Below are 144179 nucleotides of genomic sequence, written 5' to 3'. Positions count from 1 at the left end.
TAACGAAGAATTAAAGATTTATAAAAAATTTAAAAAATTTATATTTATTTTAATTAATTTAGATATCGATGGTATTAAATTTTGGATATTAATAAAATTGATTTTATATATATTATATTTAGTTGTACAGTTTAAAAATTTGGAGGAACTGGGGGGGGGGGGGGTGGCTATGATTTCCTAAATATTATTAAAAAATATGACAAAAAACTAATGTCAGAAATTTAATACCACCGATATCTATACAAAACATATATCAATATGAATTAAAAAAGTTTCATTTTATTTATTCGTTTTCCTTGGGCTGCAATTTATTTTTGAATAAATTTCATTCAATCGGTGATAATTGCATTTCCATATTTTGATACATGGATCTGGAATCTATTCCGATATCGAAAGTCTATGAATATTTTGTAACATTAAATAATTATTTACTCTTAAACTCGCTCGATTATCTATACCATGATCAAAATCATAAGATAAAAGTCCTTTCATACTTGCAGGTTAAAGTATCCGCACTATTATGGAATTTTTTAAATTATTATTAATATCTTCATAAATATATTGTCAAAGCCCAGTATATTCATTTAATTTGAATCTTTGTGAAATTCATTTTATTTGTTTCACGCCAAATCAGCGGATCTAGTATCTTATGCCAATTTTCTTTTTAATTAAAGATCCGAAAGATTTATAATAATTATTTATTCAAGTCATTTTACTCTCGTTTTCAAAGCTATTAATTAGATAAAACCGCATCACGCTTTCTAGAGGTATTATAAATTGTTCTATTTTTAATTTTTAACAGTTTTAGTTTTTAATGGTATAATAATTATTTAAAGTTATTTTTTTTAAGTATATAAAAATATGATATTTACTTCTCTCAGCTGACCTTATTCTGTTGTTTGACAGGTGTAAAATTTATATACATTCACTAATAAAATATTAGTCAAAGGAATTTTTTTAACATTGATTAAAAAAAGTATAAAATAAAAACACAGTATAAATCTGTGTTGGGCATGAAATATCTAAGAAACATAATAAAAATATTAAATAGGAGACTACTTTTACTTATACAGCTTTTTTTTGTGATAGTCATTGATGTATTTGTTTTTTTTATGTATAGCGTTAATTTATTTATTCATCGTAAAAAAATTTTGTTTTAAATATTTTTGTGAATTTTGTCAAGTCATAATTTTTTGTCAATTAATGGATTTTATTTTTACGAAATTTTAGATTATAAATCTGTTAATATATAAATTTTGAATAAACTTTATATTTTTTTCTTTTTTAAATTAAATGACCTTTTCGTAAATTTTCTTTTACTTTTTATAAAATATAAGGACGAACTTGTCGAAATTCATTTTTTATATAACCTTTTAAAAAACTTATTATTTTAATATGTAAAAATGTAAATTTAAAATGTATATATATAGAGCACAAAATGTTAAATATTTTAGTGTTAAAAGTGTTAATAAAGTGTTAATAAAAAATTAATTGTTTTAGTTGCGCCTTCCATTAAATTATGGTGGCAGAATCATTGATAATAATTACGCTACCAATTGAAATATGTATAAAAAATTTTTTTAGATGATTTTAGATACTGGAACATGGTGAAGCTAGAAGAATGAGGATTATGGAAAATGATGTTAATTTAATTCTAAAACACGTAAGAGATGATTAAAATGTAAAATTAAAAATAAATATATTAAAATATTTAAAATATGAATAAACCTATATGGGACAATAAGAATAAAACTAAATCCATAGATGAATTAGAAGATTATTTAAAATACCATGAGAGTAAAGATGTTTTGAATTTAACATTTAATCTTCATGACTTATATTTGCTTATGGACACAATGTTACCGATATATGGAAGTTCAAGTTATGAAGAAGCAATATCTATATTAAAATATTTTTGTAATTATAAAGAGGTAAAGGAGATAAATGAAAAATCTAGATCAAATAATATATCTTATCCTAATAAAAATTTTAAAAGTCAATAATAAAATCTTGAATAAAATTGAATTATGTAAATTACTACCAAATGTTAAAAAAGAAATAAATTCTTATAAATTAAAAGAAATAAATCATATGATAACAATTGAAAAAATGATAGTGATTAAAAACAATAATGAAATAAAAATTAGAGAAAATAATAAAATAAAAAATTTTATTATTAAAAAAAATTTTAAAAAACTTTGGAAATAAGAAAATTATTCGACTTTTTTATTATTTTTTAAAAAAATATTATAAAATAAATTATATAATTTACAGAGGATTAAAAAATATATATTAAAATGGATACTATAAAAAAATATATATATATTTAAAAAAAAGGTGGGTATATATCATCCAAGAGAAGAGTGAATGCTTAAAAAATTAGACCGGCAAATTTCCAGGGAAATCTGCTGGCGAAGGTAAAATCCTTCATTGGGGTCCCCTGAGATCTGTCCAATTTTTTTCCTATGATTTTGATGAAATTGAGGGCCTCGTTTCCAAACATGCCTAGGGTATTGGTAACGATAGGAATAAACAAAATGTTGGCGAGGCCAGTGTATTTATTTTTTTTAAGGATTTCTGCCTTTTCGATAGCAGAAAATGAGAGGTTAGACTTGGCTGCAAAATCAACATAAGTGTAATCCCATGTTAGAGGAAGACCATTAGACCAGGGTATGAGAGAAATACCATCCGGGCGTATGGCGTATTCGTTTGAAAGACCCACTGGTTCAAGGGTAGATGGGATATTAACTTTTTTGAGGGCGGCTAGTAAAATGTTATTGATCCTTTTCGTAAATTTTCTTTTACTTAAAATATAAGGACGAACTTGTCGAAATTCTTTTTTTTATTTAACCTTTTAAAAAACTTATTATTTTAATATGTAAAAATGTAAATTTAAAATGTATATATATAGAGCACAAAATGTTAATTTTAGTGTTGAGTGTTAATTAAATAATAAAATAAATTTAAAATATAATTTTTTAATTTTTATCAACTTCCACATTAAATTATTAAAATCAATTTATATTTATTTGATAAATGTTATTTTTATAAAAACTAAAAGTTAATAATTCATAATTTTTCTTCCAAGTTTACTTTTTCCAAATTATTCTTGTTTCTCTTGTAAAATAATTAGAAGGAAAATATTCTTTTTTACATTATTTTTTAAAATTAATTCCCTAGAAACAAAATAGGAAAAGGTAAAAAGTAGTGTTGTTAAAAAGCCCGATTCGGAACGTTTATAACCAAAATAATATTAAGCCTGGTGATTTTGCTCATAGATTGCAGAAAGGTTTGGACTCCTACTTGCCAAATCTTGAGGCTTACACAATATTATTTTGGCTAAAATCTTAATGGGATTGTTTTTAAAAGCGACCCTAATAGTGCTTTTTAACAACACTAGTAAAAATATATGTTTATTAAATATAAAGAATATAAAACCCAAACCGTTTTAAATATACGTAATAAAATAATCATAATATGTAATAAACTTTAAGTAAATATTAATATTACTCTCATATTTTTTATTTATTTTTATTAAGGATTTTATTCGTAATAATGTAACAATATATAAACCGAATATTTTATATTAATAGAATTTAATGGTAGTATTTTTACAAAATTATAACATGCGCTACCTTATTTTTTATTTATTTTAATACCTTATCTTCTATAAAAAAATAACAAATACATTTTTAGTATTAATATTATCTAATTATGATCTAGAAGATTATTATAATTACTTTAATAAAAAAAATTTATTAAATTGATAAAAATTATTCTTCCATAACTATATTTTTATTGTTCAGAATCTTATTAAAGTCACTTAATGTTAAAAATATTATTTAGATGAGGTATTTATGTTGATATAAATAAATTTTGAATAATTTTAACGTATAATCTGCATTTTTATTTTTTGTCTAAAGTGGGAGTTAAAAATTATTTAGATGAAGTAATTTAATTTATTCTACTGCCGGGTGTAAAAATGGTTTTTATCTTATGATTTTGATCATGGCAGATAAACGAAAGAATTTAAAAGTTACATTTGAAGTCATAAGATTATTTAGAGTATGGGACGTAGAGGAGACGAGGGTAGTAATAATATTTAGTGTGCCGGCTATCTCACGGTTAAGATTAGGAGGAGTGGCATTAACCATTGAGGACTGGTGAAGTAGAGAACCTAAAATAAAAGTGCACAGAACTTTTGACATATGTTAATTTGGATATATCCTTAAGTAAGCCAAAAATATAACACGTTAGTGTTAACCATTGAGACTATAGGTAGAAAAATTAAAATAAAAATTTATACAGCGTTCAACACATGTCATTAGATCCATACTTTATTTTGAGGTAAGCCAAAAATATAGCACGTTACTATACAATAGTAAATATGGTCCACCCAAAGTACAAAATATTGTAAAGATAATAGTTATTATGAAAATAACTAAAGTTGATGTAAAATAAATAAAAGTATAAAATAGTCCATATATACAAAAATCCCGGCGGCCATCTATAGGTGTTATAATGATTGTATGTGGTAATATTTTCTTAGCCAATAATAACATTGAAGAAGGAGTCCTCGGTACACTTGATTCTAAAATAAAGAATGTTTTAAAAAAGTTCATTTTATTTATAATTCTTATGGTTTATATAATATTTTTACAAACTAAAATTAGAATATAAAATTAAAAGGTTGTTATAAAACTAAAAGTAAAACTAAAATAAAAATATAATTTGAATAAACAGAATTAAATGAATGCGCGTTACATAAATTAAAACATAATACTATTCAATAACCAAAATATATAATATTTTAATTTATTAATTCCTATAATATAACATTCTCCCTCTTCTAAAAAAGCCTTCCCATAAGTTCATCTATGCAGTCCTAGAAAGCAAGTTGTCGCATAGGTCATCTTAATCGTTGACTTGTCCAAATCGTTTATTGTGTTTGTACGTTTGTTTGTTTAAATCTAATCGTAAGCTTGATATCCATATCGTAAGTTGTCCTTATAAATCGTGAATTTGTCTAGCTTGCTTAGAGTACTCAGTCGTTATTATTATCAATTTTCAAAATTGTTATTATCATCCGTTAGTCATGAATATTAGAAATAATAATTCATCAAGTTGTATATAAAAATAAGTGAAGATAAATCAATAAGATTGTTATATAAAATTTTCAGCATTTTAATTTTTCGCGTTTTAGTGTTTAAATTTATTTTTATTTATAAATTAATATTTATGCAAATAAATATTATGCACATTTCCCTCTCTAAAAAAAAGAAAGTTTAAATTTCACACCCTAGTTTTAATTCAAAAAGTGTTTTTAAAATAATAATTCTTCATAAGATAATTTTTAGAAAATGATCTCCTCATCACATCTTTTAAATATTTTTTCTAAAATGAAGATGTTTAGTTTTTACATATCTTCTCTTTGTCTCCATAGCTTAAAATTTCAAAAACTTTTTATCACATTAAGTATTACTTTAAGAATTATTTTAATTTTATAATTTTCTAATATTTGCATTATTAACTTTTTAAATGACAAATATTTTTTAAATTTAATCATATGATTTATATCTTTTACATCTTTTAATTCATATGTTTCAATTACATTTAGATATAGACTTAAAATTATAGTTTTATTTTCTTGTTTAGGATTTTTAATGGTCTCTCTAATATTTTTTTAATTATGCCTAGGAATTCATCTTTAGGTAATTCAATTAATTCCCACAATTGGTCATAATTCAAGAAATCAAAAATATGAAAAATATCAATAGGCAAAATTTAACTGTTAATTCATTATTAAGTAAATATTTTTAAGGCTTTTTATGTATTCAAATATCTCCATTATGATTTTAAATTAATTTATACCATGCCTTTATCTCGGCATAGAATTTTAATTTATAACTTTCCTTTTTACGTGAATTTAGAATTATTAGTAAATCATCATTGGTTTCACTATATAGAATTCATAGCCTATTGTCCAACTTCCATATCAGTTCTTTCTAGGTCGTCACATTAGGTTAGGTGTTGGGCATATCATTAGGTTAGGTATTGGTCATCTCATTCAAGTTTACCATCCAGAGTCGGGACACCATGAAGAATGAGTCCTCGGAACACTTGATTCTAAAATAAAGAATGTTTTAAAAATGTTCATTTTATTTATATTTCTTATGGTTTATATAATATTTTTACAAACTAAAATTAAAATATAAAATTAAAAGGTTAAGTTATAAAACAAAAAGTAAAACTAAAATAAAAATAAAAATAAATTTTTATTTGAATAAACAGATTTAAATGAATGTGTGTTACATAAATTAAAATATAATACTATTCAATAACCAAAATATATAATACTTTAATTTATTAATTCCTATAATATAACAAACATGAAAACCCTGGCGGGATCGTTATGTCTTTTTTTTTAAATTAATAATGTGTCTTAGAATTGTCGCAACCCCCGACTGACAAATTTTAGTGTGATAATAAATGTGGTTACATAAAATAACTAGCACTTTCAAATTTTGTAAGTCTAGTTAATTTCGACAAGAAAAGAGGGGGCCAATTAAAATTCATAAATATAAATTTGTAAACACAACAAAGACAGAATAATTTGTCTAATTTAATGTTCATAAATATTAATAGACTTTCAATATCGGAATGGATTCCAAATCTATGTATCAAAACATAAAAAAGGATTTATCCCGGTTTTTTTTCTCTAAATCTAATATGCAATTAAGCCTTAAATATATATTAATCAGTTATTATATACTCCAATCAAATTTTTAGAAATCATTTCAAAAAAATAAATATAAGATTTTAAATTACACAATCACCCACATTAATCATAAATTTATGCTCAATAAAGGCCTTTAACCTTTTTGAGGCTGTCTATATTGCTCTATTGCATCCAGGTGTTCAGGCATACACAATCTGGTTCTCCACCAGTATTCCTCCCTCTCTCACAAATTAAACAATATAACAATGATATTAATGATATATACAATTACCCCATTTTGAAACCATTTTTGTGATTAAAGTTTTCATATCATGATCTCATAAATAGACTCATTTCAGTAGCATAACCCCCTTAAAAAAATTTCCTTAATAGCTCCTTAATATCCCCGTGTACTAAAAAAAAAATTTTTGATAGCCCCCTGAACAATTTTTTTAGTATTATATATAGATTCGATTTTATTATTTAAAAATTAATTAGTCTAAATTTTAATTAAATGAGTGCTATTTTAATATTAGATTAGATTAATACATATAAATTATATTTTTTTATTTAAAACTAATAAGACTATCTGAATATTTATTAAGTGAATACAATTTTATTAATTAGATTAGAATAATTACATATAAATTATATTCACTTATCAGCTTGCAATCAAATTCTGTGTTAAAAATGGAATATGAATATTACTCATAATGTCTAAATATTAATTTAGCATCAACAGTTGAAGTTTAATTGATTTTTATTATCTATAGTATAATTTTCTTATGTCCTTACTAGTAGTGTTGTTAAACGGCTCGTTTTGAGCGGATTTTTCAAAACGGATAACTCAATATTTTAGCCAGGAAAATATTATCTAGGCCTCGAGATTTCGAGAATATATGTCTAAACCTTTGTTCCTTCTATGAGCAAAATCTTCAGGCTTGCGCAATATTTTTCTGAATGAAATATTGAGTTAACCGTTTTTAATAATCGGCTCAAAACGAGCCGTTTAACAACACTACTCACTAGGTCATCATGACGTCATGTCATCGGTACGTATTTATTTATTTTTAAACGTTAATATTTTTTTAAAAACGATAATATTAATCTGTTTTAGCTTTACCAATATCTGAAGATAATCTCACAATTCCTAGAGAGTTGATCCTATGCAGGTTCAGTGCATTATTATTTTTTATATTTATATTTTGTTTTTATTTAAGAATAAAGGCCCTATCTTAACCTCTTAATGCTGAACAAATTTTGGTTAATCTATCATTGCCAAACAAAGAAAGCGATGGCTTTTAATGAGCAAGATAAATATTCCAAAAATCACGAAGTCCAAAATTTTGCCAACAATAAGTTAGTAAAATATTATATATATAGATATACACACTAAAAATGCATATATGTTTATTTATTTTTATAATTTTCTAAACATGTTTTACTTATACTTTCTTCCATTTTATATTACATCTCTTTTAACTTTACCAATATCTGACGATATTCCAACAATTGCTGGAGAGTTGAACTTAATACTTATACTTTCTTACATTTCAGATTACATCTGTTTTAGCTTTACCAATATCTGATTATTCTCATTATTGCTCGAGAGTTGAACCTAATATTGGCTCCTCTGCAGGTTCAATGCAATATTAAAATTTATATTTTGTTACTATTTTAGAAAACAGGCCTTATCTTAACCCTTCTTAATGTTTGTAGAGATTGCAAGTTAATCATCCTTCCTTTTTAATTTACTTTCCATATTCTTTTTTCCTTCTATTTTCCTTCTTTTTCTTCCTATTTACCATCCTTTCCCTTTTAATTACTCTCTTACTAACTTCCCCTTTCTTCTCTTTCTTTTCCATTTTCCCTTTTTCTTTTTCTTTTCCTTTACCTCTTTTTATTTCCCATTTTCTCTTTTCCTTTACATATTCCTTTCCTTTTTCTTCTCCCCTTTTTCTTTTCCTTACCATTTTTCTTTTCCTTACCTTCTTTTCTTTCCCTCTTTCTTTACCTTTTTCTTTTCATTACCATTTTTCTTTTCTTTTATCCTTTTTTCCCCTTTTCCTTTCCCCTCTTCCCTTTTAATTTCTTTTCCAAATTCCTTATTTCACCTTTCCCCCTTCTCCTTTCTCTTTTCCTTCCTTTCCCTTTAATTTCTCTTATTATGTTCCCCTTTCTTCTCTTTCCCTTTCCCTTCTTTCACTTTTCCTTCCTTTCTATTTTAATTTCTCTTATTCTTCCTCTTTCCCTTTCATTACTTTTTTTATTTTCTTTTCTCTCCCTTTCTCTTCCTTTCCCTTTTTCTAACCCTTTCCCCTTTCCCCTCTTCCCTTTTTAATTTCCTTTCCATAATCATTTCTCTTTTCCTTTTAATTTCTCATATTCTTCCTCTTTTCTTTTCATTACCCTTTTTCATTTCCTTTTTTTCCCCTTTCCCCTTTTCATTCCCTTCTCTTTTATTACCTTCCCTTTTCTTCTCTTTTCCTTTCCTTTCCTTTCCTTTCCTTTCCTTTCCTTTCCTTTTCTTTCCCTTATTTCTTTTTACCTTCCTTTCCCTTTTAATTTCTTCTATTACCTTCCTTTCCCTTTTAATTTTTTCTATTACCTTCCTTTCCCTTTTAATTTCTTCTATTACCTTCCTTTCCCTTTTAATTTCTTCGATTACCTTCCTCTTTCTGTTCTTCTCTATTCCTTTCCCTTTCATTACCTTTTTATTTTCCTTTTCAGCTTTCCCCTTCTTTCCATTTTCCCTCTTCCCTTTTTAATTTCCTTTCTACATTCCTTTTTCTTTCTCTTTTCCTTCCTGTCACAATTGAGAGTTTTGGGTTGTGAACAACCTAAATATAAAATAAAAATAAAAAATATATACTAAAATATGATTATTAATCTTTATTATAATGAAAAACATAATCAAAATAAAAGAAAAATAAAAGTAAAAAGTAAAAATTAAAAAGTAAAAATTAAAATCTAAGTTAAACAAAAATTAATGATTTTTCGCATCATAATTTCTCCATTATACATCCTTTTTCTTTAATCAACATTTACATAGCCTCAATTTGCATCGAGATTTATTTCTTATTTCTTGAGTAGATTTGAATATCTTTCGGCTTCGTAATTTTGTTTAAAAGTAATTTGCCTATCTTTCGTTTTATTACCACAATTACAACACTTCCTTTCTCTTTTAATTTCTCTTAATACCTTCCCATTTCTTTTCTTTTCCTTCCCTTCTCCTTTTTTTCCTGTAAATCTCACATATATCTTCTAAATATTTTAAAGACAATATTGAAGATAATATTAATAGTTACTAGGAAGTAAACACTTATATTCAAAATGATTACTTATTTTCCTCATTTTTAGCGATTTTTTAAAAAACTAATTTAAATACAAAAATTTACTTCCTTAGCATCTATTAATAAATTTTAAATTGACTTAAAAATTTTTCTAAGATGTAAGCAGGATTCCCAATTATTTTTATTTTTTAGCTATTTTTATTTTAGCGATTTAGAACGGAAACCCTTTATCTGCCCTATGAGAATATTATTCTAAGATCCAAATATTTTTTGCACCAATATATCGTAAACAGTTATGCCAAACAGGAAATGCTTCTTATCAAAGCATTTATGATGTTATTTTAGAGAAAAACAAAAAGATATAGCCCTTATAAAATTTTTTAATAAATAATTTCGGAAATTCAAATACAATAAATTTATCTGAAAAACAACAATAAGCCAAAGGAATAAACAACAATTTATTTTTTAGATAGTATTTTATTTGGTCATAATACAAAAAAGTATAAGAATCATCTTTTTATATATAAAAACGTGAATAAAATAAATGTATTGACTGCATATTAAATGGGGATAGAAATCAAAATCAATTTTTTTTACAGGATAAAATATTATTTTTATTTCACGGATAACAAATAATACATTAATCATTCAGCATTATAAAAAAATCAATTTTGTCTGTAAAGTTGTTGCAGTGGACGTAATTATAATCCATATTTTTCTCCATAACTTAATTTTTTTGGGTTATCTCCAATAAAACGAGTTAAGATTTGTTATTTCTTATAAAAATATTAGGAAAGACCTGATTTTGTAAGAGTTGTGCCCAGGGTTTTCCAGTTTTCCTATTACGTATTAAAAATTTTTATATATATACTATGAGCTAACCTGTAGAATGCCTGGTGAATCAGAGATTTCCCCTTCATTTGATGATAAATTAATTAGAAATTTAACTATCTCCTGGTTTGGGAAAATTTTTTCAAAATTATTATGAATGGGCTGGGCTTGGAAAATATTCCACAAAATTAATATGGGCTTGGACCTGGCTTTGGAAAATCTTTTACAAATTATTATGGGTCTAACTTGGGAAAAAGTTTTTAAAATATTATGGGTTGGACCAGGGTTAATAAAAAATTTTCAAAACTATTTTGGGCTAGGCTTGAGAAATATTTTTAAAATTATTAAGGTATTGGAAGCTTGATAATTTTTTACTGTATTGAAAAATTTTTTTGCAAATCTGGGCCGGGTCTGATCGAAAATCCAAGGGCCATGAAGATCTCTGATTCTGATTGCAATTTTAAATGCATTAATATTTTTTTAAAATTTATTTTCGTTCTGAACTACCAAAATTATTATGGTTTTAACCGAGCTTGGAGAAATTTTTTCCAAATTATTGTGGGCTTGGACCTGGCTTGGAATTTTTTAATATTAAATATTAGCAATAGGTAAACAGTAATATTTTAATAAAAAATTTTGATATAGGTCTCAAGTAAAAGCTAATTTAAATATATTTTGCAAAATATCACTCTTAGTCTTAAAGGGTTGGATTTGGCCTGAAGAAGAGGGGGGGGGGGTAAAATGAATAAAAATTGAATATTGTTTTTAAATAAGCTGTAACATCTATCGAAGAACGAAAAAAAATTCTCATTTCCTGTCATTTTTGACCGGTTATCTACTAGTTTAAATTATATTATAACCCTAATTAAATAAATATAATCTATTATTAATTGAAAATTAACAAATTTAATATTGTAATTAGCTGAGTTCAAAATCACTAATCAACTATATTATTCATTTTTAAATTAAATTACCATGCCTCTTCCTAAAAATATTTTAAAGGTTCAAATAAGTGTAAGAGATTTTTTTATAAAAAGTAAGTAGACATATAGTTGATAATCTTCTATTATATAAAAGTGGTTATAAAATATTAGGTAAAATGCCACTTTTAAAGACGTATCTGACAGTTATAGTATATATTACAGTTAATATTTTCTAAATTTTACTATAAATGCTTCTGATAATAAATATAATTAACAATTTGCATTCAATTCTTTAACGCCATCTATTTATTTTAATATATTATAAAAAGTTAAAATTCTTATTATTCTTCCCAATGGATGTAATCTTATTAGACATATTTTCTTCTCTTCTTTTTTTTACGTAAGTTTTAAATTAAATTTTAAATACTACGAGTATATTTTTGATATTTTTACAAACTACTAATATTTTAAGATATAATAGACCAACTAGATGTGTGCGACAATTATATAAAATCTTAATAACCTTCATCATATTAATCTGGTCCTTATACAAAATGTTTCATTTCTAATATGGCATCCTTGCCATGTAAATAACTAAAGGCTTCAATAAATTTCCATAATTATTTATTCTAAAGTTTTTTAGTGTTTTTGTTTTATCAATTTATCTAAAATGATAAATTCTAATATGAGCTTACATCGAGAGTGTCATGGCTATGGCTGAAAATTAACCAGCATCTATTATTTGTGTGGCTATATATTTTAAGATTATTACTGTTGCTGAGAGCATATAATTGCATAATTTAAATGAGCAATAACTGTCTAGTCGTTTATTTATTATTAAAAATATTTAGAAATTTAATATCTCACAATAATTTTATAAATTACTTATCTAGTTTCATTATGTCATCCAGGTCTAACAACCATGTAGTCGATTATTGATAGATACTGCCTCAAAGTAGTATCTATCAAATTGGTATTTTGATTATTTTATATTTGGATATGTACTACCAAATTTATATATATAATATATATATATTTGATAAATTGTGAATTATCTAGGTCGGACTCTTCCCCGTGATAGCGTTATAATATATGTTAAATAATAAGAGTCTTATTATATTTTTATGAATTTTGGTTGGAATTTAGCAAATTAGGATGATATTAAGAAAATTTCTATACTTTGACTTGGCAGTATATATCATTAACCCATATAGTCTTATGATTTAAATTAGTCGTTTAATATTGAGTAAAGCTAGGTGCCCCCATTTTTGGTATTAATGATAGGTCACGTCATCTAACTTTATCATCTTTATTGATATGGTTAGGTATACAAAATTTTCCTTATTAGTCGATTCTATAAAATATTGCCTAAAATGGTAAAACCATTATCAACTAAGGTTAACCTTTTTTATCACTTGTAATTCTTTAGACAAAAATTTTTTTATATTCGCAATCGAAAATATTTAATATTTAATATTGTAATAAATAGATAAATATTTAGTATTAAAAAATATTATATTTTGAAATGTTTTGTATTGTTATACTTTTATTATTTGTATGCTTAGTAAATGACAAAGGATGAAATTCAGAATAATGGTTTAAAGTTTGCAAATTTTAATTAAAAAAGTATAATATATTAATATAAAATCCGGCCTCAAAATGGGGGGGTATGGGGGTAAAGCCCCCCCCCTTTATTAATTTTTTAGTTGAGCCCTCTGAGATTGTAAAGGCTAGTAAGCCCCCTGAATCATTTGAGAATAAAGTATCAAAATAGTGATTATTTATATTGGGATTGGCAATATCATGGCCATTGATAGAATTATATTATTCTATATAGAGGGTTTTGAATTTATTATTAAATGGACTCTACAATTGATAGGTAATTGTCAACATCCTAAATTTTATCACATCCTAATTAGATGAATTTCAATTTACAGTATAATACAGACATTTAGCCATAAATACAATTGTAAATTTTAACAATAACGATATTCCTCTTCACCCTAAATTTGATAAATATTTTCCACTTGCAAAATGGGACAACAACCGTCTCTATATAATACCATTCCGACATTCAAAATGCAAAGATACTATTGCCAGAGGTTTTAAATCTGCTGGCATCCCGTCAACCCTCGAGCCCACAAGCCTTTTCAATTCCAATAAACAGCCTGATGATACTAACCATGATCCATTGAAGTGGGGGAAATTCCTAACCTGGGATTTTTTATGCATCGAATCTCTTGCCTTTTCCAATATATATAGGGATGCTCTATTAGACGCCTAGGCAAATAAACTCTATTTGCCATCGCTACCTGCCAATTATACATTCTACCATTAATCATCACGACTTTAATCGATCAACTCTCATGCCCTGATCTTTTTTAAATAGCTGGGGTACTGGATCACTCTTAGGAATGAGGATCTCAACTAGGAATACTATCTACGTCAGAGGTTGGTCATGAACATAATAAAATGCTATCAACACTTTTACACTTTCAATGACCGAAACCTCCTGTTGAACATCCTGCGCATAGAATAGGTTTAGGCTATTTTGCTCCCATTTATAACGTTGGCGCTATCAAGGAGTTTGGATCTTAAGCAATAAAGACAACATAAATTAACATAAAAAACGCGAATAAAGATGCACAAAAGCCGAGAAGATCGGTGACCACGAAAGCAAAGCCAATGCTACTTTATATATGAAAAATTTACCAATTCTCAAATTATTAATATAAAAATTTTCAATTAAATTAATATTATATTGATTTATTATTATAAGATCTTCACCATGAAATTCAATAAAATCCTAATTTTCTATTAATAAAATAATAATTTTGATTTTTTCAAATGAAAAATATATCCCAAAGAAAATGTTGAGATGAAAGAATTTTTGGAGTTTTATAAATTCATATATATATTTTTTTAATTTGCATAGATTATCGATGGTATTAAATTTGTTTTATTAGTTTTAATTTATATAAATAAAGAATTTATTTATATTTGTAATAAATAAATTTATATTTATACATATATCTTATTTTTTTAAATATAAACACCCCACCTCCATCCAAATTTTCAAGTAACCATTTGGAAAAGAGTGATATTTATCCAATGTCTGGTCCACTATTATTCAGAGGATATTTATACTTTGAATGATAAATGAATTACAGAATTTAAATAATAGAATCAAAGATTAATTCTAATAGATTATTTTTCAAGACATCCCACAAAAGTATTACAAAGTTTAAAAAATATTTTGGAGTTTTCCCTTCAAATATATTTTAATTTCTATAAATTGGAATAGGCACATGTACAAATGAAATAACTTCTTATCCACTCCATAGAATAAAAATTTATCTCAGAAGTACATCATAAGATCGATGGAATATATTAGTTATCTTTAATATACATAGATAATTACTATTTTATTAACAATTGTATGAGTGAAAGATAAATAATTTTCTGAGTTTTCTAAGTACTCCCATCCCTGAAATGCATTTACTTTATAATTAAAGCAGAGTTGTACATTTGCTCAAAATAAAAAAATATTTGAAGATCGTAAAATTTGAAGATCTTTTATTTTTTTAAAAATTTTGAGTAGCGATCTTCATGGATCTTCATATTTTAAATGTTATAGTAAATTTTTATTTTTATGTTATTTTTTTGAAGTAAATGGGTTAGTAAGCATGTTAAATTAAAATAAAGATTCAATAAAGATGTACCGACAATTTGAATAATCGTTATTTTTTTTAAAACTTTATTGACATATATGGGTAAAAATTTATATTTAAAAAAATATGTTATATTAAAACAATGAAGATGTAATATAACACAGAAAAGTGGCAATTGTCATAATCGTTATTATTTTACAAAAATTTTTTTGAAGCATAATGGTCAAGATATTATTGTAAAAATGTTAAATATAAAGATGTACCATAGAAAAGTGGCAATTGTCATAATCGTTATTATTTTATTTTTAAATTTTTTTGAAGCATATTGATAAAGATATTTATTGTAAACATGTCAAATTAAAATTCCAATAAAGATATATCATAGAAAAGTAACAATTGTCATAATCCTAATTTTCCAATATCTCAATTTTCCTATAATTTTATTATTGATATTTCCCTATAATTATTAATATTTCTATCCTATATCATATATCATATATAAAATATATATTTATAAAATTATTATTTAATTTAAAGATATATTCATCAAAATTCATTGTTAAATTTCATTCGTAAATACCATAATTTGACCTATTATGCCTTCATTCTCTCTTTACTCTACCACTTCCATCAAATATCATTACCTCTTCTGTTATGCCGCACATCCCGGTGTTTGTAATAGTTGAACCTGTTAGTGTTTGATTCCCTAGTTTTTTGTCATAAGGAGCCATTTTCATAATTGGATAATATATAAAGTAATAATCTTTATTATTGAATTATCCACATAGTCATAATAATCCAAAAATAATATTCAAATTAACTAAAAATAATAAAAAATTTAAAAGAATACCCAAATTAAAATAATGAATGAATGTATATGTACAATTTCTCTTTTTTCTTTCTATTTATAACCTCATATATCTTCATATATGACAAAAATAATAACGATTGTGACAATTGTCACTTTCTATGGTACATCTTTATTGAAATTAATATTTTACATCTTAATAATATAAACTTTAACCTATTTGCGTGAAAAAAAAAATCAAGTTAAATAATAGAGAAGAATTAGGAAGAAGGGAATAAAGAAGTTAAGAACTAAAAATATAAGGAGTTAATAAAAGGTTTAGAGAACAAAGAAGTTTGCCTATATTATTACATCAGTTGAACCAGAATAAATTTCATAAGCGTACGTCATAGTACACTTAAGCCTACATTTGAATTAGGGTAAAGGAATGAAGATTATTTTCTTTGCTTCAGGTTGAATATAAGGAGTACGTCATAGTATACACAAGCCTACCTTTGAATTAAGGTAGAGGAAGAAAGATTATTTTATTTGATTTAGGTGGAATTATTTTTATACTACATTACTATAATTGTTCTGGTAAAATAATGGAATAAGTGTATATTATAGTGATAAACTTAAATTAAATGGATATAAATTTAGAAGAACACGGATTCCAATATAATGGAAATAATAAGGATTTATTAACTTAATTTTAGTAACTTGGATTAAATACTGTGTTAAATTGCATGGCTAACAAGCAATTAATCACAATCAATCAAATTTGATTAAATAATCTTTTTAAAAATAATTTTCAGAAACATTTATTTTAATATACAAATGAGATTAAATATCAAATAATTTATAATTCTATTTTTACTTAATAATATTTGAAAAAAAAAATTTATTAGCTTATTACAACACAAATTTTATTTTTTATTTTTTAAATTTAACAAATATTCCATAAGAGGGAGTTAAATGTATAAATACGAAAATATCATCTTAGGAAACCAGAATGATTATTGGTTAGCGCTTTTTTTATATTTGGGTATAAATACATTTTTTTTAAAAAAATAGGTTTCTTTGACTTTGAATAATGAGTAGGTTTAGAATTGAAAAATAATAGAAAATTTGTAAATATTGCTGGCGTTATTGATCAAAAACTCTAATTTTTGGGTTTATACATGTAAATTTAGGTGTTAAGCATTATCCTAAAAATATTTTGAAAATTTATGATTTGACCCTATACCGAGCTCATAACCGACCATTTACTAAATATTCGATTAATCAAATTTATTAATATCAATTGAATTCCTTTTTGTTTTATATATCATTTCAAAAATCATTTTAAAAATATCGTGATTTGACCGATAACTGATGTGAAACCGGTGTAACGTGTGAAAGTGATCTATGAGATTTTGAAATCTCACGCAATCAAAATCCCACGGATGGGTTGTGAGATTTTGATTTAAATGGCCCCCAATGTTTTTGAAGCAATAAATCTAAAGCAAAATTTTCCATGACATGAATCTAAATATTAATATAATATAATATAGATATAAAAATGGTATAATTATAATCTATTTTTTAGAATAATATTATAACGCTTTGCAAGATATATATTGTTTCATTTTAAGAGCTCATCTTTATTTTTTTAAGATTATTAAGTCGAATAATGAGAGATGTAAAATCAAGGAACATCATTAAAGTTAATGATATAAAAATATAGAGACAATAATATAACACCTAACTGTTTAATTATAATCTATGTTTTAGAATAATATTTTAATAATGCTTTGCAAGATATATATTGTTTCATTTCAGGAGCTCATCTTTATTTTAACATCATTGAAGTTAACGATATAATATAATTTCTCTTTTTAATATATATAAATTTAAATAAATAGTAGATTATTTATAATTTTATATACTAATAAAATTAAGTAATATCTGTGTTGTGGGTAATCTTGTTGGTAAGAGTTATAAACCCTCAAAATGCGGGTTCAAATCCACGTACATGTTCTTTTTTAAAAATTGTTTTGCTTTTTTTTATTTATCTTAACAAAACTCGTTATAATATCAAAAAAGCCGATGCCTCTCATCTATAGTTTGTATTTTATATTTTTAGTCTGCATTTCATCGCCTAATGTTCAAAATTATTTTAATTACTAGTTTAGCTCTTTATTTATTTTAATGTATTTTTAATTTAACATATATAATATGCTATATTATAAAATAAAACTATTATTTTTAATAAATTTCGCCTGAAAAATATCAAAAGTTCTACCCTTAAGGCCCACCCATTTTTAAAAATATTTTAAAAACCCTAACCATTTAAAGTATGGACGGGCGGGTGAAAAAACTTACCATTGCAGGCCTCTAGTTCAGATTATTGATAGGTTTCAATCAATAATCACGAGTGTCACCTTGCCAATTTGGAAATAAAGTTTAGTAATAAGGAAAAGATCCTCACTAACATGCTAAATTACACAACTGAAATTTATAAAATAATATTGTAAAACAAGTTTTTAGTAAGTAAGATAAATTCTTAGCCTAAATGGTTTATTCGTAATATTTATACTGAATTGAGTCACCAATATTAAAATATATCGCGAATATAAAAAGGGCCATATCGGGCCCATATAAAATTATCTTTATATTTAATATATGTAAAAATTGGTGTATTTAACATTGTAGCAATTGCCCTGACTTCTGTGTCAGAAGCCCATATCCGCCCTGTCATAACATTATTTAACATATAAGTTTTTACGCCTATTTTTTTGTTCTTATCTTAAATATAATTCTCGATTACTTTTTCCATCTCAAATGTTATCATAAATTGTGCTAACCATTGCCTGAGAATAATATGGGAATTTTGAACCCCAGTGATCTCGACCTAATTGCCCTAAATTATATAAAGTAGAATAAAATGAAATTTTATATTAAAGTTTTACCTATAAAAACAATTCCCATCACCTTCAATTTTCTCCAGGATGGTGGGTTCACCAAGTTGTTTCTACATCCCGATAACGTTTGGGAGGCTTTAGACCATATATTTTAGCATATTTTTACCATGCCTTTGTTGTAGGAAAAAAAAATCTAGGGATACTTTCTAATTTATTTATTATCAAAATATCATCATCCAATTCTGTATACGTAATAAATTAAAAAATAAATCAAATATATATCAGAAATAACATTACCTATGTGAGTCTTTGGATTGATAATCCATGTCAAGCTGAATATTTTTATCTTCAAGCCCAACATTTTGGGAACCACTACTTTGATTTTCATCCAGATGTGCTGCTTTATTATAATAAAAACATTTAAAAATAATTCTAATATATATCCTAAATACAATACCTATGGGGGACTTTGAATCGACAAACTCCGCGCCAATTTTGAGAATCAATATCTAAAGGCAATGCATTTATTATAATAAAAACATTTAAAAATAATTCTAATATATATCCGAAATACAATACTGGGGGACTTTGGATCGACAAACTCCGCATCATGTGGATTATTTTTATCATTTAAGCCCATTTTGGGAACCAATATCTTAAGGCAATGCATTAACTATGATAAAAACATTTAAAATAATAATAATGTTATTAATTATTAATTTTTGTATCTACAAATTTTTTACTTCATAAAAAGATTTTTAAAAAATCATTATCATTTTCCAATGACATATAATAATAATATGTCATTGCCATTTTCATTGTTTCGTACAATAAATTCTTTTAAATTCGACAGATTATATTTAGTTATTAATATGATATTTTGATGTTATTAATTCATATCAGAGTTATTAACGCTCCTTTTTAAAAGTAGCTAGCCGCTCCTACCTTCTCAAAAGGAGCTATTTCCCGCTACTACATTTTTAAAAGGAGCTAACTCCCGCTCCAAGTAATGGAGCGCCACTCCATAACCGCTCCTTTGATATTTATTTTTTTAGAAGGTAAGCGAAACAAAATCATATTTTTTATCAAAAGGTTTTATTTATATTAAATGATCTATCAAAATATTTATAATCTTTTATTAGCCTTTAAAAGTAATAAATTTTCTAAATTAGAATCTAAAAAACATCCATGCTTCTCTCCTATGACCTGTTTTGCAATACTAAATAAGCGCTCCACAGGAGCACTAGAGGGAAGCTGGGTATTGTATTTTATAAAGATATTTTTTAATTCAGGTATAAAAAAGGAGGTTGAACAAGTAATGAGAAAATTAAAATAAATATTAAAATATATTTAAAAAAGCATGATATCTAACAACTCAGACTCAACTATAATGAATTGCCCAAAAATAATTATAACCATTTTAAAAAAAATTATTCCAAAATAAAAAAATATAGTTATAAAAGAAAGGTTTTTTACTTTTAAATGCTTTTTTTAGATTGAAGCTGTTCACTTTTGAAAATGATATACTTTTATTTAAACACAAAAGGCCTTTTGCCCTTAAAAATAATTTGGATCAACATCTTTTAGTATAGAAATAATATTTTTTGTATGATGGAAATGGAAATTCTATTTCTTCTTCTATGATCTCTAAATCCATAATATCTAAAACTGTTTTTTATTATATATCTATAAAATGAATATTAATATGATTTACAAGATTTTCCAAAAAATTTTCAATATAAAAATGAAAAACTTGATTAATATTTAAAATGATTAGATGAAAAACCAATATAAAACTCGGCTCAACATTTATTAATGGATAAATTTAAATAAAATAAAATTTCATTTTTATTGAATTTTAATTAAGAAACATTATTAATATTTAAAAAATAATTTAATTTATACCTTAAATTTAAAGGAGCGGTGGAGCAGCGCTCTCCACTCCAGCCCTAAAAATGGCTAGCTCCCGCTCCTCATTTTTAAAAGCTCCAGGTGTTTTTTAAAAAATGTAGCGGCGCTCCAGGAGTGCCGCTCCTGTAGCTCAGCTCCTCTTGATTCATATATACCTTGATATACAATAAATAATAATTTATATAATATAATTACCCTTATCAAATATTTTATTGATCAAATAAGGGCCTATCCAGGGGTTTAACATTTTCCCCCATTTTCTATCCGACCTTTTATGGTTCCATCAATGCAAAAGATTTTGAACCATTTGTTTTTTTTTCATAATTCTTTTTTTTTGTTTGAGCTGAGCTATACCAATATTTTGTATAGCCAGCTCTGTAATTTTCTCAAGATGTGCCATTTTTACATCTAATCCTTTAAACATTCATCTATTGTAATGTTTGCCATAACCTCTGGTAAGGCAAATATATCCTCAATTTTGTTTTGTAACTAAATAATAATTAAAAATAAAATAGTAAAAATTATTTCTACTGTAAGAGGACGTCGAGGTTTCTGACCATACATCAGTTCATAGGGTGAAAATCCTGTGGAAGAGTGTATAAAAGAATTATAGGTGCCAGATACCCTTACTAAAGCATCTCGTCAGTCAGTTGGGATATCCAAAACCGATTTTGCTATTCTGGATTGTTCTGTTAACTCTCTCAACCAAACCATTTGCTTGTGGGTGGTAGGCTGAGGTTATTCTCTGAACAATCCCACAATATTAATGGAATTCTGTACAAACATTGTTATAGAATTCCCTACCTTGATCATTAATCTGAATCTAATAGATATATATTTTAGTTTTATTAAATTTACAAAAAATATGCCGCAATCTTTAAGATTTTGCTCATAGAAGGAACAAAGGTCTAGACAAATATTATCGAAATCTCAAGGCTTAGGCAATATTTTTCTAGCTAAAATATTGAGTTAGCCGTTTTAAATAATCGACTCAAAACGAGCCATTTAACAACACTAATAAATATAAGTAACAATTTGCATCAATTCTTTAACAACATCTATTTATTTTTAATAAAAATATATTATTAAAAAATTAAACATCATATTATTCATCCCACAATGCATTTAATCCTTAATAGATATTTATTGTCCTTCTTTTTTTTACATGTGAAAACTATTTTTTTAAATTTATATGTCAATAAAAAAAAACATCTTAAATAATATATAAATAATTTGCATATAAGTTTCAATGGCATTTTTGTAATTTAGATAGACAGCATTTTTTTTTACTTAACATAAAAAAATATATATTCCTTATCAAATTCTTTGACAAATAATTTCAGAAATGCAAGACATACATTAAATTTATCTGAAAAACAACAATAACCCTATAAAATAAACAACATATTTTTTAGATATAATTTTAATTGATCATATTACAAAAAAGTATAAGAGTCGGTTATTTTAATTTTATTTGTCATGATTCTCTAATAAGTGGTTGCCCAGGCCTTCCCAGTTTCCCTTAATACGGAATTTACATGTTTTTTTCCATATTAGACTAATTGGTAAATCAGATATTTCCCGTTCATGTGATGATATTAAAAATTTAACTATCTCCGAGGCGGGAAAAAAATTTCAAAATTATAATGGGTAGGACTGGGCTTGGAACCTCAAAATTAAAATTAGCTTGCACCTGACTTGGAAATATCTTTTACATATCAAGGGTTGAGCTGGGCTTGATAAACTTTTTTAAAATTATAAGATCTTGGATGCTTCCTAATATTGTGAGCTTGAACCTGGCATGATATCTATTGTAAAAAATGAATAAAAATCTCATTCCCCTCATTTTTGACGGGCTTTCTACTGATATTATAAATATTGCGTTTTAAATAACGTTTTATATAATAATTTTTATCAATATTAAATTTCAATTTTATCTTTTTTTAAAGAATATCTTTAATTGTAGCGTTTTATATAATAATTTTTTATTAATATTAAATTTCAATTATTTTTATTTTTTAAATTTTAAATTTTACTCCCTTATTTTTCAACATAAACAACTTTTTCATATCATAAATTATCTTTAAATTGTTTTTTCTAAAAAGAATTTTTTTTCGCCTTCCATTTCTAACATATGATTTCCATATCATGTCCTTAAAAACTTTTTTATCATCAAGATGTTTAACTTTCACCTTGCCTCTCTTAATAATAATTGCTTTACATTTCTTTATTTTCACAGTATTTTTAAATTTTTATCAATTATAAAAGTTTTTATTTCATTATTTTCTTTAATGTTTATTTCCTTATTTTCTATAATCACAAATGTTTCTTTTATTATATAATTTATCTCTTTTAGATATAAGAATCTCTTTCATTTTGAATATTTGATTCTAATTTAATATTTTTCAATTTTTTGTTATTAAGAGATTTACAATTACAATGATAATTTCTTTTATTATAATGTGTTTCTTTATCATATTTAATGTCTAATTTTCTATTTTCATAATAATTCTCATTATTAGATTTGTTAATTTATTACGAACATTTTTCTTATCATAGGATTCACAGTTATGACCTCTAAAGTTGTTAGTTTTATAATTTCTGTAGTCTCTACAATTACAATTTTCATAATATCTAAAATTATTATTATTGCAATTTTTATTACAATTAATATCATATTTTTTAACAAAGTTTCGTCCAAAGTTGTTTTTAAAATGCTCATTAGGTTTATAAACATTATAATTTCTTTTGTTATAATTACTATTTCTACTATTATTATAATAACCTATGTCACTAGTATTATAATTTTTTTTAGACTGAATTTTGTCAATATGAAATTTATAATGATCCGGGAATTGAATTAAAAATGGCCTATCTACGTAATATTTTTTAATTATAGCTAATAATTCATCTTTAGGTAATTCAGTTAATTATAATAGTCATACAAATAATAGATGCTGTTTAATTAGCAGGTATAACCATGAGCATGACACTCACGATGTAAGTTCATATCAGTTATTATGTTAGATAAATTGATAAAACAAAAACACTCAAAATAAGAAATAATTATGAAAATACATTGAAGCCTTGAGTTATTTACACGGCAAGGATGCCATATTAGAAATGAAGCATTTAGTAACTAGAAAATAGGCCCATGAAAGCAATAAATATTTTATATATTATTGTCGCACCACCTCTATTTGGTATATTATGTCTTAAAATAATAATAGTTTTTTGTAATATCAAAATTTTAACGTATTTAAAATTTAACCCAAAACTGTTTATGAGGATTATTTATTACTAGTAGATAGCCCTTCAAAAATGACGGGGAATGAGAATTTTCTTCTTACTTTTATGCTAGATGTTACCTGTTATTTGAAAATAATATCCAATTTTTATTCTTTTTACCTCCTGCCCCCCTCAGGCCGGGTTCAATCCATTAAAACTAAGTGTAAATACTATTGTTTGAGTAAGAATAAATTTAAAGCTTTTACTTGATAATACCAATATTATTTATTAAATATTACTGATCACTTATACCGAATATTTAATATTTCAAAAAATTCCCAGGCAAAGTAAAAAGCCATAATAATTTTGAAAAATTCATCCAAGCGCAATGAAAGATCATAATAATTTTGGTAGTTGAGAACTGAAATAAAACATTTAAATAATCATAATGAATTTAAAAATACAATAAAAATCAGATTTTCATGGGCCCTTGTTTTTTGATCTGGCCGAGCCCAGACCTGCAAAATAACCTGCTTCCATAGTTAATAATAATAAAATTATCAAACGTCCAAGCTCATAATAATTTTCCCCAAGCCCAGCCCAATATAATTTATAAAAATATTTTCCAAGCCCAGTCCAAATTATAATAATTTTATAAAAAATTTTCTCAAGCCTGGCCAACCCATAGTAATTTTCAAAAAATTTTTCCAAACCTGGAGATAGGTAAATCTCTAAAAACCATATCTATTTTTTATTCTAACTTAAGCCAGCTCACCCCTACTTCAGACCAAGGCCAACCCATTTAGACTAAGAGTGAATACTATTTTTTTGAATAAAAATAATATTTAAATTAGCTTTTACCTGAGGGCCATATAAATTGTGTTAAATATTACACCTATGCCTAATATTAAAAAAATTCCCAAGCCAGATCCACGCACTTGGAAAATTTTCTTAAACCTGCCAAAGACCATAATAATTTTGGAAGTTGAGAACTGAAATAAAATATATAAAGTCACAATGCATTTAAAAATACAATCAGAATATGAAAGTTGCATGGGCCTTGGTTTGTGATCAGGCCTGGCCATGTCTTCAAAAATTTTCAAGCCAATTTCTAGCCCATATTTAAAATTAAAAAAATTTTTGAAAAATGTTTAGCAAGCTATGTCTAAGTCCAAATAAATTGTGAAAAATATTTACCATGCCCAGGAAAACTCAGAATAATTAATTCTTTCCTTGGATCCTGAAAAATAGTAAGTTATAAGAATTAAATCTGTCTAATATATGTATATATTAATTGGGAAAATTTTTCAAAATTATCATCAAATGAAGGGGAAATATCTGATTTACCTATCATTATATGAAATTATTGAATACATATTAAAGTACCATGCTGAAAATATGTTCATCCTAATTTAAATTTTAAACAAACCATCACCTTTTCAAATGATTTATTATTTAGCTACAAATTATAAAATTAAATTTAAGAAATTGATATTAAATTACAATAGAAAAATTAAAAAGATATTTTAAGTTATCAAATAATAGGAGGTTAACTACAAATCATAGTCAGATTATATATAAGTAAAACAAAAATGTTATACATTTCATCAAAAATGTTATAATAAGTTATGAATAACATACATTCTACAATTATGAAGTTATGAGAAAATATACAACACTATATTATAATAGATTGAATTATTTAATGGTAATTGAAGTATTAGTAAGTGGACAATTTTTACAATTTATATAAAATTATTTAATTCTTTATTTTTTCTTTCAAAATATTATGCTAATAATCTCTGCAATTTCTCTTGGAATATCTATCAATTTTCTCTTACACCATACAATAAATATATTACAATAACTCAGATCGTAACATTAAAAGGTGCTGGAAAATAAGGATCTACTATATGTCGAACAATATATATGGTTAAAAGAAAATATTGATGCAAAATGTTGTTATTAATTTGTGAAAATTTTAATTTTTTTAAAACATTTTGGACGCAGCTTAAAATAAAATTTTAGTTAATTATTATTCAATAAATTTTTTGGATTTAAAGAAAAGTTACTTGGAGAATAGAATAATATTTTTTAAAATTATAAAAATAATATTTGGTATCTATTCTATCTCCATTGGAATAATAATAAAAATGATTATTTTAGAAAGGAACTATTAAATATACACATGAGTTTCATATAAAACCTACACTTATCATAAAAATTATTTAAATGCTTTTAAAACCTTCATAAATACTCTTTTAACTTCTCCCTTAACAATCAATCTTAATTGTTATGTATACCTAATAAATTAAGACCCTGGATTTTGATCCTTGCCTCTAAATAGCCAATGGATACCACCACAGAGTTTGTGACACAATCAGGTTGACCTCATATTTGATTTAAATCTATGATAGGAGGTCTTTGTTTAAAAGAGTATTTATGAAGGTCTTAAAAGCATTTAAATAATTTTTTATGATATAGAATATTATTTCTTAAAATTATAAAAATAAAATTTGGTATCTAATCTATCTCCAGTTTTGGAATATTAATAAAAATGATTATTTTAGAAAGGAACTATTAAATATACACATGAGTTTCATATAAAACCTATCTAAATAACTTTTCTTTAAATCCAAAAAATTTATTGAATAATAATTAACTAAAATTTTATTTTAAGCTGCATCCAAAATGTTTCAAAGAATCCTTAAAATTTTCACAAATTATTAACAACACTTTGGACACATTTAAGTTTTAACAAAATTAAAATATTCAAAATGTTTATCAAAGTATACTTTACAAAATTGTTTTACCCCTAAATTCCTAGACATACTATGACATTAAAACTCTCCTTTATTCTACCCAGTTTGATTAAATATCTTTGAAGCTAATTTTATCTGTAGGTTAACTATATAATCTATAAAAAATTTAACCTTAATTAACGTTTTCTGTAACCTTATGAAGATGTGTTATAAAACTGAATGAATGTTAAGGTTGTTACATGATTATTATTGGACCTATTACTCTATAATCATTTTTATTGGACAATTTTTTTTTAAAAGAACACTATTGGCTAAATTTGATTGACGTTTTTTGAGAATTATTATATTAGATGTGTTTGATAAAATTAAGAGCAAATCCTTGTTGAAATTTTGGGTGGGGTGCCTTTGATCGTAAGACACTTCATCGTATTTTTCGTCCAACTCGTCCAATTCGTTCAAAATGGAGATTAATAGATTTGAAATGGTAAAAATTAAATTTTTACCATAATCTTACGTTAAATGTTAATAATTCTTTTGGAATGGTAAAATTTAATATATATTATTCAAATATAGAATATTTAGCAGGTTTCAAATGGTAAAAATTAATCTTAGCTCTTACACAATATCAAAAGAAAAACCTAGGATATAATTTCTACAGCAAATTAAGAAAATTAATAGGTTTAAAATGGTAAAATTTAATATATATTATTATTCAAATATAGAATATTTAGCAGGTTTCAAATGGCAAAAATTTATCTTTTTATCTTAGCTCTTACACAATATCAAAAGAACAACCTAGGATACAATTTTTACAGCAAATTAAGAAGCTTATTTTATTATAAATTTATAATGTATATGACATATGTTAATTATTTCAAATGTATAAATGGAATACAAAAATATAAACAACTAATATTTAAACAAATATAAATTATTTACAATGTAAAATACAATAATAAAAATTATATATTATCAAATACATCTGAATTGTATACTAATTTAATATAAGCTTATCAGCAATTCCAATTTATTAATAATATGATTGTGTAGTCAGCTTTTCCAAATTTCTTTCTTTTAGGATATTTGGAATTTGTTTTTTTTAGAGTCATTCCTATGAGGTAATATAATGCCTAATAATTAAATGATTATAAATTTTGATAAACTTGATATGGCATTAAGGGTTGCATGTTAGGTGTTACTAGGGGTTGAGATTGAGCAAACATATTACCTAAAGTAATGAATATAAAAAGATAATAATTGATGATACTAGTTGAAGTTGGTTGAGAGTTTGTAACAAAGAACTGAGACTGAGTAAACATATTGCCTAAAAAAAATTGATTATAGAAATTTTATTTTGTGAAACTTGATATGGTATTAGCAGACTGCATGTTGGGCGTTGCTAGAATTTGAGATTGAGTTAGCTGATAGTCTAAAACTATATTGATTTTAAAAATCTAATATTTTATGAAACTTGATAATGAAGGTTGTATAATTTGTTGAGATAATTGGAATTGAGTTATTAGTTGACTATCAGACATAAGTAGAAGGTTATTGACTAAATAATAGGTGTTATAGTGAATTATCTATAAAAAAAACTTACCAATAGGGGATTTTCATTGTTCTAAGGTATGATCCTGAGTTTCTGTGAACTTACTGATTGGAAAATACCCCATCCAGAACAACTTCTTTTTCTACATCGGTAATATGATTTGGAATTAATTACTCTATGCATTGTATATTCCAAATCATTAAAACATAGAATATCATGTCCTCTTTTGGATTTTTTATTAGTAATTTTGTTTTCTAAAATTACATTACTAAATTGATTATATCTAGATTGTTAACTTTGAATTATATTGGGATTAATTCTTTTCTCAAGAAGAATTTTGATGTTGTTTGATACCGTTTTAATTTCCATTACAATGATTATAAATAAAAATATTTTTAAACTATTACTTTTCCCGCACTTTAATGAACCAATCACAGAATTGGACGAAACTTTACGATGAAGTGTCTATACGATCATAGGCACGGAAATCGAAATTTTAATTTTTGATGGAAAAAGCGACAAAATAAATCTGGGCCGTCATCTGGAGAGAAAATAATATCACACAATCTAACTTTATTTTCTTCGTGAAATCTTGTATTATTTTCTTTATTTTTTCCTGCTATATTTTAAATATATTGATAACCAAAATTAGTTGGAAATTTTACAGATCACAAAGATAGAAAGATTAAAAATAACAACACCAAAACTAAATAAGTAAAGGTTATATTTTATATGAAATATTTTTTAATCTGTAGAATGTTTAACATTTATAGTAGTGAAGATGAAATTATGGAGATAGGTTCTCCTGAATCAAATCCAAATCTTTAAATTCTAGATGGAAAATTTTATAAATTAATTCATGTGAAAAAGGACAAGGTACAAGCCGAATGTCAAAATTGCACAAGTAAAAAAGTTATTAAAGGTTGAACAAACTCCTCTACAAACTTTGTTAAACATATTAAAGTATATTATACATTTTTATTTAATAATTATTAACATAATAATACCTATACTTAAGTCCCTCTTAGATAATTGTTATTAAAAAATTTTATAGAAGATGGTTGATTATCAAATTAAAATCATTTTGGATATATAATTTTTAAAGGTGTACCGATACCACTTTTTGGAGGTCGAGATCCGATATTCAATTGATATCGGCCGTACCGATCCGATATCATATCTAATTTTGTATTCTGTAAAGATATCAGTGGTTTTAATTTTTAATATAATTTTTATTAGTATAACATCTATAATTTAACTATACCATAATGTCATTTAAATATATTATAATGATCAGTTATAGTTTATATTCAATTCAATTGCAATTCTAAAAGTATATAAAATATTTTTATTGTTAATTCACTTTTATATAACAAGGAATAACATTAATCTATATACATATAAATTAATAAACAATTATATTATGAAATTGGAAATAAATATTTAAAATAATATTTAACATTAATATAGCGAAGATTTCTTTTTACTAATACCAATATTTCCAATTTATGGTCAGCTTACGGCGATAGTAACTGTCAATATCACCAGCTTCACTAAAAACAGATTTTGAAGAGATTATCGCACACTTTCATAAACAGAATGCGCAAAAAAATAACAACATGGTATAGAATGTTTATTAATTAAATATTATTATTAAAAAAATATACATAAAAATGGATTTATATTTTATTTATAAAAATAAATGATTTTAGATATAACTATTTTTTTTAAATTTTATAACATTTTATTTTTGTTAAAGAAGCCATTTTTATATTGGATCAAATTTTATAATATTGACCGATAATTGATATTTTAAAATGGGTGAAATATCGGTTTGATAAAAAATATCGGCACATCCCTAATATATTTTTTATTTAATTATTTTAGCAAGTTCTTATTAGAGGAAATATTTAAGCTACAATTGATATATAATATTAGATAATTTTAAAAGGCTCTTAATAAAATAATTATATTAAGGTAGAATTTAACTTTATTAGTTACTTTTATTTATTTATGATATAAGTAAAATTATATTACAGTATTTATCTACAAAATTTAATCAATTTAAAATGCATTAAAGAAAATTATTATATATTTAATAATTAAATAATATAATGTTGTACATTATTTTCATATTTTTTATATCTAATTAATGATTTTGCAAGAAATATATTAAAAAAATTTGAAAAGAGATTTAAATGATATTTATATATATATGATATTACAAATGCAAGATTTAATAAGTCATACTAGAAAATAAAACTAATTTAAAAAATACAAAATATCACAAACAAGTAATGATAAATACTTAAATATAATGAATAAAATAAAACTAGTATAATTTTTTTTAGAGATTCCATTTAGCCATATACTCCGAATATAAGCTATATTTAAAACAACACAAAAAATAACCTGCAAATTCTAATAAATCATTTGATTTAATTTTTTTTCTTATTTGCACATTTTCCACTCCCATTAAATATACTACTCTCCCTTCCCTGTTTAAGCTATTAATGGACAAAAATTAATATTAAAATCCCTGGTTATTATAATTAATTCATCAACAAATATTTTATTAATTATTGCAAATTTTCATTATTATATGTGTAATACTATATTCTTCACATATAAATAATAAAAATTGTATTTTATAAACTATTCTAATTTAATTGGTAATGATAATTAAAAAGTATCTTGTATTTAAGATACTCTAATTTAATAAAAGATACAAGTATCTTTTATCTTGTATCTTTTTGATATTTTGAACAAGATACTAGTATCTGTATCTAGATTCTTTTTCCGGAGGACCTGCCCAACTCTGGATGAAAGTGATGACGGATTAACAAAGCAGTGTACAAACACATTACGTCCTGATAAAGATGATATGCCTATGCCTTGGGATACTAGTAAAAGAAGAACGCAATACGATATTTCTGTCAATGTCAGCATTGGTATCCCCCTCTAAAATAGAATCATGACTTTACAATGTTAACTCAACCATAAAACGGTCGTAAGTATTATTATAAAGGCCACGACAGAACTACTGCATATTTTTCCATTAATAAAGTTGATGAAATTGGCCGTACTGTACATTCAAGTTTGAACATTCCTTTAAATATTCATGAATTTCTCAGAGAATCAGATAAAGTAATATCTATATTAACTCCTAGTGAACAGTGGCGTCACTAGGGGGGGGGATGCAGGGGCTCAAGCCCTCTGAAAAATTTGAATAGCTCCATGATGCAAAAAAAATTTTTTTTTTTTTAATGGTTCCTTAATATCCCCTTAAACTAAAAAGAACTTCTTTTGATTGTCCCCTGTTTATTATAATTCTATTAAGTAATATATAGATTTAATTTTATTATTTAAAAATTAATAAGACTATCTAAATTTTATTAGATTAGATTAATACATATAAATTATATTTTCACTATGTCAGCTTGCAATCAAATTCTTTGTTAAAAATAAAATATCAATACCATGCATAATGTTTAAATATCAATTTAGCATTAACAGTTGAAGTTTAATTGATTTTTATTAATTAAATTATTATATAACCCTAATTAAATAAATCCCATATTAGAACTATAGAGGCAGTAAAAATGACTTTCCCTGCAATTATTTCTTATCTAGAAAATATAGACCATGGTGATGTGGTGAAAGCAAAGGGAATTTTATATATTCTTTTACAATATGATACAATTATGTATATGTTTATATTCCAAAAATTATTATCTATGTGTTCCAATATTTCTATTTTTTTGCAAAAATCAGATTCAGACATATCAACAGCATTGGCTCTTATTAAGTCTCTTATCAGTTCTTTGTCAAATTTAAGAAATAATTCGTATTTTTCTTCATTATTTACCGAAGTAAATAAATTTTGCAATTTATATAATATAAAAATAACAAATAAAAGAGCAAATATACCTTCTACCATTTTGAATAATTATATTCAAATAGATGATATTGTTCTAATCATTCTGATCAAACAGAAACTTTTTATAAGTGTCATGTCTTTTATCCAATTTTGGATATTATGATAAATGAATTAAAAAAGAGATTTTGCCAAGAAAACACAGATATTTTATAAGCTATAAATGCTTTACATCCCTCCTCCCCCCTTTTTTTAAATAATGATATCATTAAACTATTTATCTTACATTATAATCTTCCTGATCCAATGGAAGAATACATAATATTAAAGGCTTATATTTTAACCTATAATAAAAAACACGAATCTACGTGTAAATAAATAATAGATTTGATAAAAATCTTACCCATAGATATATTCCCTCTTATATTTAATTGTCTTAAAATTGCGTTAACTATACCTTTTAATTCCTGCTCATGTGAAAGATCGTTTTCAGCATTAAAACGGGTGAAAACATATCTTCGATCGACAATGGGTCAGGAACGATTAAATTCGTTGGCTCTATTGAGCAAAGAAAAAAATATTATTAATACCATTCCTATAGATCACATTATAGATGAATATGCAATAATGACTAGCCGGCGTAGAGAACTTATTTTATAAATAATTTAACCTTATAATTTTTGAAACGCAATTTTAGGCGTTAGTATCTGCGAGTAAATATATCGTTTAATATTTATTTTATAAATTTTTTTTTCATATCCAAAATTAGCTAAAAGACATGGTGTTTATAAAAAAAATTCTTATTGAGATAGGAAAAAATCAGAAAAAAACAGTAAATGCTTTCTTTTGATATGACCAAAGTTTCTGAAAAATTTAATTAAAAATATTTGAATACATTGACAATACAATAATATATAAGATCTTAATTGCTTTCATCATATCACTATGGTACTTATTTTCTAGCTCCCAAATTTTTTATTTCTAATTTGGCACACTTAAATTGTAAATAACTCAAGGCTTCAATATATTTGCATAATTTCTTCCAAGATTTTAGGTGTTTTTGCTTTATCAATATATCTAACATACTAGATTTTGATATGAGTTAACATCGTGTATGTCATGGCTATGACTGCAAATTAACCAGCATCTAATATTTGTGTGGCTATGTAATTTAAGATTATTACTACAGGTGCTGAGAGCATATGATTGTATAATTAAGATGAGCAACAATGATCATGTAATATAAATGTAATTGTAAATTGAATTTAAATTGAATATAATATTAACTTTTCGTTTGTAAATTACATAACCTGAAGGATTGAATTCATTATATATATATACGTGATATTTTGTATTAAATATACTTTTACTTACTTTACCTATTTTACTTATTTAATAAAACACATCATTGGCGACGATTTTTTTAGAGAAGATTTATTTGATTTATTAAATTTAAAGTAAAAGACTCAATGGAAGTACCTCCTATTAAAGTTGAAGATTCAATGGAAGTAGTTCCTATTAAAGTTAAAGACTCAATGGAAGTAGTTCCTATTAAATTCCATATTCCAGAATTCGTCAAAGAAAAAGTAAATATTCAGGACTACTTATTTAACTTGGAGTTAATTTATAAAGTAAGAAATATTATAGATTTAAATACAAAAAAAGACCTGCTTTTAGCCTATATCGGAACAGACAATCTTATCAAAATTAAGAACTTTCACTTTCCAATAAATTTAGAGATGATAAATTATGATACTTTAATAAAAAGCTTAAATTTGGTGTTCAAGGATAGTTCGAGCATTTTCGTAAATAGGAAAATTTTTTTTACGTTAAAAAGATGCAGTGAGACGATTATTGACTCAATTAGGGTTAAAACTGTCTGTTCTCTTTGTAATTTTAAACCGCCTTTTGATGAACTTTTAAGAGATATATTTATCCTAGGAGTAGGCTTACCTGAGTTGGAGAAAGAACTTCGGTCAAAGTATATCGAAAGCAATATTACTTTTGAAGAGACCGTGCGTTTAGCGATCGCGCTGTCTTCGTTGGAAAATGAAACCCAGACTGAAGTTAATAAAATAATTAAAAATAAGCCAACACAGGGTTTGAAAAATAATTATTTTAGAAATAATAATTATACAAACGTCAATAGATTCAATAATAATAAACACTTTAGTAACAATTATATTCCTAATAATAATTATAGACCTAGTATCAAACCTAACTCTATTCAAAAGAAAGTGATATGCTTTCGTTGCGGTAAGGCAAACCACATAGCGAAAGATTGTAGCCATCCATACAAATGATTCTGCCACGGACACCTCGCCTGTCATTTTCAAATAAAGCAACCATCGATGCAAAGATAAATGGGTTGCAACTAGCTATGGAGTTTGATACCGGCGCCGCGTGTAGTGTGATTGATGAGGTCACCTGGAATCGTATTGGCAGACCACAACTATCACCGGCTTATAAATTAGTGGGATATAATCATATCCAAATCGAAGTACTAGGTAAATGTACCGTAGAAGTCAAAGTAAAAAATATTTCGAAATTTTTACTTATTTGGGTAGTTAGAGGGGAGAATTCCCTTATTTTTGGGATGCCTTTCATTAGAGAATTTGATATAAAACTACCGGAAGAAGTTCGTATTAACCCTGTATTGCATACTGTGTATCTCAAGCCACATACCACAAATTATATAATAAATATTTTATAAATAAATTTTAAATCAATTGCATGGTGTGTATTTGAAGCCATATTCTATATCTTCGATTGGAATTTTAATTTGGGCCACGTGATCTATTATTTATTTTTAATTTCGCATTTTATTAAACCCTATTTTTAAAAATGGCTATTTTTTTATAAAATTTTTCTTCTCAATTTTCTACACATCGTAAAAGGATAAATAATATATTTGACAAATTTCAAAACATTAAAATTAGATAAATAAAAGGTAAAAATTAATGTTTATGAAATTATTTTATATATATTTATTATTTTTGATAATTATATTTTGTAATAATCATACGTTGCTTTAAAGACACATTATGCAAATAAGGTATTTTATTTGAGTTTTATATTTTTAGAATTATGAATTGTGGTACCATACCTAATGATAGTGAAGATTCAAATTTAAGTGAATCGTCTGATGAGGAGTTTCTGTCAACCCAAAATAATGATTTAGGTATATTTAAAATGTATGCTCTTATATAATCTATAAATATCTAGATTTCAATGAGAGTGATGAATCGGAAGAGGATGAAAATATAAATAATGAAAAAGGAATCGTGAGAAAAATGATTTGGAAAAATTGCTTAACTAATTTACCATTAGTTATTCCAAAGTGGAAAGGAGAAAACCCAACGGTTGATAAAGTAAAAAAACCAATGGATTATTATAATACATATCTCAATGATTTATTACCTCTAATTGTTTACGAATCAAATTTATATGCAATTCAATGTAATTCCAACAAACCTTTGAATTTATCGATAGATGAATTAGAAAAATTTATAGGAATTATTTTTTACATGTCAATTATTAAACTTCCCAGAGCACGTCTCTACTGGGCCACCAATACAAGACATGCCAAGGTGGCTGATGTCATGACCCTAAATCGCTGGGAACAAATCAAATCATTCATTCATATAAATGATAATGACAAATTTATTCCACTTGGAAGTGAGGGCCATGACCCACTTCATAAAATTAGACCCTTGATAACTATAACCAATAATATACTAAAATCTTTATCGATAGGGGAAAATATTTGCGTAGATGAGCAAATAATTCCATACAAAGGGATGAGCAGATTAAAGCAATATAACCCCCAAAAGCCCAAAAAATGGGGCTATAAAGTCTTTCTACTATGCGGAGATGATGGCCTTCTCCATAATTTTGAAGTATACTCTGGGAAAATACTACCAGCGGAAGGATTGCCTGATGTTGGAGCAAGTGGCAATGCTGTGCTACGTTTAATTTCTTATATACCACAGCAAATTAATTATAAATTATTTTTTGATAACTGGTTTTGTTCACCAAATTTGCAAGTCGTACTCGCTCAAAGAGGGATATTTTGCGCGGCCACGGTCAGAGGTAATCGACTACCAAATATCAACTTCCCAACAGATAAGGAGTTGAAAAAAAAAGGACGAGGATTTTTTGTTTCAAAAAAAACAATAATAAACGGGGTTGAATTAAATTCAGTGAAGTGGCACGACAATCGTGCTGTGACCTTATTGAGCACTTTTGTAGGTGCACATCCTCTTATCGATTGCGAAAGATATGATAGAAAAAAAAAGGATAAAATAATGATAAAATGTCCAAACATTGTTAAAGTTTATAATAAATCAATGGGAGGTGTAGATCTTATGGATTCTTTACTTTCATTATATAGAATTCATACCAAATCAAGAAAATGGTACCATCGAATTTTATTTCATGTATTCGACATGTTACTTATAAATTCTTGGTTGCTATACAAACGGGATTATAATAGTATATCAATAGCAGGCAAGGATCGATTAAGTTTGTACAATTTCAAAATTTCGGTGGCGGAAGTCCTTTGCAAATATGGCAAATGCACTTCAAACAATATTCCAAAACGAAAATCAGTTCAAACTGGTTATCGGGAAAAATGTAAAAAAGGACCAGCTCAATATTTACCACTTCAAGAGGTTAGGAAAGACCTCACGGCTCATTGGCCAAAATATAATGATAAGAAGGGTAGATGTAAAATGCCAGGATACTTATTTATAACAAAAGTATCTTGCAAAAAATGTGGTGTATATTTATGTTTTACGCCCACAAATAATTGTTTTATAGATTTTCATGAAAATTAAAATGTTTAAACCTTTAATATTTGTTATATTTAAATAAAATTTTATATATTTATAGTTTAAAGTACAATAAAAATTATTGTGGAAATAATTGAAATTTGTATCCTTAATTGCATAATGTGTATTTAAATCCACATACCGTTCATCTTCTAAGAAATTTAGAATTTTTTTTAAAAAAGTGAGCCATGAGATTATTAATAGTATCTAGAGAAATAAAAAATCTAGTTTGCCAAAAAAAAATTATTCTAACATAGTACATGCAATAATAAAATAAATATGAATGTTCCCTCTTTAAATACGATTGCTTCAAGATTCCCTCAAGTTTTTAAAAAAAAATTAGGTGAAATCAAACTGCAAAAGGCAGTCATCCGAAACCAAACACGTTACCGATTGCATTACCAGCAAGAAGAGTTCCTTTTCCGTTGCGTCGAACCATTGAAGCTGAGTTGGACAGACTTTTAGACGAAGGCTTTATCGAGAAGGTGGATCCAAAAATAACTCCAATCATTTGGGCTACGCCAACGGTTAATATCTTAAAGAAATCCGGTGCCGTACGGATATGCGGAGATTTTCGTTTAACAATCAACAAATATCTAGCGATCGATAACGATTTACTAGCAACTTTCGCCGACCTAACAAATAAGATAGCGGGTGGTAAAATATTTTCAACAATAGATTTAAGAGATGCATTTTTACAATTCGGAGTTAGTCCAAGGGACCTTTTAGTAATTTCGACACATGTCGGTTATTACCGATACCAAAGAATTCCATTTGGTTTGACTAGCGCTCCGATAATATTCCAACGCTTTATGAAAAACCTATTAAAGGGCCTATGGTTAGTGTATTTTTAGACGACATAATTATTGCAGGTGAGAATAATTCCGATCACATAGTTAATTTGGAAGAAGTATTAAGAAGATTTGAGAAGGCTGGACTGACCACGACGACTGATAAAATTAAAATCGGGGAAAAGTCAGTCACTTATTTAGGTCATGTTATTGACAGTTTCGGAATTCACCCTATAGAAGATAAGATTAGCGCTATAAAAAATTTTAAAACACCTTCCAATGTTAAAGAACTACGTTCATTTCTTGGAATAGTGAATTATCATGAGGCATTTATTAAAAATTTGCATTCTATTTGTGCGCCTTTACACCGACTAACGAGTAAAAATGTTGGTTGGTTTTGGTCAGCTAAAGAAAATGAAATATTTACTAAAGTTAAAAATATATTGTCAAAAGAAGATACAATAATTCCTTATTCAGCCGATATCCCTGTCGTGATTTCTTGTGACGCCTCCGAAGATGGTCTAGGAGCTGTTATTGCACACCGATTTCTTACTGGCCAGGAGAAACCGATTGCTTACGCATCGAGGACACTTTCGGCGGCTGAAAAGAATTATGCCACAATTGATCGGGAGGCTTCGGCGATCATGTTCGCTATCGAGAAGTTTCATCAATTATTTTTGGAAGACATTTTATCTTGGTTACTGATCATAAACCATTACAATATATTTTAGGTGATAAAAGAGATCTTAACAAAATAACAAATAACCGTTTAATACGGTGGACGACGAAACTATTAAATTAATATTATGAGATAATATATAGACCAGGTAATCATAACAAATGTGCCGATGCTCTGTCCCGTTTGGGGGTAGAGAAAGCAAAAACCAATGATGTTACAAAAAAATTAGAAGAAGAAATCAGAGGATTAAAAATTAATTTAATAGAAGATTTATCTTTCACTCGCAGTAAAGTCGTAAGTGAAACGAGCAATGATATAAACCTAAAAGAGATTATTAAATTAATCATTGGTATATTGATAATATAAATAATTATTCGGAGATTGTAAAATAATATATTTCGATTAAAGATAATATTTCGTTCGAAGAAGGATTATTATTTTATAATGATAGAATTATTATTCCAGATATTTTAAAAAAGGAGGTTTTATATGTGATTCATCGAGGAAATCCTGGGATAGTAGGGATGAAATCATTGTGTAGATATTACGTTTTTTGGACAAATCTCGATTCTGATGTTGAAGACTTTGTTAAATGTTGTAAGAATTGTCAAGAAGGAAGGCCGGGAGCTAAAGAAGTGCCATTATACAATTGGAACATTCCTACCCGACCATGAGAACGATTAGACATTGATTTGACAGGCCCCGTGTCTGGAAAGTTTTGGTTAATTTGCGTAGACTCTTTTACCAAATGGGTTGAAGTTGCAATTTTAACACATATTAATTCGGCGAGTGTAATAAATAATCTGCGTAATTATTTCGCTAGATTTGGGTTACCTTGCTACATTGTCTCAGATAACGGTACTCAGTTTACTGGATCTGAATTCAAAACGTTTCTTTTTAAAAACAATATAAAACATTTTAGATCGGCCCCTTATAGCTCCAAATCGAATGGTTTGGCTGAACGATATATGCGGACGATAAAGACGCGTTTCTATGCTGGAAGGAGATGTGGGACTCCGGACCAGTTAAATTTAGCGAATGTTTTAATTACTCACCGTAATACTCCCAATGCAACTACTGGTAAATCATCTGCCGAGATGATGTTTGGAAGGTCGCTTAGGACGACATTAGATCAGTGGAAATTATCAACGAGAGAAAGGACGGGAAACGCTCTATGGAAACAAAAGTACTACAAAGATAGAAGTGTTGAACCTCGGGAGTTTGAAGAGCAGCAAAAAGTTTGGATAGCAAACGAAAGGACAGCAGGGTGGCATGAAGGAAAAGTGTTATAACGAAAAAGCGCAATATTGTACGATGTGGAATCAGAGGGGATCGTTAAAAACACATGCAGATCAATTGAGGGATGCACATACACAAGAGAAGGAAATACCCGTTACGTTGACCGAAGAAGTGGAAAAGGCAGAACATGAGAATACAACTCTTGAAAAAAGAGTTTCGAAACCCCCACTACGTTATCACGATGAATTCAATTTATAGTGGGGAGAACTGTAATATAAATGTAATTGTGAATTGAATTTAAATTGAATATAATATTAACTTTTCGTTTGTAAATTACATAACCTGAAGGATTGAATTCATTATATATATATACGCGATATTTTGTATTAAATATACTTTTACTTACTTTACCTATTTTACTTATTTAATAAAACACTTCAATCAACTGTCTAGTAGTTTATATAGGATTAAAAATGGAAGATAATCTTTTAGAAATTTAATATCTCACAATAATTTTCTCGATTACTTATCTAGCTTCCATCATGTCATCTAAGAGGAAGCTCTAACCACCATTAAGTTTTATGATTTGGATTGGTCATTTATATTCTCTTCTTCAAGAATTGTTGATTTGGTTAGGCCTATTATTTTTCCTTATTAGTTCATTCTATAAAACTTTGTCTAAAATGGTAAGAGAGAGTTATATTAGTTTCATGACCTTTTGTTAATGTTAGTTGCTTAGAATTATATTGCCTTATGGGGTTTTTAAAAACATTAACAATTGAGGGATATGTATGAATTAATTAATCGGTTTTATCACTTGTAATTCTTTAGACGCGAAATTTTTTATATCAGCAATTTAAAATACTTTATACTGTAGTAAATCGATTTTGTATTGAAAAATTTGTAGAAATGTATTGTTTTAATTATTTATATTCTAGTTTTAATTATTTATATTCTAGTCTTAATTATTTATATTCTAGTCTTAATGATATTTATATTCTAGTCTTAACGATATTTATATTCTAGTCTTAATGATATTTATATTCTAGTTTTAATGATCAATATTCTAGTCTTAATTATTTATATTCTAGTTTATTTTGTACGTATAATATAATAAAAAACAAAATATGAAAATAAGAATAATCCAATTTTTTTAGTTGAGCCCCCTGAGATTGTAAAGGCTAGCGACGCCCCTGCTAGTGAAATGAAAGATAGTACAGAATTAAATTTTATTTGTTAAAAAATAGGCGGAGGCATAGGGATTGTGGGTGGTGATAGTATAATTTGGAGAACTGAGTGAAAATAAAATAAACTTAGATATAAAACATAAGATAAAAAAAACAAAATAAACCTCCAGATGATTTCATTTCAAGCATAATTCTTAATTATTTTGTCTACCAGTAACTCTAGAACGGGTAAGGCGTTTGTTTAATCGTCATTATTTTCTTTGTTTATCTTTAATAATAGATTCATCATGTTTTGTAGCAATGTGAGGGATTAGGGTTAGCCTAAACAAATAAAGAAATCAGGCAAAAATATAAATAAACTATTGTTGAAATTAAACAAACATTAAAATAATGTAAAACCGATAGATGGATCAATATTAGATGCATATTTCTAGTAGTTGGAGGGCTATCATCAAAAAAAATTTTTGGGGGACTTATCAAGCCTATTATGATACTCTAAATAAAAAATAACATGATGAATGTAATGTTATTAAGATTAAGGTTAATTAATTGTAAGGTAATTAAAAAATAAGATTTAAAAACGGGGGGGGGAAAGAAGGTATAAATTATTATATTATAAAAATAATAAAAATTAAATTAAAGGAATTGATAAGGTTTGGCTAACATCAAAAAAATTTTTGGGGGACTTATCAAGCCTATTATGATATTCTAAAAGTTAAAAAATAATGATGAATGTAATGTTATTAAGATTAAGGTTAATTAATTGTAAGATAATTAAAAAATAAGATTAAAAAAGGGGGGAAAAAGAAGGTATAAATAATTATATTATAAAAATAATAAAAATTAAATTAAAGGAATTGATAAGGTTTTGAGAAATAGTGGTTAATAGATAATAGAGATAGAAAGAAAAGAAAAGAATGAGATAATAAAATTTAGTGATAAATAAATTCATTAAGGGAGGGGAAAAAATAAAGAAAGAGTTATTTATAAGGATTGGAGATTATAAATAGGTTAGGATAAGAATATTTAAATATTTGAATATACTTGGTTATCTTCTTAATTATTTATTGTTGATATGACCGATTAATACTAACCTTTAAATTGTTTTTTTTTATGTTTATGTACGTTGATTTTTTTTTATATAAATTGTGTAGACTGATTTTTTTTTATATTAATATGAAAATTGTTATATAAGCCTGATTTTTTTGGTTTGATAAGAAAATGTAAAATTTTAAAATAAATTATATAAAATTAAATTTGTAACTTTGATTTGTTCTAAATTAAATAAAATAAACTCGTAACATTCATATGTTTTTAGAAAACTTTATGGTGGCAGTTCCGCAACATATTCGAGGAAATCGTAAATAAATAACTAAATATGAAACAGATTCCCAATAATAATGTTAATATAAATATTGAATTTCCAATATACTCAGGCAATGGCGATCTTTTTTTGAGTAGATTCGAAGACATCTTCAAGGACACTCATAAGATATTTCTCATATTATTGAATTTATTAAATTTCAATTTCTTTATTTCAAAATCTATTCTTTATATATTAATATATTACAATATAATTTTTCTTCTTTTTTATAAAATATCTCAATTTTTATCAATTCAATCCACAAAAAGTAAAAAGTTAATATTTTTCAAAGTAAAACATCAATTAATAATATTATATCATATAATAAATATCTATTATTTTTTAAATACAAATTATTTTATTGATTGACATTAAATTTATCAATAATTATTTTTATTTATCAATAATTATTTAAAAAGAAAATTAAATATATATGAAATATACATCACGTCCGCCTTACAAAAGACCAAAACATGGAAAAAAAAACGCGAAAATAAATTTTACATTATATGTCCTCTTCTTTATCTTTTAATATCTCCTCCTCTTCAGTTTCCATAACATTATATTTCTTTTGCCAATCATTGTTGTTGATCACCTTAGATATGGTTGATCCCACTTTGATCGAATTCTGGCTTGTAGTTGGTATTCCTCCCATTGTCCTAGCTTGTATACCATGTGATCTTTTAACCATTCCATCATAATTACTAGGTGGCCACTGCCTATTTCCATATTGGTTACTTCTAGATTCTATCTCATTTATTTTATTGTAGTTTTGGTTCTCTACCTCCGGCTGTACCCTATTATTTTTTCCACAAAAATAACTAGTTCCCGGAATTTCATCTGTGTCACTAAGATAATCCTCACGTCCCTGATTTTGTAAGACATGAGTCGGAATATTGCAGTCCTTTATTTGATGTCCGAAACTTTGACAGCGAAAGCATCTTTTGAATACATCAGATTTAGGTTTTTTTATTCCCAATTTCTTTTTTTTTATTATCTTCACATAAATTATTTGTTCGTGCGTCTCAATTTTGTAACTCATCACAAGTTATAGATTTTTCTTTTTATTTTAAATAAATACTCAAATTTATTTTTAATATAATTAATTAATTTTCTCTTTTAAAATAAAATTAATACTTATTAATTATTTATTTTTTTTTTTAATAAATTTTTTTTTTTTTAAATACATAATTAATTAAATATGGCCCCTGTATAAATCAAATTAAAAGAAAAACAATTTTTACAAAAAACACCACGTGTTATTTTCTTAACAAAAATATGTTACTTTTCATTTTTCTTTCCCTAAAATAAGAAAATCACTAATTATTAATTATCATTTTTAATAATCTTTCTCTTTATTAACATATAAATTATTTGCTATTACCCCTATGCCATTCAAGTTAATAAACAATTTTCACGAAAACATCATTCGTTTATTTTCTTTTAAAAAAAAATTTTTACTTTTCACTTTTCTTTCCCTAAAAGTGCATTAAATATAAGCCATTTATATATATTAATAAACTTTCACTAAAATACACTTATGTTTTCAACATATTTTAATTTTCACTTTTCTTTCTCTGAAACAAAAACACACAAAACATTTTATTTAATTTTATCTTCTTTCTTTTAAGATAACATAAAAAAAATATTCCCTCATAAAATGATTTATTTTCTGTTTAGTGTAAATCAAATGATAATCTTCTCTATATCACAATAACATGATATTAAATAACATTTCTTTTAAAATGCTACTGATATCAGACTGATTTTAAATAAAATTACTTTTGGCTTCCATAGCCTTATATTAATATTTAAAAACTGATACAAATATCAGATAAGAGTTCTGTCCTAAAAAATTATAGGAACCACAATTCCGTTTTTTATGGACTAATTCCCCCTTTATTATATACCCTAATAAAATCGTTATGACGTACTCTCACAGTACCATCATCAAATCGTATTGTACACAATTTATTCCCAATATTATCTATAACACAACCTTTTTTCCATTTTTTTTATGGTCAAAAAGTCTACCCCAAATAATTTTCCCCACAGGAAATTTTATATTGGTTTTTTCATAAGATAATATATTGTCAATTTCTTTTGACTTAAGAAAATCTATGGGTAATCTGGTTCTTCTACCCAAAAATAATTCAACAGGTGTAACTCCCTCTTTATTCCTTGAATTATTATAATATAATTGGGCTAACCAGACGTCATTTTTTTCTTGTAACCAATTTTTCACTATGGCTACCATTCTTTCAGCCTGGCCATTAGAGCTAGGATGATAAGGTGGAGTCAAAATATGTTTAATTTTAATTGAATTACAAAATTGCTTAAAATTTTTACTTATAAAAGCTGGACCTCCATCCGATACAATTATTTTAGGAATCCCGAATTTAGCCCAAAATTTTTGTAATAATTTAATAACAACTTTAGTTGTTAACCCTTGAACTTCTTCAAATTCAATCCATTTGGAATATGAATCCACAACCAAAAAATATAATTTTTTATCCAATTCAAAAAAATCAAGGTGGAGACGATCCCATGGTTTCTTTAATTTGGGCCACACTTGTCTCATCTCTTTACGGGGCATAACGGCACAAGTATTACATGGAACACATTCCTTTGTAATTTTTTCTATATCATTACCCATCCCAGGCCACCACACATATTCACGAGCTCAAGATTTCATTTCAACTTGACCCTGGTGTCCTGCATGTAACAAATTAATTATTTTAGCACGTAATTTCAAAGGAATTACTGCCCTATTTTCTCTCATCAAACAATCATCCACCACAGATAATTCTTTTTCGAATTTTTGATAAATTTTATAATTATTTTTCCATGGTTTTTTCCCGTTAAAAATAATTTTATTTGTACTTTATCTTTTAAAGTACATGATTTGAGATCTTCCCAAGTTGTAGAACCTCCCTTTAACATATATGATAGAGTATGCACTAATGCATCTTATCTATCAATAATCATGTTATCAATTATTTCAGGAGTAGCACAACCTGCCCCTAATCTCGATAATATATCTGACAAATGATTTTCTCTACCTCGCCTATATTTTATATCTACGTTAAAACTTCCCACAAGTAACAACCACCGTTGTAACCTCGGGGACATTATTAATTCTTTGTTATCTTTCTTGAACAAATGAATTAATGGCTTGCGATCTGTATAAATCACAAATCTTTTCCCGATTAAATACTCCCGACATTTGGTTAATCCAAAAATAATCGCTAAGGCCTCCTGTTCTATAACAGAATATCTAGTTTCCAATTCATGAAATATTCGTGAAAAAAAAATAATTGGTCTCTCTAAATCATCAATGACATGTAATAATGCGCCTCCTACACCTTTATTGGGTGCATCAACCGCAAGAATTATCTCCAAATCATTGTTAAAACACACTAAAATTGGTTCCTCACCAATTTTTCTCTTTAAATTTTCAAAAGCATTTCTTTGTTCAATTTTCCATTCAAAATTAACGTCTAATAAGTCATATAATGGAGCTGCTATTTTTGCAAAATTATCCACAAATCTATGATAATAATTTATCATGCCCATAAAAGACTGCACTTCAGCTTTATTACTAGGCTGATTTATGTTTAAAATATTTTTTAAATTTTTATCAAGCAGCTTCACTTCAATTCCATTAATTTGATGACCCAAATACACTATTTCGGTGACACCAATAATACTTTTCTCTTTACTGGCTTTTAAATTTTTATCTTGAATTCTCTTGAAAACCTCTTCAAGACGTTGATTATGTTGTTCTACCGTCACTCCAGTTATCAACACATCATCCATATAATAAAATACGCCTTCCAAACCCTGAAAACTGATGCCATTGTTCTCTGAAAAATCGGTGCAGATACACTTAACCCAAAAGGTAATCTACAAAACGCAAATAATCATTTAGGCGTTGTAATTGTCAATTTACTAATTTCTTCTTTCAAAGGCAATTGTAAATATGCTAATGAAAAGTCAACTTTTGAAAAATATTTGGTTCCTTTTAAATTTGCCAAAATTTCTTCAATTCGAGGTAATGGATATTTCACTTCCACAACCCATTTGTTAAGTGTTACTCAAAAAATCTGCCAATAATCTAAGTTTTCCATTAGATTTTTTAACAGGTACTAATGGTGTAGCCCATTCACTATATTCCACAGGAATAATAATACCATCATTAACCCATTTATCTAATTCTTCGTTGATTTCCTTTTTCCACTCAAAAGGAACTCTACGACACGCTAAGAAAATAGGTGAAAATCCCTCTTTTAATTTCAAATCCACTTGATAATCATTTAGACATCCCAAAGTGTCTTCAAAAATTATACCATATTTTTCCACTAAAATAGGAGCATTTTTAACTCTATTTAATTCATTAATTTCATTATTATTTTTTTTATCATTACATTATTGATCTTATATTGATTTGAAGCTATCATGGATTTTGCAGGATATTCACAAATATTATTATTAACTATAGATTCTTTCGCTTCACTCATTAATTTATTCATTTCCCTTTCTTTAAGCTTTTCCCTGACTTCATTAGCCATTATTTTTCTTCCGGCATTATCTTTAGCCAATTCGCTATCAATTATAAATAAATCCCAATAATTATTTCTAGGTCCAAGTTTGCTAATCCAATCCCAACCCATAATTGTTTCAACATTTTTTTCCACTATCCATAAATCCAAAATTATACGAATATCATGAAAAAGAACATCCCACTGCGTTTTACCCAAAACTTGGATTCTAGATCCATCAAATTGTTTTATACACATATTTTGTCTCTCGACAATACCATTCGGCCAATATTTATAAAAATTTTCACTAGACATTATTGAAATACTTGCTCCAGTATCAAATAACATTTCCACAATATGTTCATCAATTTTCAAATTTATATGAGGACATAAACTTTGTTCAATTGTTCCCTCATCACTTAATTTTTCAATTACATTCATTGGCTGAATAGTATTTATTATATTCGAATTTCCACTATAATTAATATTCATACCTAAATTCATCTCAGAATTTAAAGGTCTCTGACTCATTTATGTTTTTATTAAAAATCTCCCATGGATATTTCCCACTTGTTTGATTATAATAATCCTTTTTATTCAGATTCTTGGTTAATTTAAATTTTTTTATTTCATCAGTATGACAATAAAAATTTCCCACATTACAACTCTTTTTATTCGAGTTAAATTTCAATGTATAATCATCATTCCCATGATGATTATCAATTTTATTATATATATTCACAAAATTTTTAATAAAATTATATATATCAAAATATTTATTATTCTCTAAATATGATTTTTCTATTTTTAAATGATTCTCTTTCAAATCATATAGTCACTGTGACCCACTCAGACTTTTGATAGAATATAATTTTGCCCAAAAAATTTGATAATTTTATAATGAAATAAATACTAAATATATATATATATAATAAAATATTTTTCTTTTAAAAGCAAAAGTTAATGAAATATACTAATGATGACAATAAAACTATCAAGAAACGTTGAGTGCACGATAAGATTCACATGCAAGAAAAACCTGAGTGGAGATCATATGACCGATTAATACTAACCTTTAAATTGTTTTTTTTATGTTTATATAAATTGATTTTTTTTTATATAAATTTTGTAGATTGATTTATATATTAATATGAAAATTGTTATATAAGCCTGATTTTTTAGTTTGATAAGAAGATGTAAAATTTTAAAATAAATTAAATTAAATTTGTAACTTTGATTTGTTCTAAATTAAATAAAATAAACTCGTAACATTTATCTATTTTTAGAAAACTTTAGTTATGAAAGAAAAATATGAGAATAAAAAATTGTAATGTAAGTACTGACAAAAATTGTGAGTATGTTCAAAATAAATATACAAGTTGAGTATCTTGTAGAGATTTCATTAATGTGTAATTGTTAATATGATATGAAAATTGATAAGGTAATCTAAAAAATAAAGAAAGGATTAAGTGAAATAAAAAGTTTCATTCATATTTACAAAGTTGAGGGAATATTGTTTTTATCAATTCAAAGACGATTTTTCCTCTCAATCCATGTGGTATGAGTACACCATCAATTCCATTCATCTGTTTGTAAAAATAAATAAAAAAATCAACATATAAAAAAATAAAAATAAATACGTACCGATGACATGACGTAGCGATGACATGACGTAGCGATGACATGACGTAGCGATGACATGACGTAGCGATGACATGACGTCATGATGACGTAGTGAGGACATCGGAAAATTATAATATAGATAATAAAAAATAAATAAAAATAAAACGCGACCAATTATTTATTTCATTCCAAATATTCAAAATAAATTTATTCTGCTTCAATTATTCTTAATCAAATTCGTTATTCGTTAAATTAATTCTATTTCGTTTACTCGACGAATCTTATTCTATTACGACGTTATTCAATCATATCTACATTCTAAAATCATTCAAAATCTTCATATATATTTAATAACAAATTATGATAATAACAATTTTAAAAAATTGATAATAATAACTATTGAGATATGAAGCTTACGATTTAAACAAGCCAACGATTAAGACGACATATACAACAACTTGACGATCAAAATGATAAATCATTTGGACGACAAGCTTGCTATGACAGCTCAGATGGATTATGGGAAGGCTTTTCAGAAGAAGGGGAAATGATAATCGAGATTTTTATTTAACTTAAATTGTTATTATAGCCTTTAACTATATATTTCGTTTAAATGGTTTTTTTATAATACATATATAAATACCTTATTTTTTATTTATTTTTGGTATCATTTTTTAGTTTTGGAATAAATTTATTATAAATAAAAAATTACCACCGTTATCTTTCACCACCGTTATCTCTATATAACAATTGCTGATATAAAAAAAATTTGCGTCTAAAGAATTTTAAGTGATAAAAAAGGTTAATTAATTCATAGAAAATGCCTCAATCGATAATGGTTAAAAAAAACTACATATTATAAAATTAGCAACTTACATTGACAAAAGGTCAACAAACTAATATAATACTCTGCTACCATTTTTAGACAATGTTTTATAAAATGGACTAAAAGGAAAAATTAATAGGCCTAACCAAATCAACACCATTCTATAAAACATTGTCTAAAATGATAACACTAGACGATATACTAGCATATAAATAATTAAAACAATATAAGACATTTATAAAAATAATATTTTTTAGTACAAAATCTATTTATTACAGTATAAAATATTTTCGATTGCTGATAAATTTGAGTAAAGAATTACAAGTGATAAAAAAGGTTAATTAATTCATACATATGCTTCAGATAATGGTTTTTAAAAACCACATAAGGCTATATAATTCTTAGCAGGTTGCATTGACAAAAAATCATGAAACTAATATAACTCTCTGTTACTTTTGAGATTATATTTATTTTCCAAAATCTAAAAAAATCCCATAATCAATAATAATAATATTTCAGGAATTATTATATTCGAACTATTATACTCAAACTTTTATTTTCTTTAAAACTAATAAAAATTAACAACTGAAAAATTGATTTCCAGTAATAATAATTTTTCAATACATGAAAAAAATCAATAATATTTTAATAATAATAAATAAACAAACATATGCCTAGAACACCTCCCTTATTTTTAAGAGGCATTCTCAGGACACTATTCAAAATCTTTTAAAAAAAAACTATTATTCTTTGTAATATGTCAATTTTCATATTGTTGTTGACACCATTAATTGATCGGTCGTATTGTTCATCATTTTTTTCATCGTCGAGTTATTGGTCTTTAGCAATTTCGTTAATACATCATTGCATAATGGATCATTTGCTTCGAATCATCTAAAGTTATCGTATTATCGATCACTAAGTTGGTAGTTAAATGATTGGCTGCATCCGAACTTGAAAGTTGACATTGTGGATAGTTTGATAGTTGGTCTTATTATAGCTTATTCTGAATCATTGGTGTAATATTCTCTCAATCATTGTAAATGGAATTTTCCTCAGTCATAATCAACGATTATATTTTTCCTTGAAACAAAATAATCTATCCTTCAATTTCCATTTATTTTTATTATTAATTTAAAATAATTAATATATTTTATTATTTCAATTTTTCACAAACATACCCCCTTTTTAATCGACTCGCGAACTTTTTTTTTTGAAAAAATGTACTTTACCATTTTTCAATTTTACTAACAAACTCCCTTTTTATCGACTCTTTTATTTCTCGGTGCACATGTTAAATATAAATTAGTTTCTTTCTACCAAATAAATTGATTTCTTATCTTAACATTCTATCAATTTAAAAAGTTAACACAATTTACATTACTAAAAAATAATTTCCCTTTTCAACTTTTCCTTTTATCTCTCAATTGTTTTTTTTTTAACATAAGAAAAAACTATTAATCACGATATGCTTCACTTCACTTCACTTAAGAACAAATATTTAATAAAACAAAAACCTGCAATATACATTTTTGTTAAGCCAAACAAATTATCAACATATTCAGTTATATGTATCTCATATACTAAATTCTTACCTTTACCTTTACATACTTCTAACTATTCAAGTATATATATATACATATATACCAAACTATATCTCAGTTTTTTTTTATATTCTTAAACAAATATTTTAATAATCATAACTCGAAATGAACCGAACAAATATTTTAATAATCACAACTCAAAATGAACCGAACAAATATTTTAATAATCACAACATGAACCGAACAATCCATATTCCTTTTACCCCACCAATCTTATAATACAATTTAACACAACTTACCAAAATAATTAAAAATACCTATAACTATATATATCCAATTTCACTTCTAATTTTCTCTATTTCTTTCCCGTGGACTAAGCGACCCATATTTTTTTTACCTCACCAATTTTATAATACCCTTCAAAATTTACCTCCTTCTACCACACTTTCAATCTTAAATTTTTTCCTTACTAATTTCGCTGGTATAATCTCTAACACCGGATATTTATCTCTTTCAAACTTCCTTTCCTCCGACTGATTAAAATATTTTCTTGTATACTCAAATTTTTTCCTTACTAATTTCACCGGAAAATTTTGTGATGCAGGTAATTTCTCCCTTTCTAAATTTGAGTCTTTATAAATTTCATCACCACTCATATAACTATCCTTCAACCCCGATTCCCTTGAAATCAACTTTTTGTCTACCTCAAAATTAAAATTTTCATCCCTTGTTTCCAAAATATTATCCATTTCTACATCAACAGACATATTATCAATATCCAAATCAATATTTTCCTCAATTCCTGAATCATACATTATACCTCTAGGATTTTTATTATTCACACAATCAGGTTCCTCCTGATTTATTTTTTCATTTATAATTACTTCCTCCTTCTGAATTTCCTCAGAATTATTTCTCGAATTTTTAATTTCCTCAATTTTTAATATTCCAATTTCCGAAATTCCATTTATTTCATTATCACAACTTTCCTGATTATCGTTTTTCATATTCTCCATTTTACTATTCTCCAAAATTTCATTTTCCACCAATTCATTTTCCGAATTTTTAATATCCACCTCCTTTACGGATGTTTCTAACTTTTCAATGCTTTTATCATCCATTTTCCCTTGAAATATATTCAAAAATTTATTTTCTAATCCACATTTAGATATCCAATTCCATCCCAAAATCGCATCAACCTCTTCTTTTATTATCCACAAATCCAAAAATTGTACTACCCCTTTAACTAACACTGGTAAATTCACCTTCCCCAAAACCGAAATTACAGTTCCATTTAACTGTTTAATTATCATTTTATCATTTATTAATTCCTCAATTTGAAAATTCCTTATACCCCATTACCGATATAGTTGCCCCCATATCTAATAACATTACAATTTCCTTGTTTCCCACATTAATTTTCACCCTCGGACATTCATCATAGTTAATATCTTCTCTCACCATTGGTACAATACAAATTTGTATATTTGCCCTGGGCCACTCATTCCCCTTATTTTTAACCACTAATTTATTACTATTTTTCCTTTCTTCAATTTCCAAATTATTTTCAACATTTAGTACATTTCCTAATAATAAAGTTTTTCCCTTGTCCAATGGGTTTTCCGATGCAATAACCCCATATATTGATTCCTGTCCACCATATAGTCATGTGACGGGACAATCTCTCGCATAATGCCCAATGTTACGACATTTGAAACATGTTACATCTTCGACATTCCTTTTTTCATAGATATTTCTTTCCCCCTTTTTTATATATTCTACCTCCGGAAATGCTTTAGAATTTTCTTGTTGATTCTTAAAACACTTATCATGACCATGACCAAAATTTCCACAATTTCCACAATTTCCACAAGCCTTTTGATTTTCATTCAACAATTTGTACGCCGAAACATAACATTCCTCAGTTTTATGCCCTTTATTTCCACACCTTTTACAAATTATAATTAACACATTTGGATTTCTCCTTTCATTACATCCTCTACTTATATGTCCAAATTTTCCACAATTATAACACTTTTTATTTTCATTATCCTCATTCCGATATACTCCATTTCCTTCATTCTTCTTTGCCAATTCTTCTATTTTAATTTTCATTTCTGTCATTTCTGTTCTCAACATCTCTTTTTCCTTTTTAATCAATTCCAATTTTTCCATTTTCTTCCTTTCTTCCATTTCTTTTTTTCTATCTCTTTCCTTTCATTTTCCCATTCTTCCCTCATTTCTCTTCTCATTTCTTCAATATTAATCTCCTTTTTTTATGTTCCATTTTTCCAATTTCATTTTCCTTTTTTTTTTTCATTTTCTCCAATTTTTCCATTTTCTCTTTTTTCAGACTCTCTAACGAAATCTGTTTTATTAATATCAATTTCACATACATTTTTTTCAGAATCTCTGACGATATCTGTTTTTAATATTTCCTTTTTTTCATTTTCATTTTCATTTTTCACTATATATATTTCATTAAATAAATTTTCAATATTTCTCTTAAATTCTTAAATTTTTTTATTTTTCTCCCTTTTCACTTGCTCAAACACTCTTACTCGACATATATCTTTATTCCCATTTCTTTTCTTATACCAAAAATATATTATAACCCATAATATAAAAACCCCTAATATTCCAAAATACATTTTTAACGGCTCAACATTTTTGAACTCAAAATAATTGTTGGTCTTAATATTTTTGCGATTTAGCATTTCCTTAAAATTATTTTTACTTTAAACTCTTAATTTTCAAATTTAAAATTCTTTAACTCTACAATAGACTTATCAATAACTTTATCAAAAAAATTTTACCTGACTTAAATGATAAAATATACAATATCGAAATTATTACGAAAATCCCTAATACACAATAATACATAAAATTTCAACAAAAATATAAACTTTTACCTTATTTTTACGAATTTGTTTTTTCCTTTTTATAAATCTTTGGCCTGTTTCGTTATAGTAGTCATTGTTGTTCCGAATTAATTTTGAGATTATATTTATTTTCCAAAATCTAAAAAAATCCCATAATCAATAATAATAATATTTCAGGAATTATTATATTCGAACTATTATACTCAAACTTTTATTTTCTTTAAAACTAATAAAAATTAACAACTGAAAAATTGATTTCCAATAATAATAATATTTCAATACATGAAAAAAATCAATAATATTTTAATAATAATAAATAAACAAACATATGCCTAGAACAGTTACCATTTTAGACAATGTTTTATAGAATGAACTAATAAGGAAAAATTTATAGGCCTTACCAAATTAACATTTCTTGAAGAAGAGAATATAAACGACCAATCCAAATCATACAACTATATGGTGGCTAGAGCTTCCATGATGGAAGCTAGATAAGTAATCTAGAAAATTTTTGCGAGATATTAAATTTCTAAAAGATCATCTTCCATTTTTATTGATATATAAACGACACACAGTTGACCATTATTGCTTATCTAAAATATGCAATCATATGCACTCAGCGTCAGCAGCTATAATAATCTTAAATTATATAGCCACACAAATAATAGATGCTGGTTAATTTGAAGTCATAGCCATGACACTCACGATGGTAACCCATATCAGAATTTATTATGTTAGATAAATTGATAAAACAAAAACAGTAAAAATCTTTAGAAGAAATTATGCAAATATATTGAAGGCTTGAGTTATTTACACGGCAAGGATGTCATATTAGGAATGAAACATTTTGTAACTATAAAATAAGATCCAGAGTGATATGATGAAAGTAATTAAGATTTTATATAATATTGTCGCACCACTTCTACTTGGTATATTATATCTTAAAATTATAGTAGTTTGTTAAGAAAAATATATTCTTATTAAAAAATTAACTCATAGAAGAAAAAAATAGCTTTCCTAAAAACACGTAAAAAAAGAGAAGAAAAGATATCTAATTTATTACATCCATTGTGGGATGAATAATAAGAAGTTTAATTTTTTAATAAATAAATTGCAAATTGTTACTTATATTTATTATTAAAAGCATTTATTATTAAAATTTTATAATTATTAACTGTAATATATTATATAACTGTCAAATACGTCTGTAATAGTGGCATTTTACCTAATATTTTATAAAAAATTATATATTATAAAGGATTATAAACTATGTATCTAATTACTTTTTTAAAATAAATATCTTATGCTCATTTGGATTTGGACCTTGAAAATAATTTTAGGAAGAGCCATGATAATTAAATTTAAAAATCAATAATGCCAAATTGAACTCTGGTAAATACAATATTAAATTTGTTAATTTTCAAATAATAAATGATTATATTTATTATATTAAGGTTATATAATAATTTAAATAATAAAAGTCAATTAATTATCAACTGCTAATGCTAAATTAATATTTAGTGAGTGAAATTGATATATTTGACCCAGAATTTGATTGCAAGCTGACAGAGTGAACATATAATTTATATGTATTACTCTAATCTAATAATTAAAATATAATTCATTTAATAAAAATTTATAGTTTTATTAATTATGAAATAATAAAAATCCATATATTACTCAATAGAATTATAAAAGAAATCGTTCAAGGGGCAAATAAAAAAATTTATTTTTAGTTCAAGGGGATATTAAGGAGCAATTAAAAAAAATTTTTTGCTTCAGGAGGCTATTCAAATTTTTCGGGAGGCTCGAGCCCCTGCGCACCCCCTCTAGCGACGCCACCGATGAAAAGGAATGTTGAGCCTGCTACATAAAGCTTAGCTGAGCTCGTGATTGCCCAATTCAGTTTAAAATTGCTGCTAGGTAAAATAAAATCTACAAATTCCTATCCCCGATCCTTGATTAGTTCAAATCTTAATCTAAGTGCTTAAAATAAAAAGTTAAAATATTGGTTATATGATAAAAAATATATTTGTAAAATTCTCACCTGTTTTATGGTAAATCGCCAGTATAGATTTGAAAAAGAATTTCCTTTCAAAAATGTGTCCCTTCCCACAAGATCAATATAGCCGCTTTTATTATTATTAATTTGAGATATTTGCATCGTTAAAGCCTTAAGTTTCGTGTCGTGATTTTTAAACTTTCAAAATTATTGAGAAATGTGACATCGAACAATCAAAACCTTATTTACTACTTCAGTATTTATTCTAACAAGTTGGAGAAATCCAGCGTAGGAATCATCATATCTTTGTTTGAGCATATGAATATTATTTGATTCTCGAATTTTTTTATTATTTTTCTAAAAAAATTATATAAAGAAATTTACTTTAAAAATGGGTGACATAGTTAAAGGACATCCAAATATGTCTATTAATTCTGAATATAGTGCATCTTGTAATAAAATTATGCATGTAGCAAATAAATACCCAAAACACATAATGACACAATTAAACACTCTAAGACAAAGAACCGAATTATGTGATTTGATTATAAAGGTTAATTCTAAAAGTTTCTTTGCACACAGGTTATTAGCATGATATATTCATAAATCATTTTTATTTTAGAGCTGTGTTAAGTGCTGCTTCACCATATTTTTATGCTATGTTTACTGGAGCAATGTCTGAAAGCAGAGAATCTGAAATTACTTTACATGAAATATCAGAAACTGCGTTAGAGCAAATTATAAGTAATATTATGTTTAGCCAAATGTTATTTAAATTTATTAATGTTTTTATTTTTAAAACTCTTTATTTAAAAAAAAGTTACTCATATAATATGTAAACCTTGAGGTTCAGTCATTATAACCTCTTCCTTTCTGTTCATAAATCATGGACCTAAATACAGGTCAGTTTTTTAGATTAATCATTTTTAGTGAAGTAAATTAGATATTACACTAAGTTTCCTTTATGAAATTCAAATATATCCTTATTGTGAGTTTGTAGACTATGTTAGTCCAATTTCACAAAAAATGACTTGTTTTCCTTATCCCTCCAAAACTTACATGGTTTATAGATATATTAAAAAATATTATTATTATCCATATAACTATTTTCTAATGATATATAATATATTCCTTGACCATAATTATAGGCAGCAAATTTTTTTATTTTTATTGATTTTTAAAAAATTTTTAAACATTATGATTCAAAAACTTCACATTACTTGAAAAATTAGTGAATACCATTATTGTTATTCATAGAAAGATAACAGTTAATTTACCACCATTACCTCAAAATAAATTGTTATGTTACCATTTTTGGGCATAGAATAGTTACAAAAAGTTCTTTTTTCAAAAAATGTGATAAAAATTTTTATGGATTTGTTTATCTCTTATATCTAAAATAAATGGAGTTTAAATGAAAAATTAGATTATAATATTCTATTTATAATAAAAATTATATTATTTTAAGCATTTGATGAAAAGACAAGTTTTTCAAATAAAATATCATTTTCATCTCCTGTTGGTCTATTAATTAAATTTATAAATGAAGATGGATGATCTATAGGTGGGTATGAAAGTAAATTTGTATTGTAGCAAATGAATAATTATTTGATTATTGTTATGTTGTGTTGTTTTCAAATGATGGATTTTGAAGATATAGGATTACTTCAATTTCCATGTTATTAGTATTGTTGTTAGTTATTTTGAAATATAACTAGTTACAGTTAATAGTTACATTGGTGGGTCATTCCATGTCAAATGAGCAAAAAAATCAAGATTTTCCACCAACCCCTTTCAAATTTAATAAAAGTTCATTTTTCTCTTGTTATATCTTGTTAATTAAATTTTTTTTTCTTTCAACCCTTCTTAAATTACATTCCCACACCTGCCGCAACCTCTCCCAACTTATATATTAAAAGTATCTTTGTCCTCCCAATAAGAACTCAATTTTGAAACCATTTTCTGTTACAATCTTCGTCTTTAAATAAGAACTTAATTTTGAAACAATTTTCTATTACTATACTCGTCTTTTAAATAAGAACTTAATTAACCATTTTTCAATTACGTTACTCATCTTTTAAAGGGAATGACTAAAATACGCGTCCCCGAAAACTACGCGTCCCTACGCGTCCCCAGTCAAAACGATTATTTTCTATTATTTTTAATAAGAAATCTTATTAAGCTTTATAAGATAAGTTAGAAAATGTTTTTTTTAATTTAAAAAAAATACGGTAAGTATATAAAATTTACAAAAATTTATTTTTTTAAAAAATAAACTACGCGTCCCTACGCGTCCCCGGTCAAAATATAGTTTTTTTTTAAAAATCAAAACGGATTCATATTTAGCTTATTAAAAGAATACAGAATATGTAAATATTATATTTTAAACTATTTTATAACTTAGTGATTTTTTCAAAAAACACTTTTTTTTTCAAAAACACTACGCGTCCCCGGTCAAAAAACCGTTTTTTTTTAAAAATAAAAGCAGATTCATGTTTAGCTTTTTAAGGAGATTCAGAAAATTGTATTAATAAAAAAAAAATTAAAAAAAAAATTTTTTAAAAATTTTTTTTTGGCTAAACTACGCGTCCCTACGCGTCCCCGGTCAAAATACAGTTTTTTTTAAAAAATCAAAACGGATTCATATTTAGCTTATTAAAAGAATACAGAATATGTAAATATTATATTTTAAACTATTTTATAACTTAGTGATTTTTTCAAAAAACACTTTTTTTTTCAAAAACACTACGCGTCCCCGGTCAAAAAACCTTTTTTTTAAAAAAATAAAAGCAGATTCATGTTTAACTTTTTAAGGAGATTCAGAAAATGGTATTAATAAAAAAAATTTAAAAAAAAAATTTTTTTTTGGCTAAACTACGCGTCCCCGGTCAAAATACAGTTTTTTTTAAAAAATCAAAACAGATTCATATTTAGCTCATTAAAAGAATACAGAATATGTAAATATTATATTTTAAACTATTTTATAACTTAGTGATTTTTTCAAAAAACACTTTTTTTTCAAAAACACTACGCGTACCCGGTCAAAAAACTGTTTTTTTAGAAAAATAAAAGCAGATTCATGTTTAGCTTTTCAAGGAGATTCAGAAAATGGTATTAATAAAAAAAATTTAAAAAAAAAAATTTAAAAAAAAAATTTTTTTTTTGGCTAAACTACGCGTCCCCGGTCAAAATACAGTTTTTTTAAAAAAATCAAAACGGATTCATATTTAGCTCATTAAAAGAATACAGAATATGTAAATATTATATATTAAATTATTTAATAACTTAGTGATTTTTTGAAAAAACACTTTTTTTCGAAAACACTACGCGTCCCCGGTCAAAAAACTGTTCTTTTTAAAAAATAAAAGCAGATTCATGTTTAGCTTTTTAAGGAGATTCAGAAAATGGTATTTTTCAAGGATTTCTATCATAAATTTTACCCAAGTTGATTTCTATCATAAATTTTACCCAAGTTGATTTCTATCATAAATTTTACCCAAGTTGATTTCTATCATAAATGTAAATTATGATATTTCTAATACCCTTACATTGCAACATTTTTACCTCTTTTTCTCCTAAATATTAATATTTTTATGAAATATATTAATAAAGCATATTTAGTATCGTATACACCTAACTAATTAGTAATTACCCATCAACCCCTTCATTCTGATTAAATTAAATTAATTTTATAAAAAATTTTTTTTAATATATATATACAAATGTATCAAAATATAATATAGATGGGGGGGGCTCAATGGTTAGAACGTTTGCCTTCCGAACTATAAGTTGCGAGTTCGAATCCCGTGTTGCCATAAAAAATTTAAAAAAAAATTTTTTTTTATTAATACCATTTTCTGAATCTCCTTAAAAAGCTAAACATGAATCTGCTTTTATTTTTTAAAAAAAACGGTTTTTTGACCGGGGACGCGTAGTGTTTTCGAAAAAAAGTGTTTTTTCAAAAAATCACTAAGTTATAAAATAGTTTAAAATATAATATTTACATATTCTGTATTCTTTTAATGAGCTAAATATGAATCCGTTTTGATTTTTTTAAAAAAACTGTATTTTGACCGGGGACGCGTAGTTTAGCCAAAAAAAAATTTTTTTTTAAATTTTTTTTTATTAATACCATTTTCTGAATCTCCTTGAAAAGCTAAACATGAATCTGCTTTTATTTTTTAAAAAAAACAGTTTTTTGACCGGGGACGCGTAGTGTTTTTGAAAAAAAAAGTGTTTTTTGAAAAAATCACTAAGTTATAAAATAGTTTAAAATATAATATTTACATATTCTGTATTCTTTTAATGAGCTAAATATGAATCTGTTTTGATTTTTTTAAAAAAACTGTATTTTGACCGGGGACGCGTAGTTTATAGCCAAAAAAAAATTTTTTTTTTTAAATTTTTTTTTTTAAATTTTTTTTATTAATACCATTTTCTGAATCTCCTTGAAAAGCTAAACATGAATCTGCTTTTATTTTTAAAAAAAAAACAGTTTTTTGACCGGGGACGCGTAGTGTTTTCGAAAAAAAGTGTTTTTTCAAAAAATCACTAAGTTATTAAATACTTTAATATATAATATTTACATATTCTGTATTCTTTTAATGAGCTAAATATGAATCCGTTTTGATTTTTTTAAAAAAACTGTATTTTGACCGGGGACGCGTAGGGACGCGTAGTTTAGCCAAAAAAAAAATTTTTTTTTAAAATTTTTTTTATTAATACCATTTTCTGAATCTCCTTGAAAAGCTAAACATGAATCTGCTTTTATTTTTTAAAAAAAATAGTTTTTTGACCGGGGACGCGTAGTGTTTTTGAAAAAAAAGTGTTTTTTGAAAAAATCACTAAGTTATAAAATAGTTTAAAATATAATATTTACATATTCTGTATTCTTTTAATGAGCTAAATATGAATCTGTTTTGATTTTTTAAAAAAAACTGTATTTTGACCGGGGACGCGTAGTTTAGCCAAAAAAATAATTTTTTAAAATAATTTTTTTTTATTAATACAATTTTCTGAATCTCCTTAAAAAGCTAAACATGAATCTGCTTTTATTTTTTAAAAAAAACGGTTTTTTGACCGGGGACGCGTAGTGTTTTTGAAAAAAAAAAGTGTTTTTTGAAAAAATCACTAAGTTATAAAATATTTTAAAATATAATATTTACATATTCTGTATTCTTTTAATAAGCTAAATATGAATCCGTTTTGATTTTTTAAAAAAAACTGTATTTTGACCGGGGACGCATAGGGACGCGTAGTTTATTTTTTAAAAAAATAAATTTTTGTAAATTTTATATAGTTACCGTTTTTTTTAAATTAAAAAAAACATTTTCTAACTTATCTTATAAAGCTTAATAAGATTTCCTATTAAAAATAATAGAAAATAGTCGTTTTGACTGGGGACGCGTAGGGATGCGTAGTTTTCGGGGACGCGTATTTTAGTCATTCCCTCTTTTAAATAAGACTTTAATTTTACAACAACAAAAAATTTTTCCGTGATTACCTCCCAAATGATAATGAGAAATCTTATATATATATACTCTCCCCCTTTTTTTTCTTTATTAATATTTGATAATGAGAAATCTTATATATACATTCTCCCTTTTTTTTCTTTATTAATATTTTCTCGCTATTTAACCCCAACCTATATTGTACATATTGACCCCTTGATCTCTTCTGACCCACCCTTTAAATTTCTCCTGATCAATCCGTCGGCGAAGCTGATCCCTGTGTCTAACACCTTGTCTCCCATCAGCAAACTCCACCTGATTTACCCTGTTTCCCAGATTTTTCAAAATCACCCCGGGCTTCCATTTTTTTATCACTTCCATACATTCTTGCCCATATTGTCTGCCCACCACAAACTCCGATTCATCCTCCATTCCGCACTGTTTCTCTCCCTCAATGGCCGGTTTCAGCGCATCCAACCAAATTCGAGTTCTTTGTCCCAAAAACATCTCCGATGGCGACAGCTCCTTTTCTTTTCTACTGTTGTTATAGTACGCTACTGCCACCCACATCTCTCCGTCTCTATCCTTTGATTTTTTAACCAGTTCTTGACCACCGCTACCATCCTCTCCACTTGTCCATTCGAACTTGGATCATATGGAGGCGCTAAAATGTGTGTTCGCTCCAGTTTCTGTATAAAAGATTTCGAATTGTCTACTAGTACTAATGAAAGCAGCCCCCCCCGCGTCCATTACCACTGTCATAGCCACCCCAAATTTGGCCCATAAATTTTTTAATACTTTTATCATGATCCGGGTTGTTAATCCTTTTACTTCCTCATATTCTACCCATTTCGAAAAAGCATCTACCACTAATATATATATTTTATTTTCGAAGCCAAAGAAATCCAAATGAATGCACTCCCAAGGCTGCGCTGTCTTCGGCCACACACTTTCATTATCTTTTCGGGGCATCGGAGCCCAAGAATTACATCTAACACAGGTTCGACTGATATTTTCAATGTCTCGGTTCATTCCTGGCCACCAAACATATTCTCGTCCCTACTGTTTCATTCTTTCCATTCCTTGATGCCCAGCTACTGCTTCTCTTAGTTTGATTGGTATAACACTCCTATTTCCTCGCACCAAACATTCATCTATTATCGCTAATTCCCTCTGTACATATAGGTCTTGTCTCCATCCCGCCACGTTTTCTGTCCCTTGAGGCAATTGATCCGTCTCAATTCCTTATCTTTCAACCCTTTTAATCTCTTCCCATGTTACTGGCCCGCCTCTAGATACTCCTGCCATAATCCGAATCAGCCCTTGTTCAAATTCTTCCTCCCTTTCCCTTTGTTCTTTCTCCTCCACATCTTCCCCATCCGCATCTGGATAAAATGTCGGGTAAAAAATTTTCCCTCCCTCGTCGATAATACACTTGTACATCAAAACTGACTACTAGCAATAACCATCTCTGCAGCCTAGGCGATAGCATGAGTTCCTTGTTGTCCTTCCAGAATAGATGCACCAATGGCTTGTGATCGGTGTAAATAATAAATCTGCGCCCGATCAGATATTCACGGCATTTCGTTAACCCGAAAATAACAGCCAATGTTTCTTGCTCAATCACTGAATACCTGGTCTCTGCCGCTCTAAAAATTCTTGAGAAAAATAACACCGGCCTTTCTACCCCATCAATAAAATGCAACAGCGCTTTCCCCCACACCTTTATTGGATGCATCTACCGACAATATCACTTCCAATTCATTATTAAAGCACACTAAAACGGGTTCCTTTCCTATTTGACCTTTTAATTCTTCGAAGGACTCCTCTTGTTCATTTGTCCACTCAAATTTTCTTCCTTTCTTTAATAATTGATATAAGGGCACTGCTATTTGAGCAAATCCTTCCACGAACCGATGATAATAATTTACCATCCCCCAAAAAGCCTGTACCTCTGCTTTATTATTGGGTCTTATCATATTATTAATTCCAGTCATATTTCTGTCCACCGGCCGCACCTCCTTTCCTGTGATCTTGTGCCCCAGATAAGTCACTTCGGTCACCCCCAACACGCTTTTCTCCCCGCTGGTTCTCAATCCTTTCTCATTGATTCTTCGAAATACTTCCTCCAATCTCTGTTCATGTTGTTCGGAATTTTTCCCCGTCACCAAGACATCATCCATATAGTAGAAAATTCCCTCCATTCCCTGGAAAACCGCAGCCATCTTACGTTGAAAAATGGGATCGGAAACATTAAGTCTGAATGGTTATCTACAAAACGCAAACAATCCTTTCGGCGTAGTAATCGTTAATACCTTCCTTAGCTCCGGCCTTACGCGTAGTTGCAGATATGCATTAGAGAAATCCACTTTTTAAAAATAAACACTGCCTTTTAGACTAGCCAGTATTTCCTCAATTCTTGGCAAGGGACATTTAACCTCCACTACCCACGGATTTACTGTAACTCGAAAATCTGCGCATAAACGAAGTTTCCCATTGGCTTTCTTCACAGGCATTATCGGAGACGCCCATTCACTGTACTCCACCGGACATACAATACCTTTTCGTACCCATTGATCCAACTCCAATTCCACTTCCTTTCTCCACTCAAACGGTATCCTCCGTAACGCACAAAACTTCGGAACACAACCATCCTTTAATTTAATGTCTACTTCATAATCTCTGAGGCAACCTAAGTCTTCGTTGAAGATCTCCCGATAACTTTGTACTAATCTCCGCACTCCTTCTTGCACTCTGGTCATAACCAATTTTATCCCCTCGTCTTCTTTAATTATCAACTCCTCTTCCCTATGCATTGTTTCTTCCTCCATTACCGCCCGATTTCCTCTCATCTTTGTATTCGTCATTTCTCGATTTTCCTGCGTGGTAGTATTCATCACCCTCGATTTTCTTTCTCTGATTCTTCCTTCCCTTCTTTACCTTTCCTTCCTCCTCTCTCCTTGTAATATCACGACCCCTCTCATTGGCTCCAACGTGCCCCAGGTAATTTCTACCTACTTCTTCTCTTGAATCATTATTCGCGGCTTCTCCCCCTGAATTTCTTTCCCCCATTTCACCTTTAGGATTCTTCTTCCCTATTTCGTCCTTGGGGTTACTCTCTTTTATTTCCATCCTATCATTACCTCCATTTATTTTGATACTCGAATTATTTTCATTTATTCCTCTCCTTGAATTATCGCTTCTTGTCGCTCCTGGAATTATTTTTCCTTAGTTCGCTCCTTGATTTATTTTGACTGGTTCCGCTCCTTGAATTAACGCTTCTCGAATTAACTCTCCTTGAATTATCGCTCCCTGTTTCGATCTTTTAGTTGTTCATTCTTGTTTCGTTTCTTAAATTATCGCTCCTGGTTTCGTTCCTAGAGTTATTTCTCCTTGTTTCGCTCCTAGGAAGATTTTCGCTGGTTCTCTCATTAAACATGGTCTCAATTCCAGGCAACACATTCTCTCTCAAAGTCATAACGGATATTCCTCACTCGTTATTGGTACAAATATTTCCCACCACGAAAATACTCCCCAAAAACTATACCATGGACCAATTCTAGTGATCCAATCCCAACCCATCACCGCTTCTATATTCCGATTAATAATCCATAAATCCAATATTTCAACCCTTTCCTCCGATGTTGCCACTATTTCCACCCTCCCCATGGCTGCCAACAAAGTTCCATCAAACTGCCTTATTCTCAACCCCTCAATACTTTGATATCCATTATAACCAATTACCGAAATGGCAGCTCCTGTATCAAATAACATAGGAACCATTCTTCCCCCCAAATTTATCATGACCCTAGGACAAGGATCATGGACTATCCTCTCTTGTAGCATATTTACTATCCCCTCTTGTAACATATTTACGCATCTCTCTTTATTTGTTTTTCGCTGATTAAATCCCTCCTCCGCCCCTCCTAACCATCTCGCCCCGACCTGTACTGCCATTTTTTCACTATCATATCACAAATTCTTACACTCCCTCCCCACATGCCCAACCTTTCGTCATCTAAAACATTCCATATTTTTCCCCTCTAACTCTCCAATGTTATTTGTTCGCCCCCCTTCCCCTCTCTCCCGCTCAATAGTCCTCACATTTAAAGCATTTGGACTCATCCCTCTCTGTGGAAAACCTCCTTTGTTATTGTAATTGTTCGTATTACATTCCTCCTTATTATGCCCAAACCTACCACAACCAGCACATCTTAATCTCTCTTGTCTACCCGGACAATAAGGGGCTATATGTCCTAATTTTCCACAACCAAAACATTTCGCCTCCCAGCAATATCTGAGCATATGACCCGGTTTACAGCAATTACAATAACTCATTACCCCTCTTCTTCGAGATTCAAAATTTTGTCTTAATTCTACTCTCCTTCCCCGAGAATTTTCTCTGGGCTCTCTATACGGTCGCAACATTTGATTATTTCCAATATTTTGTTTATCAGAGCTATATACATTACTGTTTATATGCTATCCGTCCACATTTTAATTAACTCCTGAACCGGTAACCAAGTAACTTTACCCATCATATCATCCTCTCCATTATGTCCCTCAATAGTCAAAGTTTGTCCTTTAATTCTTACGCTGCTACTCCTTCTCATTCTCCTGCCCCAAATTAAATTACAAATTTATATTAATAGTATTACCAACGCTCCAAAAATATTATTCAGAACCTCCCACAAATTTTAAACTTTTCATCACGGCGTTATAAAAAATTTATGATCAATTTCAAAATAAAAATCTTGGTTATCTGTAATGTCAACAAGTAAGATATTATAAGTAACGTAAATAAGCCAATGATGCACATATACATGTATACTTAATAGGTTAATGGATGACAAATTCTTGTAAATTTCTTGTAACAGATTTATGTTTAAAAATATTTGGGCAGCACTTCCTACAATTTTTGATAAATTTGTCTAACACTTTTATAATTCCAAAAATTTTGGCAGCACTTCCGTGTACTTAGCTAATTTTCTAAAATTTTGGGTAAATTTGACTAATAGATTTATAATTAGAAAAATTTGGGCAGCACATCCGTGTATCTAGCTAAAAAATTTTGGGTAAATTTGTCTAACAGATTTATATTGGAAAAATTTGGGCAGCACTTCCGTATGCTTATTTAGTGAAAATTTAAGCGAATTTCTATCAGGTTAATATTCGCAAAAATTTGCAGCACTTCCGTGTAACTGGCTTATTTAGTAAAAATTTGAGCGAATTTCTATCAGGTTTATATTCGGAGTGTAACTGATATTTTAATTAACGGTAAGCCAAAATCTCAAATTAACAAATATATCACTATAAACGTCTCACAGGTAATTAATTATTCCAATTAAACTTCTGCCCCACGGGTATAACCTAACTAATTTATCAAAATAAACTAACGCGAAGGCGCAAGTAATTGGCCACCACTTTTAACTTCACGTAATAATAAAAATCCGATTTTAATACAAAACTTATTAATTAAAATGGATCTTACGTGACTAATATTCTTCTTTATAAAGTCTTTCTTTTTTTTTAACAATAAATTTTCTTTCTTTTTCTTTTTTGAACACACTTTTATTTTTCTTCTACCACAAATTATAAAATCGAAAAAAAAATATGGATCCTTTATCTATTCTTTTATCAACTATATATACATTTCTGTAAACGAAGTTCGTTTTTTTGAAAAAAGGTGATGAACGGCGTTCGTTTTTTTGAAAAAAGGTGATGAACGGCGTTCCTTTTTTTTTGACGAACTTTGAACGTGAACGCGTTCCTTTTCTTTGATGAACACGTTCAATTTTACGTTAGTTCAATTTTAAAAACACTTTTTATTTTTATTTATTTGAAAAATTAATATTAATCCGCATTTTTTAACAAAAAAGTCTTATATTTTTATTTATTTGAAAAATTAATATTTAATCCAATTTTTTAACAAAAAAGTCTTATATTCAGCTGTTTTTACTTTTTCATATTGCAATTAACGTACCATAGTGCTACTGCTAGAGAAAATAAGATTAAAGTTTATTAATTTGAATATTTTATATTTTAATTTAATAGATTAGCATTTGCATGGATATAAATATTTCATCATCAGATTCTGAAAATCAAAATTCAATATTAGATGAATTAGAATTACCATGGCCCAAATATCAAAAATATTTCACTGTTTTAAAATCAATTCCGAGATATCCTTTTTATTTGACGAGGAAGAAGAGGGCAGATTGGAGGATGATAACATAGCTCAATTTTTTGAAATAATGGATAAAACATTAAATGTTTTTAATAAATTCCTTCTTTTAAAGGAATTGTTTATCAAGTATAACACCGCAATCCCTTCATCCGCCCCTGTTGAGAGAGTTTTTAGTATAGCTAACGCTGTATTAACCAAGCGTTCATGCCTATCAGATGAAAATTAAAAGCAATTATTATTAAAAATTAATAAGAAAATTTTTTTATAAATTTATTTTTTTATCGCTCTATTATATTGTTTTTATAATTATATTATCAAAATAAAACTATTATTTTTTATCATGGCTAATATATTGTGTTGAAAAATATAAGGCATTTATTTATATTAAATTAAATTAGAAGTTTATCATAAAATTTTGAACATATGAACGCGTTCATGAACTTGAACGCGTTCCTTTTTTTGAATTTGAACGTGAACGTGAACGCGTTCAATTTTTTTATAAATGTTTACAGCACTAAATATATATAATCTCCCTAATTATAACACGATCGTTTTCGTATCTCCCTAATGTATTTTAAATTTAAGGAGACTATATAGTGTGATGTTAATTTTTTGCTCTCTACGAGAATCGAACTCGACCTCCCGTTTCAAAGGCATATGCTTTACCGCATGCACCAACTTGAATATTAATAAATTTAAAATATTAATTATATATATATTAAAGTTTCATGCATGCACCAACTTGAATATAATTAAATTTAAAATATTAATTATATAGATGTTGAAGGGTAATTATTTAGTTTGTGTGTATGGTATTAAATATACTTTATTAAAAGAGGTAAAATTGGTCCAATGTATACTGTGAGCATGTATTAGAAATATCAAAATTTAAAAATGTGATGGAAATCATATTGGATAAAATTTAAAATAGAGGTGCTTTAAGATTTTTGAATTTAAATATGGGTTATAGATTGGTCTGAAATTTTTTTTGCAGACATAGCCAGGCCTGATCAAATCATTAACACATTTTATAAAAATAATGAAAAATTTTAAAATAACCCCAAAATAAATATAAATTTTTAAATAAAACCTCATAAGGGAAAATTTTGTATATTTACTCATAACTTCATAATTGTAGAATGTATGTTATTCATAACTTATAACATTTTTGATTAAATGTATAACCTTTTTGTTTTATTTATATATAATTTGACTATGATTGAAGTTTACCTCCTATTATTTGTTAACTTAGACATATCTTTTTATTTTTTCTATTGTAATTTAATAACAATTTCTTAAATTTAATTTTATATTTTGTAAATAAGTAATAAACCATTTGGTTTGTTTAAAATTTAAATTAAGATGAACATATTTTCAGAATGGTACTTTAATATGTATTCATGAATTTCATATAAATACCAGGAGCTCACCAGTAGAATCATAGGTAAATCAGATATTTACCCTTGATTTGATGATAATTTTGAAATTAGACAGATAATTCTTATAAACCCCTTACATCAGACCTATTTTTCTGTATCAAAATAAATTATTTGGGTTTTCCTGGGCTTGGGAAATATTTTTCACCATTAATATGGACTTGGACATAGCTTGAGAAACATTTTTCATAATTATTATAGTCTAAGATTCCTGTAAATTTTTTAATTTTAAATATGGGCTAGAAATTGGCCTTAAAATTTCTTTTGAAGACATGGCAAGGCCTGATCAACCAAGACCTATGCAACTTTCATATTCTGATTGTATTTTTAAATGCATTGTGACTTTTTATATATTTTATTTCAATCCTCAACTAACAAAATTATTATGGTCTTTTGCGGGTTTGAGAAAACCAAGTGCAAGGACCTGGCTTGGGAATTTTTTTAATATTAGGCATAGGTGTATTATTTAACACAGAATATTTATATGGCCCTCAGGTAAAATCTAATTTAAATATATTTTTATTCAAAAAAATAGTATTCACTCTTAGTCTTAATAGGTTGGCCTTGGTTGGGGTGAGCTGGGTTAAAATAGACTAAAAAATAGATATGATTTTTAGAGATTTACATATCTCCAGGCTTGGAAAAAAAAATTTAAATTACTATCGGTTAGCCAGGTTTGAGAAAATTTTTTTATAAAATTATTATGGGTTGGGCTGGGCTTGGAAAATATTTTTATAAATTATATTGGGCTGGGCTTGGGGAAAATTTTTCAAAATTATTATGAGCTTGGACGCTTGAGAATTTTTTTAGTATTAATTATAGGTCAGACATTGGCCCAAAACAAATTTTTTTGCAGGACTGGGCTTGACCTGATCAAAAAACCGAGGCTTATGAAAATATGAATTTTGATTGTATTTTAAAATTCATTATGATTATTTAAAATTTTATTTCAGTTCTTAACTACCAAAATTATTATGATCTTTCATTGGGCTTGGAAGAATTTTTCATAATTAATATGGCTTTGGACTTTGCCTGGGAATTTTTTTTAATATTAAATATTAGGTATAAGTAATCAGTAATATTTAAAAAATAATATTGGTATTATCAAGTAAATGCTGTAAATTTATTTTTACTCAAACCATAGCACTTAGTTTTAATGGATTAAACCTGGCCTGAAGGGATGAGAGGGTAAGAAGAATAAAAATTGGATATTATTTTCAAATAACAGGTAACATGCATAAAAGTAAGAAGAAAATTTTAATTCCCCGTCATTTTTGACGGGCTATCTACTAGTAATAATATAATTATATAAATAAACAAAACAAAAATCTATTATTATTTTTTCTACACATATATATATATATATTTTTCCTTTTTGTTTTCTAAAATATTATAACGAATATCAAATATCGATTTTTTATTATTTTTTTATAACTATTTTTCTATCAAGATTTCATCTAATAATAACTACAATTATCGACTTGTACCTTTTTGCTATAAAAATCTATCCGCTAAATATTCTTTTTCCCACTTACGACAAATATATTTATAAAAAATCCGGGCCGGGTCTAAAATTTTTTCTTATTAGTAAGTAATGATTACTAATTTAGTAGTTTATTCAAAAAATGTTTAATTTTTAAATAATCTAAGTCTTTGTCATTCCTTAAATTCTATGATCTAATTTAGTAAAATTTAAAAAATAATACATTTATATGTAATTTCATAAATATTACCAGCAACTTGAAGGCTATGGAATATATTGTGCTAAATATATAAAAGAAATATAATATTAAAAATAGGTTTATTAAAGCAATTTAAGAAAAGAAAATCTATTTGGACGGGAAATTATATTATTGTTGCATATCCTTTGTGAACACAATCAGACATTTAAACAAATTTTAAATTAAAAAATTTAAAAAAAAAATTATTTTCCTTGAATCGGATTGCCCACCTGGAGGTGCATCTCTTTACCCAGTGATCTTTTGTCATACGTTCCACATGACCAAACCATCTTAGTCTATTTCATCGCATTATCACTCCAATCATTTCTATACCCAATCTTGCTCGCAATTCTTTGCTAGTTTTTCTCTCTCTCAGAGATACCCCGCACATCCATCTAATCATCTTCATCTCTGTTCTTTCTAATTTGGCTTCGTGAGTCGCTTTCATTGCCCATGTTTTGCCGCCATAAACTAAACAACTCCTCACACAGCTTACGTAAACTCTCCCCTTTAACTTCAGAGAGACTTTTTTATTTGTAGGAATAGACGACATCTCTCTGAACTTCTTCCAAGCTTGTCTGATCCTTGACAACGGCAGAATCTACATCACCATCTGCTTTTAGCATATCACCTAAATAACAAAACTCATCCACTTTTTCTAGGGTTAACCCATAATATCCTGACCGCCATTTTCTAGGTTATCATTATTATGTATCCCTTTCATGCATGTTCTACAAATAAAGGTCATTCTTTCTAACATCAAACTTCCCCTTTTCCCGCTACATCTATTATGTACCCATTTCTGGCATCTGGGCATTGGATATAATTTCTAGCAACTCCTTTCCCACATACACCACAAGGCCACTTACCGGATTTTTCCATCTTTAGATTTTCCCCACTAATCATACCCATTGGAAATGAAAGTGCTATATTTCATTTCAGAGATGAATTTCTTGTCAAATTCAATAGAATGAAAAATATTTTAAAACATTTACCCATCAGGCTTTATATTTTTTCAAATATTTTTTCATTCCTAAAATTTTACATGCCTAAAATTTTACATGCCTTTCGTTCATCAACAATTTTCATATCCCTTGAAATATTATTTTGAGGTTCATTATAAAAAATACTCTCGAATCTTTTAAATATCAAATTCTCTTCACTCTTCAGTATGCAAGCTGCCCTTCCACCAAAGCTAGGTGGTATAGGTATCCATTCCCCCATATCTTTAAGCATTTCAGCCTTTTTATCCGGAGACTTGGATATTATCGAATCCACATCATATGGCAACATTAACCCTCTGGAGCAAAGATTCTCCAAGCCGCTCATATCCAAATGACAAAGAGACTGGAATTTACCATTGATACAGCATTGCGTTGAATACTTACGCTTCAAAGCTGTTAAAATCTCCATCGCTCTTTCTCCCCTAAAACGTAATATCGAGTATACAGAATGACAACAATACGACTCTTTTGCTAAAATGATTCCAGCCTCAGCCATATGCCACCCTGGCTACGGATGGTTAGAAACTATATCTAGTTCTAATTTTGACTTGTTTATTAACCAACGAAGAACTTAGAATAGCTATAGGTCTTCGTTTTGTGAAATTAGCCGATATCATGTGTCCATTGTGAAACTCATATCGATAGCCTTAGACCCCCCCCCACCCAATACTGTCGTTTTTCAAAAGGCAAATTATCCAGGCACTATACCATCAATTCGATATCAATAGAATCTTGAAATCCGCAAATATTCTTTCTACACCAGAACCCTTTGGCTTCTGCCCAGATGGAATGACGCTAGTCGCGTGGGACCAATGTATACTACCCCTCGCTTAGGATTATACATGTGTAGATCGTTTTGCCAGATTTTTTTATTTCGACTCTATCACAAAGCTGTAAATACAAAATAACCACCTTAATAATATTTTGTTCGTTCAGGTAGTCTCAGACACCTGTGGATCATTTGGACCCCAAGCCCTAAAATTATTCAAAACAATAGAGCAAAGGTTACGTTTAATCATAGATGATCAAAAAAAGATTTCTACCTACGACAAAGAATATCAATCAAAATTTGTCGATCCAAATGTATATCTATACATGGGTCATTAATCCCCGCCGGCCAAACCTACATTATTTTATTTTATTTCTCTTCTTTTAATCAGAGTTGTTAAAGTAACGCGCTAACTTTTTTGGTAGCTATAGCTAATAGCGGCTACTTTTTTTGTAATTATTTAATTTTTCGCTACTTTAAAAAAATATAATGAAGGTAATTATAAACATAAAAATTTAAATACAATATCATAATTAATTATAATTTTTATTATTTATTATTTAATTTTGAAATTAAAATATAATTTCAATTTGTAATTTATATTTTCATTTGTAAATGTCATCGCCTATGGATATCCAAATCGTTTAAAGTGATTCAGACAATGATATTAATGAAATGGAAGATACCAAGGGAAGAAAATGTTCTTAATAGCTATAATACAAATTTTCCATTTCCTAGATTTGAAATTTTTTTTAAATAAATATATAACCAAAACTGGTTTCAAATTTATTTGTTTAAAATGTTAAAAAAAATATTTCCCAATATCAATCCAGTAGCCATAACCTCAAGAAACACCTAAAGGTAAATTTTCATTTTTACATTCTAATAATATTTATAAGACTGTTCATGAGTTTTTAGGAAATGGAGAAACATCTAAATAATTTTGGTATAGGCGAACTACATCCAAAAAGACTAATTCAATTCAAACCAAATTAATTAATAATGGACAATATTTCTCAGAAATTGGCTGATAAAGTTATTGTTGATTTTATAATTTATACAGTTCAGCCAATGTCCTTAGTTGATAATCCATCATTTACCATGATGATTAAAACTCTATCCCCCTGGTACAACAATTTTATGCCGCCAGACACTAAAGAATAAAATAGCAGATAACTTTAAAATGATGAAAGATGCTCTAATAGTATAGTTATCAGAGATATCATATATATGTACCACGGGAAATAGTTGAACACATAATAGAAGGTAAATACTTATTTATATTTATAAATTGATATGATTAAATATTTTTGAGCTTATTTGGGAATCACAGGTCATTGACTAGACCCTAGAACTTGAAAAAGATCTGTGGCATTAGCCCTCAAAATGATAATAGGATGCCAGACATACGATGTACTTGCAAATAAAATTATTTATAATCTATCTTATATTAAAAATATGTATATAAGATTAAATACGCCCTTACCCTCAAGTGCTAGTGTCGAGAGATTATTTAATAAGGCAAAACTTATACTTTCTGATCGTCGCTCTAGACTTGGGGATGATAATATTAAAATGATTTTATTATTAAAATGCAACAAATTACCATAAATATTTTTATAATCAAAACTAACTATATTTTAATATTATAATTGTTGATTTTTATATATTTACAATACAATAACATTATAAGCAAAAAATTTGTTTGTAAACTTTTTTTATAAAAAGTAGCTTAAAAAGTAGCTACTACTTTTAAAAAATAGTAGCTAATAGCGAGCTATTTTTTTTGATAAATAGCGATAGCGGTAGCGCGCTACTTTTTTTTAACAAATAGCGATAGTGGTAATGCGCTACTTTTAAAAGTAGCGTTTAATAACTCTGCTTTTAATTATATATTTTTACATAGAATATAGATAAAATATAATAATTTTAATGAATAGTTATATTATTTAAAAAAAACATATTAAAAATAAAATTAATTACTGGAATAAATTATTTAGATTTATACATATATATTTTTAAAAGTAACTTGTTACTTTTGGTAGTTACATTTTAAAAAATATAACTAGTTACAGTTATTAGTTACAATTTTTAAAATATAGCTAGTTACAGTTATTTACACTAGTTATTAGGATCTTTATAGACAAATGGATTTTTTTAAAATTAGTTGTATCTATCAAAATAATTTATTAGTTGCATCTTGTAAACAAATTTATTAGTTGTATCTTGTAAACAAATTTATATGTTGCATCTTGCATAATTTCTTAGTTGTATCTAGTAAATATAACGTGAAATACAATAAAGTAGTTTTTTTTAACACAATTAAAATATTTTATTAAATTTCTTTTTTATAAAACCTTTAAAAAAAAAATATTTCTAAATTTATAATTTATATAATCAAAATTAAAATTCCATAATTGAGTCCCCAAAAAGGAACCATATTTGTGTCTAAAAATTTCTATTTGGATTTTTTGTCGAATAAAAAGAAATTTTCTGGGTTCATTTGTGAAAAGTCGTATTTTATTTTTTAAAATCATAAATGTTGAAGGCGAAAAATGCACGTTCGTATGAAGTTTTTAAAATTTTTATATTTGTTTGTTTTTAATTTCCGCCCGTGTTATAAAATTGAAATTTATGTTTGAAGGGAATGATGAGACACATGTGTAATCCTATATAAGTGATTTACCGAGTGCCCAAGGTATGGTTGTCATACCACCAGGTCTTAAGCCATCTACTTGAGATAAGTTTGATGGTTCAAGATTGTTCGGAATGTGGGCAGCTGTTAGGCTTCTATTTATTATATGGTTTACTGTGGCGTTGATGTCGCCCTTGACTAAATATACAATTAAGGTCATGCCTACCCTTTGAATCGACAGGTGATTTGCATTTGATGCAAGCATGAGGCTGTACGATGTCACAACCTAGACGTAAACCAATGGTTACTCTCAATTGTTCATCTGATAAGAGATTACCAAGGTTATGACTAGGGAGTGATTCTAACTATTCATGACCACCAAGTCTGTCAGATAATTGAAGGAGTTGAATGCAATCTAAAGGTGGATTGACTGATATATCTGTTTGGTATTTTGAGATTGAAGGTGTGAAAAATTATTTGTGTGTGATGATTGATGGTAAGTCAGTGTTAATGGGTATATTTGCCTTCCATTTGTCAATAGCGTCATCTAATAAACGATCGGTAGGGCATATGAAGCCAAAAATCATAGAATTGTTTGATAATCTGGATGATACGAATGATGATAAGGATAAAAGATTGAGTGGCAAAAAATCTAAACCGCCAAGTTTAGAAGGTAGCTGAGCAAGTAACCAATTGAATGAGTTTAAATTTATGTTTAAAATTTTTTCTAGAAATATTTAAAATTTATCCTGAATTATAGATATGAATTCGTTGTTTTTGAAAGAAGATAATGATCGGAAAATGTGCAAAAATTTAGGTATATAAAGGCATTTGCGTATTAAAAATAAACTTTGGTGTGCTGGTAGGTGACATTGAATGTTCTCCATGCTGTAAAAGCTTTTAAAAATGTTATGAAGGAAATTTTTAGACTTGGTAGCATTGGCTAATGGGGACCCAAGTAGGGTTAAACTATCGGGAGCAATGATTTTGTAGCCTTCCAACTTTTGTGGCTTATTGTTTAAAAACATAATTAAGTTTTATTTTTTGATGAGTACCAGACCGATAGTTTGGGAATTGATTTCCAGGTATTTTAAGGCGCTAAGTACATTAGCTGAGGGGCCACGGATGGTACTTCGTCTCAATACCATAGATTAAGATATAGGTCGAAATTTTGTTTTATTTGGTAGATGAGATGATGGATTCCAAAACAAAAAAGAAGAGGTCCTAATGGATCCCCCTGTTGGATGCCTTCTTGGGATAAAATCTGAAAAGATCCATATGTCAGAGGCGTCTGAAAGCCATATGAGGATTCAATAGATTTAGAGTAACACGGAAAAATTTCATAGAAGAATATAAAAAAGAGGTACGATGTAGGCTATTGAAGGCATTTTTGAAATCTAATTTATTACAGATTCTGGTGGGTAAATTCTTAAGGTATGAACTGCATTTCGCAGCCGCCCTTGGTTCCAAAACCTGTTGATAAGAGTGTAAAATGTTGGCAGCATCAAGTTTGATGCGTTCGATTATGATTTTGGCTATTAATCTTCTGAAAAGGAGCCTACTGCAATGGGACGGGTACCATTATCTGGCTTGGATAAAGCAATAAGACGTGCACCCAAAAGGATTTGGTGAGTTTGTATTGGGATATCATTATTAATTATGTTTTTACAAAAAGTTGTTAAAACCTTGATGACAGAACTATAGAATAGATTTTTTGAATTAATTAAGTAGTGAAAATAGGAGTGTTTGAAACCATCAAGACCACCTGCTGAATTTTTGTTGAAAGAATTGATAGCATTGACTATTTCGTCACTGGTAAAAATTACAATCTGGTGGATTGAAGGGATGAGAAGACTATCTGTGGAAGCCTCGTTTTCATTTTATTTTTGCTTCAAAAGAATCGTAAAATTTTTAAAAAATAACAAAAAACAAACGTAATAACGGTTAAAGAAACTTTTCATTATATTTTCAAAATGGAAAACTAAACACTACCTGTATAACTAGTTTGTTAAATAGCTCGATTTAAGACGAATGGAAAAAAAATCACCGTTTTTTAAGATAGTAAAAATTACAAAATTAATAAAATAGGAGAAATAATTCCCTAAAATATATCCACGAAATAAAAATCCTCAAATAAAATATTTAAGAATTTTGAGAAAATCAATTCCATGGAATTATTTTTAAGAATTATTTTCGGGGATTTTTTTTCCGGGGAATTATTTTCCGCTTACCATTTAAGACGATTTTTAAAAACTTATAACTCAATATTTTATCCAGAAAATTTTGCTCATAAGGTTTAGACATTAGCGAAATCTCTAGGTCAAGGCAATATTTTTCTAGCTAAAATACTGAGTTAGCCGTTTTTAAAATCGGTTCAAATCGAGCCGTTTAACATCGCCTGTAATGTAATACCACTATTAATTTATTGCCCATAATCAAAATACACTGTTAGTCACTATGTTCCTAAAAAGATATTTATTTAATAAAAACTATATTTGAGTAATGAGCCGATCTCAATTTGAGTCAAGTAAATCAAAGATGAAATCTCTCAAGGCTTAAAAATATATTGAATATCAGAATAATTATAGTTGGTCACGTTCTTAGAAATTAACAGTTGCCATTACTATCATAAAGAAAAAATATGTAACAATTAAGTTACCGTTACCTCAAAAATGGTTAATGGTAGATGTTACCGTTATTTAGAAAAAATAACAGTTACTATTGTTAAAAACCCCGATTTGGGTCTATTTTTAAAGATGGCCTGATTACGATTTTTGCCCAAATAATATTATGTAAGCCTCAAAATTTGGCAAATAGGTATCCAAACCTTTCTGCCATCTATGAGCAAAATCTCCAGGCTTTCATAATATTATTTTGATTATAATTTAATCGGGCCATTCTTTCTTTGACACTAACAGTTACAATAGCTATAGGAAACAAAAATAAATGAAAATCAAAAAATGGGATAAGGAATTTTATTGATTCATTTCTCGTAAAGTATGGAATAAAAAACAGTATATAATATGAATGGGAACTAATTATAATATTTTATTTTCTAATTTAATATTTATACATAAGCTTTAATAATTTTTTGAACATTTGTTTTTAAATTATGCGCTCATATGAAATAAAATAAAGATTTATGATATAACCTAAATAATAATATTTTATTTTAAAAAAGGGTTTAATTGTGTATTCTTAATATTCTTATTAGGTCATTTTATCATTTTTTTGCATACTTGAAATCTTTTTAAAAATATTATTTGTACTAGATAGAAAATTTTTTCGTTGAGGTGGTTAAAATGATATAAAGATAACTAAGAAAGGATTTGAACCTCTTAAAACAAACAGAACTTTTATTTTATACTTTTTTTTTATAAATAATTATAATTAAAATAATAATTTATATATGTAATTAGAATCTGAGGAAAAATTTTGTTTTAACGATATATTATAAATTTTTCTTATTTCATTATGTATAATAAATCAAAGTTTATATTTTTAGCAATCGTTAATCATTGATAATCTAATTCACATTTATATAAAAATAAATATAAATATTTACTTACCAACTTATATTGTCTTTTTTCTTCAAAATCTTTAGAATTTTAAAAACCTTTTAAACCCCATTCTCTCAGGCCGAGACCTCTTTGCGTTATCTGATCGATCATAGTCAATGTTTACAAGTTTCATTGACATTTTTCACAAAATTCATTCAAGGAAAATGGGAAAAAATAGGAAAAAAATATTTTATGATTTAATATAAAAAGTCATTTATAATTATATTTTAAGTAATTAAAATTATTCGCAAAATTATATATAAAAGTAAAATTGAATTTATAATATTTTGGCAAAATTGCCATTATCGAATATTAGTATAAAAAGATTTATGAAAATAAAATAAATTAAAACTAATTAAGGGGAACAATTTATATGACATGATTTTTAAAGTTTGCTATGTTTTAAACTATTTGCTATGTTTTATTCTTTTTACTTGTTCTACAAACTTTTGCTACACGTATTATTTAAAATTAAAAATATTTATAAAATTAGAAGAACGATCAAGGGATAATAGAAATGTGACCTTGGATTTAAGCAATTATGGAAAGTCTAAAAGAAAAGAAATTGTCATACTAAGAAAAATTCAATTAAAATTATTTGAGCATATTAAAGAAAAATGAAATTATTATACCATATCAGCTTAGCCGAGTTTGAGCAGTGGATTAGTGAAACATATTTTTACCATTATCAGATGATCAACTTGTTATCTTACAATGTTTCATAGGAAGTCTCTACTGATTTTTTTATATCATCCAAAACATTATTAAATATGATAATTAAAGCCAAAGAAGGTCTTAGAGTTCAAAAATCTCATTGCTAGCAAAACTATTATTTAACATAGCATTTAAAATCATATTAATAAATATCCGGCAAAAATTTAATTGTAAAATATATTCTATTTAAATTTGGCATATTTTTTGGCGAATCAAAATATTTATTATTCGCCTAATGAATTCACTCCTTCCAATAAATTTCTGCACAAACGGTTGGGAAATTATTAAAGTTATGTTCAAGGTTCCACGTGAAAAGGACCGATTGAGTTAATAAGAGTCTAATTACAGTAATAACCTGCTTGGCTTTCTAAGGAAGTTTTAAATATAATACACATATATAAAGACTTTGTCTACACCTCGACCATCTTGATCGAGGAGTCCAACGTTCAAGCCCTCTTGCCCATCGCCTGCCTTTTTCAAATGACGGACGTGCAAGAGGCCTGCTGCGACTTCCTGAGGAAACAACTCGAGCCCGCCAACTGCTTAGGTATTCGAGCCTTCGCCGATATTCACTCATGCCACGAGCTGCACGATTTCGCCGACAAGTTCGCCCAGAATTTTTTCCAGGAGGTATTGTTTGTGTTATATCATGGCTTTGTTATTATAGTCTCCATTTTGATTGTGATTAAGTTAAGATTACTTTTTTATTTTTACTATCTTTTATGTATTTATAAAAGGAAAAACAAAGTTTAACACACTATTACGGATCTTAAAAGCTGACGTTTAGGGCAGAAAAAGAATGCAATTTGATTTAGGATGCAATTTTTCCATTTTTTATAAAAATATAATATTTATATAATGTTAGCATATGGAGATTTGCGAGTAGGATTAATATTTACTATTTTTTTAAAAATGTTGACCCAGGTTATAATTAATGAAGAGTTTTTGTTATTGCCATCTTCTCAATTGATAGAAATTCTTTCAAGTGATGATTTGAATATTAGAAACGAAGAACAGGTTTTCAAAGCCGTCATGGCCTGGGTTCAATACAACGTGGCCGATAGGAAACAGTATCTTTATAAAGTTATTGAAAATTTATTTTACTTTTACTGACTTGCAATATTTATATTTTTTTTTCTTTACCAACTGTTACGCTCATGAACACAACTAACCATGCACGGGAAGATTGTTTTTCTTAAAAAGAAAAAATTATTAGGCTCATGGTCAATTATCTATCCTACTTTTCATTTAACTTAATGTTTAATAATATGACACAGGTTATCAAGTAAGAAACTAAAGAATTAATTTAATAAATAACACAAATACAAAATTACTTTATTTTTATTTAATAAAAACGTGAAAAGTTAATAATTAAAATTAGAAGATTGAGAACATTTAAATATATAAACTGAAAAATTAAATTTTATTAATACATTTCGCTTTATCTCTTCAAGCATTTGCTATCACTAATTATAATAATTTTAACAAGTAAAATTTGCATACTAAAAAATCCTTCAATTACAAATAACGACATAAACAATTTACATTTTACATATAATGACAATTACGACTCTCTCCCTTAATTAGCCTCAATATACTATTTGTGTCTCTCTCTCTAACAATCTCCCTTTAACAATTCTTTTTTTCTGGTCTTTTGTCTATTATACGTGGTTTCTAATGCTCTCTATAGTCCGATATAACTACTAATTCTAGACTTTATTCTAACGAGTCTTTTCCTCCATTTCTACCTAAAATAATTATGTCTACTACTCTCTTAATTTTCAGAATTATTTTTGTCTCTTAATTAAACCTTAAGCAAATATACTAAATTTATATACTTACGTCAAATTCCACAATCCCTTTGCTCTCAATGTAGCCTAGACTCATTTCTTTGAACCATTTACCTATAATCGTCCTTTAACTTGATCGTCATCTTTTGTCCACAATATATAATGCTGAATTTACACCAATTTTCTTAATCAATACCTAAAAATCTCATAATTTGAAATTTGCAAAGTATCTTTACGATAAACTAATATATTTCGTTTTTCAAAAAAAAAACCAAAATCATTTCCATTTTCACATCTTTTCGTTATACCACCCATTTCTTGATCTAATTTTACCTTTTTTTAATCAATTTTTTAAACTTCAAATTCTTCTTTTCGAAACTTTATAATCGTTATACTTTTTTAAAACAATCTACAACTTTTGTAAATCTTCTTTCTTTTTACTATTCCTAGATGAATGTTGCATAATTGACCTCAGATCTTATTAATAATCCAAAATAAAATTCCGATTTCTCTAATTGAGCTCGATTACGACATGAATTTTCTACTGAAAGCCTTTTCTCTTCCTGTAGATTTTGGTTAAACAACCGAATATTTTACCAAACATTATCAACTTAAATAAAAGTTCAACGTAATTTTTAATAAGAATTTAATTCAATTAGATTCCGTTGGTTTCTAAGTTTACCAAAAACTTCTGTTAACTATAAATTTCATAAATCATCAGCTTTAAATAACTATAATACAACTTCTTTATATCTTATCTACTATGAATGCTGTCATCAATCTTTGTTTCTATATCTGATTAAAATCTCTGATGTTCGATTTCGCAATTTATCGAGAATTATCCCTTGCTTAACTTCTAAATTGAATTTGTAACTATCTATTATTGATTTTTTGGGTCGTTTCAAACAGATTCCACCAATTGTAAGAAGGACCTATTTCCTAAATGCCGCCCCAACCTAGAATTGGTTCTATCTTTAAGGTTGTAATCACAAAATTATTTCCTTATAAATATCTATAAATTTCATCACATAAAAACATATAATTTTAAAAATACTATTAATTCCTTAACTCTTTTACTTCTAGTTATGAAATCTTTTCCTGGCCAATTTTCGTTAAAATCTTTATTTAGCAAACTAATCTCTGTTCCTGTATCCAACAACTTTTTCTTCGTATTCTTGTTTCTTATCATTCATACAAATTTTAGACATAAAATTTAAATTTATTATTATTATAATTACCTTAATTTATTACACTTCTCTTTCCAAATGACCGCTTAGCCCATTGAAAATCTTATATTACTTCTACAATTCATTGCTACATGTCCGTGCCGGCCACATTTCACGCACCTTTAATCTTTAGTCATCTCACATTGGCGTGCTATATGACCTGATTGACCACATGTGATACATACTTTCTCCAAATTATTCCTTATATTTTCTTCTTTAACCATTTTTCTCATCTCCTCTACTGTTTTTATCTCATCTTTATATAGCCTGATATTGAAACTTACCAAGCATAATGCCAAAATTAAGAACCAATTTTTAACCAAAAAACTTATATCGATCTGTGTTAATACATTTTTTTTATTAAGTACTTAATATCGAATTAAAATTATCTTAATCTTTCTAAAATAATTTACCAAAATAACATACTAACAATATTATCATGAATATTTTTCTTTTTTCTTACCGTTATCCTTTATAATACTATATTCGAATTAGACTGAAAGAATACGAAGGCTCTGTTAAATTTTTTCCAAAAAAACAACCTTTATTCCTCTATTGACCCCACTGTAATATTATAACGCAGGTTGTCAATTAAGAAACTAAAGAATTAATTTAATATATAACAACAAACACAAAATGACTTTAATTTAATTTTATTTTATACAAACGTGAGAAGTTAATAATTAAATTAAAAAAATTCTCATAACATTAACAAAGTAAAATTATAAAATGAAAAATGAAAAATATAACTTTTATCATAACATTTCCCCTAATCTTTTTTTAAACATTTACAATCACTATTTATAATAATTTTAACAATTAAAATTTACATACTAAAAAATCCTTCAATTACACAACGAAATAATCAATTTACATTTTTCAAATAATGACAATATGAACGTAAAAAAGAAATATAGTTAATATATAGATAGATAAATATTAACACTTTGATTTTATGAGTCGAAGAAGAATATTTTATTTTGAGAACTATATTCACAAATATCCATTTCTGTTTATTCGAACAAAGTTATTCGAATATTAACCATTATGAATACAAATCATTATTCGATTCATTCCTGCTATTATTAATTTGAACATAATACTCTAATAATTTACATGTTTTTATGCCCATTCTACCATCAGAAAAAATTAGATTACCAAAAATAAGAATAGTATACTACTAAAATGAAGATAAATTACGGATGTGAACCTTTTGACAAAAAAATGGTACGGGTTCAGAGCAGGGATGTGAACCCTCCTTCTAGTTTGGGTTCATTGACAAATCTCTGAACCTGGTTCGGGTTCAGGGTTCGGAGACCAGAAAGATATTGACCTATTAAAATTAGTTAAAATAACAGAAACATCATTTTTTTAAAAAAATTTATTTTAATTAGTATTGGCATAAAAATAATTTATCATAATTATAATATGTTATATATAATACTACAATACAATTTAATAAATAACATTATATTTCTATTTTAAAAATTTTATTTAAGCGAATTATCATAATATCTTCTAAAATATCTTCATTAAGATTTCCACATAGGTCCGACAATATAAATTTTTATGATGAGAATGATCGTTCAACGCTAACCTAGTAATTAATTAAATTTAATATAATATATATAATGTACTGTGTTGCTGGGGCACCTAGAACAATTTTTGCCAACGTGTATAATTCTGGATAAATTAAACTATTCTCTTCCCAGAAGTCTAAAATATTTGCATCCTTATTAATTCTTTAAATGTGTGAAAAAATTTATAATAATGAGCTAATTGAAATCTGTTCACTTTGATACTGTGTTAATTTATTTTTTTCATTTTCTAATAACAATTTTTCAAAATTATTATCAAGATAATTTGTAGCTAAAATTAATGTTGATACATTCAATAATTTAAATCTAATGATTTTGTTTTTACCATAATTCCGTTAAATGAGCTCTAGCAACCTCTTCCTGATCAATGGTTAATAGGATTTAATATCTGGGGTCTAATTATAGTGATGCATAAAAAATATTATTATTTAAATAAGTATACTCTCTAAATCTCATATTCTCTAATATCTCTATTATTGTCTATTTTTTCCAATTTAAAACGGTGTTTTATTCAAATGCCATAAAAATCGGAGAGGCACATTTGCTCCGATTGTAGCCTCAAGGTTGGCACCTCAGGTGGTTTCAAAACCACACTTATGTTAGCTATTGAATCCCATTCTGTTTCCTCTAGAATAACTTGCGATGTTGTAACAAAGTTCATACAAAAATATTTCAATTTTATCAATCGATCCAGCATATCGTAAACCGATAACCATCTTGTTGTACAATCAGTTGCCATAGGTTTTTTCAGTGATTTCAAGATTCTAACGATCGTTGGAGTTCTTAAAAATTTTAGCACTTGCCTTGCTTATTCAATAATCGATTTCCCATAACTTGTCTCATTAATGGCTAACTGTAATGTGTGTGCTGCACATCTAATGCTAGGAGTTAAATCTTTCAACATCTCGTCCAGATCTGCTATTTCATCATTTATTATATCATCATTTATATCATCTTCACCCCAACTCTCCCCCTCCACAGATTCATTTAATAATCTTATGGACTTGATTAAATTTGCACCATTTTGTTATAGTGGTTGTTTAATGGAATGCCAAATTTATTCAGCGTCATATTATACTAAACTTAATTAATTACTAGGTTAGCGTTGAACGATCATTCTCATCATTAAAATTTATATTGTCGGACTTACGTGCAAATCTTAATGACAATTTAGAAGATATTTTGATAATACGCCTAAATAAAATTTTTAAAATAGAAATATATTGTTATTTTTTAAATTGTATTGTATTATTATATTATATATAATATTTTATAATTATGATGATAAATTATTTTTATGGCAATATTAATAAAAATAAATTTAAAAAAATGATGTTTCTTTTATTTTAACTAATTTTAATATCTCATTATTTTCCTATTCTCCGAAACTTGAACCCGAACCGGGTACAGAGATTTTTCACTAAACCCAAACCTATACCCGAACCCATTTTTTTAGAAGGAGGGTTCACATCCCTGTTTTTAACATATAATTTAAAATAAATAATGAAAGTTTAAAATAAAAAAATAATTAAAATTTTTTTCTTAAAAAAACAAAGCTTGGACCCTGAACCCTAAATTTTAAAAAAGGGTTTGGGTTCAGCGAAATATCGATGGTTTGGGTTCCTATCCCTGGTTCAGGGTTAAATTTTTTTTAAAGGGTTCAGGAATTAAAGAAATACTGACTCAATATTAATAAAAAAATTTAAAATATATTTGTTTTTTATAAACTTAATTTGCTAGCAAATAAATTAAAAATCATTTATCTTATAATCATTTTTATTTTTATATTATTTAATCCAAAAATTATTCATCAAACAAATTAAGACTATAAAAATATTGAAACACTTTATGTTTATATTTACATAATTGCTTATATTTTATTTAATTAAATTTAAAGATTGAATATCTAGATATATAATTTTTGATTTTATGTTTTTGTTCAGATATTTAACTTTCTAAAGTTGATATAAAAACAAGATAAGCTACGTATTATTATTGTCAATAATGGAAAAGATAGATAGGGGAAACTGGCTAACCTAAATAAACCTGGAATCTCTATTAAACGGAGAAGAATAAGAAGAAAATATTAAATAATCATTTATAAAAAATGACATACAAAATGGATGCAAAAAACTGAAAGTTTTGAAAAAGGCGAAAAATGGAAAAGGATTAAATGAAAAATATCTTTTTATTTATTTTTTATGAATTTTCTTATATAATTTATTATTTTAAGAAATTTTTTTAAATAATTTTTTTTGTTGCCTTGAACCCTCAACTTCTAAAAAGAGTTCGGGTTTGGGTTCTGGAAAATATGATTTAACGCCTATGTTTTCTTTCCTTATCAAATTTTAGATAAATAATGTAAATGTTACAGGCAAACTAATGGATAATTTCGCAAGAATTAAATCGAAAATAAAAGTATTTCAAATATTTATAACTAATGGGATATATTCATTAAATTATGTTATAATAATATTTAAATTATATTTAGTAAAAGTAATATTTTTTTAAATGTTGTTTTGAATTTTATATCATTTATTTTATGTATGAAGGGATGGTGGACAAGTTACATTTGCTCCACTAGAAAAAAAGTTAGGTATAATCCTACCAAATACAAGTATTATTTTGAAAATAATCTACATTGAAAAAGATAAATAGCAAAAAAATTCGTTTCAATTTATATTATATGCATATTTAAACGCAAAACTTTTCATCTTAACATATATTAACTTTACCAGCCCACATATAGAAAAAAAGTTAGGTATGATCCTACCAAATACAAGTATCATTTTGAAAATAATCTACATTGAAAAAGATAAATAGCAAAAAAATTCGTTTCAATTTATATTATATGCATATTTAAACGCAAAACTTTTCATCTTAACATATATTAACTTTACCAGCCCACATATAGAAAAAAAGTTAGGTATGATCCTACCAAATACAAGTATCATTTTGAAAATAATCTACATTGAAAAAGATAAATAGCAAAAAAATTCGTTTCAATTTATATTATATACATATTTAAACGCAAAACTTTTCATCTTAACATATATTAACTTTACCAGCCCATATAATAATCAATTAAGGTATCAATTTACCTTTTTATTATTCAATAATATTTTATGAATATTAAAAGGAAATTATTCTAATATAAATAATAACAAATCTGTTGAATATGACTAATTTACATGTCATATTATATTTATATTTTTTGAAGGTTTTTATATTATATGATATTCAAAATACCTTTTAAAAATTGTCTTTTCTATTTTAATATGTTAAAGAGTTTAAAATTGTCTTTTCTTATTTAACATACTAAAAACCTTATTTTTATATCATTTTATGTGAATAGTTACAAAAACTGATTACTGAAAATGTATATAAAGTGTAATATATTTTTGTAAAAAATAGATATATAAATTTTTCAATAAAAGTTTATTTTACTCGTACCTTGTTTGCAATGCCTTCCATAAAATAATATGGTGGCAGAAAAGAACTACCTTTTAATTATAAAATTACCATCAAAGTATACTATTAGACGATTTTATGATGCAACCAACGATGATTACACTTACGTACGACACAAATCAAGGACGATCGCACGTGTATATTATGATAATATAGAAGACATGCTACACGTTTATAGGTCTATCAATGGCAAGGAATATGTAGATGATGACGAAACGATTTATATTAAAAGCGAAAATGTATCAGAGATATTAAACAGTTGTAGTATCATATATATTTTGAATTACATTATAAATTATAATAATAAAATATTATAAAAATAAAATAAAATGAAACCGTTAAAAAATTGCCTACTTAAATGCTCTATATACTCTAATAACATTGATTATTTTTTAAGGAAATTCGACGCCATTTTAAAAGATCCACAATACACGGACGCAGAAAAAGCTTATGCTTTCACGCAGAGACTTCCGGAAGAAGAGTATCTAAAATTAGAAGCCATGCACGCTAACAGAATTTACTAACCCGTCAATCGTAATAGAAGGTGAAACGTTCGGACAATGGGTAAGCAAAATATGTAGATTAAACAATAAATGAAAATATGCTAATTTTGATAAAGCAATAGAAAAAATAAGAGTGTCGTCCATTAACAAAGAATTACGACAAAAAATTGCAAGGGCAGATGGGATAACAATACCAAAGATATTGAAATTAGGAATGGAATTTGAGGAACAAGAGGCTGTCGTAAATATAATTGATAAAGTAGAAAATATAAAAATAGAAAACGATAATGTAGCTATCAAACAAATAGAAGGACGTAGAGATGATAAAATGGATAGGAGTATGACGATCATAACAAAGGGTCAAATACACAAATGAATTATACAAATAGATATCAATAGTCACCAAGATGTAACAACTATCAAGGGAATATTTATCAAGGGAATAACTATCAAGGGAACAATTACACAAGGTATCAAAACAATTACTACCCAAGACAACAAAATTTCAACCCGCGATACCAAAACAACTATAGATATCGAAACAACTTAATTCGAGATTCAATAATAGAAATAATAATAATGATAATCGATACTATAGTGATTATAATAAAAATGAATCGCGATACACACCTCGATATAACAATAATCAAAGTTACAACCAATCATATAATAATAGAAATCAAAACAATAATAATCAACTCAGATATTCTAACAACGTAAACACTGTCGATATAGAGGAGATAAAAGAAGATAATGATGATAAAATAATCAAAAAAGAACATAATTTATTTTATTTGGGTGCAAAAAACTTGGACGCGGACATTAAAGCAAATGTGGCTTACAAAGTTACGATATACCGGTAGACATGCAGATAGATACTCTTCTTCCGGAAGTCTCTGCGTGAAAGCATACGCTTTTTCTGCGTCCGTGTATTGTGGATATTTTAAAATGGCGTCGAATTTCCTTAAAAAATAATCAAATTAGAGTATATAGGGCATTCAAGTAGGCAATTTTTTAACGGTTTCATTTTATTTTATTTTTATAATATTTTATTATTATAATTTATAATGTAATTTATTATATATATGATACTACAACTGTTTAATATCTCTGATACATTTTCGCTTTTAATATAAATCGTTTTCCGTCATCATCTACATATTCCTTGCCATTGATAGACCTATAAACGTGTTGCATGTCTTCTATATTATCATAATATACACGTGCGATCGTCCTTGATTTGTGTCGTACGTAAGTCATCGTTGATTGCATCATAAAATCGTCTATACTTTGATGGTAATTTTATAACAAAAAGGTAGTTCTTTTCTGCCACCATATTATTTTATGGTAGGCATTGCAAACACGGTACGAGTAAAACAAACTTTTATTGAAAAATTTATATATCTGTTTTTTACAAAAATATATTACACTTTATATACATTTTCAGTAATCAGTTTTTGTAACTATTCACAAAATAAAATGATATAAAAATAAGGTTTTTAGTATGTTAAATAAGAAAAGATTTTTAAAAGGTATTTTGAATATCATATAATATAAAATCTTCCAAAATATGACATGTAAATTAGTCATATTCAACATCTCCCCCTTTTTCTAAGTGACTCTTCCTCCATTTGTCATCTCCTTCATAGCTCCATTATTTATTTGTCGATCTGGCTCGAATTAGTTTGTGCCTTGTATCATTGCTCATCCAACATCGTTTGTTAATCCGTTGTTTGCATTTGACCTTTCCATTTAGCTTTTAAAATTTTATATACATATTTTATTAAAATCTTTCATTTATTTTTAATCATTTTTTAGATCGTAAGTCATATTCCCTCTAAAAATCCGTGTAGTATTATCGTTTGTTATTGCGTTTATTGTTCTTTTCTTTATTTGATCAAGATGTCTCCTAATAATGTTGTATCCATTATCTATTCTATATGTCAAGTTTCATTCCTTTTGTACTACTACTCCTTTATCCCAAATATTTTCTTTAAACGTCTTGTACCAAATCTTGTCTCCTGTTTCTATTTCTCTATTCTTTGATGTTTTTCTTCTTAATATATTCTCGTTATCTTCCAAAGATTTGATTAAGTCCCATTTAGTCCTGATCGTTCTTGAAAACATTACTTTACTGGGTATCATATTAGTTGTATCGGCGTATTTCTATAATTAAACAAAAATTTCTCTAAAGCTACGTCCAAGTCTATGTTCGTGTTGTTTTCCATATTTCTTTTAAGACTCATTTTCATAGTTTTTTTCATCCGTTCACATTGACCATTCGATTGTTGATGATGAGGTGCTGTAAGTATGTGTTTTATGCCATGATCTTCACAAAACTTTTTAAATAGTTGACTGGTAAAATTCGTACCATTATCCGTTGAATCGATTATCGAACATCATCAAACAAATAGAAGGACATAGAGATGATAAAATGGATAGGCGTATGGTAAAGTATGACGATCATAACAAAGGGTCAAACACACAAATGAATTATACAAATAGATATCAATGGACTCCAAGATGTAACAACTATCAAGGGAACAACTATCAAGGGAACAACTATCAAGGGAACAACTATCAAGAGAACAACTATCAAGGGAACAACTATCAAGGGAACATTTATCAAGGGAATAACTATCAAAGGAACAACTACAACCCAAGGTATCAAAACAATTACTACCCAAGACAACAAAATTTCAACCCGCGATATCAAAACAACTATAGATATCGAAACAACTTTAATTCGAGATTCAATAATAGAAATAATAATAATAATAATGATAATCGATACTATTGTGATTATAATAATAGATTTAACAGACAACAAAATGAATCACGATACACACCTCGATATAACAATAATCAAAGTTACAACCAATCATATAATAATAGAAATCAAAACAATAATAATAATCAACTCAGATATTCTAACAACGTAAACACTGTCGATATAGAGGAGATAAAAGAAGATAATGATGATAAAATAATCAAAAAAGAACATAATTTATTTAATTTGGGTGCAAAGAACTTGGAAGAGGACAATAAAGCAAATGATGCTTACAAAGTTACGATATACCTTAACGATATACCGGTAGACATGCAGATAGATACCGGGTCACGATTTTCGATATTGCCGATTAATATTGCTAAAAAGATAGGAATCAAAGTCTTGAATAAATCGGATACGAAACTGACTGGCTATGATGGGAGAAGAATAGAGGTGCTAGGAATCGTTAAAATAAAAGTGAGATATGAAGACAAAACTCAAAACTTAGATGCTTTTGTAGTCCAAAGCGACAAGATTGCGCTTCTAGGAAGGACATGGATAAGAGATTTTGGAAATATACTGGATAAATTTGTAAATCATATCGAAGAGAATCATAATGACACGATAGAAAATTTGATAAAAGAATGCATGTTAAAAATTAACAAAAAACCGATATGTAGAAGCAACGTCAAGTTATACCTAAAAGAAAACACCACACCGAAGATTTAATAACAAAAGAGTTACAGAAATGGATTGACGACAAGATTATAGACAAGACGTATTCCATACAAAAGAATTGATTTAATAACAAAAGAGTTACAGAAATGGATTGACGACAAGATTATAGAACCTGTAGAGGAAGTACGCTGGGCAAGTCCACTTACTCCTGTTTACAAAAGTGATGGATCACTCAGGCTATGCGCGGATTTCAAAAGCACGGTAAATCCTGCTTTGGAGGACTTCAAGTACCCGATTCCACTGATAAACGACCTAATATCAAATATATCAAAAGGAAAAAAATTCACCAAAATAGATTTTAAAGAGGCCTTCTTGCAAATTCCGATCCACAAAAGCAGCAGGAATATTTTGACCATTTCAACACACAAAGGGTATTATCAATTTACAAGACTACCTTTTGGTTTAAAAACTTCATCTGCTATATTTCAAAGTACCTTGGATCGAATATTTGGGGATATGAAGGACGTGATATTCTACATAGATGACTTACTGATAACGGGTGATAATGATGAAATACATATTAATAACATAAAAAAAGTCTTCGATAGAATAACAAAATATCGGCTTACACCAAATTTCTAAAAGGTGTGTTTTTGAAGAAAGAGATAAGATTTTTAGGACACGATATAGATGAAACCAGCATTCACCCGAACGAAAATAAGATAGATGCCATAACAAACATGCCAAAACCGACAATAAAAGAAGAACTAGCGACATTTTTAGGCATGGCCAGTTATTACAGAAAATTTTTGTGCAACTTTGCAGACTTAGCTGATCCTCTATATAAAATGGTTAACAAGGAAAAATGGATATGGGAAGATGTGCACCAAAAGAGTTTTGATGATTTGAAAGCGTTGATTAGTAGTCCGCCAACTTTAAATTTTTACAATCCTGATCTACCAATTGGAATTGCGACTGACGCGTCGAAAAAAGGACTAGGAGCAGTTTTATTTCACATCGAAGCAGATGGTAAAGAAAAACCTATTGCATGATAAAGAACTAGTGGAAATAATTGATAATATTAGAAATAATGAACTAATAAAAAACAAAACATACAGAAACATGGAAATGGAATTGAGTTTGATAAAACATTGTCTATTTAAAGAAAACAGAATAATAATACCGCTGAACATGAGAAAAGAGATTTTACGCGAACTACATAAAGGACATCTAGGTGCAGGTAAAACGAAAATGTTAGCGAGGGATTATTTGTGGTGGCCTGGTATAAACACGGAGATAGATCTAGAGGTAAAAAATTGTGACTCATGTAACAGATATTCGGATAACCCTCACAATATACAAAATCCATGGGAACCAGCAACAAAGATTTTTGAACGTGTACATATAGATTTTGCACAATTTGAAAACAACAATTTTATGGTATTTGTGGATGCGTATAGCAAATTTCCAATCATAAAACGAATGAAAAACATTACGACGGAATCAACTTTAAAAGAATTGATGAGAATTATAAGCTTATTCGGAATACCACACAAAATCGTGACGGATAATGTTACGAATTTTACTAGTCAATTATTTAAAAAGTTTTGTAAAGATCATGGCATAAAACACATACTTACAGCACCTCATCATCAACAATCGAATGGTCAATGTGAACGGATGAAAAAAACTATGAAAATGAGTCTTAAAAGAAATATGGAAAACAACACGAACATAGACTTGGACGTAGCTTTAGAGAAATTTTTGTTTAATTATAGAAATACGCCGATACAACTAATATGATACCCAGTAAAGTAATGTTTTCAAGAACGACCATGACTAAATGGGACTTAATCAAACCTTTGGAAGATAACGAGAATATATTAGGAAGAAAAATATCAAAGAATAGAGAAATAGAAATAGGAGACAAGATTTGGTACAAGACGTTTAAAGAAAATATTTGGGATAAAGGAGTAGTAGTACAAAAGGAATGAAACTTGACATATAAAATAGATAATGGATACAACTTTATTAGGAGACATCTTGATCAAATAAAGAAAAGAACAACAAACGCAATAACAAACGATAATACTACACTGATTTTTAGAGGGGGAAGAGGTGAAGAAAGTCAAAGTCAAACAAAAATTCAAGTTCAAAACAGGAAATATGACTTACGATCTAAAAAATGATTAAAAATAAATGAAAGATTTTAATAAAATATGTATATAAAATTTTAAAAGCTAAATGGAAAGGTCAAATGCAAACAACGGATCAACAAACGATGTTGGACGAGCGATGATACAAGGCACAAACTAATTCGAGCCAGATCGACGAAGGAGATGACAAATGGAGGAAGAGTCACTTAGAAAAAGGGGGAGATGTTGAATATGACTAATTTACATGTCATATTATATTTATATTTTTTGAAGGTTTTTATATTATATGATATTCAAAATACCTTTTAAAAATTGTCTTTTCTATTTTAATATGTTAAAGAGTTTAAAATTGTCTTTTCTTATTTAACATACTAAAAACCTTATTTTTATATCATTTTATTTTGTGAATAGTTACAAAAACTGATTACTGAAAATGTATATAAAGTGTAATATATTTTTGTAAAAAACAAATATATAAATTTTTCAATAAAAGTTTGTTTTACTCGTACCTTGTTTGCAATGCCTTCCATAAAATAATAAAATCAATAATAATTTTTTTATTCGTCAGGTCGAATACTAACTGTTACATCTGAATATTTATTATTGTAAAGGTTAAGATATATTTTAAAAGGTCACGTTATATATTTTAAAAGGACGTTATTTGTATATTATATTATAACTTTCCAACATGTAATATTATATTATCGAGGTTAATCAAATTGCATATTATTAGAAATTAAATTGGATAATTATATAAATGTATATATACCAAAAGAATTACAAGTAAAATTCATTATCGTTTTTTAAACTTTAATCGATATAATACTAACTCAAAATTATTTGATACGGCGAATATCCTATATTAAATATGGAGAATTTTTAATATTTGATAAGGCAAATATCTCACATTCAATATGGCAAATCTTCAATAACTGCAAATTGCTAATATTCGATACGATGAATATTCAATATTGATATGATAAATATTCAATATTATTAAATTCACAAATAAATACCATTACCGTGAATATAATAACTTTAAAAATGTAACGTTCTTATTTTTCGTTACTATCCCTAAAAAAGAGACACCGTTACCTTACTCGTTATTTTCCAAAAAATAAGCACATTACTTATCATTTAAAAAAAAGTGCTGCCGTTACCTGGAAACTAAATGCTATAGTAAATATTTCTATCGTATTTTTTTTATTATATATAAAAGGCCATAAATATACATTTTTATAATTGAAAGATATAATTATCAATAAAAATGTAAAAAATTTACTAAATAGAATTTTTATATTATTATATCCTACTACTACATTTTTTATTTATTTTTAACATAATGGTTTTTCAATTATTAAACAAGAACGTTTAGCACTTAACACAACCTTTTGTACTAAGAACATGTTCAATTGATGTCGATGATATTTTTTTATAAAGATTATAATTTTTTAATTGACTATACGTATGAATAAATTTGAATAATTTATAAAATCTATATATTTGATTCGATCTGATAATTTGGCTAAAATATTAAAAAATTTAAATGACATTATTTAACAGCACGGATAAGAATTTGACGTAGTTTTCCATTTGATTTTTTCTCAGGATGTTGTATTTTTAAATTATAGTTAAAATGCTTGCTTGGTCATAAACAAATTAATTGAATTACTAAAAAAATCATTTTTGTGCAAATAGGTTTTGCAACATGTTCGGCTCCCTCTAATGAAGGCAAAATTTTTGGTGGGCACTGTCGGAATTCACCCTCTAATCCGGGGTGAGCCCACATGTCGCGATTTGGTCGACGAGGCCAAGGATTACCTTTTGCTTCCTCTAGAACGGCCAGCCCTTCAAACCACCCGCACTCGCCATCGTCGGTCCGCTAATCGATCCCAAGTCCTCTACGTAGGTTTGGAACATACAAATTTCTTTAACATTTTTCTAATACATTGAATCTCGAAAGTTTTTGCCTTTTATGTAGTTAATGGTTTTTGCCTTTTATGTAGTTAATGTGATCGCAAATCTATTTCTCGAACCAAATGGGATATCTATTACTAAACTGTTCTGATATAATACATAAATGATAAAAAAACTGTATTATACACTTGTTGAACGTACACACATTCTTATTGTATATTTCTTTCTTTATTTATTTAATTTTCATTTTAAAATGATAAGTCAATATTTTATTTACCAACCTTAAAATAAATTTAAAAAACTCATAATGTTTTTAAAACAGAAGGATAATATTTTTTTGCTTAATAAATAACATCTTAAAAACCTTTTCTTTCCGAAATAAAGATCTTTAGTTTTAAGAGCTCAGAGCTCGAAACAAATTTTATTGATGACATGGTTTATTTTTGAATATTTTATACATATTATATATTACTTATTAAAATTCTCTTAACCACACCTTGTACCCTTCTACCTTCTACTCTTTCCCGCACTCATTAACTAACAAATTAGCGGGCGGTTGGTGCAATGGGGACGCAATAGCATCGCTCGAACGTTTTGACTCCGAAACTGGAGATTGGAAGATGGGTGCTCCTATGCATAAGGTAAGTACTACGATATCTAATATTATTGTTTGTATATAATTCTCTATATTAAAAAATATCAGGTCTCATAATTTAAAAACAAATATAATTGGGGTAAAATCTGATCATTTATTATTGATTTAGGGAAAGGAAAGTGATCCAATAATCCATCTAATTTTACAACGAAATTTCTTAAAAATTGCAGTAAAACATGATAATATGTTATATGATCACTTATACTATATTTTCTTCATTTCATTCTTATACTTATACTTAGACCTCTCTCTGCGCCAATAAAACTATAGGAGGCTGACGCGAATTTTTAAAATCCTATCGGTGGCCAGTGGCGCGCCGCTTTTAGCCGCCGTCAACATAGGTGGCGTAAATCGTCCCACACATAAATTTTTTATAATATATTTTTTAAATTGCTAATGGAATTTTTTTAAGAATAACTAAATTAAAAATAAAATATACACTACTTTTTCGATCTATAATGAAAAGGAAACTTAATTTTGTAATTTTATAGTTACCATGTAAAATAATAATTTTATTTAAATTTGTCCGGCATAAGGATGATCTCCTTAAATTCAACGTCAACTCAGTAATAGAGAAAACTTATTTCTCTAGATGTGCTAGTTGTTGGAACCTAAACAATTTTTTGGCTAGCATTGAAAGATAACATCCATGTTTTATGAGAAGAACATGGTATTTTTCTTCTAAGTCACTTAAAATGGAATCATAATTTGCGCTTGTTTGTAGAATGTTTTTGCTAGCCTTGTTAAATTATTTGCATTTGATAGTAGCGTAGCAAGATTTTTTCATGGGATTGCTTATATCTTATGCTATTTTAAAGAAAATTTTATAGATTTTATTTATTATATAAAAATAGCATAAACTTTCCTTTATTTAACAATGTATTCATTTTTTTTTATAATATAAAATAAATTTTAAAATGTAGATATTTATACAGATTATAATATTAAAAATTTTATTGTAAAAAAAAGTATTTTAAAAAAAATGTAGATTAACAATAACATTAAAATATAATTAATTCTTATAATGGCATTTAAAAAAAATAAATTTACCAATTATAACTCATATAAATGTCGATATTATTAAAATATAAATAATTCTTATTGCAAATGCAGCACTTTGTAATTTTAAGAGTTAATATAAAAATTATATAAATATTATAACTATAAATTTATTTTAATTTACGAATAAATTTAAATATATTGATTTAAAATTAGATTATATATTAATAACTAATATAATTATTTTACAATGTTTTGAGAATTTATAAAGAGAGGTTTACATTTCTCTGAGATTTTGCTAATTCATTTAGAATCAAAATTTTATTTAGAATAATCTCCTTACAAATATTTAATAGAACTTCCATCTAAACGGTTTTCACCTGTAATATTTCTTATATAGATTTTTAACCTTTGTAAAGTTGAAAAAGACCTTTCATTAGTGCAGGTACTAATCGGTAAGGTAGCTAAAATAAATAATAATGTTTTGATATTAGATAGGGAATCTAAATTACAATTACACATGGAGGGCCGCAAAGCATTTTTTGGTTAAAGAATAATTGATTCTGTCAAGAATTTCATACCAAAATTCGACATCACAAAGTAACTTAAAACTCTGAGATTTTTTCCTCTCGGGTTTCATGTGTAATCAACAATTCAGCTCAACCGGCAGTGGAAAATAATAGCTTTTTAATTATGACTAATAAATCTTTTCTTTAATTGAAATAAAAATATATCAATAAAGGGGAATAAAAATATTTATTTTATAAAAATCCTCCTTCTTAGATGCATCAATATTTGAGCGATTGTATTGTCTAGAAACCTAGGTTTAAAAATTTCAATCCCAAACATACTTGCAATTTCCTTAACGTTCTCATATATTTCATTAAATTTTTCATCCACGTTATCTTTGATATTTGTTAATATTTCAGCAATATCCTAAGCTCTATACATTACCTCTTAAATCCAAATCAATTTTTTGTAGCATTTTGCTAAAATCATATGTATAATTAATTAAATAAATATACACATTTAAATTGATATTAAAGATTGTAGCGTAATAATAGCGAATCTTTTTCCTTGCTTAATATATTGAATTTGCAAATATTACTTCATACAGTTCAATAGAAGGTTTCATTGACTCTTTTCTTTCAACAAGTTAGACAAAATTTTTAAAATTTTTTTTGGGTAAAAAAAATATAAAAATAATCAAATACTATTGATAAAAATTATTATATATAAATTAAAAACTTAAAATAAATCAGCGACGATGCGGTGTAGGCGTAGCCGCACTTAGGGGACTGTTGTATGCCGTGGGTGGTCACGATGGTCAGTCCTACCTAGACAGCGTTGAAAGGTTTTATTTTTTTTGGTTAATATAACATTTATATATAACAAGCTTTCCTTTAAAAATAATTTCGAAATATATTAATATAATTTGACCTTGACAAAATTTTCAATTTTTTTACTTTAGAAATAAAAATTATTTGTTATATCCTTTGAAAATATTCAATAAAAGAAATGACTTTAGTATAACACTGATGTTATTATAAAAGTTATCATCCACTAAATATTAATCACTAAAAGGCTTTTTTCAATTTTATTTTTACCCCACTTGATTATTATGAAATTTTTAAAAAAAATATTTATACCTTTAATTCTAACTAGTGGGGTCAAATATCTGGTCATATTTATTAGACCTTTCCGTCCAAATCATAGGATACTAATATAATGAAACTAGGTACGACCCTGAAACAAACTCATGGGCATGCGACGTAGCCCCCACCAGCACCTGTCGGACGAGCGTGGGTGTCGCCGTACTTGACAACTTTTTATATGCCGTTGGCGGGCAGGATGGTATGTCCTGCCTCAACATTGTTGAAAGGTATTTTCCTATTTTATAATAAAATTGTAGAATTTAAGATACTGTTAATTTAGTTTTAACTTATTAATTAAATTCGGCTTAAATAACCAGTTAATTTGATTGTGATAAATTTTTATTTAATAACTAATCAAATGATATATTTTTCAATCATTACACATTGCGAAAAGAGTAACCCTTTCATGCACAGAAATTTATGACCAAAAAGTCCGATGCACAGATAAAATTTTTTATTGAGAATAATGAAAATATAAAGGAAAAATCTTATAATTTCGTTATAATCCTATTTTTTTAAAATAAAAAAATATTTCATAATTTATACAAAATTAAAGTGGGATCTTTGCAAATAAGCATATTTATGATTTATTATTCATGATTGAACTATCGTGAATACAATGAATAATTTAATTATATAATTGTAATTAATTTTGTCAGTTATCAATTAATTATAATACACAATTAACAAATATATTTGAATAACAATTAATCATTTTACCAATTGCCTTTATTTTCAAGGTTAATTGATTCTATTACATATATTCTCTCCTTTTTGGGTTCTCCATTTGAAACGATATAAATTGTTTTCTTATTTGTTTAGGATAACGGCTACTTATATTTTCATTCCCTACTACGGGTTGATCCGTATTATCAATTTCAATCTTTTCATTTATGCTGGTTGGTTATCGAGTCTTGTGCTATCGAGTTTTGTATAGGATCAATGTCTTTAGCTATTTAGTTTTTTTTATAAGATCAATATTTTTGGCTATCGAGTTTTTTATAGGATCCAATGCCTTTAGCTGTCGAGTTTTATATAGTATCAATGTCTTTGGCTATCGAGTATTGTATAGGATCAATTCACCCATTCTTGGTATAGTTTGCATAGTTTCTCCTTCTCTTCCTTCTTGTCTATTTTTAAAATGGGAATTATCTAACCTACGTTTTAAATGATTAATATGTTTTCTCCAATTTAGTCTCAGCTAAAAACGATGATACCTGGTATCCAAAAATTTTTTTAAAAATCTTTTGAATATATTTTCACATTTATATTTAAAAAACCTGGTAACTGGGGTATGTATGGATGAGGATAAATTGGTTTTATTAATTGTAAGGGTCCTGTTGGTTGAAATTTAAGCATAATTGAACTTGGTGATTGTTTTGTGGTTATTGTGGAGTATTTCGATAATTAAAAAGAAAATCTTGTATTTTATTATAATCATTATTATTTTTTCAAAAAAACTCTTAAAAGGTACTAACCTCTCCGCTTCTCCGTTGGTTCTTGAGTGGTAAGAGACACTATATACATTTCTAATTGTTAATTATTTGCAATACTGAATTCTCTTTGAAATGGAGGCCCATTTTCCGTAACAATCGTATTGGGGTAACCCAAAATGACAAAAAGCCTTAACAATATTTTTCTTACTTTGGTAAAATTATCTGTCGAAAGTTTTTGTATTTCAGACCATTTACATCTCCGTTAGTCCTCAAAATCTAAATGAATTCTTCCTAATGGTTTATTTGCGAGGGGCCATTTCCCTATGATAGTTTTACCGTTAGGGTTATTTGCTTGACATAAATCACAATTCTTACCGTGTAATTCAATGTCTTCATTAATATTAGGCCACCAAACGTTCTATTGTGCCAATAATTTTGTTTTAATATAACACTGGTGCCTCATTATGTAAAAAAGACAAAATATTTACTTGTAATTTTTTTGGAATTATGGTTCTTAATCCCCATAGTATACACCCTGCCTCCATCATGAGTTCATTTCGGCGCTGGAAAAGCGGTTTTAGATTTTCCTCTATTATTTTGAGCGACCTAGTTCTAATGTGACGTGAAACTTTTGATAATATCGTGTCATTTCTTGTGTACGATTTTATATCTAACGCTAAAATAAATTGTGGAGCATCCGATACCCCAAGCAGATAGTTAATCGTCAACGGGAAAGCACATCTGCATTGCTATTTTTTTCGTTCCTCGAAGTTGCAATTCGTAATCATAATTTGCTAGTAGTAATGACCATCTTACTAATCTTGACGACATATCTGTTATTCTTTTACGTGGGTTAAATAACGATATAAGTAAGTGGTTTATGATCAATGATTATAGTAAAATGATTACCAATAAATATTGTTTGCTAAAGCCTCACGCTTTATCTAACTGTAATTTCGTTCTACGGCATTTAATATTCGAGAAGCGAATCCAACCGGCTTTTCCTCCTTTTTATGAGATAGAACTGATTCTATTCCATTTTGTCACGCGTCGGTAGCTAAAATTATTGGCTTTTTCGGATTATAATGCGTTAAAATTGGTGCTTCTGATATTAATTTTTTAAATTTATTAATTACTTTTCTTCAGGGATGCCCCGTCAAAATTTTTACCCAGGTTCGGTTCGTGTTCGGTTTAAGGTTAAAAACATAGGTGGGTTTGGGTTCGGTTCAGGGATATTTATGAACCCGGGTTTGGCGGGTTCAGCTCGGGTTTAAGAATTTTTGAATTGATAAAAAAAAATATTCTATATTTAAATCATAATTAAAAAACTAGACATAAATTTGGTATAAAAAATAAATTTTTTATTTTATTTATAGGCAAAATATAGTTAAAAATACAATGCATAGTCATGTATAGATTTAAAAAATTTAATTTAGACGTATTTCTTTAAATTAACAATATCCAATATAGTAATTTTTACTTTGACTTGTTCAATTTCATTTTCCTCAAATTAATAATCTTTGAGAATATAAGTTAAAAATTAAAAATAAATGGCGTAAAGAATTTAATTGTTTGAAATTTATTATCAATCCAATAGGAATCTTTGAGAATAAATTTAAAAATGGTGTAAATGAATTAAGTTGTTTAAAATTTATTAACACTTCACTAAATTGGGAATGTAAAAATATTATAAAATGTCAAGTAAATTATTAATATTTGTATTTACAATTATACAAATATCTTATATTAATTTAAGCAATACACTGAACCCGGTTGAACCCGGGTTCAAATAAAATTCCTGGGTTCGGTTTGGGGTTTTGAAAATTTTATAAACGGGGTTCAGGTTCGGTTCGGGTTCAAATTGTTTTCTTCTCCGGGTTCGGGTTCGGTTCTAACCCCTGCTTTTCTCATTATCCTTGGCATATATGACGGAGCGGCAATAGTCGATTGTTTATAAATTTTTGATAAAAATTAATTATACCGAAAAAAAAATTGTAATTCTTTAACGTTTTTAGGTAACGGTGCGTCTAAAATTGCATTGACATTCTTATTTGTTGTGATTCCGCCTTCGCTAATAGTATGACCTAAGAATTCAATTTTCTTTAAAAAAATTACATTTTTTAAGATTTAATCTCATACCGTTTATTTCTAACGTTTTTATACATTTATCAATTTTTTTTATCAATTTCGATTGATTCCCCACTAATTATTATATCGTCCAAATATACTGCTACATCAGGTAGTCCTTTTAATACTAATCCATTACTTGTTGAAAAATGACTGGCTCTAAAATTACCCCAAACGGAAGTGGTGTGAAGCTCTACAATCCACTTGGCGTATTGACCACCAACAGTTTTTCCGCCTCCTCATCTACTGCTATTCGAAAATACGCTTCTGATATATCTAATATCATATATTTGGATCCATTACTTAGTCTGGCTAATAATTTAATTCTGGGTATAGGATATTGATCAATCAAAATATTTGCATTAACCATCTGTCGGAAGTCACCGCTAATGCATAAGGATCCATTTTTCAGTAGGCAAGATCGGAGAAGTGATATTCAAATATTTCAGTTTTATAAAACTCCCGAGGATTTCAGCCAATGTAATTCCGCTTCGAATTTTTCGTCCACACAAATGGTATCGGTCTGTTTTAAGACATTGAAAGTTGGGGTTGGGTTTTACCGATAATCTTGTTTAAAAATCTTTCAGTAAACCTAATTTCTTAATAAATAATTATGAAAAATTCTGTTCAATATTACTCATTTGTATTGCATTGGTTATTATTAAATTAAATTTATTTATTAAATTTCTACCTATCAAATTAATACCATTGTTTACAATTATAAATTCAAGATAAATTTATTAACGGGTAATATACATTTACCTTTAATATCGATTATTAAATTATTATAAGATTTTAAAATAATATCCGTTGATCCTGTGTCAATTAAAAAATTAATAAATATTTTATCTATCAATAATTTCACCTCAAATTTTTTCCACGACTGCTCTGGAGAATCCCAACTCAAAACTTTCTCGCCCCTTTTTTGGGACATCTATCATTCGTTTCTGTATACTTTCAATAAATGTCTTTTTATACCACACATTTAAATTTGGGCACTTTGGTTTTATGTGGTTTTCTAATCCACAACAATAACAAATAATTTTTGATACGGGTTTATAATTGTCATAATTCTTCCTTGCCACTGTTTTTGAAATTTTATTTATCTCCTTTCCTACAGATAATTTTTCATATGAAATCATAATCGAGATTGATAAAAAAAATTGATAAATTTATTAAAAACGTAGAAATAAACGATATGAGATTAAATCTAAAAAAATTACATTTATATATTTAAAGAAAATTGAATTCTTAGGTCATACTATTAGCGAAGGGGGAATCACAACAAATAAGAATGTCAATGCAATTTTAGACGCACCGTTACCTAAAAACGTTAAAGAATTACAATTTTTTTTTCGGTATAATTAATAAATTTTGTTTACGTTATATTTTCGTCATCTCCATTGGTGGCGATTTAAACAGCCTTCTCCCATGTCATGTCTGGAGTGTTGTTTAACTTCATTAATATTTTTTCATTTGCAATTCCCGACACTAATTTATCACATAACACTGTATTTATTATACATCTCTTTAAAATAACACATGTTTTCTTTTATCATTAATTTATTTATATATTTTGTAATAGTGTCTCCTTTTCTTTATTCCGTTTCGAAAAAATATCTCTCCAATTAAAATTAGTTTTCTTTGAGTAATAATTTTTTAAAAGCTTAATTATATCATCGTATGATTTTATAGCTAGTCTCTTCGGTAAATACAAAGTAAATGATTTTAAATAAATTTCTAATCCAATATTTGCTAATAAAAACCATTTCTTGTCCTCTATTTTGGCGATTGTAAATTGAATCCCATCTTTGATAAATACACTTCTATCTCGCACTTTATATTGAATTTTTCCATTTGTACTATGCCGTTGAACTATCGTGAAAACAATAAATAATTTTATTATATATTTGTAATTAATTTCGTCATTTTATATACCTTTTACAAATCAATATAAATACATCAATGAAATAATACACAATTAGCAAATATATTTGATTAACAATCCTATTACCAATTGCCTTTATTTTTAAGTTTATTTAATTCTATTACAATGATACGGTTTAAAACAATTTTCACTTTAAGAGAGACATAGCGCCACAAATCCATCGATAACTGTTAACAATGAAAATATCTTCGCCTTTGCCCAGATCCTATAGGTAAATATGAGGTGGCATATCTCTTAATCTTCAAAGGCACTTTTTTAAAAGCTGTCTACATAAACGAGGGGGCCAAAGTATTATTATCATTTGTATGGATATGGATAAGCAGCCATTCAAACCTATCAGACATTAGTTTGGCTATATATTGTTCGTGCATTATGCTCCAATAATCCCGGTAGGCTGGTATTTTTGTTCATCCCCCATTAGCTTGTAATTGCTAAAAAAATTATTCCAATTTCAAAAATATTAGCAGATTTAAATCTATTAATTAATAATAATAACTATACTGAGAAAAAAAATTTATTTTAACGTTTTAAACTTTGGGCTGCATATAAATTAATTAGAAATATCAAAAATTTCTGAAGAAAATCAGATTCAAATAATTGAATTATTTTTTATGGAGTTTCAGCATCTCCGATATTTTTAAGTCAATAGGTGGTGTAGAAATTAATTGAAAATCATTTTTCCAATGTGTGGGAGTATATAATAAATTTACAAGAGGCATATTATTTTCTGAGGCAAAGGATTCATCATAATCTGAACTGATGTCCTTTCATCAGTTGGCGGTATTTTGCAAAGTAGGATTCATTGAAACCGATTATAAATAATATAATTATTAAAAACAGGAATACTTTTATATGAATTTTTAAAATATCCGTTTGGGAAAAATCTGGAAAAAATTACAAAAGTGCGGAAATCTCAATAATGCGAATTTTAACGAGATTTTTTAAAAAAATATGAAATAAACATCAATTTATTTGTTTTATAAAAAATAATCTTTTGAGTATATATAAAAATAAAATAAATACATTTTAAAGATGGATTAAATATTGTACTATTATGCAAAAATTTGAAAAAAGTGGTGGGTTATATTTTGGCCTATCGTGAAAGAAAGGGTTAACTGTCTAAATAAATAAAAAATATTCTTTTTTGCATAAATGACTATAAAACATCAGATATAATCCAGTCACTAACAAATGGACCAGAGTTGCCAGCATGAAAACTCGAAGGCTAGGAGTAGCCGTGGCTGTCCTGGGACACTATTTATATGCAGTGGGCGGTGCTGATGGCACTTCACCCCTTAACACAGGTATTTTTTATATAACCAACATAAAAATTTACGCATACTTAAATATCATTCCTTAAATTCTTGAGACTGAAAAATGTAATATATTAATTTTAAAAGAAAAATTTGAGGGTGGGGGAGGGGTTCTCTTTAACTCCAATTATGCCCATTATATTTTATATCCTAAAATAGTTTTTTTGTCAGGAATCAATATTATAGATTTACAAAAACTTGAACCTTGTAAAAAATAATATTCAATGTATGTGATATACGATTAGCAGTTTAAATCATCAAGGTTTACATTTAAAAAAATATTTTCTTTCTATTACCTTTCATAAGATATTTTGCACACACATTAAAAAAAACTTCTTTCTAAATTTTTTCAGCATTTTTATTTAATTATTAATTTTTTCTTTAAATTTTTGCTCTTGTTTGATTAACATATCTTGCCTATGTACGTAATAATTGACCTATTTTTACTTTCACCCCCCCCCCACTCCTTTTCCCACTTTTAGTAACTACTTCTTTTTTCATCGCGCATCAGACTCACTCCAACTTTCCTATACGAAATCTATTTTTACATAAACTCTTCTCCATCATAACCATTCTTACTTTAAAAATTAAAATATTTTATTAATCATACCTAAGATACAATTATAATAAAAATAATTATAAACAGAAGGAAACCCCATAAATATTAAAAAGATAAATTAATATATTTATTAGAGTTGTTTCACGAAAAGACCCATACTAAGAATTGACCTCTGGTCCTTGGGATTATGGTTATATCGTCGAGACGTTTTGGTCCTGATAGTAGCCCATTAAGCTCTAGTTTTGAAGTAATTTATTCTGCAATGATAAGGCTGGGGGAAAAGATTGCCAAAGGATTTGCAATGGAGACTATTCTGCCTTTGGCATCAGTGTCTTTTTGCATTGTTGGCGTAAGTGCGATATCAAGCCAAATCTTAGGCCGAATTTTGTTTTCGAAAAGAAGGCCAGAATTCTTGGAAGAAATTTTCTCGATAATTTCGTACCCATTAAATGGGAAAATAATGCAGGTGGAGCTTTCAACGAGAGGAGTGAGATTGGAGAGAGCACGCTATACAAAAGCGACTATGATTAATAGCCATACTCAATTTTAATTAGTTTGGGCTAATAGTTTTTTTAGTTATTTTTTAAAAATAAGTGAACCATATCCCTAAACATCTTTATTTTAATATTCTAATATGAAAATATATCCTTTTCATTTATAGTCATTAGGAATATGGCTCACTGATTTAAAAATAAATATTAACTATATAGCTGCTATTTAAAATTGATTATTAGACTGTTAATCGTAGTAATTTTATATTGCAATGGTTATTTTTGTTGGCTATTAGTCGTCTAAACTTTGTCTTAGTCGTTTCCCAACCCTTTACCTTATAAAATGTAGAACTTTTAAAATGAATCTTTTTATCACAAGCTAATAGAATGATTCTTTTTTGTGCAATAAATTTCAGTTGGAAGTAATATGATTAGTACCTAATCAAACATCTAAATCTTGGTTGGTTGTAACACTTTTTATACTTTTATTTTGCTGAGAACTATTAGATTGAGTTTTGTTTTCAAAGTAGGTTGTTAACCGCGCACTGTTTAATCAAAATATAACTTGAAAAATATTTTGAAAACAAAACAATAGGAAATGATAATATTAAACATTAAAAAAGACGAATGCGAGTAATTTTTTACATTCATTCAATAAAAGAAGTTAAAAATTTTTTATAATAAAAGTTTTAATTTTGTTACCAACATACTTGGTAATCGATCCTTTTAAAAGGATCGAATCGCGATCTTTTCAAACAAATATTTTTTCAATGAGACATTTTTTCTATAATCTGGATTACTTATTTTTTAGAATCCTGAAGAAATTTTAAGCCCGATGCAAAATAAACCAATAAAAAAATAAATATAAAAGTGTTAATTTATTGTAATTTTTTTTATAATTATATAACAAATCACCAATAATTATATGACTACTGTACTTTGGCGCAAAGGAATCCAAGGGGTGAGAGTGAGTGGGTAAATTTCAATAATTAGTGCCTATTTAATATATTTTAGACCTTGAACTCGTTTGGTAGATAGTTTAATGTAAGTTATTGGCAGAATGATAAAAAATAGGCATCATGCTGCTAGAACGAAAATATAGAACTGAATATATGATTCCGCCAATATGTAATACCTGATTAGTACATACAAATTCATTAATTAGTTTCAATCAATAAACAAAAACCAGTTATATAAGCCAAATAAAATCTAACGGCACATCTTAACCTGAGTCTTAAACATCGAATTTTGAATTGCGATTTAAAATCAAATATATCTAAATACATTAAGGTTTCTTATTCCCCGATTTGAAATATTTTTGAGTCATATGATTCTATGTACAGATATTGTTCTTTTCGGTTTATTTAATAGTTAAAGATGTGAAATAGTAAAATCTTATTATATTTTGAATCAACTTATATTTTCAAAAATTCGTTATTCATATCATGACTCTTAAGCATAATTTTGAAATCACTTAGCTTAATGCTTCTATCCGTTTTTTAAACAGTAGTGTTTTTAAAGGTTTTGAATTGAGCCGATTTTTAAAAACGGCTAACTTAATATTTTAGCCAGAAAAATATTACCCAAACCTTAAGATTTGCTAATAAATGACACATTGTTTAACAAAACAAATAAATAATATATATAAAAAGGTTATTAACAAAATAAAACAATTTCTAAAATGCATATCAAAATTTAAGATAGAACGAAAAATATATAAGCACCTAAGCATTATAATAGAAAAATATATAAATAGACGAAATATTTAAAAAAATACTATCATTATTATAAAAATAATTTCATCATATTTTAGAATATAAGACTCGATGTCTCTTGGTCGTAGCCTTGATACCTTTATAATTTAATAGTGGTAGCATAAAAAGTAGCCAAATAGCCTTGTGACTTCTTTAGAAAATTTGACACCAAAATTGAAAACGATTACAATAGATGATTTTTTACCCTCAAGCTCTAAGTTGAGTGATTGTTTAGTAAATTAATACCAAGTATGCTTTTACACTTGGAAATAGAGAAGGCCGAACGTCGATTCCATAAGAATTATAGCCTCTCTGGAAAGCATCCCGTTTTTCTATCATTTATAACAAGTTTTTTATATGATAATTTGATTTTGATAAATAATGTAATAAAACAAATTTATATTAATTTTCATGGAATAATTTAAAACAATCGTTTTTTGTAGTAAAACATAATGACCCACCATATTTGGTACAAATCACTTTCGACACCCAGGGTTTTTGCATCGCGCCTTTTTACTATATTTTGGCTTGCTATTAAATCCTGTCTTATTTCTTTCTGAGTAATAAGACTTGTCGGCCACTTGCTAGATTTTTCTTTATATTTAGTGTCAATTGATATTCTTTTATGCTAGCGTTCATATTTTTATTACATTTACAGAATATTTGCTATTGAAATTTTAAATGTTAATAATGGCATCTGTTCTTTTACCAGTACCTTTAAAGCTACAAAATCTCGCCTATGCATTAACCAAGATTTATGAGAATCAAATATATGGAATACTATACGGTGATACCCTTTACGTGATCTTATGTAAATCCATGCTCCAACTTTTAGAATTCTTTTTCTGTTGGAAATTGGCAATTATAAATTCTATTAGCTCTCGCTGTAGAAATACTCCCTTTTAGTCGAGTAATACTTGAAGTTCTACACCACAGAACCAATTATCAAAACATAATTTAAAATTGAAGTGTAGTGGTACCAATAATTGAAATACCACATTTCCGCTAGAATCAACATCTACTGATCTTAAATCAAGAATTTTCTCATCTGATGAACCACTAAAGTTAGAGTCAGAACTATCTTTTAGAATACAGTACATTTTGACTATAGATAGCAAATAAAGAACATTTAATAATATTGAAAAAATAATCAAAAAAACTCAAATTCATATTGCATTTGTGCGCATTATGTATCTGGGTACACGTACCTTAAAATTTAAATTTTAAACACTATTAATGAATAACAATCTATTATTGATAATATTGATATTGGTATAATTATAAAAAAATGATAAAACACTTAAATATTAAAACAACTATGTAAAAATCAATGACATATAACACCTAGACTGGCGATTCATTCATTAAATTAGTACATCAATGCAAATCAGCTGGAGACGCCATCTTGGTTAGACTAATCCTTATTAAAATTTTAAACGAGAGCCTTTATTCCTATATCTGATGCAAACTTTATTAAAGAATTACCGGATCATCGAGATAATAAGGAAGCGAGTTATCAATTTAATAGTAGTTTTTAACATGAGAATAATTACTATATGTGTTACCAAAATGGCGGGTCCTGCTGATTTGTTTTTAACCACGTTTAAAAATGCATTTTAATGAATGAATCGTCAGTCTAGGTATTATATATCTCATTGGTAAAAATATAAAAAATTACTAAATAAAAATATATATTAATAGTATCGAAGGCTAAAAAGAGCTTAATTTAATAATATAAATAATATTTCTTTTACCTTTATTTAATAGGATTTTTAACTTCCTGTTCCTTAATAATTTGTACAAGAGAAATGACATAATTTATAAAATGGAAAAAATGCAACTATTCGAAAGTTATAAACTATGCATTTTAGAATTTTGATATTAATAGCTGTCTTTCATTTTTAACAAAATTAACTTAGAAATAAATAAAATATATGTGTTCTAATATACATCATGTGTATTAAACTAAAAAATTTTATATTAAAATTTATACCTTTTTTTATGGTATGTGTATCCAAATATGATGTACGCAATAGAGAGTTAAACATAACCAAGGATAAATTATATGATCTAATCATTGTTAGATATGATATTACAATCAGTAAAAATTTAATATTAAGGATCTTAATTTATTAAAGTGATTTCCAAGAAATTGCTTAAAGCTAGAAAATTCTAAGAATATGCGTGCTCTGAATGTATATAGGTATAACATTTAATTTACCCCTCTCAGCTGACCACGTTTTGTTAATTAAATATTACCCAAAGGATTTTTTAAACATCGATAATAAAAGTATAAAATAGAAACCAATAGTATAAATTTGAGTTTATATTTTGAAATTTCGTGGTAACATAAATAAAAATGATAAAATAGGAAATACTATCTTTACTTTTGCGCCTTTTTGGTGGTAGTCAGATAAAATTTTATGTAGTATTAACTGCCATATTTTTTATTTATCCTTAATTAATGATTTATTGATAAAAATTAATCAAATCTTTTTTAAGAAATAACAAATATTTTTTTAAAACAGGTATCAATACTTTATTTTGAATAATTGGCCCGGGTACCTGGGCTGCCGTATTTTAATTTTTTTAAATACCCGGGCTGGGCCTGCATATTTAGTAATGATGGGATTAACAGCTAGGCAAAACCAGGGTAGTGCTGCTGCCTAGAAGGGGGGAGGTGTACTTTGTAAAATTGGATATTGAGTTATATTTAAATTGAATGTATTATTTTTTATTATGAATATGAAATTACCCAGCGGTATATAAGTAAGAGAGTTCTTATTTATTTCATTATCATTTTTTATACTTTGAAAAATAAAATTTTTATAAAAAAAAATTATATTTAGTATTATCTATGTATAATTAATTAATTAAGATATTATATAGTTTTAAATTTTGAAAAATTTATCCCATTGCCAAGCTCATAGTATATTTAAAATAATAAAAAGTTGAACGTTACGACGCTATTAGTAATCGCTGGACGAGTGTGAGTGGAATGCGTCACCGTCGCAAGCACTTGGGTGCGGCGTGTTACAAGGGTTATGTATATGCGGTTGGCGGTCGTGATGATACGCGTGAGCTCGATAGCGTTGAGCGATACGATCCGCGCACTGACACCTGGACCCCACTGCCCGATATGAATTCCAGACGAAGCGGGGTGAGTTTCATAATTTAGCCCACACATTTAAGCAAGATTATTATATATTTTTTAAAATAGACATAAGATTATTTTTAAAAAAGAAACTATGAATTATGATTCTTTTTTGGATTATTAAATTTTTTACCTATAAAAGAACTTTTAATGATAAATATATGCAATTAAAAGGTGGAATAATTAGAACAAGGTAGGTGGAAAAATATATATAAAAATGGGGTTGGGTAAAATATAGGGATGTAAATTTCCCGGGAAACTATATTTTGGAGAAATTTCCCGGGGGGGGGGGGGCAATGGGATAAAACTGGAAACTATCTTTTTTATAATACTTTACAGGTCAATATTGATTTTTTTAAGATAAACATTATAATTAAACAAATGATTTATTTCAACTAATTTGTGATTTCTTTACATGTTTTATTAGAAATTTATAGACTGTTAATTTTGAGTAATTTGTTAGTTATCTTCGTTTGAAGAAGAAAATGATTCCAGATCGGAGCTTGAAATTCCTAAAATCCAGCGATTTGTCATTTGCAGAAATTATTTTATTACTCTCGTAAAATAAATCTAGATATTCAGAAAATCGGTTAATGATATCCAACCCCTTTGCAATTTAATTGTCTCTTAAATTAAATCCGCAAAATCTTGGGTCAAATATATGAGTAACATAATGTATTTCCCGGCAACAAAATTTTTTTCGGTTTTTAATAAACTGCTCAATTTCTGAAAGCTCACTCTGCAACAATAGATTTGATATTGTCTCGTGGGTATGAATAAATGGTTGAAGGACATTAGGTAAATTGGTTTTTTCTACTTTCTCTATCTCTATTTGTGTAAATATAACTTTTATAAAATTGTATACTTGTATTAGATCATTTAAAAAAAACATCGTTATCGAGAAGAGTAAATTTCTTATCTCGAACAGTAAATATATCAAGAATTGTCATTTCCTGTTGAATATCTTTATTTTTTAGCAAGCTATTTATCATAATCTTTTAAGGTTGATAGCAGAGTTGTTAATCGCTACTTTTAAAAGTAGCGCGCTATTAGCTACTATTTTTTAAAAGTAGCGCGCTATTAGCTACTATTTTTTAAAAGTAGCTTTAGCTACTTTTTATAAAAAAAATTTAGTTGTTTCATTTTTTGCCTATAATGTTATTGTAGTTAATTTTGATTATAACAAAATTTATGTAATAAAAATAAATATTTTTGGTAATTTGTTGCATTTTATAAGTTTTTATTTTGTGTTATGTGTCCAAATATCTGCCGTGGTACATATATATGATATCTCTGTAATAACTACTATTAGAGCATCTTTCATCACTTTGAAGATCTGCTATTTTATTCATTAGTGTCTGGCGACATAAAATTGTTGTATCGGTGGATAGATTTTTCATCATGGTAAATGATGGATTATCAACCAAGGACATTGGCTGAACTGTATTAATGATAAAATCAATAACTCTCAGCCAAGGGAAATTTTGGCATTTGTATTATTAACTAATTTGGTTTGAATTGAATCAGTCTTTTTGGATGTAGAGTCGCCTATAACAAAATTATTTAGATGTTTCTCCATTTCCTTAAAACTATTGCATGAACAGTCTTATAAAATAAATACTATTAGAATGTAAAAATGACAATTTACCTTTAGATGTTTCTTGAGGTTATAACTGATTGATTTGAGGAAATATTTTTTTTACATTTTAAACAAATAAATAAGAAGCCAGTTTTGGTTTTTATATTTATTTAAAAAAATTTTCAAATCTAGGGAATGGGAAATTTGTATTATAGCTATTAAGAACATTTTCTTCCCTGGTATCTTCCATTTCATTAATACCATTGTCTGAATCACTTTCAACAATTTGGATATCCGCGATGACATTTTAAATTATTAACACGTGATTTAGGTTTATAATACAAGTGAAAATATAAATTACAAATTGAAAATATATTTCAATTTCAAAATTAAATAATAAATCATAAAAATTATAATTAATTATGATATTATATTTAAATTTTCATGTTTAAACTTACCTTCATTATATTCTTTGTTCAAAAAAAGTAGTGCGCTACTTAGCTACTTTCAAAAAAAGTAGCGCACTAAAAAAATTCAATAATTACAAAAAAAGTAGCCGCTATTATCTATAGCTACCAAAAAAGATAGCCTGCTAAGTATCGCTACAAGTAGCTCGCTACTTTAACAACTCTGGTTGATAGAATATTGTTAGATTTTTGATGATATTTTTAACTTTTGTGACTAAAATTTCAAACGATAATATTTTATTTGCTATATCCATAGAAGTAGATTTAATCCATGAGCGGCACATCGAATGCGTTCAATAGTTTGGTATTTCATTTTTACAAGGGCCCATTTATTTCATATTACCTGCATTGTCATTTATTATGGTGCTGATTTTTTAAATTCCCATCTCTTCAATCCTTTGGAAAATTCATTTGATATGTGTTCCCCTGTATGCATGTTTGTTCCTGTGTCAATCGATTTATAGAAAATGGGACACCAGAATAAAGTTGATAATGCATTCCCCTATTATATTTGTCCACCCATCACTAATGGGAGTCAAATGTTTGCTTTTGTCTAATTTTTCATTTACTATATGTTTGATCCTTTTAAATTCACTCTCTAATAAGTTTTTGCTTAGTAAATATCTGGAAGGCATTTTAAAAGCAGGTCTTAAGGATTGAAATTGTCTCTTCCAATACAAACAATGGGTTATTGAAAATAGACAATTTGACAAGATAGCTTGTGCAAATTCAATATCCAGTTTACTTTGTTCTTTGGCTGTTATATTATCAATGTATTTCATTAAATTATTTTGTATGAAAGTTACTGATTTTTTTGAAATGATTTCATTTTTGTTTATATTATCATTTTTATTAGAATTAATATTGGAAGATGTAGTACTGAAATCAGCAGCATTATTATTTGGCGGGGTTATGACTTGAACTTCTACTGGACCTACATAGTTGTTAATTACTTAAATAGTAAGATATCTATTGCATTTAGAAATATGTATTGTTATCTTTGTTGAGTTGGGAAAGGTGTATTCTAAATTGCCGTATTTGCACACAGCAATACAGCCCTTCTTATCTGAGCTTTGTATCTATAAAAATAGGACCAAACATCTGAATACTCTCTAGGCATCTATAAGGTCAAACATGAGCAATTTAAAAACGTTAATATAGCATTTATGTTGTATATATTGATTTGATGACTGTAAATAAATTAATTAAAATTAAAAATTTTCAACTAAAAACTGAACACATTTATGTAAAAACTGTGAAATTGATTACTATTATATATTTATATTCTCTATTAAAAATAACCTTTAAAATTTCTTATATTATTTATAAATTTCATTTGTATATATTTATAATATAAATATCATTTTAGACTAGATATTTAATTTTAACAAGTATCTTCTAGAATTTTGTAAATGGAGATAAGAAAATGAAGAACATATATTCAAAAATAAAACTCAATTATAACTTATGATATGAACCTCGAGGAAAAAACTTTTTTATAAAATATAATATAAATCGTATTTATTTCCAGGAATGTGAACTCTTCGACAAAAAAAAAGGGCCCGGGTTCGGGTCCGGTAATAAATTTAAAAAGGACCCGGGTTCGGGTCCGGGTGGGAACATAAAAATAATGACTCAAAATAAGACTTTTTTTCATTCATTTTTTATTATACTTCAATATATACACATTTATAATTCGAAATGAGATAATTTATATTTTAAATATTTTATTCAATCGCACAATCATGATATCTTCTAAAATATCATCCTTCAGATTTCCACGTAAATTAGACAAAATATATTTCAACGATGAAAATCCACGTTCTACGCTTACCTAAAATAGATAGTCATTTTTATAATACATAAATTATTGTACTTGTGTCGCCGGACAGCCATGACGATTCTAGACAAGGTATATATTTTTGGATATATTGAAGAATTTTCCTCTTAGAATTTTAAAATGTTTGCATCTCTATTTATAAAATTTCCAGATCATCAATATCGTTATCATTATCATTGTTATCGCTACAACCAGTAGATATTGTTATAGCCTCCAATAGGTTTTGCACTCAGAATCCTCTTTAGTTGCATTATAGTACTCTAACAAAATATCTTTTAGTTTCATATTAAAAAAACAAAATTTAACTTGTTTAAAACTTAAAAGTATAGACACATGAATGTACATATTTTTTAATCAGTCTGCATCCGAAATCTTAAAAATATAAATAAATAAATTTTGAAGAAATAAATTAGATAATCTATTTTTAATGTAAAAATAAAATAGTGTCCAATTTCATGAAATTTTTATAAAAAATTAGTAAGTACAATTCTTATTAATGCTGTTAATTCTATAAATTTACTACCCAAACGATTATAGCCTTTTATATTAATATATATTAGTGTCAGAAAATAATTTTATGGAAAGATTAGGAATGCACAGGAACCTCTGGTGCAAAAATGACTTAAAAATTGGATATTCTGTAGAAAATAGGAAAATTTGGAGGAAATAGGAAAAACAAAACTTGAATTATGATCAAGTGATAAAGAAAATTTTAGCTGTAAAGGCTAAATTTATTAAATTATAATTTGGTAAAAATAAAAAATTACTATTTAATTTAAAAGGTGCTGAAAAATTATATAATTTCTATCACAATTTTATTTAAATAATAATTTTTTATATTTTTATGGAAAAATTATCTTTCAAAATAGATTATATTATTGGTTTTCCAACTATTTATTAAATATTGATATAATTTTACAACATAGTATTTATTAAATATATAAATAGAATCTAAACATAACTATTATCAATTATCAAATAGGTTCATACAAAGTTAAATAACTGAAAGGTAACATAAAATAATAAATACAATTAAATATTTACATATGTTTATCAAGCATTTTGAATATTTTAATTTTTTTAAAACTTAAATGTGTCCAAAGTGTTTTGCAGTGTTGTTAAAATAGCGGGCCACAAGTAGCGCGCTACTTTTTTCAGTAGAGGTAGCTAAAACGCGCTACTTTTTTAAAAAAATAGCGATAGCGGTAGCTCGCTACTAATTTAGAAAGTAGCGAAGTAGCGCGCTACTTCGCTACTTTTAATTTTACATAATAAATACATCTAAAAATTATTAAAATATATTTTTTATAAAATCTAAAATTATAATCCTTTTATTTAATTTAATTTTGAAATTTATATTTATATTTAAAAATATACATTATTGTTATATATTAGATATAAACAGTTGTTAAATAGCAATCTGTATTTAATTTATATATCGCGCATTCATTAAATTATATATTTTTGAAATTCCGTTATTGATATGTCCTTGCTTTTATCTTATTTTATATTTCATTTTACATTTTATATTAAGCATTATAAATCTTATTATGTGTGAGATTGTTGAAGATATTGAAATTTCTTTGGAAAATGAGCAATATAGATGATCCTTTCCCAAAATTCAAGAAATACTTTAACCTTGAAGAAAAAATTAATACTGGATATCGGTTTCGGTGCAAGATGTGCCGCAAAATTATCTCTTCAAATCATACGAGCAGCTTTAATTTGAAAAAACACTTAAAGGTAATATATTAAACAAATTTAATATCAATGTGTAGGCTAATCTTTAATTTTTAAAATAAATTAAAATCAAAAACCAATCATTTTTTGTATATATTCATAAATTTTATCTAAATTATTTAAAACATTTTAAAATAGTTATTTCAATCATTTTTATGTACTTATCTCCTACATAATTTTTATTCTAAGTATTTTATAATTTTAGACTGTGCACACTTCAAATTATAAAGAGATTGAAAAATATCTCAAAAGTTTTGGGGTAATGGAAGAAGATAAACCCACTTCTAAATCAAATTTAATACAAACAAAATTAACCAATTTGGATTCATCAACACCTGGTGTATCCCAAAAATTGGCTGACAAAGTCATTATGAACTTTATAATAGATACAGTTCAACCATTATCCTTGGTGGAAAATGATTCTTTTATAAAGATGATAAACACTTTTTCTCCACGGACCAAGATATTTTGCCGGCAGACATTGATGGCAAGAATTTTGGAGAGCTTTAAGGAAATGAAAGAATCTTTGATATTAAATCTATCAGATGTCTCCTACGTCTGTACAACGGCAGATTGCTGGACTCACAATAGAAGGTAAAAATGTTTATTTTCTGATTTATAATATGTCATATTTTTAGAGCTTATTTAGGAGTAACTACACATTGGATTGATCCTAAAAATTTAAACGAAAATCTGTAGCGTTAGCTCTAAAGAGAATAATTGGCTGTCAGACTTATGACATTCTAGCCAATATTATTGCAGAAATCCATAGGTCTTACAAAATTCAAAACAAGGTTTGTAAGATGATTACGGATAATGGGTCTAATTTCCTGAAGGCCTTCAGGTTTTAAATCTATTATAATTTTTTTATAATATGATATAAATAATATAGAATATCTGGGGAAGATAATAATAATAACAATACTAGTAATATTCCTGACAAAAATATTGAAGATGGAAAACAAGAGGATGATGAAATGGAGTTTGAGATAATTGATGTTCATGACATCCTTGGTTATAAATTATTTTATATTTAATTTTTCACCAATATAAAATAAAATTTATAATATTTAGGATCTTCAATAAAGTCTTCTATGTTACCTAGCCATCATCGTTGTTCCTGCCACAACCTAAATTTAGTTGCGACAGTGGATGCTGAAGAAGCATTATTAAATGAGGATTTTAAAAGAGTATCAAGATCTACATTTTCTAAATGCCAAGCTCTTTGGAATAAACAAAATAAGTCATCAAAGACGTCTGATATTTTCAAAAAAAAAATAGGACGTTTTTTATTGACACCAAACACTACAAGATGGAATAGTGTTTACAATGCTATGAAACTTTTAGCATTGTTTCTAGATGAGAAAAAAATGGAAATGAATTATATATTGGATCAAATGGGAATACAGTATTTTAATGTGGAGGAGCATACTTTTATTAAAGAATATACTGAAGTATTTTTAATTAACCTCTAGATGCTTTTAAATCTAAAAATACTAATTTAAATATTTTTGATGATTTTTTTCATATAAAAAGTTTGTTTATTAAATTTAATACTGCGTTGCCCTCAAGTGCTAGTGCTGAACGATTATTTAGTATGGCAAAGCTTATACTTTTAAACGTCGCTCTAGACTTGGGGATGACAGTACCGAAATGTTATTATTATTAAAGTGCAATAATAAATAAATTATATATATATATATATATATGTAACAAATTATAGTCATGTTTTTATATCAATATTTTATTTGTGGAAATAAAGTTACGTAAAAAAAAATATTTAAAAAAAAAATCAAAGTAGCTAATAGCGCGCTACTCATTTGAAAACGATAGCGGTAGCGATAGCGCGCTACTTTTTTTATAAAATAGCGGTAGCGATAGCGCGCTACTTTTAAAAGTAGCGTTTAACAACACTGGTGTTTTGTTATTAATTTGTGAAAATTTTAAGGATTTTTTCAAAACTTGGATGCAGCCTAAATAAAATAACTAATTTTTTTGATATGATGATTTGAATATATTTGATAACTTATAATAAAATTATATATTTGCAAAACATGCCAATTTTAATTAATTTAAATTTACTGCTCAAAAAACATAACCTTAATATTTTAACTCTGCAAAATAATCACTTAATAAAATTTTTATATAAGATATTAATAAATTAGCCTTTAAAATTAAAATATTATTACTTGCAGTACAAAATAATTCCAAATATTTCACTTTCAAATCAAAATAGTCAAAGTATTTCTAATAAGAGCAAATAAATTTACATAATAAAATATTATTACTTACACTATAAAATAATGTATGGTATCACTATCTAAATAAAATGAAATGAAATCCAGGAAGAAAAACGAAAGAAAAACGCGAAGATAAAATAAATGATTCCACGAAAAAAATTATAAAAATTTTATAATATTTTTTAAAAATTATATTTTTACATTAATTTTAAAAAAAAAAAATTTAAGTTAAAATTTTTAACACCCTGAACCCTTGGACCCTCCACTTTTTAAAAGGGTCCGGGTTCACATCCCTGCATAAGACCATTTTTAAAATTGGGAAAATGATAATATTATAAAAATCATGTTGATTTAAGCAAAAAAAATTATAAAAATTGGGGAAACCATAGGGGAAATTTCTCCTATCTTACATCCCTAGTAAAATTTAACCACAAAGATAAGAACGAGTTAAATTATGATGATATATATGCGGAGGAAAGTTATGTGAATTTCAAAGTTAGATAAAGGAGGTTGCAATTTTACTTGCGAAGGGATTCATTTGGAGAGAGTAAATGTAATTTTTTTTCTGAGTTGATAAAATAAAGGCTGGGATGGATTAAATTTTTTCAAAGGATGTTTGTCTGGAAGTTATATGGGTTTCGATTGGTTTGGTAAGATAGAAAGGTAAAACAGAATAATATAACATCTTTAGATTATTATATTCGATTTAGATAACTAAAATATATATATAATACACTCAGATTATTAGTTTTTTTTAAATAATTTCTCAACTATTACCTTAAAATGAGAAATATGGATTTGGGCGTAACCTATAATTCAGAAAATGTTCTTTAAATATCACATATTTAAATTTTTTAGTCCTATGGTACCCTTTTACAAACTCATACTAACTATCCCCTTTTATAACAACATAATGTCCCTTTTCAATGTAAAATGTTACTATGAGTTTGAAAAGAAATTATGTGACTAAAAAGGATATATGCATCATATTTTTTATTATAACTATAAATATAGTGTAAATAGGCTGTAACTAAAATATTTTTGATAAAAATTATTCTTTTCCAAAAAATTTAGAATAGAAAAAAAGATTTTTTATATTATTGTAGAATTGATAGTTTAGAGTACCATTGTTGATGATGGGTATGATAATTTATGGTTTCCTTTATTCAACTTTATTAATTATAAAATAATAAATAACATATTTTAAATTAACATTATAAAAAGATTATAGTAAAAAATTAATAAACAATTAAAGTTAAAAATATAAAAAAAAGAAATTAAAAAAAAATTCTTTCATTGAAAAGTATAATAATTCTTTTTGTGCATGAAAAACGAATATTATATGTATATATATAATCTTTTTATATAAGTTTGTATATCCATCAAACATTATACGAAACATAAAACTTATATCCACAAATTATTTCTATAAATATGATTAAAACAAAAGTCTAAAAAATGAATAAAACATAAAATTAGAATGATATAAACAGTCGTTATATACAACATAAGTAAAACATAAATTTAGAATAAAAAATCATCGTTAATCACTACAATTATGATAACGATTGATGCAGATTTTTTTTTTACTGTTCATGAACAACTTCATTATTCCTACAAAACATTAATATATTTTGTTATTCCATTATTCATATTTAAATTATAAAAAATTAGGAATGTTAAAAAATAAAAATGCTCAGGAAAAGAAAAGTTACAAAATCAATATTATTAGATATTATTGATTAAAATTTGGTTTCCATTAGGTTTCTCTTCATTATATAAATATATTTTATCATTTATACACAAATATAAAAACGCAAAAAAATCGGACATAGGTGGGTTTAGCGGTGGTCAACGGATCACTAGTAGCTGTTGGTGGATTTGACGGGGCCACCTATCTTAAGAGCGCGGAAGTATTTGATCTTGCCCTCGAGGCCTGGCGGGCTTTTGGATCCATGAATTTCAGACGCCTTGGAGGTGGGGTTGGAGTTATAGACCCCACGGATACTGCCCTAGCCTTCCCTCTTGAACTCAGCGTTTCTTCTCAAAGTGCTCCCATTCTACTATACGAAACTGAATGTGATAATCGCGAGATTAAGGTGGACCGATGTGGGTGCCTGCGGTTTCACATACACCCCCCGGAGCATGTATCCTGCCATACAGACACCTCATATGGTATGGTTAACAATGTGGGTGACGTTACTAGTAGAAATGAAGTTACAATTGGATACAGTGATAAAATGACCAACATCGTCTGTATCGATAGAAGCAAAGTAACGACCGAACACAACATATTCGATTACGATCGCGTTAGACAGGATTATCATCCTTGCAAGAGGAATGTCAGTCACAAAAATGGCTTCGATTCCTACGTTAATAATAGTTATAGCGATAATATTGATTCCGATAATATCCTCGATAGTTGTAGAATGATAAATTACGCAAAAATTGAGGACATGACAGAAAATGAAGACGAAATTAACGGCGGTGTTGAGCCTGATCATCTTATCACGCCTATTATGTCATCATCGTATTTTCCTTACCCAAAGAACCCTAAATTATGATTATTAACCTCCCTGAAGCTATCTTCTTCCCAATTTTATATTTCCAAAATAATTATTATCGTAGAACACATTTGTTTAAAAAAAAAAATACATCTTCTCTCCAAAATTATGATTATTTATATATATATATTATGTATACAAAATCAAAATAATCTTAATGAAAAAAATGATATAACGGGTGGATTTTTTTTCTACATATATATATATCCTTAATATACTACAACATTTTTATTATTGTTTTTTTTACCCAAGGGGATTCAGAGCATTTTTAGGCTGAAAAGATTTTTTAAAAATAATTTACTATAAGTAAAAATTATTTGAAATAACAAATTATGCATTGTTAATTATTGACCCAAATACAGAGTACGATCATAGTATTTGTTGATTCTTGATATATTTTTATTTATATATATATATTTATAAAAATGACAGATATTATTTGCATTTTTGTTAAATTTTGAAAGATTATTGTTATAAATTATATATATTAACTTTAATATCATTGATATTGAATAATAGTGATAAAAATTTATATTTTAATTATGATGCTTCTATTTATATTTATTTATATCATTAATATTGAATAAATTATTATACATATTTTATTTTATATTATTAAAGAATATCAATTTTTTTTGATAATTTTAAAACAAATTTTATTGTTCTTATTTAAATTATAAATATATTTTTTTTAAACATAAATAATTTTGAAATTTATTTGTTTTTTATAATAAAAATTTATATTGTGTTTACCTTTTTGTATAAAATTCTCACGTTTTGTAAGTATAAATTTAAACTTTTAAAATTACCCCCCCCCCCAACTCCTCTTTCCCTCATAAATATGTTTATGAGAAGAAAAGGTTCCCATCCCTCGGTAATCCTGGATACGGCACCCTTGGTTTGTCATATTCTTCTTCATATAAAAAGAAATAAATTTAAAAAGAAATAAATTTAATTGCTGCTCATATTTTGCGAATAGAATATTTAAGTTTTCGAATAATATTTGCGAATATCATTCAATTGTTTATTCTAAAGATAATTAAACATAATATAGATATTACAGAAATTAATAAATAATGGTATAAGTATATAACCTGTAACGCCATAACCATATCTTCATAAACAAATATTTTATTTAAATGAGATGTGGAATTCTTGAAAGAAATTTGTTTGAATATAGTAAATTTGCTCTGCACTGTTTTTCCAGCAATGATTTACTTGCTCCTGACTTCGATAAAGGGTACAAAGAACTTATTGACAAGCACCCTGCTGCAAATAATGACAGGTTTTTTGTCCATTATGACCTTCATCATAACAGTATTTCTTTACCATATGATTTATAAGCATCTCTTTTCATGTTACTTATTATTAGAGGACGACTATTATTTCTATATACTATACAAATATATGTGAGGGGGGTTGATTTTCTTTTTAAAATCAAGGAGAAGGTGTCGAGCCCGATAGGTATATAACGATATAGTTCTATTCCTTTTTTTAGTTAGAAATTTTAGAACGGGTTAGTTCAATTTCAGTTATTTTTGAGCTAATTGATATCGGTTCATTCTAGTTTACAAATTCATATCGGTTGGTTACCGTTTTTATAAATTGGATTTTTTGGTTTAGAATAAGACCTGTTTCAGATGAAAGTTCATCGATGATTTTGGATCAATATCATGATTACTATCATCAGATTCGTACACTTTAACGAACAAGATAAATCATTAAAAATATTTATTATTTCTTTACTATGCTTTAATACTCTTTAAGAAAACAATATTATGTATTTGATAAAAAAAAATATCTTGCTTTTACTTCAAATCTTTGTAATATTTTTGAACCTTGCTGTTACTCCAAATCTTTGTAATATTTTCGACTATAGTTTTTTATATCGTCATAATTAATGCTTTTTTTAAAATATGGTCTGTCCATTTATCGCTCTTTGGGGGTACAATATTTTTCTACTCCAAGCAATAGCTTCAACGGTGTATACCCCATAAAATTTTATGAAGCAGTTGTTTCGAACCCCATCCCTTGTTATAGGGGTCACTGCTTAGGAACCGTGGCTAGTTCAACAATGGGGTATACCAAACAATTTTATTTTATTTATTTTGTTTTAAAATTTTGATATCAAATTATGAAAATTTTTGCAGGGCAAGATTATAATTTAATTAATTTATATTAAATTTAGAAAACATTTATACAGAATTTAAATAGATAGTAGTAGTGATAGTATTGTTAAACGGCTCGATTTTTAAAATTGGCCAACCCAATATATAAAAAAACGCAAGCCTCGAGATTTCGTTAATAGATGTCCAAACCGTTCCAAAATCTTCAGGCTTGCATAATAAATTTCTGCTAAAATGTGGCTTAGCCGTTTAACCACACTTGCTAGTATTTCAAATCAGGTTATGCTTTTACTTTGAATGACTAATGTTTCATTATGAAAAAATTTTTAAATTACATATTATCATTGACTATTTTGCGTTTGTGTTGTTGGTGGACTTATTTCAAATTTCATGAATTACTATAGAAAATATTAAGTATTTTATATGTCCTAAATGTTTATTATATTATCAAAATTATGTTTTAATTATATAAATTTTGCTAAATTTTATTGGGCAAATTGATATTTTCAAATATAACTGGCTCCTTTTTGTGAACCACACTAAAAAAAGTTGGTCATGACATTTTAACAGTTTATAATAAGATTTTTCATATGTTTGATTTTTATGTAGAAAATTTTTTAATGTAGTTTTTTTAATGTTATGTTACACGATATTTTTCTAATAAATAAAATGTCTATTACTATAAAAAAAATTTAAACAATATCAATCTTAAAAAATAAAAATAGCATTTTTGTACATTATAAGGCATAAATTTGAAAAAAATATATTATATTATCATACTGCCCAGTCCCTATTATTATTTAGTAGTAGGAATCTCATGATAAATACAATACTTCCCAAGATATAAAGAGGTAAAGGTTTGGAATATAGACCATCTTTTGAAAAAATTGGTATCTTATACGTTCTCTTAGACCCAGACCCACTTTTAGATTCTTGTCATATCAAAAGCAATATATATATTACATTTGTAATATTATGCTCTACAGCCCTACTCCTGGCCACTCCAACACCAAATTTAAAAATGCATAATCTTTAGCACCACTCAGAGGCTTTAGACTAAAATAAAATTTACAATCAATTCACTAGCCCCCATAATATGACGTAGAATTTTTTTTATTTAAAGATTTATATTAAAATCAATTTAATTTCTTTTAATTATGATCTAAAATAATATGGATTTAATGACGAATATAATGTTATTAAATAGGGGAGAAGTCGCATGACTGGCCCTGATTTCTTTTTTTTTTGTAAAGAATGTTGAGAATTGGGTTTAGAACAAATTTAATATCAATGTGTAGCCAAATCTGTAATCAAAATAATTTGAATGATAACTATTTAAAATAGTTTTTGACCTATAATAGTTTATTTCACATTTTTAGGCAAGTTTTGACGGCTAAACGATAATGAATATGTGTAAAGAGCAAACCTTAATATTTCTTGATTTAAATAACTTATTATACGTTAGTTTAATATTAACATCTCAGTTTATCACCAGATTCATCTATTTAATTATATTTTGAAAAAAATTGGGATCTTAATTAGTGGAGATCAACAGTCCGGTATCAATCTTAGACCGGAACCGGATCGATCTTTTTTGAAAACCATATCTTGGACTTGTCTTTTATTTTTTATGGTCCAGACCGGTCTTTTATTAACATTAAGTTTGTCTTATTCAATTAATATAATTTTTTTGTATATTTTATTTTATGTTATTTTTCTAGGGGAGTTATTTTAGTTTTTGTGAATTTTTAGCTACTTAGAGTCAACAAGAATTAAATTAGGTAAAAACAAGAATATTTTAAAAATGCCAAAAAAAAATGAGAAGACCAGTTCAGAACTGGCTTTTTTCACGACCTTGATCGAAGACTGTGGACCGGTCCGAGTGCATCTGTCCGGACCAAAAATCGGACCGTGACCTTTACTAATCTTAATTATATCTGCATGTTAAACGTGCTTCTTTCAATATAAATTTTATTATGAAATGCCTAAAAATATGGATACTAAATAAGACTTGTAAGTTCTAATTTTTTTGTGTGAATAATGTTAAAATCATGTAGATAAACATTTCTATAAAATATGAGTTATTTTGATTGGCAATTTTTTTACTAAATTAATTTTCTTTATTTTTTATTTTTAATAGATTACTCAATTGAATAAATGAATTTAGATAAGGTACATATCATAAATATTCAAATTTTGAATTGAACAATTTAGATATAAAATAGTCTAATAAATAAGAGATTAAAGGGGTGACCAGTCTATGCCTATGACCGTAATGCACTTCTCTCTTATGTTTAAGGATACTATTTTTTCTTTAATTGTCTCTTAGAAACAACTTGAGAACACAGACCTCATTTTGCACTAATATGGTTTTTCTAGTACTGGGGAAAAAATACCTTGAAAAAAACCCGAATTTTTTTATTTTCATAAAGATTATTTCCTATAATAATTTTTTTCTGACCTTTAAATTGATTAGGTTTGAAACACAATATCCAGTGTACCAATATGGGATTGATATTTATTGCTGAGGCTAGTGGGAGAGACTGAATATCTATGGAACTAATAATAATTATATAATTATTAATAATTTCTAATACTAATTCACTACTTTTACTCTTTATTCAACTTCTATCAAATCCAAAATAATAATCAAAATATCGTCTGTAAATTAATAATCCAATATCGTCTGTAAATTCTTTTATTAAATTAATAATCGGAAAATCATCGGTCAATAAAAAATAAAATAATTTTCGAAGAATCCAAATTATCCAAAACTGAACTTCGAAGAATTAAAAAATATATATATATATATATAAAATTAAACAATTTTCGAAGAATCAATTATATAAAAATTAAAATCTCATTATTCAAATATGTAAATCTTAAATCTAGTACAAATATTACCAATTTTCGAAATATAAACATATAAATATTAAACTATTATTATTCAAATATAAAAATCTTAAATTTCGTACAATGTTAAATATACATAATAACAAAATTATAAAAATGTTAAATTTCGTACCATCTTAAATTTACATAATACTACATCTCCCCCCTTTAATTCTCCCTTAACTCCATCGAGTTTGCCGCGGTTACCATGTTCCTCCCTGGTGCATTCGCATTACTATTCGTTGTCAACTCTATACTTGGGCAAAACCTAAGTTTGTGTTCACCCCCGCACGCCCAGCATTCCACTCTCCTTCTTGTGGTATACGGCGCTATTCTGCGACCCCCTCTCGTTGGCGTTTCTTGTAGCCAATCTCCGTATCTTTGTTTCGCTTCGTTCCTAGCGGCTTCTACCCATCTGTTGGATTCTTCTGAACCATCAACCTCTCTTATCTCTATCTTCATTACCTTGTTACCCACTCTAACATAGGAGGCCATCTAAATAAAATACTTTATACACATATATATATATATTCTTCGACTTTCTTCTCTAACTCTTTATAAAATATAACTCTCCTAATTAAGTCTAACATCCCTTTTATTTCCTACAACGTATGATTCTCCTACTATGTCTATCATCACGTTATTCCTTTCCAAATTATGATTCTCCTACTATGTCTATCATCACGTTATTCCTTTCCAAATTATGATTCTCCTACTATGTCTATCATCAATTTATTCCTTTCTAAATTATGATTCTCCTACTATGTCTATCATCAATTTATTCTTTTCTAATTCTTCGTATACTTCTCATTTCTCTCTAAGGCCTTAAGCTTCACTCTCTGCTTGTTCTCTCCTTATCACTTTTTCCTTTAAAAAATCTAATTCTGATCTCGTCTTTCTTCCTAAAAATATTTCAGCTGGTGACTTTCCTTTTGCTGTTTCCGTACTGTTGTATGCTAACAATGATAACCACCATTGACCTTCTCCATATTTTGCCTTTTTCAACCAACTCTTTACTAGCGCTACCATTCTTTCAGCTTGTCCATTGCTTCTTGGGTAATAAGGTGGTGATAATAAATGTCTAATATTCCACCTATCACAAAATTTATCAAATGCTCTACCTTTAAACGCTGGACCTCCATCTGATACTATCGTCTTCATCAAACCATATTTGCCTACAAAATCCTTTATCTTGTCTAAAGCTACTCTTGTTGATAAACCTGAAACTTGCTGACAATCTATCCATTTTGAACCTGCATCTACCATGATAAAAAATCTTTTCTTCTCATATTCTAAAAAATCTACATGTATTCTTTCGCATGGAATGTCTGTTTTTGGCCATTTATCTTCCTTATTCTTTGCTGGAACATTAGCCCACATGTTACACGTTTCACAGCTCCTTGCTAACTCTTCTATTTCCTTATTCATCTTAGGCCACCACATATATTCTCTTGCTTTATTTTTCATTCTTTCTATGCCTTGATGACCTGAATGTATTACATTTAAGGTTTCCTTTCTTAATTTATTCGGTATCACTAATCTATATCCTCTCAATAAACAATTGTCTTCTATATTTAATTCACTCTTAACTTTTTTAAACGCTTTATCTTCATTTTTCCATTCTATATCTCCTTTTAAACAAGCTTTAATTCTTATTAATTCTTCATCTTTTTGGGATATCTTATCTACTATATCTAATGTTATAGGGTTTTCTCTTGTATCTATTCTCACCGCTCTTATAATATTACAATTTACATTTTCTTCTTCTTCTATATATTCTAAACTATTGATTACTGGTTCTATGTCTTCAATGTCTTTATTAAACAATCTTGATAAAATGTCCGGTAAGCAATTTTGTTTACCTTCTCTGAATTTTATTTCAAAATCGAAATTACCAACTAAAATTAGCCATTTTTGCAACCGGGGTGAAATCATAAGTTCCTTATTCTCTTTTTTAAATAAATCTACCAACGGTTTATGGTCCGTATACAATAAAAACCTTTTTCCTATCAGATATTCCTTACATTTCGTAAGCCCGAATTTCACTGCTAGAGCCTCTCTTTCTATCGTTGAATAATTTTTCTCAGTGCTATTAAATCGTCTCGATAAAAATAAAACAGGTTTCTCCACATTATCTATCATCTGCAACAAAACTCCTCCTATACCTTCATTAGAAGCATCTACTGCTAAAATAATATTTAATTTCTCATTAAAACAACTTAAAATCGGCTTCTCTACCATCTTTATTTTCAACTTTTCGAAACTTTTCTCCTGTGCTTCTCCCCATTCAAACTTTTTATTTTTCTTTAATAAATCATACAACGGTGTAGCAATTTCTGCAAAATTTTGAACAAACCGATGATAATAATTTGTTGCTCCTAAAAACGCTTGTACCTCCGCTTTATTATTCGGGGCTCTCATATTTATGATCTTATCTATATTCTTTCCAATTGGCGTAATCTCATTTCCCTTTATAACATGTCCTAAATACTTTATTTCTTTTACTCCAAAAACGCTCTTCTTCAAATTAGCTTTTAAACCATTTTCTAATATAATATCTAACACTTTAACTAATCTCGAATTGTGTTCTTCTTCTGTTCTACCAGATATCAAAACATCATCTAAATAATACATTATTCCTTTTATTCCTTGAAATAACGCCGTCATCGTTCTTTGAAATATTGACGCTGATATTTTCAACCCAAAAGGTAATCGGCAGAATGCAAACAAACCTCTATGAGTTGTAATCGTTAGTATCTTACTTGTCTTTTCACTCACCTTAATTTGCAAATAAGCATTCGAAAAATCAATCTTTGAAAACAGGGTGTCTCCTCTTAAATTCGCTAGCAATTGTTCTATTCTAGGTAGTGGATACTTTTCATTTATTACGCACTTATTAACCGTTACTCTATAGTCTATACACAATCTTAAACTGTTATCTGGTTTTCTTATGGGCACTAAAGGTGTTGCCCATTCACTATGCACTATTGGTTTTATTATTCCGTCTTTTAACCATTTATCTAATTCTTTATCTATCTCTTCTATCCAGGAAAACGGTAATCTTCTTATGCCGCAAAACTTAGGCCTATAATTTTCTTCTAATCGTATATCTACTTCAAAATTTTTCAGAGTACCTAATTCTTCTTTAAAGACTTCATTATACCTATTCAAAATAATCTTTATTTCTTTGTCAACAATATCTTCAACAACATTCTGGTCTACCATATTATTAATTTCTTGTTTAATTTCGACTGAATTTACCTCTATTGTCTTTGTATCTCTTGTTTTCTTATTTTCTTCTAAGTTGCTTCTATATTTAATCAAAAATTCTGGTGTTCGATTTCTAAGTTTATCGAGAACTAATTCTTGTTTATCCTCTATAATAGGTAACTTAAATCTATCGAAATCTATCCTTTCACTATTTTCATCATTACTTACAGGGATAGTATCGAAAAATTTCCACCAATTATAAACTGGACCTAACGTTCTTATATCATCCCATCCTAAAATCGGTTCAATCTTCAACGTCGTTATCCACAAATTTATACTTTTATTAACTCTTGGTAACCTTACCCTATAATACCCTAAAATTTTCACCATGCTACCATCCAATTGTTTGGCTTTTATCTTTTTAGTAACAAACTCTTTCTCTGGCCAAAATCTCATAAAATCCTTTATACTTATTAAACTAATTTCTGCTCCTGTATCTAATAAAAAACAAATTTCTGCTTCCTCCATGTTTATCTTTACTCTAGGGCATCTATTTTTCATTAAAAAATTCTCTAATTCCATCTTTAGTACGTCTACCCTAGTTGCCTTTTTAATTCTATATATTTCAAAATCTCTACTTTTTATCTTTATATCACTTCTATTAATATCGCTTGAATTATAATTATCAACGTTAAAGCACTTTTTATCATCGCAAAATTTCTCGTTCTTATTACCATAATTATTCTTACTTGCAATAGCATTATCAACATTATCAAAATTATCATTATTAAAATTAAAATCTTTATTCTTATTTTCTACTAAATTATCAACGTTAAAAAAATTATTATCATTACCAAATTTATCATTATAATTAAAATATCTATTCTTACCTGAACTAGAATTATCAACCTTAGAAAAATTATTATTACAAAATTTATCATTAAAATTAAAATATTTATTCTTACCTGAATTAAAACTATCAACATTAGAAAAATTTACAAAATTTATCATTAAAATTAAAATATTTATTCTTAACTGAATTAAAATTATCAACCTTAGAAAAATTATTATCATTACAAAATTTATCATTAAAATTAAAATATTTCTCTCTTTGTCATTTATTGCAATTTTCTTGTGTGTGTCCTTCTTGGGCACAATTATTGCACCTTACAATTGAATTGTTTACTCTGCAACTTATAGCCACATGGCCATTCTTGCCACACCTCGCGCATCTTAGATTCTTCGTTATCTCACACTGGCGCGACATGTGGCCCGGCTGACCACAACTATAGCAAATTATCTGTCTGTAATTATCCGTTCGTATGAAGTTGTTTATATATCTTTTATCTTCCTCTCTTAATATATTCTTAATATTTTCTTACTCTTTAATCTCTATCTTAACGTAAGTCGTATTTCTTCCTATAATTAAACCTAACGTGAAACTTAAAATTAGCACCAAAAATATAATTATACTTATATTTTCAAGTATTAAACTTAATAAATTTATTTGCGTAATATACATTAAAGTGTACTCAATAACCACTTGATTAAAATAATTTTAACTAATCTTAAACAATTAAATAAATATAAACATACGAATAAAACCAATACCAAGATCCAAAATTTATATAACATCAATAAGAGAACCGAAATTATCAAAAATTTATATATATTTTTTATTATTTTTTTTTTACCTTGTTCCAATGTATAATTAGACTGACTTTTGATCTTCTAAAGCCTTGATCAATCGCTGTAAGGCACCACTGTACCAATATGGGATTGATATTTATTGCTGAGGCTAGTGGGAGAGACTGAATATCTATGGAACTAATAATAAATAAATAAATATATAATTATTAATAATTTCTAATACTAATTCATTACTTTTACTCTTTATTCAACTTCTATCAAATCCAAAATAATAATCAAAATATCGTCTGTAAATTAATAATCCAATATCGTCTGTAAATTCTTTTATTAAATTAATAATCGGAAAATCATCGGTCAATAAAATATAAAATAATTTTCGAAGAATCCAAATTATCCAAAACTGAACTTCGAAGAATTAAAAAATATATATATATATATAAAAAATTAAACAATTTTCGAAGAATCAATTATATAAAAATTAAAATCTCATTATTCAAAATATGTAAATCTTAAATCTAGTACAAATATTACCAATTTTCGAAATATAAACATATAAATATTAAACTATTATTATTCAAATATAAAAATCTTAAATTTCGTACAATGTTAAATATACATAATAACAAAATTATAAAAATGTTAAATTTCGTACCATCTTAAATTTACATAATACTACATCCAGCAACAATTACGATATTAAGTAAACTAGTTATAAGATATTTTTATTTTATTAGGCAAATTATAATTGATTGTGGGTGTTTATTTCCATCCAGATCAGAAAAAAATGATTGTATTCTTCACATTAATTGTTTGTGTGTCTTTTTTGTCAGATAGAGGACTCTGGACGTTCGAGGTTTCCGGTGTAAATCATAACTCAATTCGACGTGTCTAGGACTGGGAATTGCCTCTTGCGACCTCACTTAATACTCCATTTGCGATTTCTTTACTTTATTTGTATCTTTTCTCAATTTATTTTTCTTACTATATCTTTTCTCAATTTTTTTCTTCTCATTTTTGATAATTCTTTTGTATTTTTAAAAATAATTGATAAATTTAGGTCCATTTTTTAAACAATTCTTTACGTTTTTTTTTCATTATACGTATGTCGTAATTTTTAAAGGGATCATAACTATCCGGGATCTTCACGGGATTCAAAGGGGTCCCTTTAAAATTTCAATTTTTTAAAGGATAAAGAACTATACGGCATTATCACGTTTGAACCATGATATAGAAGAATCTTATTTTAAAAAGCGTTTTTCGCGTTTCGTTTTTTAATTTTATTGTTATACATTAATTTTCAATGTTGTTTTTTTGGCCTTATGAAATATGATATGTCTAATATAGGGTATCAATCGATAGCTAATCAAAAGATCCAACTGGTGGTCAATCTCTCCCCCATATTGAGCGGGTCTAGGTCTTGGGGGGTCAGAAATATTTTTATCAACACAAAATATCGATATAGGTATCAAATAAAAGTTAATTTTAATATGGTTTGACTGAAAGTCTTTATTCTTGGTTTTGATGGGAATAACTTGGTCTGGGGGGTAGGGGTGGGGGGGGGGGGGCTGTAAAAAATATTTTTTTTTGAAATGGGTATCAAATAAAAGCTAATTTTAATATTGTTAGACTGAAAGTCTTTATTCTTGGTCTTGATGAGTTTTACTTGGTCTGGAGGGTAGGGGTGGAGGGGGGGGGAGGTATAAAATATAATTTTTTTTGATATGGGTATCAAATAAAAGTTAATTTTTATATCGTTTGACTGAAAGTCTTTATTCTTGGTCTGGGTGGGTATGACTTGGCCTGGGTAGGGGTTAATAGAGGGGAGGGGGTGTAAAAAAAAATTTTTTTGATATCGATATCAAATAAAAGCTAATTTTAATATGGATTGGCTGAAGTTATTCATTTTTTTCTTGATGGGTATGGATGTTAGGCCCTCAAAATAAACAAAATGTCTAGTTGGTTAGAATTTACAGAAATATAAGAGAATGAAGATAAAACAATTTTTTAAATCTTTTTTCGGTTCCAATCCTTAACTATATATATTTAGCAGTGTTCTATATTTAGCGCATTATTCCATAGCTATTTTTTTTAGTATCGATAGCTTTAGCATGCTACATTTTTTTAAAAAGAGCTCGTTACTAAATAAATAACAAAAATTATTATAATAATTTTATAATTAGCGCTAAATATATAACACTGCAAAATATATATTTCAAGTTCAGTATTGGAACCGAAAAAAGATTTTAAAAATTGCTTTATCTACATTCTCTTATATTTCTGTAAATTCTTTCCAACTAGACATTTTGTTAATATTTTGAGGGCCTGACATCTATACCCATCAAGAAAAAAAATGAATAATTTCAGTCAATCCATATTAAAATTAGCTTTTATTTGATACCCATATCAAAAAAATTATTTCTTACACCCCCTCCCCTCTATAAACTCCCCCCCCCATAGGCCAAGTCATACTTACCCAGACCAAGAAAAAAGTCTTTCAGTCAAACAATATAAAAATTAGCTTTTATTAGATACCTATATCAAAAAAAAATATTTTTTATACCCCCCCCCCTCCACCTTTACCCCCCAGACTAAGTCATACCCACCAAGACCAAAAATAAAGACTTTCAGTCAAACAATATTAAAATTAGCTTTTATTTGATACCCATCAAAAAAAAAATTTTTTTACACCCACCCCCCTTCCACCCCCTACCCTTCAGACCAAGTCATACCCATCAAGACCAAGAATAAAGATTTTCAGTCAAACCATATTAAAATTAGCTTTTATTTGATACCCATATCAATAAAAAATATTTTTTACACACCCCCCCCCCACCCTCCAGACCAAGTCATACCCATCCAGACTAAGAATGAAGACCTTCAGTAAACCATATTTAAGCAGCTTTTATTTGATACCCATATCGATATTTTGTGTTGATAAAAATATTTCTGACCACCCAAGACCTAGACCCGCTTATTATGGAGGAGAGTTTGACCACCAGTTGAATAGATCTTTTGATTAGCTATCGATTGATACCCTATATTAGACATATCATATTTCATAAGGCCATAAAAAACAACATTGAAAATTAATGAATAACAATAAAATTAATAAACGAAACGCGCGAAAAACGTAAAATAAGATTCTTCTATATCATGGTTCAAACGTGATAATGCCGTATAGTTCTTTATCCTTTAAAAAATGAAATTTTAAAGGTATCCCTTTAAATCCCGTGAAGATCCTGGATAGTTATGATCCCTTTAAAAATTACGACATATGTATGATGAAAAATAAACGTAAAAAATTGGACCTATATAAATTATTTTTAAAAATACAAAAGAATTATCAAAAATAAGAAGAAAAAAAATTAAATATAGTAAGAAAAATAAATTGAGAAAAGATACAAATAAAGTAAAGAAATCGCAAAAAGTTAGAAATAAAATAAGAAGGAATGACAAAAATAAATACAAATTTAAGAAAAATTTATAATTTTTTTAGAAAAATTTATAATTTTTTTAAAAAAATTACGATTTCCCTTTTTGAATGGGAATTTTACTTTTTTGATTGGCACTTTTCCTTTCCTTTTGGGAATTTTCCTTTTTCGATTGACACTTTATCTTTTTTGATTGAATCTCTTCCTTTTTTGATCGGACCTTTTCCTTTTATGATTGAAACTTTTCCTTTTTTGATTGGGACTTTTCCTTTTTAGAATGGGAAACCCTGTAAATATTAACAGATATTAATTAATATTAACAAATATAAATTAATATTAACAAATATAAATTAATATTAACAAATATAAATTAATATTAACAAATATAAATTAATATTAACAAATTTAAATTAATATTAACAAATATAAATTAATATTAACAATAAAATTTTTGAAAAATATAATCCTGCATCTGCATTTTTTAACTTGAGGGAAATCATTCCTCCTCCCCGCAGCGTACGCGCCTGGATATACCTTATATTGATTAATAAATATATTTAACGATATAAGTCTTAATAGGAATTATACCAATATGTTAACTAAATATACAATTTTTATCATGGCAGCAATGTGTCATTTGTTACCTTATTTCCTGCTAATAGAAACTCTGACCTCTTGGAACTCCAAGAAATTAAAAAATGCAATAAATATAGGTCCCTTTAAATTCTTTTATTTTTATCTCTAATTTATAGTGTTTTGGGAAACCCTGGTCTCCAATCCCTAAAATATTTTAATCAGTTGTATAAAAAAAATCAATAAGGATGGGGGTTAAAAATGAGTCCCTTTCCCTCAAACAAAAATTCAAAAGGAAATTACAAGTGTTTCTTCGAAACACTCCATTTTCCCTCTTAGTTCAACATAGTGTTGTTAAAAAGCCGAGCAAGCCGGCTCAGGAGTTGGCTCGAATCTAATTTGGAGCCAAAATTTATTTATTTAAGTGAGGGGTGGGTGTGAAGTGGCCTCGCATATTGCGCGTATTTTTATAAATACTGAGGCGGATACGGTTTTCTGCAAGTTAGACTTCAGAAATGCCTTCAACAGCATCTATAGGAGCGCGTTCTTACCCTCTTTTCTACATCATTTCACAAAATACTTGAATTTCCTTAATTCCTGTTATGGATTTCTTTCATAACTCAAATTCGGGGAAATATCCTCTGAAGAGGGGATTCGACAAGATGATCCGCTAGGTCCCTTCTCTTTACTATAGGTATTCAGGATTTGATTAAAAATTTAAAGTCTGATTTCATATTAGACCTAAATTTATGGTGTCTCGACGATGGCTCTTTTGGCGGCTCTTTATCTAATGTTTTGTCAGCCATAGAATACGTTGAAATGGAAGCATCTAAAATTAGTCTTTCCCTAAATAGAAAGAAGTGTGAAATATCTTCACTCCATAACAAGGATTTTATCTCTCCCCAGATTTTATAATCATTCCACACGAGTAACTCAGGTCCGTGAAGTTGTAAGAAAGATGTAAGGATCAATTAACAAAACCTATGCCATTATTTAGAGTCTTAATTGATCCTAATTGATCTTCAAACCAGACATCAGCAGAATTAAAGGTTATTGAGTTATAAGCAAAATAATGAAAGTGCGAAGATTTGCAGCTGTAAGAATGATTTGAGGATCAATTACCGAAACTTATATCATTGTATAGCCCGTTAATTGATCCTAATTGATCTTCTATCCGGAAAGCAGCGGAATAAACCGTTACTGAGTTATGAGCAAAATAAGAAAGTGTTGGCACTTTGCCAAAACCAATAATATAAAAGATCACGATCTGAAACTTGGCAATTATTTAGGCTTTAATTTGTGCGTTAATAATATCCAAACCGGATATCGATATCATTAACCGCAACTGAGTTATGACCTGTTTTTATAGCGTGAAGTTGTAAGGATCACGATCTGAAAGTTGGCAATTATTTAAGCTTTAATTTGTGCGTTAATAATATCCAAACCGGATATCGATATCACTAACCGCAACTGAGTTATGACCTGTTTTTATAGCGTGAAGTTAATTTTTTTTAAAAGTGAGGATCAATTACCAAAATATATGCCAAAGTGTGGAAGCGTTAATTGATCCTCCAGAATCTTTAAACCGCATATCAACAGAATGAACCGTTCGTGAGTTATAAGCAAAACAAAAAAGTATTGGCACTTTGCCAAAACTGCCAAAACCGAAAATAAAAAAGATCATGTTTTGAAGCTTGGCAATTATGTAGTATTCAATACGTACATTAACAATCACCAAACCGGATATCGATATCACTAACCAATACCGAGTTATAACCATTTTAAAAACGTTAAGTTGGCGGAAATATTTAAGCTGTAAGAACGATTTTACCGAAACTTATACCATTGTATAGCCCGTTAATTGATCCTAATTGATCTTCTATCCGGAAAGCAGCAGAATGAACCGTTACTGAGTTATGAGCAAATTAAGAAATTGCTGGCACTTAGCCAAAACCGAAAATATAAAAGATCACGATCTGAAATTTGGCAATTATTTAGGCTTTAATTTGTGCGTTAATAATATCCAAACCGGATATCGATATCACTAACCGCAACCGAGTTATGACCTGTTTTTAAAGAGTGAAGTTGTAAGAATTTTTTTAAAAGGTGAGGATCAATTACCAAAAACTATACCAAATTGTGGTGCGTTAATATATCCTCCAGAATCTTTAAACCGCATATCAACGGAATGAACCGTTCGTGAGTTATTAGCAAAACAAAAAAGTATTGGCACTTTGCCAAAACTGCCAAAATCGAAAATAAAAAAGATCATGTTTTGAAACTTGGCAATTATGTAGTATTTAATACGTACATTAACAATCACCAAACCGGATATCTATATCACTAACCAATACCGAGTTATAACCGTTTTAAAAACGTTAGGTTGGCGGAAATATTTAAGCTGTAAGAACGATTTGAGGATCAATTACCGAAACTTATACCATTGTATAGCCCGTTAATTGATCCTAATTGATCTTCTATCCGGAAAGCAGCAGAATGAACCGTTACTGAGTTATGATCAAATTAAGAAAGTGCTGGCACTTAGCCAAAACCGAAAATATAAAAGATCACGATCTGAAATTTGGCAATTATTTAGGCTTTAATTTGTGCGTTAATATCCAACCCGGATATCGATATCACTAACCGCAACCGAGTTATGACCTGTTTTTAAAGCGTGAAGTTGTAAGAATTTTTTTAAAAAGTGAGGATCAATTACCAAAATATATGCCAAAGTGTGGTGCGTTAATTGATCCTCCAGAATCTTTAAACCGCATATCAACAGAATAAACCGCTCGTGAGTTATAAGCAAAATAGAAAGGTTTTGGCACCTTGCCAAAATTAAAAATTTGAGCAATCATTTTTTTAGTTATAGCCAATATTTAGTACCTTAATTGATCCTCCATATTCTTTAAACGGAATGTCAAAAAAATTAAAGGCTATTGAGTTATAAGCAAAATAATGAAAGTGCGAAGATTTGCAGCTGTAAGAATGATTTGAGGATCAATTACCGAAACTTATATCATTGTATAGCCCGTTAATTGATCCTAATTGATCTTCTATCCGGAAAGCAGCGGAATGAACCGTTACTGAGTTATGAGCAAAATAAGAAAGTGTTGGCACTTTGCCAAAACCGAAAATATAAAAGATCACGATCTGAAACTTGGCAATTATTTAGGCTTTAATTTGTGCGTTAATAATATCCAAACCGGATATCGATATCACTAACCGCAACTGAGTTATGACCTGTTTTTATAGCGTGAAGTTAATTTTTTTAAAATGTGAGGATCAATTACCAAAAACTATACCAAATTGTGGTGCGTTAATATATCCTCCAGAATCTTTAAACCGCATATCAACGGAATGAACCGTTCGTGAGTTATTAGCAAAACAAAAAAGTATTGGCACTTTGCCAAAACTGCCAAAATCGAAAATAAAAAAGATCATGTTTTGAAACTTGGCAATTATGTAGTATTTAATACGTACATTAACAATCAACAAACCGGATATCTATATCACTAACCAATACCGAGTTATAACCGTTTTAACGTTAAGTTGGCGGAAATTTTTAAGCTGTAAGAACGATTTGAGGATCAATTACCGAAACTTATACCATTGTATAGCCCGTTAATTGATCCTAATTGATCTTCTATCCGGAAAGCAGCAGATGAACCGTTACTGAGTTATGAGCAAATTAAGAAAGTGCTGGTAGCCAAAACCGAAAATATAAAAGATCACGATCTGAAATTTGGCAATTATTTAGGCTTTAATTTGTGCGTTAATAATATCCAAACCGGATATCGATATCATTAACCGCAACTGAGTTATGACCTGTTTTTATAGCGTGAAGTTGTAAGAATCTTTTTAAAAAGTGAGGATCAATTACCAAAATATATACCAAAGTGTGGTGCGTTAATTGATCCTCCAGAATCTTTAAACCGCATATCAACAGAATGAACCGCTCGTGAGTTATAAGCAAAATAGAAAGGTTTTGGCACCTTGCCAAAATTAAAAATTTGAGCAATCATTTTTTTAGTTATAGCCAATATTTAGTACCTTAATTGATCCTCCATATTCTTTAAACGGAATGTCAAAAAAATTAAAGGCTATCGAGTTATAAGCAAAATAATGAAAGTGCGAAGATTTGCAACTGTAAGAATGATTTGAGGATCAATTACCGAAACTTATATCATTGTATAGCCCGTTAATTGATCCTAATTGATCTTCTATCCGGAAAGCAGCGGAATGAACCGTTACTGAGTTATGAGCAAAATAAGAAAGTGTTGGCACTTTGCCAAAACCGAAAATATAAAAGATAACGATCTGAAACTTGGCAATTATTTAGGCTTTAATTTGTGCGTTAATAATATCCAAACCGGATATCGATATCATTAACCGCAACTGAGTTATGACCTGTTTTTATAGCGTGAAGTTGTAAGAATCTTTTTAAAAAGTGAGGATCAATTACCAAAATATATGCCAAAGTGTGGTGCGTTAATTGATCCTCCAGAATCTTTAAACCGCATATCAACAGAATGAACCGCTCGTGAGTTATAAGCAAAATAGAAAGGTTTTGGCACCTTGCCAAAATTAAAAATTTGAGCAATCATTTTTTTAGTTATAGCCAATATTTAGTACCTTAATTGATCCTCCATATTCTTTAAACGGAATGTCAAAAAAATTAAAGGCTATTGAGTTATAAGCAAAATAATGAAAGTGCGAAGATTTGCAGCTGTAAGAATGATTTGAGGATCAATTACCGAAACTTATATCATTGTATAGCCCGTTAATTGATCCTAATTGATCTTCTATCCGGAAAGCAGCGGAATGAACCGTTACTGAGTTATGAGCAAAATAAGAAAGTGTTGGCACTTTGCCAAAACCGAAAATATAAAAGATCACGATCTGAAAGTTGGCAATTATTTAAGCTTTAATTTGTGCGTTAATAATATCCAAACCGGATATCGATATCACTAACCGCAACTGAGTTATGACCTGTTTTTATAGCGTGAAGTTAATTTTTTTTAAAAGTGAGGATCAATTACCAAAATATATGCCAAAGTGTGGAAGCGTTAATTGATCCTCCAGAATATTTAAACCGCATATCAACAGAATGAACCGTTCGTGAGTTATAAGCAAAACAAAAAAGTATTGGCACTTTGCCAAAACTGCCAAAACCGAAAATAAAAAAGATCATGTTTTGAAGCTTGGCAATTATGTAGTATTCAATACGTACATTAACAATCACCAAACCGGATATCGATATCACTAACCAATACCGAGTTATAACCATTTTAAAAACGTTAAGTTGGCGGAAATATTTAAGCTGTAAGAACGATTTTACCGAAACTTATACCATTGTATAGCCCGTTAATTGATCCTAATTGATCTTCTATCCGGAAAGCAGCAGAATGAACCGTTACTGAGTTATGAGCAAATTAAGAAATTGCTGGCACTTAGCCAAAACCGAAAATATAAAAGATCACGATCTGAAATTTGGCAATTATTTAGGCTTTAATTTGTGCGTTAATAATATCCAAACCGGATATCGATATCACTAACCGCAACCGAGTTATGACCTGTTTTTAAAGAGTGAAGTTGTAAGAATTTTTTTAAAAAGTGAGGATCAATTACCAAAAACTATACCAAATTGTGGTGCGTTAATATATCCTCCAGAATCTTTAAACCGCATATCAACGGAATGAACCGTTCGTGAGTTATTAGCAAAACAAAAAAGTATTGGCACTTTGCCAAAACTGCCAAAATCGAAAATAAAAAAGATCATGTTTTGAAACTTGGCAATTATGTAGTATTTAATACGTACATTAACAATCACCAAACCGGATATCTATATCACTAACCAATACCGAGTTATAACCGTTTTAAAAACGTTAGGTTGGCGGAAATATTTAAGCTGTAAGAACGATTTGAGGATCAATTACCGAAACTTATACCATTGTATAGCCCGTTAATTGATCCTAATTGATCTTCTATCCGGAAAGCAGCAGAATGAACCGTTACTGAGTTATGATCAAATTAAGAAAGTGCTGGCACTTAGCCAAAACCGAAAATATAAAAGATCACGATCTGAAATTTGGCAATTATTTAGGCTTTAATTTGTGCGTTAATATCCAACCCGGATATCGATATCACTAACCGCAACCGAGTTATGACCTGTTTTTAAAGCGTGAAGTTGTAAGAATTTTTTTAAAAAGTGAGGATCAATTACCAAAAACTATACCAAATTGTGGTGCGTTAATTGATCCTCCAGAATCTTTAAACCGCATATCAACGGAATGAACCGTTCGTGAGTTATTAGCAAAACAAAAAAGTATTGGCACTTTGCCAAAACTGCCAAAATCGAAAATAAAAAAGATCATGTTTTGAAACTTGGCAATTATGTAGTATTTAATACGTACATTAACAATCACCAAACCGGATATCGATATCACTAACCAATACCGAGTTATAACCGTTTTAAAAACGTTGTTGGCGGAAATATTTAAGCTGTAAGAACGATTTGAGGATCAATTACCGAAACTTATACCATTGTATAGCCCGTTAATTGATCTTCTATCCGGAAAGCAGCAGAATGAACCGTTACTGAGTTATGAGCAAATTAAGAAAGTGCTGGCACTTAGCCAAAACCGAAAATATAAAAGATCACGATCTGAAATTTGGCAATTATTTAGGCTGTAATTTGTGCGTTAATATCCAACCCGGATATCGATATCACTAACCGCAACCGAGTTATGACCTGTTTTTAAAGCGTGAAGTTGTAAGAATTTTTTTAAAAAGTGAGGATCAATTACCAAAAACTATACCAAATTGTGGTGCGTTAATTGATCCTCCAGAATCTTTAAACCGCATATCAACAGAATGAACCGTTCGTGAGTTATAAGCAAAATAGAAAGGTTTTGGCACCTTGCCAAAATTAAAAATTTGAGCAATCATTTTTTTAGTTATAGCCAATATTTAGTACCTTAATTGATCCTCAGTATTCTTCAAACGGAATGTCAAAAAAATTAAAGGAAAGTGAGTTTATCAACAATAAATATTTCAAGGTCAAATTTCGACCTGACAAATTATGGATATTCATTTTTTAGTTCTCCGTTGATAACAAGAAGTTTAATAGCCGAAATTAAAATGTAAAAGTTAATAACAAAATTAATAAAAACGTACACTAAAACAAAATCTAGTGCAGCGACAGACATTCTATTAATTTTGCCATTATTTAATCATTGTAAAATTTTTTATGAGCTTACTAAATGTTTCAAGGTCAAATTTATTCCACTGAAATTATATATGCACTGTCCTATTAAATTTTATCGTTTAAAAGGCCAATGATAAAGCTCGAAAGCCTATTATATTATTCTTATAAAAGTATATTCCTTTTTTATTGATAGATCTTAACTATTTTAAAAAATATTAGAAGAATGTAAGTAAACTTGAATTACAAGTAGCTATCTAAAAAAAATATGTATTATTTAATTTAGCCAAGTATATCGGCCTTTATGGCTTTTGTACTTGTCGTTATATTTTAATCTAAGTCGAAGATTTTTTATGTAATATAATAGGGAAGGAATGGTAAATAATATTATGTACGAATAGTAATATATATTTGTTATAATCACTATATATATTTATTATAAGCGTGGGGGCGTTGTGTTCTAATTAATGTTGTTTAAATTTTTCGGCTTGAGTACCCTTGGATATTTCATAGGAGATATGTGGAATTGATTGAGATTTCATCCAATCGTCAGGTTGTTGTTGTAGGTACGGGAAGGCCCGAGATCAGGGAAAAGATCATAACGTTATCTAATATCCCTGAGAAAGCTATATATAAAGATTATAAATTATTTTAACTATATAATACTTGGTTCTCAGTTATTCAATACGATGTACGGATATTGTGTGTTAGCCGTTTTAAAAAATGGGCACAAATAGAATCGTTTAACAATATTATATATTTTTTTTTAATTTCTATAAATTTGAAAATTATAAGATTTTTAGCCTAGTGTTGTTAATCGAAAAAATTGACCCAAATTGATTTGAGTTATGAACTCGAGTCGTGAACTCAAGTCTATATACTTAAATCGACTAGAAACTTGAGTCGTCGACTAGAGAATGAGAATTTTCATAATTATAACTATTTCTCATTTTTATTATGAATTTCTTCAAAGTAATAATAAAGATCGTTGTTTTTTGATCTTATAGCATCACACAGCATAT

General features: G+C 27.4%; 2 protein-coding genes across 2 annotated transcripts; one reads left to right on the top strand and one right to left on the bottom strand.

Moving 5' to 3' along the window:
- Nucleotides 1-52743: 52743 nt before the first annotated feature.
- On the bottom strand, nt 52744-53271 carry LOC135925643 (CCHC-type zinc finger nucleic acid binding protein-like). The gene has a single exon (XM_065461031.1). The coding sequence runs from the start codon at nt 53269-53271 to the stop codon at nt 52744-52746; it is 528 nt and encodes a 175-aa protein (XP_065317103.1).
- A 3049-nt stretch (nt 53272-56320) lies between these two features.
- On the top strand, nt 56321-122502 carry LOC135922579 (kelch-like protein diablo). Its single transcript, XM_065456978.1, has 11 exons — nt 56321-56544; nt 56585-56706; nt 79842-80068; nt 80363-80521; nt 95329-95539; nt 96097-96188; nt 98464-98555; nt 98940-99083; nt 105538-105671; nt 111436-111644; nt 121340-122502. The coding sequence occupies exons 1-11, from the start codon at nt 56354-56356 to the stop codon at nt 122066-122068; spliced, it is 2310 nt and encodes a 769-aa protein (XP_065313050.1). The 5' UTR covers nt 56321-56353; the 3' UTR covers nt 122069-122502.
- The last annotated feature ends 21677 nt before the right edge of the window (nt 122503-144179 follow it).

Source organism: Gordionus sp. m RMFG-2023, chromosome 1, assembly GCF_954871325.1.
Source record: "Gordionus sp. m RMFG-2023 chromosome 1, tfGorSpeb1-WG-v2, whole genome shotgun sequence".
In the NCBI taxonomy this organism is placed as follows: Eukaryota; Metazoa; Nematomorpha; class Gordioida; order Chordodea; family Parachordodidae; genus Gordionus; species Gordionus sp. m RMFG-2023.
This window is presented reverse-complemented; position numbering and strand designations above follow the sequence as displayed.

What these genes read in the sequence shown, in the direction of transcription:
- LOC135925643 (XM_065461031.1), bottom strand. Translation starts at nt 53,271, where the DNA reads ATGGAAGAAAGGAAGAAAATGGAAAAATTGGAATTGATTAAAAAGGAA.
- LOC135922579 (XM_065456978.1), top strand. Translation starts at nt 56,354, where the DNA reads ATGGGTGACATAGTTAAAGGACATCCAAATATGTCTATTAATTCTGAA. An exon ending in TGCGTTAGAGCAAATTATAA is followed by an intron (nt 56,707 to 79,841) that starts GTAATATTATGT and finishes ACATATATAAAG; the next exon opens with ACTTTGTCTACACCTCGACC. An exon ending in GGAAACAGTATCTTTATAAA is followed by an intron (nt 80,522 to 95,328) that starts GTTATTGAAAAT and finishes TTGTGCAAATAG; the next exon opens with GTTTTGCAACATGTTCGGCT.